Source organism: Chlorocebus sabaeus, chromosome 14 (genome assembly GCF_047675955.1).
Source record: "Chlorocebus sabaeus isolate Y175 chromosome 14, mChlSab1.0.hap1, whole genome shotgun sequence".
Classification (NCBI taxonomy): Eukaryota; Metazoa; Chordata; class Mammalia; order Primates; family Cercopithecidae; genus Chlorocebus; species Chlorocebus sabaeus.
This window is the reverse complement of record NC_132917.1, coordinates 55,727,777-55,849,672: the sequence shown is the minus strand read 5'-3', so window position 1 is coordinate 55,849,672 and position 121,896 is coordinate 55,727,777. Positions and strand designations below refer to the sequence as shown.

The 121,896-nt window shown below is 38.6% G+C and overlaps 1 protein-coding gene across 1 annotated transcript; it reads left to right on the top strand.

Moving 5' to 3' along the window:
- The first annotated feature begins 12,598 nt into the window (after positions 1–12,598).
- EFEMP1 (EGF containing fibulin extracellular matrix protein 1) lies at positions 12,599–70,106 on the top strand. The gene is made up of 11 exons (XM_007970559.3): positions 12,599–12,717; positions 13,984–14,071; positions 18,182–18,230; positions 18,398–18,784; positions 54,997–55,119; positions 58,912–59,031; positions 60,025–60,144; positions 61,687–61,806; positions 65,638–65,761; positions 65,846–66,041; positions 69,480–70,106. The coding sequence occupies exons 2-11, from the start codon at positions 13,991–13,993 to the stop codon at positions 69,639–69,641; spliced, it is 1,482 nt and encodes a 493-aa protein (XP_007968750.1). The 5' UTR covers positions 12,599–12,717; positions 13,984–13,990; the 3' UTR covers positions 69,642–70,106.
- The last annotated feature ends 51,790 nt before the right edge of the window (positions 70,107–121,896 follow it).

Sequence of the window (121,896 nt, the reverse complement as noted above, 5' to 3'; positions counted from 1 at the left end):
AGTGAGCCAAGATTGTGCCACTGCACTCCAGCCTGGGCAACAAGAGTGAAACTCCATCTCAAAAAAATTTTAAAAATCTAATTGGAAAGACCAAAACATATACAAACTGATGCTATCACACTTCCAAGATCCATTAAGCAAGCAGTCTCTTCAGGTTTTTGAATATTTCAAAGAAAATGGTAGCAAACTGGAGTCACAAAAGGAAGATGATAAACATTTGTTAAAGTTAATTAACAAAGGAATGGGATAAAGGAAGCAGTTTTCTTGACAATATCTTCATGTTGTGCATTCTGTGAGATTCTTCAATGAAACCACAGCTTCTTAGACAAACCTAACTAGTCACTCAATAATTCATCGAATAAATTTTTGTTGAGAACCTATTTCATGGCAATGACACAGAAGTAGACAGGACAGAAACAGCCCTTGCATTCACGGAGTTTAGATTTAGATGTAATGAATATCTGACAGCAGCTTATTACTGCAAAAATCAAACAATCTCTTCACTCTTAGTCCAATAATGTGCCTTTATCATTTTATTCTGTTATTATAAACAATTCCTCAGGGCTGGATAACTATCTTTCAAATGCATATTATGTGTCTTTTTTTTTTTTTTTTTTTTTTTTTTTTTTTTTTGAGACAGGGTGTCACTCTCTCACCCAGGCTGGAGTACAGTGTTGTAATCATGGCTCACTGCAGCCTTGACATCCAGGGCTCAAGCAATCCTGCTTCAGCCTCCCTAGTCGCTGGGACTATAGATACACACCATCATTCTGGGCTATTTTTTTTTTTTTTTTTATAGAGACAGAATCTCACTGTGTTACCCAGGCTGATCTCAAACTCCTGAGTTCAAGTAATCCTCCCACCTCAGCCTCCCAAAGTGCTCAGATTACATGTGTGAGCCACCGCACCCAGCCTATGTGTCTTAAAGCCAGTATTTTAGACCCATTTCCAATTAGAAGAATAAACAGTCCTCAGTGCTCATGAGACTTCAACGGCTTTTCTCTCCTTCTCTTTCATTCCCAACTCTTTTTCTTCTCTGGTTCTTCCTCTAGTCTACTGGCTAATAACACCATCATCCACCTGTTCTCCTGAGAAAGAAACCCAGGAGTCATCTGAACTTTCTTCCTCTCACTATCATCATGTCCTGAACAGCCCGCTTCCTTAACATACCCCAGCTCTGATATCTTCTCTCCATCCATTATCTGAAAATTTCAGATAGGTTTCCAACTGCCTCTAACCTCACACCGCTTCTCAAGAATTCACCCACCACTCCCTCTACCAGCAATGTAATATTTATAACATTTAAGTCTGAGTTATCAGTCCCCTTTCTAAACTCTTTAATGGTGCCCATCAACCACAGACAAAGTCCAAGCCATTCCTCAGGACCCACTAGTTCACCCTTTCCTGGATTTTCAACTTCATCTTCCACTATCCTCTCTACCTTGCACCTATATTGAAACAAAACCCAAGTGTTCATGGTTGCCATAAGAATGTTCCGATGTCTTTGTGCTTTTGCACATGCTGTTTCCTCTCTCTAAAACATGCAACCCTAGAGGGTTTGTGTGGTAAAACCCTATCTTCCTGTGAAATCGGTTTCTGAATGTGTTTGAAAGAAGACTAAGTGAGAGAAACTCCGCATCGAGTATCACTTGCTCTACTAGCCTTTGACTCCTCAAACAGAATTAAGCATTGTCCATCTCCCCTTCCATATTAGGATGGGCCAGAGACTGGGCCTTCTTCGTATCCCTCACACTCAGATGAGGGCCTGGAGCAATGCAGGTGCTCAAAAAGCCCTCAAGTATGAAGGGAAGGATGAATATTATATGAGATAAGCAGCAAGAAAATGGGATTCCTGACCCAGCTCCGCTATTACATGTGAGAGTGGGTATGTGTCTGCCTGTCTGCCTGTGTTTCAGAAATTCTATATAATGGAGGAGTGGTATTAAAGCCTTCAGATCTGAAGTCGAATCATAAAAAGAACACTAATGGCTTAGGAGGTCAAAGAATTAAAGATCTAGTGCCTGTTTAATGTCGCTGGGCCTTTGATAAATATGAGAACATTGGAATAAGAGGGGTCTGAAAAATGATCCTCAGGCTGAAATATAGGAGACAGAAAACCAGCTCCTTTTACACAACTATGAAATGTTTTATTTCACTTAAACTAATTCTTAACTTCTTCAACTCTAGTTTCAAGGTTATTTTTAGAGAAAGAAGTAAGAAAAAAGGAACAAAGGTAAGCCTTATTTTCCATGACCCAGTTGTTACTTATGCCATGTAGGTGCAATGATGTTGGTTTAAGAAACCTGGCATTTAGGCCGAGTGCATTGGCTCACGCCTGTAATCCCAACACTTTGGGAGCCTGAGGCAGGTGGATCACAAGGTCAGGAGGTTGAGACCAGCCTGCCCAACATAGTGAAACCCCTACTATTTTTTAGTCTCTACTAAAAAAATATAAATATTAGCTGGGCATGGTGGCATCCGCCTGTAATCCCAGCTACTTGGGAGGCTGAGGCAGAAGAATTGCTTGAACCTAGGAGGTGGATGTTGCAGTGAGCCAAGGTTGAGCCACTACACTCCAGCCTAGATGACAGAGCAAGACACCGTAAAAAAAAAAAAAAAAAAAAAAAAAAAAAAAAAAAAAAAAAAAAAAAAAAAAACCAGAAATCTGGCATTCCTCAACAGCTTGTGGAAAAATTAATGAGGGGATAAAAGATGTTAGGAAGGAAAGACACATAGAAGATGCTATGAAAAGGAGGAAGATATAGTGATTAGGCACGGCAAGTAAGAGCCAGAATATAGCCAGAACAGCAAAACTTCTCAAAGATAATCTCAACAGAAGTCTGAAATTCACAAATATTCAAAAGATCTTCACTCTGTGATAAAAGTTCAAAATCCTATTTTTTATCACCAACTGATAGGTCACCTTGCAGATTCAAGTATAATTTGATAGAGATAGAGATAGTTAAACAATGTTTTCCATTATAATTCAGACATATATGAGTTTGAATTGAACCAGTGGGGTGGGCCTGCTGCAAAGTTATTTGCATTAAGAAACTTGGAAACCTCTTAGGGAAAGCCCATGCTTGATCCAATAACAGACACAGCTGTTGGGAAGGAGGAAAAGAAGGTAGCACCATGAACTGAGTGCAACCCAGATTTGTTCCCCTGGCCAAAGCATCACACACTGGTTCTTAAGGAAAGGTGCTTATGAGCCGCTAGGTTCAAGAAGGTGTTTCTGCTATTGACTATGTAAATAGTGACATCTAGTGCAATGCCACTTTGGTGCCTATGTGACTTTGTACATAGAAATACATACATAGAATAAGTATGGAGAGAGAGAGGAGAAAGCCAATGGAAACACACAGAAACTCTGCAAAGAAATACAACAATGTTAACAGTGGTTAATAGTATTAAGCCATTTTTATTATGGATGATTTTAATTTACATCTTTACACTTTTGTATGTTTTATAAAATGTCTACATTGAACATCTGTTACTTTTATAATCAGGAAAAAACAAATATTGCTAATGAGTCAATAGGAAAAAGAAAGCTACAGAATATTTAGAAACATAAGTTCATTTTTAAATGTTGGCAAACCATGGAAAATAAACTTTTAATCAAGGTGGTCACTTTTAAGTCTATTGTTATACTTGCTTAATATACTTCAGAAGAAAAAGAAGTACTATTTTGTCTAAAATATAGCTTATTCAAACATTATTTTTAATTTGGTAGTTATTAGTTATGAATTAGCTCTAGCCCAGGATTTCTGGAAGTGTCTGAAAGAAGACTAAGTGATAGAAATTTACCATATATGTATAGTATAAATTCATTTTCTTCACTGATTAGATAATTCCTTGGAGAGAAAAGAACTCCTTAATATAGCATAAATTTATATTCAACTAAGTCTTCATAACACACAGATGAGAAAAATACAGTTATTCATACAATTTTCCAGATATTTAAACCAGCTATCTGGAATTTTAAGACTCAGATTAAGTTTTATTTATGAATCTGAGTGTGACCAACTGAACCATAAGCTATTTTATATCACACGTGTGGTATGTAATATGGTCTCTCCTAGCTAAACATTCAATTTAAAAAAAAAAAATGAGGAGGATGAGGACAAAGATGACATCATGAACTATCTTTATGATTTATTTCAATAAACATTTGTGGAGTATCCACCAAGCGCCAGGTCATGTGCTTTTGCTCAGCAATACAAAGATAAGACTATCAATTTCAGCTCCCAGACAGGTGAGGCATGGGCATTAGTATGGGCTGGGGCCAATGTCCTGGAAGTTTGCAGCAGCGGCAGACATAAGGGTCACTAGCCCAAGGTCTGCAGAGCAGAGCATTGAGCAACAATAATGTCAAAAGTCATCTCTAGGAGAGATGCCAGAATTAAAGCCAGGCTGGCCAAGTGAATTGTCTTACAGAGGGGGTATAAGCTGAGAAGAAGACTCCTAGTAAGAAGCAATGGGACAGAAATCAGACAACAGGATTCATAGTAGAGGGTCAGGTGGAGAAATTTCCCAAGCAAAGCGCATTCTGCATGAAGCTTTGTCGAGCATATACTGCAATATGGGCTGCTAAGGAAGTAGACAAACAGTCCCTGCCTTCCAAAAGATCACAACGTAGCAGAAGACAGAGATAACACCCATTTCATTCATGTCTACTCCACCCAACAGCTCCCTAAGGGCTGGAAACATGCCTCAGTCAAATGTGAGTTGGATAGATGGATGATGATAAGGAAGATTAATTATGTCAAATAAACAAAGGAGGCTGTAAATAAAGAGATAGGGCAGGGAAGTGGGGAAGTGGAATGCTCCAAAAATGAGGAATTAAGACTTGTGGTCCTACTCTTGGTTCTGCCACTTACTAGAGTTAACTTGGATAAGTTGTCTAAGCTTTAAATTTCATGAGGGAGTTGGAGAAAATGGCTGCTAAGATCCCCTTTTTGTTCTTTTTTCTTTTTACCATAAAATGAAATTCACCAATTTTAAAATCTGATTAAAAAGTCCTTTCTGATCCCAGCATTTTTCCAACTGAATTGAACAAATTGAAGTGTTTTTATAAATCTTGGCCCTTTTAAAAATTAACTGTAATTGAAGCATCTACTTGAACAGAGTTCTTTACAAAAAAAAAACACACACACACACACACACTTAAATCCAAGCAATTTCCTTGCAATATCTCTCTGTGGATATATAAACTTTTAACCTCTTACCTTGAATAGAGTTTCTACATTTGCCCTATTTAGTCAACAATAAAAGTCAAATATGCCATTTCTTATAAATTATCTGCTAGCAGCATATTATAAATTTCAAGCAGGTAGGTTTGTGGGTTATTTTTCAAGTCTTTCCACATTCTACAGTGAGACAGAAGTTAGAAGTTAATGCTAGTTTATCAAAATAATTTATGCTTTAAAGTTCCTTGAAGAGCAGACAGAAAATAATAATATCCATTCCATTTTTAGGCTTTGGTCTCAGCAGTGCCAGTGGTATAGGATATGACATACTAAGAGGAAAAAAATCATAAATCAGTCTTACTAATGCTATATATTTTTTTAATTCTAAATGTCAGCAACATAAAATATCTATGATTTTGTTTAAACCATTGTTCTCTAAAAATTAATTTAAATATTTTCAAAGATATTTTAAAATCTGTTTTGTTATCTGAAATCAGCATCAAGATATAAGATTAGCTATTCACAAAAAGACAGATGAAGAGCATTTCTGTGCTTCTCATCCACTAACTGAAGGAAGAAATAATTCAAGTAAGGTAAAATAAAGTTGGAAAATAGAACAAAGAAAATTCTAAAAATCAACAAAATACTATGAAAAGGTTCCAAATTGGCAAAAGTGGAGTGATGATCCAGTTCTTTAAATTACATATTGAAATAAAATTACTAATTTTCATGGATATTATTTCTAATTTCATGCTCCATAATACAATCATCCTGAAACCCCATCAGCCTTGATTAGCCAAATGAAGTTTCCGGAATATCAAAGTTTGAAAAGAGAGAGAGAGGAACTTGTAGCTGAAAACAACAATTAAAAAAAAAAAAAGTTTCACATCTGTGTTCGCATCTGAAGTTGCTCTGTAAGATCTGATAACTTGTTAGAAAGCAATCTTTTTTGCAAGGCAGTGGATTTACATCATACATTTTTATCTCTCCAAGGAAAATCTAATTACTGGTTCCAATCATTTCTGATTGATTTCCTTTTTATTCTTCCAAGGTATTCTCTGCTTTATGATGAAATCAAAGCTTCAATAAAATTCCAAAAATTTTAGAACAATTTACAAGCTCCAGATGACTGAAAGTTTTCTCATGTCCGTTTGGCATTCAGAAAGAGAGTTTCACCAAATATATTCTGAAGAAGAATACATCTGGCACTCACTAAAACAAAGAACTCACCAGTGACATACTTGAGGCAAATTAATGTTGCATAAATGCAAATTTGCCAATATTCTTTGAGGCCAAAGCTGCACTCCAACCTCCATGTATTTCAATGAGTCCTCTTCTAATGCACAGGCCACCAGTCACATGAGTGAATGTTTGGGGCATATTTTAGCAATCAATTTAATAACTACACATTATCTTCTATGTACAAATTTAAAATTGCTTATGTGTAATGTGGATTTTTTAAAGAAAAGGCTTAGCATCTGTTGAAGGCTCACTTAAGTTCATCGCTTCTCTTGGCCTGATGCAAACTCCAAATCATTGACAAAAAGACAACATAGAAACAAAGAATTTTAGCCCTAAAAAAAAAATTAAAAACCATCTCTTTCAAAGACTTGTTTCAGTCATATACAGTACATCAGAAATCCAAATGTGTATTCATCATGAGAATATTTTCATGGATAATAATGGTAAATTCTGCTATTCAAAAATATTGAATTTTTATACATCAATAAGAAAGCAGTCCAAGAAAATAAATAATTTTTTTTTTTTTTTTTGGCGGAGTTTCACTCTTGTTTGCCCAGGCTGGAGTGCAATGGCACGATCACGGCTCACCGCAACCTCCGCCTCCCAGGTTCAAGCGATTCTCCTGCCTCAGCCTCCCTAGTAGCTGGGATTATAGGCATGTGCCACCATGCCCGGCCAATTTTGTATTTTTAGTGGAGATGGGGTTTCTCCATGTTGGTCAGCCTGGTCTCGAACTCCCAACCTCAGGTGATCCGCCCGCCTCCGCCTCCCAAAGTGCTGGGATTACAGGTGTGAGCCACCGCGCCCGGTGAAAATAAATAATTTAATCAACATTATTCTTGCAAGAATCCATTACAGGGCTATCAGCAGTCAATGATCCATTTTTATCAATTCAGTAAGAATACCAGTGTTTTTAAATGAATTCTTTCTGTAAGAAGGAGAGGGTTTTTTCCATCAATTCTAGTTCCAGCCTTGGCTTCTTCTTCAGCAGTTTCCTAGGAGAATACACTTTTACAAATCAAGTGGACCCAAATGTTGCCTGGTTTGGATACATGGCCAGAAACTGCAGGCTAATTCTGTGATTCATATCTTGGTCTCTAGCATGCCAGGGATGCCCAATGTGGGTCCCTGTTGGATACAGTTATTCTACACCTTGATTAAGCACTCTTAAGACTTAGCCACACTGATAGTACGTTTGATTCAGACACACACTCCAAAGGATACAGAGACACAGAGCATAGTGCTCAGTGTGTGATCATCAACATCTGTGAATCTCTTCTAAAATTATGAATTTTTGTCACCAAATACATCTTCAAATCTTTCTCTCTCTCTCTCTCTCTCTTTTATTTATTATTATTCTTATTATTTTTTATTTATTTATTTATTTTTGAGACACAGTCTTGCTCTGTCACCCAGGCTGGAGTGCAGTAGCGCAATCTTGGCTCACTGCAACCTCCTGAGTAGCTGGAATTACAGGCGCACACCACCATGCCCAGCTAATTTTTGTATTTTTAGTAGAGACGGGTTTTCGCCATGTTGACCAGGCTGGTTTCGAACTCCTGGCCTTAAGTGAACCACCTGCCTCAGCCTCCCAAAATGCTGGGATTACAGGCGTGAACCACCGTGCCCAGCCCAAATCTTTAAAATCTCAGATTCCTCTGAGCTCAGAGCAATTTAGGAAGGTGAATTTGCTGCAATCTCCACTTGCATTCTGCTCAATCCATGCATCCAGTTTGAATCCATAAAGTTGGACTCCATTAAATAAATCATCCAGCAGGGTGCGGTGGCTTACTCTTATAATCCCAGCACTTTGGGATGCCGAGGCAGATGGATTACAAGGTCAGGAAATCGAGACCATCCTGACCAATATGGTGAAACCCTGTCTCTACTAAAAATACAAAAATTAGCTGGGCATGGTGGTGTGCACCTGTATTCCTAGCTACTCAGGAGGCTGAGGCAGGAGAATTGCTTGAGCCCGGGAGACAGAGGTTGCAGTGAGCCAAGATCACGCCACTGCACTCCAGCCTGAGTGACAGAGCGAGACTCCAACTCAAAAAAAAAAAAAAAATTCATCAAAATGTAAAATGTTTGCTCTCAAGAGACAGCATTAACAAATTGGAAAGACAAGACAAACACCAGAAAGAATGTTCAAAAAATATAAATCTGAAGAGGACTTGCAGGAAGACTATTTTTAAAAACTCCTACAACTAATAAGGCCAAAAAATAAAGAAATGAACAAAAATTTGAAAGAAAATATATTGATGGACAATAAGCACATGAAAAGCAAAATTCAACATCAGAGACATCTGGACATCAGAGAAATGTAAAATAAAACCACAATGAAATACCATTTACACACCCACCACATTGGCTAACATTGTAAATTACTGACAATACCAGGAGTTGGCAAGGATTTCAGGCAAACTGAATCTCACATATTGCTGGTAAGAACATAAAATAACACACTCACTTTATAAAACAGTTTGACACTTTCTTATAATGTTAAACTTACTCCTACCATATGACTTAGCAATTTCACTCCTAAGCGTTTATCTAAAAGAAAACATATCCCAACAAAGACTTATATGTGAATGTCCGTAACAGATTTATTCATAAACAATCCAAGTATCTATTAAGATGTAAACAAACAAATCAGGGTACATACACACAATGGAATACTACTCAGCAATAAAAAGGAATGTGCTTCTTATACACCTGATAACAAGGATGCATCTCAAACATGCTGAGTGAAGGAAGTCAGACCCAAAAGAGTATGTACTCTATGATTCCATTCATATGAACTCCCACTGCAAAAAGGCTGCAGGAGAACAAGGTTGTAAACAGGGAGACCAATTAGGAGGATGTTGCAATAATACGGGTGAAAAATGGTGGTAGCTTAGACTAGAGTGGTTGCAAAAGAGGTGATGAGAAGTGGTTCCATTCTGGATATATTTTGAAGGTGAAGCCAACAGAATTTTCTGAAGGATAGCATGCAGGATATCTCAGAAAAAGAGAAAACAAAGATGACTCCACGGTCCTGAATCTGAGCAAAAGCAATGATGAAATTGCTTTAACTGAGATGGTGAAGGTGGGTGGAGTAGGTTGGGGGATGATAATAGCAGTTGCGTTCAGTTTGAAACATCCATTAGATGCCCAAATGAAGATAGCAAGTTGGCAGTTGGATAAATAGGAACAGTTCCAGGCTAGAGATATAAATTTGAGAGTTTTCACCCCATTTTTCTGGAAAAGTGGCTGAGAACAGGTAGAAAGGGTTTAAGAGAAACAGGAAAAACCATGTGCACAGATCTACTTACTGTACAAAAAGCAAAGATTCATTTAAAAAAATCTGGAGGTCATTAATGACTTGGGGAAAACACTTACTAGAATTTTCATAGTAAAAATATTCGATACCATTACCAAAACCATGTATACTCAAGTAATGTTTACGGAGGGTTGTACACCTCCCCTCTGATCTCGTCCAATACTGTGTGGCTGGCTACCAAACTGGCAACGTCTAGGTAACCCACACTGGATACCCTAGAGATAAAGAGACCAGCTTCCACTTGATAACCTCCCTCTCCTGCAGTCTCTACCACCCTCCCACCTTTGGTCAGCAGGAAAGGAAAGGAGCTGTTCCTCTCCTCCTAAGCTCTGCCTCCTGCTCAAGGACAGAGTCAAAGTCTTTAACCCCTTCAGTTTGTAAGTTGTCTCATTCATGAAATTCTATTTGGCCATTTGCTTCCTAGAAGACAGATGCCTTAGAAGCAAGCTATTACTGTGACTTTAGAGTTGGAGCCTTCAGAGGTAACTGCAATTTGTGTGATTTGGTAAAGACAGAAAAAAAGATTTTTCTCTCCAGATTCCTGAAATTCCACTGAGTATGAAAGGTGAAAGTGAAATGCCCAACTTTGAAAAAGTAGTATTGGAGATTTCACTAAGTCAACAAGTGAAGAAAAGAGAAGCTATAGATGAAAAAAGAAAGCCATAAAAAGGGAGACTTTTTATTATATATTGACAAATTATAGTCATATATATTAAGAGGGTACAAGGTGTTACGATTTTTTAATACAATGTGGAATAATTAAACCAAACTAATTAACATATCCATCACTTCAAATATTTGACATTTTTTGTGATAAGAACATTTGAAATTTACTCTCTTAGTGATAATGAAATATACAGTACTTAATTATCGGCTTTATTAACAACGCCGTGCAATTGATCTAAAAAAAAATCAAACTTATCCTGTCTTTTTTTTTGAGATGGAGTCTCACTCTGTCACCCAGAGGGACGATCTCAGCTCACTGCAACCTCTGCTTCACAGGGTTCAAGCGATCATCCTGCCTCATCCTCCTGAGTAGCTGGAATTACAGGCACGCGCCTAATTTTTGTATTTTTAGTAGAGATGGGGTTTCGCCATGTTTGCCAGACTGGTCTTAAACTCCTGACCTCAGGTGATCTGCCCACCTTCGCCACCCAAAGTGCTAGGATTACAGGCGTGAGCCACCGCACCCAGCCCTTACTCTTCCTATCTAATTGAGGCTTACATTCTGTTATCTCTCCATTCCCTGCAACCCTAGCCTCTGGTAATCACCATTCTACTCTCTGCTTCTATGAGTTCAATTGTTTTAAGTTACATTCAGATACTTGAGAACATGTGGTATTTGTGTTCCTGTATTTGGCTTATTTCACTGGGCATAATGTTCTCCACTTCCATGCATGTTGTCACAAATGACAGAATTTCTTTTTTAAGGCTAAATAGTATTCCATTGTGTGTGTGTGCGTGTGTATACTATTAAAAGAGAATACTATTCTCTTTTAAATTTTGTATGCCTAATAATTCGTGGTTAAAGGACAAGATAATAACTATTTTTGAGTACCCCGCTGTGGAGACACGATCTCCTTTGATCCTTGCGGCAAAGTGTAAGGTAAGTGGCATCATGGTAGAACTGAAGATCAAAGAGACTGTCTAACTTGCTTAGGGCTACATAGCCAAGTGGTGAAGCGAAACTCAGTCTAGGCATACTTAATAGTACACTGACATTAAATGTCTAGAAGTAAATACCAAAAACAAACTGCAAGTCTTCTCTATTTACCATACAGATTATTCAAGTGAACTGCCATTTTTGCCTGGCTTGAAAGATACTTTTCAAAAGAATGGGCTCATATACACACGCGCACACTCACACACACACAATGGAATACTATTTAGCCTTAAAAAGGCATATATATGTGTGTGTGTATAGATAATATATATAAATATACACACACACACACATATATATGACACATTTTCTTTATCCATTTATCCCTTAATGGACACTTAGGTTGATTCCATATCTTGGTAATTATGAATAGGGCTGCAATAAACATGAAAGTACAGATATCTCCTCAACATACTGATTTCAAATCTTCCCAGTAAATACCCAGAAATGAGATTGCTGGATCATATGATAATTCTACTTTCAGATTTTTGAGAAACCTCCATACAATTTTCCATCATGTGTGTACTAATTTACGTTCCACCAACAGCGTACAAGTGTTCCCTTTTCTCCATTCTCGCCAACACTTGTTATCATAAAGGGAGGTTTGAGAGACCGTAAAACAAACCCCACCTCACAGTTTTGTTAGTGCAAGTTCTATTTGGCCTATTCCCAACACTTAGCACACAGCAGGTGGCAAACATTTGTTGAATGGATGAATTCTCATTTTTCTCCCTTTGTGGAAGCAGACACCTCAAAAAAAAATCTGAAAGAAAAGGTAAGGAAACAGTTCTATGAATGGGGTTAATTTACTCTCCTAGCATTCACTTATTGGGGAAAAAAAAAAATTAACAGCCATTTCTAGAGACCCTCTGGTCTCTGAGGGAGACCCTCCTTGGAGAACAAGAAAACGCACTAGAGAGTGGGAGCATCCCCAGGCTGAAGCACACCCAGGACATCACATGTCAACGTGTCCTCTCTGGCCTGGGGTCCCCGCAAGTCTGGGAAACGAGGGGCTGGCAAGGGAGGGCAGGCTGGGGCGGCAGAGAAGGCCCCTGGCGCAGGGGGCGCAGACCTCGCTGCGCTGCGCGCTCTACCGCCGGGCTCGCAGCGCTTGGCTCAGCGCTTGCGCCTCCCTCAGCTCTCTCCTCCGCCCCCCTTCGCCCTCCCCCTTTCCCTCCCTTTCTCCTCCTCCTCCTGCCGCCGCGGCCGCTGCCAGACTTCGCCAGATCAGACCCACGGGGCTGCCCTCCCCTGCGCACTCCCCTCGCTGCCCGGGCCCGGAGCGCAGCGCGGCCGCGCAGGTAGGAGCCCCTGACGGGGTGTCGCCCCGAGCGAGCCCAGTTCTCACAGGGCCGCGCGCGGGAGAGTGAGTGAGGTGGGGTGACCTGAGGGGTGCTGACTACTCGAGAACTGCCCTGGACTGTGCAGGGTGTCTCGGGCAGAGAGGGAGGTGGAGGTGTGCAGCCTCGGAATGCGATCTGTCAGCAAGTGCGAGCACTCGGGTGACATCTGTTGGGATGGGCATGTGTGTGCGCGCCCACAACCAGCCGGCAGGGCTTTGCCCATAAACGTGGTTTTGAAAGTTTAGGGGACCAGTGTGCGAGATTTAAGCCGCACCTGGATTCCACAGGAGCTGGTCAGAAGCTGGGACGGTGAGCACCTCCAGGGGACCGCCGCGTTAGCTTGCTGTTAAGAAAGGGGACCTCATCTCCCTCCCGCGCCAGGCCGCCCGCCAGAAACTGGTACCTCGGGTGGCGGTGCGATCCCTGGTTCCGGTCCTAGGCAGCCTGATACCGAAGGTAGCATGTCGGGGACCCAGAGACTGATAAGACAAAAGAGAAGCACTCGCTTTGGGCTGCCCCTCCACACAACCTGGGACTTTTAAACAAAGCTGTGCGCAGAGAAAGGCGTGGAAATGCCACTTTGAGAGGTTGTGCTGGGGGATGTGAGAAGCTCTGAGAGATGTGAGAAGGTCTAGTATTCTACTGGAACTGGGAGATCGCTCTCTGAATTTTGTATTGTTATTTTGTTTAAAAAATGAAAAGCCTGAAGCCAAGGCAATTCATATTGGCTCGCAGGTATTTTTGCTGATCTGTGCAAGGAACGTTGCTAGCTCAAGGTGAGCATACTGGGAAAGCCTTAACGTTCTAGAGAACAGAGTTTTGCAGCCCCACCTCCATCCCCGGGGGTGTGGGATTGGGGGGCAGGAAATGCTCCGTCCCCTTTGAAATGTACTGTTTTTTCCTTTCGACTCCCTCTTTCTGCAGCCTGGTTTGTAGGTGCAGTATAAAATGCACGCTGAATGTCTTTTGTATGTAAACAGTCTAGCAGGATGGAGTAACGTGAAATGCAATTCTGCAGCAGTTTTTACGTCTTTGCTGCCTTGTTCGTTGGCTACCGAGAAGGTTCAGGAGGGGGAGGGGAGATGAGAAAGCAGATTGGAAGTTGAGTATGGTGGAGCCTCAGCCTCTCCCACCCTCCCTTCCTCGCTTGTGTTCACTGCTAAAGTTTTGTTACTTTCCCCGCAGCAGATACTAAACATCAGTTTGTCCTGTATTTTCTTTGAGATTCACAATGTTGAAAGCCCTTTTCCTAACTATGCTGACTCTGGCGCTCGTCAAGTCACAGGACACCGAAGAAACCATCACGTACACGGTAAGGGGTGATGGAATTTGAAATAAGTACGGTTCAGCGGGATTCTGTGACCAAAAAAAAAAAAGATTTTACACACCCCTGCCAGTGTATTTGGGCTATACTGTGCGGAGGGTGATAAATTAAACAACACTTTATTCATGCTTCATATCTAAGATTCGTTGTAAATTGCCCCCTTGATCCTTTCAAAAGTTCACTGGGCTCACCACCTAAGATAGGGACCAACATGTAATCATTTGTGCAAGGCTAAAAATGGGATCCGTTTAAAAACTAAAACCAAAGAAAGTTACATATTTCCAAAACATTCAACAAATTAATGGGTGTAAGGAACTGGAAAACCTGGATTCCTACCACATGCAGATAAAACCAATACGTGCAGAATAAGACTCAAGTCAAGTAAGAACATTAAACACCATAAACACACATGGCCTCCTTTGTGTACATGACAGACATTCCCATGTAAGTGGCCTTTATTGAATTTATAAAGGCTGTATATTCATTCTTTTTTGTATAACTGTAATTCTAATAAATAAAGGCAGACACACTTTATGTGTTACCAGGATGCATATTGGCTAAAGTGGTTTTCAAACACAATGTGTGCAACTCTGTTTTGCATTTTCTAATTAGCATCTCTGATATTTCCAAGTAGTATTTGATCAGTTAATTGCATAGGTGTAACCAATGTTTAATAAAATATTAAAAAGATCATCTGACCCCTCCCACTGCTACAAATAGCTGTGGTGAGAACAGAGAAGGACAGTACTGACTTCACTTCTGGTGAGTTTGTTTGCACCTCTGTTTTGTGTTTTCTTGTCTTTAATCAGTGTGAGGCAAATGACATTTGTCCTGGATAGGAATATGAAAAACACATTTTTCTGCTGCTCCCAGTTTAAAATTAAGTAATCCTACTGGAAAGAATGTGAAAAATTTCTGAAAAGAAAACTCTTAAAAATGAACTAATGTCAATTACTGATAATAAACATTATCTCACTTTTTAGTACCACATTATCCCTAGAATGTTAGTATTCATCTGGCAAATGTTCCTTTCTGTTGTTCAGATCCACTATAAATAAAATAGCTTAATACAAATATTTTGTTAACTTCATGTTAAATGCAGTTGCTTCCTCTGCTGAAGATAAATAAAGCAAGAAAAATGAAGGCATGTGCTGTTTATCTTAAAATGAAAATGTTTTGTTATTCAGACTAAACTTACTGCCTTCTCAGGGAGCTAAAATTAAATTCACTACCCACTTTTATAATAATCTCATAAAAGATTTTACTTCTTTTCCCATTGCTTATCTTCTATGCCCTTCCCTTTGCTAATCACCTAAATCTTACTCATTTTTACCAGAGAAGGTTCCCTGTGGCTTAAACATGATAGTTTTAAGACCACTAACTAAGGTTCATTATTATTGTAACAAATTTTCCAGATATGTTACCCTTTTGTGCTAAGATTGGGCCTATTCTCCTTTAAATTTTATATGCCTAATAAGTCATGGTTAAAGGACAAGATAATAACTATTTTTGAGTACCCCGCTGTGGAGACACTATCTCCTTTGATCCTTGCGGCAATGTGTAAGGTAAGTGGCATCTCTTCCTTCTACTAGTGGTAGAACTGAAGATCTGAGAGACTGTCTAACTTGCTTAGGGCTACATAGCCAAGTGGTGAAGCGAAACTCAGTCTAGGCATACTTAATAGTACACTGACATTAAATGTCTAGAAGTAAATACTAAACAAACTGCAAGTCTTCTCTATTTACCATACAAATTATTCAAGTGAACTGCCATTTTTGCCTGGCTTGAAAGATACTCTTCAGAAGAATGGGCTCCACAAAATAGCCTCAAGTCCTCTTCCATATTAAAGATGGTGTCCATTCAGCTATTTACTCAACAAGTATCTGCATAAGCAATTCTCAACACTATTAAAAGAATGTATTTGTTTACTAAGAAAATTCAGCCCCCTCTTGGAGAATTTACCCTGGGAAGACAGTGTTGAAAACTACAAAGTTCCGAAGCAAGTACAAATGATACTATTATACAGATTATACAAATTGCCAAGGAAATAGAAAAGCAAGGAGGTGATTAATGTTGGTGCCGGCATATTAGAGGAGACAGAACTCTGTGCTGGTTCTTGAAGGAAGTGATGACCTCGGTTGGATTGATCTAGAAAGGCTAAAGAGGCACCTGAGTCAGAGAGTGGCATAATCAAAAGCTAGAGCCAAAAGCACCTGAGACCAATCCAGGTGGGGATAAGGTCAGATCAGCTGGAAGTGGGTAGTGGAAAGAACCCAGAGATGGTGATGATGAGAGACCTGGAGGTCACCGTGAGGTCTCAGAGAGAGGAGCAACATAACCAAGAGCACAAGAAAGACCATCATGGGGTCTGTATGCAGCATGTAGAGATATGGGGCCTTGCCTACTCACGGGCCAGCAGAAGACTTACATCTACATGGTAGATGTAGAAATGGACACAAAGTCAGCAGAGATGGAAGGAAAATAAGTGGAGATTCAGCACTGATGTTAAAATGGAATCCTGGGTTTCAAGAAAGGTGCTGGTATCTTGAACACTGTTTGGGAAACAAGAAAAAAATTATTCTGAGAGACAAAGTGAATTTAGTTCTCACTCCAGTAAGTTTCAGACATCAGTAAAATATCTAAATGGATCTCTGGGCTTCCATTCAGCTATTTCCTTGTCAAGCATCCATTGTATACATAAGCAGCTCTCAGTTATATTAAAAGAATTTAAGTTTATTTGTTTGTTTACTCCACTTTTGCTCAGTCCTTCCTTAGGCTTCTTCCTCACAGTGACTTTCCCAAGTGAGCGTCTGATCAGATTGCTTTTTGAGCTTAAAAATTCTTCAGAGGCCTCTTATTGCCTATACCTACATTTCTCAAGAAGTAGTTCCTAGACAACCTGTATGGGAATCACCTGGGATACTTGCTAAGCATTTAGATTCCAGGCCCCCTACCCAGACCTACAGAATCAAATCCTTTGGGTGGGCCCAGGAATCTTCATTTTAACAAGCACCCTGAGTGATCCTTAGACACAATAAAGCTTGAGATTCATTGACCTTCAGGGTAGAATTCAGGCTTCCATTCCTAAAGAAACGCTTTCTTGATTTGGCTCTGCCTACCTCTGTAACCTCGTCCTCCACCTACCCAGAACTCCTTGCAGCTCCTTCCCTTTTCAACAATTTTATGCCTTTGTCACAATAGCCTGTCTTCCTAGAATTCCCACATTCATCTGGAAAAATCCTGCTCATCCTGTAAAGCCTGATTCACTGTCACCCCCTCTGTCAAGCCTTCCCTTCTGCCCTGCCATGCTCACCCATGCCCCGGAGCAGAGTCCATCACTCCTTCCCGTGTACACTTGTAGAAAGCACCTGCCATCTTGCTGCAACTTGTCTACCTATGTGTCTCCTCTTCTGGTCTTTGAGCTGCTTGAGGACAAGGACAAAGTCTGCATCATCTTTGCATCCCTAGGCCCTAAAACTGCCTGGTGTCAGAAGGTGCTCCATAGGCTCTTTGTTCAGTGGGTGAACTAGAGAGGAGACTGAAGCTGGGAACTGCTAGGAGGAACACATGTTTTCCCTAGGAACTGAAGCTACAAACAGGCCAGGGTGTGAGATGGAGGTAAGAATGGTAAAGAAAGCTAGGTGCTTGCATGCTGTAAGAGGATTTAGAGAGAGAGAGAAGAGCCCAGCGCTGGTTGGGGGTGGGGGCGGGGGAGAGGGCGAGGAAAGAGAGAGAATTTGATCTTTTTTTTTTTTCACATTTACAATGTGGGAAAAAGGCAAATTAATAAAGAGCAATCAGAGAAGTTGGAGAAGATTAGTCTCAAAACAGAAAAGAAGATGGTACTGGGCAACTGTACCAAAAACAACAGAAGAGTTTAGGCAGCTGATGATTGAGAATGGACCCCTGAAGTTGTCCAATGCACAGAGTTGTCTTAAAAAAAAAGCGATAGAATGTTAAACCACCCATCTCATCACATATCTAGGACTTTAGCGCAAGGATTGTTGCTGTAAGAATGAAGCTTTTAGAGTGATTTCTTAGGGAATGGACACACCAATTAACTGTCTCCTGGCCCCACCTTTGATGTTTTCTTTGCAGCAATGCACTGACGGATATGAGTGGGATCCTGTGAGACAGCAATGCAAAGGTGAGCCAGCTTCAAAACTTCCCATGTGATCATTGCCTTCTGTCTCCATCTCTTGTGTCACTCTTCCTATCCTGTCTGTGTTATACCAAAAAGGCATAAGCATTATATTTACATGTTCAATTTTTCCCTCTTAGAAGATTCCTGACTTATTTTATTACTGACCACAGATATTGATGAATGTGACATTGTCCCAGACGCTTGTAAAGGTGGAATGAAATGCGTCAACCACTATGGAGGATACCTCTGCCTTCCGAAAACAGCCCAGATTATTGTCAATAATGAACAGCCTCAGCAGGAAACACCACCAGCAGAAGGAACCTCAGGGGCAACCACCGGGGTTGTAGCTGCCAGCAGCATGGCAACCAGTGGAGTGTTGCCCGGGGGTGGTTTTGTGGCCAGTGCTGCTGCAGTCGCAGGCCCTGAAGTGCAGGCTGGCCGAAATAACTTTGTCATCCGGCGGAACCCAGCTGACCCTCAGCGCATTCCCTCCAACCCTTCCCACCGGATCCAATGTGCAGCAGGCTACGAGCAAAGCGAACACAACGTGTGCCAAGGTAGGAATAACTTATTTTCCTAACCATCGAAAGCTTTTGCCCAAGTGCACCTCGTGGTGAGGATGATAATAATTCACATTTTTTAAAATTTATTATTATTATTATACTTTAAGTTCTAGGGTACATGTGCATAACGTGCAGGTTTGTTACATATGTATACTTGTGCCATGTTGGTGTGCTGTACCCATCAACTCGTCAGCACCCATCAACTCATCATTTACATCAGGTATAACTCCCAATGCAATCCCTCCCCCCTCCCCCCTCCAATAATTCACATTTATTAAGGACTTCCCGCATGCCAGACATCAGGCTAAGTGCTTTGTCTGCATTATCATATTTAATCATCACAATATTCCTAAAGGGTAGTTGCTGTAGATGTCAACATTGTTTTACAAACGGGAGACTGTGGCTTAGAAAGTTCATCAGTGGTTCCCAACCCTAGCTGCCCATATTTAGAGTTACTTGGGAACCTTTAAAACTTCCCGATGGCCAAGCTACACCCCAGCCCAGTTAAATCACAGTCTCTGAGGGTGGGTTCCAGGCATCGGGTTTTTTTTCGGTTCCTCATGTGCGGCCAAGTTTGAGAACCAGACGTCACACAGGTGCTAAGTGCAGAGCTGACCTTCCAACCCAGGAAGGCAGATGCCAAAGTCACAGCTGGCAAAAGTTGCTGTCAGGTTATTCATTGGGAATTTGAAATTATGCTGTCAAGCTACTCCACAGATGTACCCCTTTGGTTTCTCAAGTTTCTTTTCATCGAACTTGCCATAGACTTATTTTCCTCATTCAGGAATAAAGAAATGGGGCTCCTGCTTCTCATTACCTTGGAGGGACTCTCCCCCACTCACATTTATATCTCTTTTAAAGCTCTCATGTGACCACATTTCACTTATATCACTTGCACCATGGCATCATCTGCCTAGGTTTTTCTGTTTATTTTCACAGAGCATACACATCACTGTGTATTCTAAAAAGAGCTGCAAGCTCATACTAGCAAAGTGATAAGAATCTGGGGCTTTGAAGACATGTAGGATATTAGCTAACTGAACTGTGCTAAGAGATTGTTTCCCTTTCCTTCTTAGCAAACTGTTTCAGAGCAGCCTGGTGTGGAGATTGTGTTCCTGAAATGGGGCCATAGGAGCCTCCAGACAGAGGCTGACTAGGTAGACCCCATAGTGCAGAACTCCATGTCACCACCACATACGTGTATGGCACACGTGAGCCAATGGAAAGGGTCCAGGAGTTCTCACTTTCTAACTGGTCATATGTGAGGAAGAGAGCACCTTCCTCCCTTAACACCAAGGGTTTCAATAGAGACCACTGAGCTGCTACATTAAATGAAAGATGCATTTTCTTGTGCCCTGGGTTGTTGCCCCTTATTCACCCATATTTAGTTTTATCTTCTGTATAAAAGATACTTGAATTTAAATGGCTTTAAAATGAAGCAAGGGGCTGGGCATGGTGGCTCACACCTATAATCCCAGCACTTTGGGAGGTTGAAGCGGGCTGTTCACCTGAGGTCAGGAGTTCGAGATCAGCCTGGCCAACATGGCAAAACCCCATCTCTATTAAAAATACAAAAATTCTCTATGAATGGTGGCACATGCCTGTAGTCTCAGCTACTGGAGAGGCTGAAGCAGGAGAATCGCTTGAACCTGGGAGGTGGAGGTTGCAGTGAGCCGAGATCATGCCACTGCACTCCCGCCTGGACAACAGAGTGAGACTCTGTCTCAAAAAACAAAAAAAAAAATGAAGTAAGGAAACTTGTCATGCTCTAACTTATTTATTTCATATTTTGTTTGTAAGTTTTAAGTACCCCACATCAAGACCTAACCCATGTTGTGATGGTGTCACTTTTCAGAGGGTGCATGGTATTAGCATCTGTTTTGTGTTACTATCATGAGTCAGAATTCCAGTATTGATGATGAATGCTTCAGCATCTGCTTGATATTCTGATATTGAATTTAAGGATTATGTCAAGGAGATAAAACGATGAGGTTATTCTTATACATGTATTTGGGTTAATACGGAAAAAAAAAATCTTGAGTTTATTTAAGATACACCAGCTTTTAATTGTGTTATTTAGTTATATAACTAGACTGAAAAGTTTGGTGGTATTTTTCCCAAAATCAAAAAATTTTGCTGAAAAATTCTTAAGTATCAACTTTTATATACTGAATTATTTTGAATACTTTAGATGTATATTTTAATGGTACTTGGGAGAAAAAAAAAAAACAGATAAATGAATGAGTCATTTCCCAAAGTAGTTTGTAGACCGTCATTGATATTTATGGTTGAATTCAAGAACAATGCCCAGAACTAAATGAAGAGGTCCTAGAATAAAATATATTCAAGACTTACAACATGCATTGGTTATGGCAGAAACTGTACTGTGATTAATGAGAATAAAATCCTATTTAACTTTTCTCAAAAATATTTAGACTACCTAACTAAGTTACGTTTCACATAGTAAAACATTTATAGTTCTTACTTCTTTGGGCATTTTTTTTAGTTATAAGCAGACTATTAAGTGCTTTGCTTATGGAATATGCTAAATACATACCTGTTGACTGTGCGCACACAGGTTATTTCCAACCCAAATTGTTCTGTGTAATGCAGACAGTTTCTAAAATTTGGGATTGGTGTCTATACCATTGAAAGCAGGGTTAAAAGTTTTTTGGAAGGCCTAAGGCTTAAGTTGGATTTCTTCCCACCTCACAATTTTGCAAAGTGCCCATAAATGTGGATTTACTTAATTGTTGATAAAAGGGGGTTATTTCATATGATAACAACAGGATAATCTGTCTAGGGAATTTGACTAACATAAGTCGAGTCACACTTGTGCCCGTTTCTTATTGAGCTAATCAAACATGCAGTCCAGCTTCTTCTAATTGCCTGCAGATGTATGACATTCTCATTCCAGGCCAGCAGCACAAAATAATGTTTTATAACCAATGTGGAAGTATGGGGACCTCTGTTTAGAACAATAATGTGCTCCAAGGACCTATATTATTGACATCATCATGGAGTTTGAGGAGTCTTCTGTTTTAATAAAGATCTCCACTCCCTTTTAAACGTTGCATATTTATGCCCAGTAATCCAGACACATTTCCTATGGTCTACTGGATAGAATAAATGAATCTTACAGATGAGTCTTATTTGCATAAAAATTATTTGTTTTCTGTGTATATTTTTCAGCAGGTATAGTTTATCATTATATAACCTAAAACTGAGGACATTTTAAATGTAAGAACTGAAATCTGTACTGTGTTTTAGTTTTCAAATCAATTGTGCCTTTGAATGCACTATACCAGTCACAGATGGCTTCTAAATAATTTAAATAATACCACTAGATATTTTAAATGTACACTATTTTATAAATATATGTTTTAAATAGCTGTCCATTTAACTGTTGAGTGAAAACATGATATTTTTACTCCTCGTCATGTATTTTTTGGGGGGTTTTCAGTTCTGTACAAAAACAAGGAGTTCGAAATGCAACGTAACATTCAAAGATCAGGTCATAGTGAGCAGGTGTTTTTCAGGTTTTTTGCTAAATGAGGATCATGCTGTGGGAGCCAGTAACACTGAGAGTTTCCCATGACTGACATTATTCTTGGCATCTATAAAATGAAGATCATTTCAGTGTTACATACCTGGAGCCATGTATAGATAGAGTTTTCGACATTAATTGTTTCCATGAGATACCATCTGCCTCAAAGACAACAGATACTCATCTACACCAAAAAGAAGTTGAATGAATGGGGAATATATTATAACCTGTTGATGGCTCGCCTTTAGTTTTCTACACCTTTACTGCATAGTCTCTGTACAATCTTTCTCTTTTTTTTGAGACAGAGTCTCACACTGTTACCCAGGCTGGAGTGCAGTGGTGCTATCTTGGCTCACTGCAACTTCCACCTTCTGGGTTTAAGCAATTCTTGTGCCTCAGTCTCCCGAGTAGCTGTGACTACAGGCGTGCACCATCACACCCTGTTAATTTTTATATTTTTAATAGAGACAGGGTTTCACCATGTTGGCCAGGCTAGTCTCCAGCTCCTGACCTCAGGTGATCTACCCACCTCAGCCTCCCAAAGTGCTGGGGTTACAGGCCTGAGCCACTGTGTCTGGTAATAGTCTCTATATAATCTTTCTGAAGGAGATGGAGTTAAAAATTACTAGACAACATTGAGAAAGGATTTTTTTAAATCTTATATAACTTTCTAAGACTTCCATTCCTGTATTTTAAAAAAAAAAAAAAAAAAAAAAAAAAAAAAAAAGTCATTTGGGAACTGACAAGAAAGAGAAAGCATTGATTGCCCTAATTGAAGAAACTTGTTTGTTTAATTGAACTTTAAAAAAATTAAAACACCGGGCATTTTGCATAGCTGGTAATTAAGCCACTACTAAACTCTGTTAGGACTTACAGGCATGACTACTAACTTGGTAAAGAAACTGTGCCATCAAGAAGTGAACTCAGTACGAATGCCCAATAAAGTTGATTGTAAAACCAAATCGAATACAGTACCTGGCTTATATTGTATAAAGTATCATTGAGAAATATGAGAAAAACATACCCTAGGGTTTCCACCATCTCTGTCTACCAGGACTTTCCGGTTTCAAAACCAAAAGCTCCATGTTCCTGGAAATGCCTTCATCCCAGGCAAATAGGATGGTTGAGCCCCTAGCATACCCACATAGCCAAATCGCCTGCACCTCACAGACAAGAGTGAAGAAGTCCTAACATTAGAGCCATTTTTTCAGGTTGGGGCATTGCTTGTCCAGTGAGACTATTTTTACAATTTGTTTTGTACTTTCAAAAGACAAACTGCATTGAGTTTTAAGTAGTTGGACAGAGTCTTTCTTTGCAGTTGTCGGGATCCCATTTGCCAGTTTGCCAATGAGCAGGTTTCTACATTGTTTTAGATATTTTAAGTGTAGGATAACTGGACATTAGAACCTGCACACTTAGTTATGTGTCAATTGTGTCATACCATGGGAAAGTTAGCAATCTTTTCACATTCCCACATGGAAAAAATTTCACCACACAGCCAAATTAAATACTATGTTTCACCTATAAATTTTTCAGTTTGCTAAAATGTTTTTTTTTTCCCCAACTTTCAGCTATATTTTCAATCATTTTATTTTATCATTATTACATGTGATACAGGAGTGATTAGAACACTAAAAAATACATATTTGCCTCCTGTAAAGACTAAAGGAACAAATTACAGTGTACATAGGGTTAAAATTTAAAAACCTCTATAGTCTTAGGGATCATCCATTATATTCTACACATTTCTTTATAAACATAAGGGTAACTAAACTACTCTTTTGAAAAGGAAAGAAGTTATTATCTGTACATCTACATTTGCAAAGAGGAACTTGAAGTAACATATACAGCTTCTCAGATGCTAGGGATATCTTTCTTTGACTTCTTTCATTTTAAACTTAAATGATCTCATATCCAGAAGAGAATTAGAAAATCATAGTGTAACCAAGTGGCTTAGATACCTGACATTGTCATTACCAAACAGCTTTCAAACACTGCCCCTTTTGTTGATTCTCATTAATGTCATTAGGGTTGCTGGCTGCATGGGTTAGTTTTGTGAGGAAATGCCTAATTATTCTTCCATATAATTATACAGCCCAGTGAAGACCTGTGATCTCAGAAAATAGATATGTTGCAAAAGGAAGACTATAATTGAGTAAATCATGATGTTAACCTTAAAAAAAAGTATGTCAAGCAGTAAGAAAAATGGGCATTTGGCCTGCTTACAGTTCTTCATTGTTTTTGGTTGTTAATTACCTCAAGTACCTGAAAATTCTCTAAAGTTATATAAATGGATAAGAGTTGAGTTTACAGGGGAGACTTAATTATTTTTCAAATAAGCCGATGTAGTGTATAGAAGTGATTGATTTATTCCTTAAAAAAAAAAAAAAAAATTCTAGCATTGTTTCATAATTTACTTTTCAATATACTGCAGCCATTGAATTTCTAGTCAATTTATGTCATTTTACTATGCATTTGTGAACAGTAATTATAGGTATCTGATTCATACACAGTCAGAAAGTGTTCTTAAAATTCCTTCATAAAAATTGAATGACAACCGTTTGAGGTGGAAGGATACAAGAGGTCAGTATGATCACTCTTCTGCAGCAAGACTGTGCTACGCACCTCCCTAATTCAATGGTTCTCAAAGTGTAGTCCCTAGACCAGATGCATCAAGCATCATCGGGTAACTTATTCGAAATGCAAATTTCCCAGGTCCCACCCCAGATCGACTGAATCAGAAACTCTGGGGCCAGGACCAGCAATCTGGTTCTGGGATTATATTGTCTTAACAATATATTATATAACATATGTTGTTATAATAAGACAATTAAATATATTGTTATAACAATATAACTACATATAGTTATATAACATATAACTATATATTGTTTTAACAATCCCATAATATTGATGCCTCCTCAAGTCTGAGAACCAATGCCTTAACTTAATCTTAACTTCTGCTATGTAAATCAGAGGGCAGGGTCAGAATACTTCACATGGGATATGGGAAGCAGTGAAAAAAAAACATCAAAAATATACATTCTGCCTCTAGGGTAACTTAGTATTTCTATTTTACTTTTCTCACTCTTCTTACTGTCATCGTCAGTACTCTGATTCCTAAACATGGGTGGCCATGAGTCCTGATTTAGACTGTATCCCTGAACCAAGGATATGATATATGCAATCTAAAGGAAAAGGGGACATATTAACAAGAAAACAGGATACACATCTCTATAAAATCTACAAATATGCAATCATATAACTATTCTTAAATTGTCGGTAGGTGAGACTCTAATTTTTGTTCTGGCTATGGCAATGACTGGTGCTAAGTGATACCTATATCTTCTATAAGGCTCCTCCTTAAGTTCACGGCACAAACTTGTGAGATGAGGCAATGCTGTTTGGCAGTTCATTTTGTGTAGAACAACAAAAGAGAAGGAGATTGACTCTGACTTTGACTGTAAAGCATCCTTCAGTCACCAAAGTGATATGAGATCCTTTCAATATCAGATGCACAGCTAACCATCTCTTTCCATTTAGACTCTGTGAATATCAGATATTTGAAGAATATTCACATAAGCATCTTCTTTCAATTTAAACTTTATCAGAAATTTTACTTACTATCAAAGACGAGGAGATTCTTTTTAAGACTAGTTAACACTTAATCTGTGGAATGAATTTCCTCCTCCCTATTGAAGCAAGAAGAAGTAGATTAGAGTAGAATTGCAAGCCCGGGTAACTTCAGGAAAGTGCACTGGTACTGGCTCATTATTTATTTCTCCAGCAGGAAGTCTCAAGCTATATTCCCTGAAATCAACAAGTTGCCCCATTTTGTAAGGATTGCCTTTTCACGTGTTGAATTGCTGGCACAATTTTATTCTTTGAAACCGAAGAATAAACAAAAATTTTCCCAATGTGTTAGATTTTGCACGAATGTACAAATAAGCAATTCACACTGCATCTGAAATTCATTAGAATGTTGCTTTTTCCAGGAGGTAATTGCAAATTGCACACTCAAAATAAAACTGATCAAGAAAACTGCATTTCAAATATTGGCAAAAGAAAATGCTGTCATTGCAGAAATTTAAAAAGAATTGCAGGTTTGTAGTTTAAACTGAAATGATTTGTAAACATTTAATACAAATGAAGTGAATAAATGACATGCAAGGAAGGCCGAATGCCGAGCTACTAGCATAACTACAGTTTAAAAGAAGAAACAGTTAATCAATGTATATAAATGTATACTAAATAGCTTGAGATTTGCACTAAGTCAAATTTTAAAACTTCAACTACCTTTCAAATGATTGCACATCTATCCCAGTCCAAGGTAACTAGGCAGTATTGCAAGTGAAATTGATAAAATGGAACACAAAACCATTCCATTCCATTAGAGTTCAGTGAATTCAGTCAAGTTTGAGAACCACTTTCTGTTGTAGCTTAATAGAGTCAAAGTAAAAGGAAGAAATGCTCATAGTCCTTAGGGAATTTGTCATAATTGTCCCATGAGTTATCAAATAACAATAAAAGAAACAAACAACAGTTCGATAAAGTAAAATGGGACATCACTAGAAGTACATGATGAATTGCCAAAAGTAGATGTAAAACTAGTATGTGACACAGGTAGCACCACAAGTTACTAAAATACATATTTGGACAGAAGAAGAAAACGTGTTCTCAGAAATGTGGTTAAGGACAAAAGTCTGTTTCCTCCCTGGAATGGGGCATTTGGGAGAGAATGATGAGGAGACATTGGGAAATCTGACAAGGAAATTAACATCCAAACATCAGAAGAAGTAATCATACCGTAGCTGCAGAGAACAAAAGAGAAGCATTGTATCATGTCCACATTCCATCTGTCCTAGAATGATTTCCCAGGCGAGGTCCCCAGAAACAGTGTGCTTCTGACTGGAATGCTAGCAAGATAAGGTGGGGAAGAAAACCAAGTCAAAAAGAACAATCAGTGAACCACTCTGCAGAGCAAACATCTATGACTGGTTCCATCCTCAGTAACTCCACCAAAATGCTAATGAGTTCATCTTGCTCTGTCTAAACATATTCCAGAACTGCATTCTGTTTTACTTATTATTGAATAAGCAATCAGTAGATGTTGTTCGTATAAATGAATAGATTTTAATCATAGGAGAACTCAGACTTAAACCATCCTTGAAAATAAGTTATCGAGTACCATGTGTGTATAAGGTATATTTCCCAATTATAAATGTTATACAATATTAGTGTGGTCCATGAGTAATTTTCGAAAGAGACTGTTCTGCCCCTTTAACACGGAGGTCTCAGATACCTTGTCCCCGTTTTAAGCTTATGCTACTTGAAAGAAGGATTCATAAAACCTATTCTTTATATCCTGGATTACTAGGTTTTCCATAAATATTAGTGACTAAACAGGTTGGTGTTATTCCTAGAGCAAGACTAGTAATTGGGAACACTAGAATTATTTTTTATTTCCCAATAAGCCATTTAACCAGGGAATGCATTTCTGTATCAAATATATCCTCCTCAGAAATCTCATGGTGAATAAAATGAAAATACACTTTGTTTGGGAAAGTGTTAATATTTATGATACTTGAGGTCAGATAATCATAAGGCTGAAAAATAGTTTTGTTTTTATAATTTTATTTTTAATTGAAAAATATACATATATATGGGGTGCAATGTGATGTTTTGATATATGAATACACCATGGGATGATTAAATCAAGCTAATTAACATAACCATTACTTCACTTGTCTTTTGCAGTGTGAATATTTAAAATCTACTTGCTTAGCAGTTCTGAAATATACACATTATTATTAACTATAGTCACCATGCTGTGCAACAGATTTCAAAATCTTCCTGTTTAACTGAAACTTTGTACCCTTTGACTAACACCTCCCCATCTCCCTCCATTCCCACCCTCAGCCTCTGGTAACCACATTTTTCCCTCTGCTTCTATGAGTTTGACTTTTTCAGATTTCACATTTAAGTGAGATCATGCTGTATTTGTCTTTCTTTAAGGCTAGAAAGCATTGATGTGAGCTCTCTGATACTGTGAAGAAACTCAAAGCTTTTGATGAACTTCTGTAAAATAACATGAAGGAAGAAGGTCTCTGAGCAATCCATCTTATCTTGGACATTTCCCTGGCTAGAAATTATCCTTCTCAAATCTGTTTTTAGAATCCAAGAAAGTCACTTAGTTGGGTACAGGTGATTTAAAAGAAGAGTTTTCTGATCTTGTCGCAAAGTAAGAAGCTCGAGGGAGCTAGATAAGTGAGAAGGAAAAGTCATAGTTCTCAGGAACCCAGGAAGAAAGAACAGAGTTTACTGAGAGCCCATTGAGAACTGATAACTAGCTGAGACTTGAACTGTCGGTGAAATAAGAGTGAAGTAGGGAAGGGAATCCAAGACAGCCATAAAAACTGCATGTGCTTTTACGTGTGCCTGGTTAAAATGAGAATCATGACAGGAGCTGGAACTGCATATAGTTAAATCGTTGTGGGGAAAGTGGTGAAATAAGTTTTCACTCTGAACAGCTTTGTGTGTTGTGAGGAATCTAATCCTATTCCCTTGAGTGAAGCCACAGAACACAATCCAAAGTGGGAAACAACTCTTGGGGTCCAACTCACTGCCCACCTTGCAGACCAAGTCTGTCACAACCCACGTTACGGAAGAAATTTTACTCAATGATGACGTTAGATTTCCCTTGTGAAATATTTTGCAGCAAAGCCCTCCTCTTGTACATACATTCACACCAGCATGCCATTAAATGAACATTTATACTATTTTCTGAAAAGTTATGTATCCCAGTATTTTCTAATATACCAAAATTACAAAGGGCAGTATAAGTCTGTTTTTCAGAGTTTGCTGTTGAATCCTCAGAACTGTATTTTTACAATTTGTAAATGTGTGATATCAAAAGATCCCACTTCTAAAAAAGAAAAGAATATCGCAAGAGAAATAACTAAAAGACACTTTAGAAACCTGCCTATGCAGGCTAAATACCCCTTTTCTTGCCTAGTTTATTCTAGCTATTTATGCAACACACATGCACGCATACAGATACCTATTCAAGTACACACCTATACACATGCATCTGTACAAACATGTGCACACACCATTATTTTCAGTAGGAAGGTACCATGTACCAAAATGAAACTGATCAAAGTTGATGATGCTTCTGAAATAACTGAATGCAGAGAGAGGTTTCTTCTCATTTTTCTGGTAACATTAACACTGGAAACTGCTTTCTGAATACATGTGTCTACCTATCACAAGAGAACAGGACACCTTGGACACTTCCTACACTTTTTGCTGAACAAAGAATTGTGTTAGATGGATTAAATAGAAAGGGTTGACAAAAAAGAAGTGAAGGTGCTGAGGTATAACCTCTGAGGCTTTGTCATCATATACTTCTGCAGCATGATGATCACTTCATTACTAATCTTTCTTAGAGATGTGCCTGGATTTCATCCTGACCCATTATTTTATATTGAACAACTTAATTTTTGGGAAAATTGACATTTTTAATGAACTGTCATTTAAGATGGATTCAAAAATGACTTATCTGGGACTGACACTGAATCTCCAAGCTTTTTCATTCTTCAGACTTTGGTAAATTGTATAGTCAGGAAGTAGTCTGGAATACAACTCCACTCAACAAGCAAGGCAGAAAATCCCAGTCATTCATGATGAATTAAACTTTGTAGTAAAAGCTGTGGGCACCTTTTGTTAAAACAGTTCATGACCTGGAATATCAGAAGAACCTTAATCCAGGGAGAGAGCCAGAGAAAAAGTCCTCCCATACAAGCTGGTGAAAACGATGGGTTTTGGCCAGGCATGGTGGCTCACGCTTGTAATCCCAGCACTTTGGGAAGCTGAGGCAGGCAGATCACTTGAGGTCAGGAGTTCAAGACTAGTCTGGCCAACATGGTGAAACCCCGTCCCTACTAAAAATACAAAAATTAGCTGGGGGTGATGGCACATGCCTGTAATCCCACCTACTCAGAAGGCTGAGGCAGGAGAATTGTTTGAACCCGGGAAGCAGAGGTTGCAGTGAGCCAAGATCGCACACTGCACTCTAGCCTGGGTGACAGAATGAGACTCCATCTCAAAAAAAAAAAAAAAACAACAAAGGTACAGGGCTTTGTTCTGACCTTCAATAACATGACCTCCCTCCTTCAGTGACTGTCGTGGGTCGGGGGGTAAGCTAATGGTCAAAAGAAACTAAATGGAAGAAGGAAATTTAATTGTGGTACAATTTAAGCAGCTAAAATATAATAGTTCTGTAAAACAGGAAAGATTAGTTAGTGAATAGCTCATCCAAAAAAATGTTAAATAGCAAAACTATTGTAAATTAGAGCTCAACTCCAAAGAAACTGAAAAATATTTTCATTGATTTTTCAATTTAAGCAGAAAAATGGATTGTGTAAGCATGCCAGAGCAATAGTTTCCAATAAACCAACCTATCACAGAAGGTTAATACAACAAATAGACCACTAGAATATCACTCTGTTAGAAAAATAGCTTATACTATCTAATTGCCATCATAAAAACTTGGCCACAAACAGTATTAGGATTCTAATAGAGCTTTAAAGAATTATTGGAAAATCAGGCTGGGCACGGTGGCTCACACCTGTAATCCCAGCACTTTGGGAGGCTGAGGCAGACAGATCACCTGAGGTCGGGATTTCAAGACCAGCCTGACCAATATGATGAAATCCTGTCTCTACTAAAAATACAAAAATTAGCCAGGTGTGGTGGCATGCGCCTGTAATTCCCAGCTACTTGGGAGGCTGAGACAGGAGAATCGCTTGAACCCGGGAGGTGGAGGTTCCCGTGAGCCAAGATTGCACCATTGCACTCCAGCCTGGGCAACAAGAGCAAAACTCTGTCACACACACACGAAAAAGAATTATTGGAAAATCTGTTTATAGTTTCCAAGTCAGAAACAGGCAGACTTTATACATTACCAAAAGTATTATGAACTTATTATGAAATTTTCTTCGTAAAATACATGGTTTCTGGTTTCCGATTAAGAGAAAAGTTTATAGTGACGAGAAAAGCAGGCAGACCTTAATAAAGAAGATTACAGTAAATACTTAATTAAAATGTGAATGGTATTTTGCATTTTCTCCATAGCTTAAAAAAATTGAGTAAAAGTCCTGAGAAGTAGATAAAACTAACTGCAAGCAACAGACCTGTTTATTTTTCAGTGTAAATCTTGACAGGCTAAGAAGATAGGAAAAGAAGAATCAGTGCAGATTCAAATTCATACCAAGCCTTTGCAATTGGAGATCCTAAATTTTGTAATTATTCTAATAGGTAACATATAATTGTTATGGCAAAGCTGTTGCTCAGCAGAAAAAAAAATGCCACTATCCCTTAGAAGAAAAGATATAATTTCTCTGTTACAGTTAGGTGAACCTCTGTATTTAGTCAAGGTACTCCAGGAAAAAGACCCAATAGGATACATGGAGAGAAAAAGAGGAAGAGAGATTTATTGTGAGAATTTCTTATGTGATTATGGAAGCCAAAAGTCTCATCATCTGCCGTCTACAAGCTGGAAAACAAGGAAAGCCAGTGGTGTAATTTGCTCTAAGTCTAAAGGGCTAAAAAGGGGGTGGGAGATGGGACCTGCTAATGTAAGTCCCAGAGTCCAAAAATCTGAGAACCAGGAGTAGCTCCAATGCTCCTTTCTTAAGGGCAGGAGAAGATGGATGTCCCCTCTCAAGAAGAGAAAAAGAAAATTAATCCTTCCTCTGACTCTTTGTTCTATTTGGGCTTTCAATGGACTGGATTACATCTAACCACTTTGGTGAGGGCCATCTGCTTTACTCAGTCTGTCAATTCAAATGCTATATATTCTGGAAACACCATCACAAACACACCCAGAAATAATATTTTAACAGCTATCTGGGCATCCCTTAGCCCAGTCAGGTTGACACATAAAATTAACCATCACAAATTCTTAACCACAAAGATCACAACCAGGTAACAGCAATTGCTGAAAATTCATGACTTGGTGTTGCTTGCCCACTGGTCAATTTAAAAAATATATACTGCATGTTATGATGATGAAAAACTCAAGCTATTGATGGTACTTCCTGGATCTTCTGCAAATCTCAAGTAACAGTGATACTCACCCTCTAGCAGAAGAAAATCAGTCTTCTAAGGAAAAATCAAAAATTCAGGGAGTACCTGCTAGCATAGGGGCCAGGACTATATTCAAACATGTATTTGTGGAGAAAAAGCAAAAACGGAGCAAACAACTGAGCCATACTTTTATCTTCCAGGAGCCTCCTCTTACCCTGAAAGACAGGACCACCTGTAAGAGGAATGACAGGTGGAAAAAAAGATGTGGAATGGAACTGGGAGGGAGATTAAAAGAGAGCAAGACAAGGGAGTAGAGGACAATGAGCAGTCACAAGACTATACCAGTCAAAAGTAGATTCTCCTAAAGTATCTCATAAGATATTGTAATTACCAGCTGTCCACTCATATATGTGTGTATGTATACATATATATGTATAAATGCATATATATATTTGTATGAATGCGTATGTTCCTCAAAAGACTGATGAAGGAAAGTAGAAAAGGTGACACCTAATAAAATCAATTTTGCTGTTTTTATAAAATTGGCTAAAGAAGTCTTTAAATTTGGCATTCAATTGTTTAATATTTTCTTAGAATCTCTTATATGCTATGCATTATAGATCAGTGCTTCTCAAACGTTAATGAACATATCAGTTCCCTGGGGATCCTGTTAAAATGAAAATTCTGATTCTGGGTAGGTCTGGGTTAAGGCATGACATTATACATTTCTAACAAGCTCCCTGGTTTTGTTGATGTATGTAGAACCTGTCTTCCAGTAGCTGACAGTATCCTTCCTACCAAGAAACTGATATGTCTAATGATTCTTCATCCTCTACTTTCTGCAGCACCAAAATGGGGTATAAATTGGATACAGTCAAATTTGCATGTGGTTACTTTTCAAAAATACATTTTTCTCCTTTGGTTAGATACTCAGTTTCTCCAATACAAATTACATTGTAACAGCTATAGCTATAATTCACAGATATTTCCCTCTTTTACTAATTAATAGAATTTTCTCCAGTAGTGGAATGTTTTTATGCTTGAATGCTCAAGAGAATTCCAGAAAGTAGTCTTTGGCAGCAAAGGGTGGTGGAACCCCCATGAAACTAAGCAAGAGACAAAAGTTCCCATTTGGGTCTTCCCGTAATTGTCTTGCTGACTTTACTAAATGAGTTCATCTTGCTGGATCTCAGTTTTCTCAGCTATTAAAATTAAGAGTTGTCTTTTCAGCTTTTACTTGAAATTATTTACAAAGAACAAGAGAAAGAGGCAGAGAGAAAATGAGTGCACTTTGTCTAGGTGGTAAGCCTTGTGAATGTATGGTAATGATATGGTTCTTGATTGACATATACCTGGCATTTAAGCTGTTTCCATTGATAGGAGTTCATCTTTGCCTTTTGGATGGCATTTTTATCAGGAAGACATACTGAGGCAAGTTAATAATCCACCTTGGGAAGAATGCAGGTGCATTCTGTGATTATAATAGCATTAATGACTCAGAAGCAAAAAGCCAGCTGGTTCTAATCACCTGAAGCTTTACTGACAAAACAGTTCACACCTACTATTAGTTGTTTGCTAAAAGTCTGGACCAAATCACTGAAGCTTTAAAAGCTAGATCACTGCAGTGTTTTCCCCAGGCACTCACATGGGTAATTACGGTATTGTGGTTCATGCCACAGCCCCAGACTTCATTTTTTTTTTTTTTTTTTTTTTTTTTTTTTTTTTTTTTTTTGAAACAGAGTCTCGCTCTGTAGCCCAGGCTGGAGTGCAGTGGCCGGATCTCAGCTCACTGCAAGCTCCGCCTCCCGGGTTTACGCCATTCTCCTGCCTCAGGCTCCCGAGTAGCTGGGACTACAGGGGCCTGCCACCTCGCCCGGCTAGTTTTTTGTATTTTTTAGTAGAGACGGGGCTTCACCGTGTTAGCCAGGATGGTCTCGATTCCCTGACCTCGTGATCCGCCCGTCTCAGCCTCCCAAAGTGCTGGGATTACAGGCTTGAGCCACCGCGCCCGGCCAGTCTTCATTTTAATCCTAGCTTGGAAAGGATTTTTATTTTGGTGCACAGTAAATAAACTTTTTGCATAAATTAATATAAACCCATTTAAAATGCAAAGGTGCCAGCAAATGTGACCAGCCCTTTATTATGTTCTTGATTCTTGAATTAAGGTTTCCCATCTTCATTGGAGACAAGAGTGCTTTTCAGCAAAGAACTATCTGTTTAAAGTCTATGAATTAGTTCTTTTCACCTTTTGGAATTTCTTTCAGCCTCCAACTCAAACCATGCTTACAACCAAAGCAATGACTCTTGCCTGAGTTTATGTATTATTTTCCATCACATATGAACCATAAGGAAGTCTATGTGCTAGTTAATCTGTTGCTGCATAACGAATTACTCCAATGCTTAGTGACTTAAAACAACAAACATTTATTACCTCACCTTTTCTCTGGGTCAGGAATCAAGTTGTGGCTTAGCTGGGTCCTCTGACTTTGGGTCTCTGACAAGGCTGCAGCTCATTCAAAGCTTGACTGGAAAGGATCCACTCCCTTGCTCAAATACTAGTGGTTGCTGGCAGGATTGACTTCCTGCCTCCGTTTCTCATAAATTCTTCCACCTTCAATTCCTTGCCACGTACACTTCTCCATAGAGCATCTCACAACATGGAAGCTTTCTTAGCAAGTGAGGGAGCAAGAGAAGGTTCCAGCAAGAGAGAGGATGCTAATAAGACCAAAGTCGGAGTCTTTAGTAACCTAATCATAGAAGTGACAGCCCATCAATTTTGCAGTATACTGTTCGTTGGAAACAAGCCCCTGGTGTGAATGCCAAGATGCTGGCATCATTGAGAGCCATGTCAGAAGCTGCCTACCACAATCTAGACTTAAAATTCTCCCTGAGTTGACTCCAACCATTTAGAGTTAAACCTAGAATTTTAAATGATTTCAAAACGCAGAATAGGAATTCAGAGCAAAATATGCCCCCTCCCCAGCAGTGCAAGAGGCTGTGTGACTCAGGCAGATAGGCAGCCTAATGGGTGTGGTCAGTAGCACAGGCAAAGAAGAACCTGGCTGTTTCTAGAAGCTACTTTGGAGTAAACGTAGCCTTTTCTTCACTGACCTGAGTCTTATAAAATGCTATCAATCCTCCCCAAAACCACTCATAAATGATTCCATCTCCTTTGATTTTAAAACTTGTTTAAAGTCTTTTACTCCACTCTACAAGTAATATTGATGGAACAAAAACTTTAAGGGCAAGCATAAAAACTCTCTTTATGGCTGATTAACATGTACTCACATGCTTCTTACATAAAAGACATTTAATAAACACTGCTCTTGCTTTATGTTACCTTTTGTCCTAGACATTCCGATATTTGTGTTTGTTAGGAAATCATGGATATCATGTTCTTCATCTCTCCCCTACAAATCCCTGTTCTGTTCTGCTCACATTTTTCTTCCCACAGTCTATTCAAAAACCTGCTCCTAGAATCATCACCTTTATGTTTAAATATGTTTACATCGTTTCTTTTGCCTCAAAAGTCTACTAGGAGACACGCACTGAAGATATCCTAAGATTACAACAAATAGGTTGTGTAAGAGTTAAAACTTCAGAAGCAACAAAATCCAACATGAATTTTCTTGGGGTCCCAAGGAATAGGTATCTCAATAAGAGGCAGGATAGTGGCTTATTTTTCAACAAAGGGGCACTAATGAAGTAGGATAGCACTCTGAGGAAAAGAGGAAAGATATATGACTAAAAATCAGTGAAGGTAGAAACCAATTTAACAATAATAGCAGGACCTATAATATGAGATGGAGACATGAAGGGACAGCTGCCAGCCACATCCACTCTCCCCATGAAGAATACTCTAGTAGCCAGATTGTCAATTAACCAGAGAGAAAAAAATAGAGAAAACGCTAATGCAGCTATTAGAAAGTATAACTAAAATCCAAAGGAAAGTTTTTGGTTTTTTTGGTAAAGAACATAGAAATAGACCAAACATTCTTAAATTGCTTTTTAAAGTGCATAACACAGCTCTGTATGGAGCACAGTACATTTTCTCCTTAGTTTACTGTCCCCCAGATTAGTTTCCAGATTTCTCCAGGTATTTCTCATGCCAATAATAAAAACCACTGTGAGCCAGTTGCGGTGCCTTGCAGCCAGGTAGAGGCCAACCCAGAGCATCCCGGGAAGGCTGGTCTAGTCCACGAAGAAGGCAGTGGGGGTGCTCGTGGGGGCAGTCAGATCTGATTCCCTTTACGGTGAAGCCCAGAGGGAAAAAAAGCATTCCGCTCATAAGATTCCCTCATATTCAGCCATCCATTTGCTAATATATTCTCTTGACATAAGTAGCACCACTAAATTCCTCTGTCCTCATCACTAACTCTAAAATGACAGTTTAAGGATTATCCTTTCTGCCACTTACCATGAAAACTCAGCTCCAAGCCAGTTTGTTGTAGGTTTCTGAACTTAACCACATAGCTCACAACTGAGTGGCTAATCAATCATTCTATGACTGAATCCATCTGGAACAAATTTCAAGAAGTGGCCATGTAGGTTTCTTTAGCGGGGGGAAAAAAAACTAAACTGAAACCAGAGTTGATTTTTTCAAAAGTTCAGAAGAAAAAAAAATTACAAAACTTAGCAATGACGTTCCCCCCAGAAATTGTTCATGCTCTCTGAATAAGACTTATTCTGTCCTGCCCCATTCTGCATTGCACTTAATCCTTCAGAGAGGTGACCTGTGAATGTGTTGCAGCAGAGTCCACTTTTCTGAGAATCAGCTCATGGTCATTCCTTGCGTAGAAGGGAAGAGGGATATGGTGTGGCCAGGTGGTCACCATAACCTCACGTTGCTCTTAAATTCCCAAATACACAGGGCTCAACTGAGAGATTATGGAACCAAAAGAGCCTGTTTCTGGTCATTTCTTGCTAGATCACTGGGTTTTGCCCCATAGGCATTAAAGGATAATTTAAATAATGCAGCCAGGTAGATTTAAGTACTAGATGGTTTTTAGAACTCCATCTTTCCTTTCCTTGCTAGACCCAAATTGTTAATGCAAGTTTAGGATATATTTCTCCATATATACCCTTAAGTCTGTACCATTCATGCATTTGTTTAATTTTTAGTGATTTATTCACCAGTTCATGCATCAATGCATTCAATTAACATGTGTTCAAACTGTACGAGAAGCCTAGGCACACCACCTTTCTTGCAAGGACTTTCCAGTCTGTCTGAAGATGTAACATAAGGTCAGACTTTTAAAAATTAAATGATACAAATAATTCAGCTCAATGATTCAAGTCAACACAACCTAGTTAAGAGCCTCCGTCCCCACATCATCAATGGTAAGTGGTGATTACTGAAAAATTCTGGAGAAGTCAGAGGAGGGATTGGTGCTGCCACCAGGTAGCCAGTTTAGGACTTTTCTGAGAATGGATGTGATCTAGTTCATGAAGGATGAACCAGAGGTGAACAAACCTGAGAAGAACAGGACAGGCTTGGTGGGTGGACACCCTAGATGGAGCATAATGTTGACAATATTGTCCTTGTGGATCAAACTCTCCTTTTATGCCTCTTACTAGCATAGTTACCGTATGTACAGTACTTGAAAGTAATGCAGTTGTTTTTTGAGAAACTCACTCCCTTTTCCATAAATCAGACTGATGTAAGCTCTCACACCACTGTTCCCCACCCCAGTCCCAGTGTCACTGTTCGGGTTGAGGCAAGGCGGGTACTGTGGGTGCAGCAGGAAACAAGATTGGAAAATTCCATTGGAAGACAGTTTAGGTAGGACCCAGAATTCTTGGTTAAGCCATTTAAATTTATTACTGTCACAACTAGTGACAGATTTTGAGCAAAGAGTGACATAATGAAAACCCTATCTCCTGACAGATGTAGGATGAGAAGGAAAAAAATACATACACACATATGGTTAAATGTGTTGTCATCCTAATGGGACTGAGGTGGGGAGCATTGGTGGTGAGGGCCTATGTCAGTCTGATTTATGGAAAAGCGAGTGAGTTTTTAAAGAAAGAATTGCATTACTTTCAAGTACTGTACATAAAGTACGCTAGTAAGAGGCAAAAAAAGAGAGTGTGATACATAAGGACTATTTTCTGGATCATAATAATTAGTTTAAAATTATTTCTAATAGATAATTCATCATTTTGCCACAGAGCAGCTTCTCCTGTGTGAAACAGTGATTCTAAACAAGTTTAACTCTAAGTAGAGTGAACAGTTTGTTTCTAATATTCTTCAGCAATATATTTATTCATAGGTATTACAAAGATAAGCATCAATTACAAGTTAACAAGTTGGTGTAATTTCACCCCCCACACTTCATGAAATAACCAATTTGGAGTTAAATAGGCCCTTCAATGATCTACTGAACAATCAGCCTTTCTGCCTCTGCCCACATTCATTAAACTGTAGAATGTTCATTAATCATAATGTATGACTGAAGGAATATAGAGCAAGTCTCCAACTATAAACTATGTCTAAACAGGCTGTTAACAGCAGTTACTCTTATTTTAGCATGTATAAGGCAGTCACCCTGCAAAATACAATGAATTCAACGTAAGCAGAGTCATTGTAACAAGGTTTTTGCAATATTGGAAATTATGGCAGGAGGCAATTATCCATAGGCCCATTCTACCCCACAACCCCCCTACCATCCATTCTGCAAATAAGCATGAACTAAAAAGTAATCTGATTGTAGACAGAGGAAAGCAACAAGTTTTCCTGATATATCTAGGGGAAACATTTTCCAGTTAAAAGTTATTTTTATTTAAAAGTAAGAATTTAAAAGGGGTACAGAAAGAGGTTTGGGAGTAGGAGTGAGGCTGGACTGCCAAGCTAATAAAGCAAGAATTTAAGAACATAAGAATAGATAGTTTAGTTTATGGATTGATCCAAAAGAATTTTAACTGGATTTAGATCTCACTTCACTAAGTCTCAACTTTTTTTCTTGGGAGACCCTACAGCTAGTTTGCAAAGGTAAAACACCTGGTTTATCCATGTATTGACCTATTTAAGTTTCCATTCTGAAACACTTCATTAACAATAGTCATACCTGTACTTTTCCTTCTCAGTGGTGGCGGTCTGCTGGAGATGATGTGTTCGTTATCTGGAATTCACTTTTTTTTATTTTCTAACAGATTTAGGAATAATAAGATCGGGGAAAAGTTAATATTGCTTTGTTAGTTACAGTTTGGGAGATAGCACAAAACCCAGTCTAGGTATCCTGTAGCTGAATCCCTAAACATCATTTCAAAGTGTGAGACTATTCAATAAGCCTGAATTAAGTAACTAGTATGTGCAACGCATAGGGGGTGCTGAGAATACAAAGATAAAAGCTTATGGGGCCTACCCTCAAAGAGCTCTCAGTCTTTGAGGAAGCAGACAGTAATTACAATGTGACATTTTAAGTCCCATTTTAGTGACTTCCTAGAGTAGGTGACACCAGGCTTCAGTCTTGGGAAGTTGTGGCAATTAGACTTTAGAGAAGTGGGGAAAGGAGAAAGAATGTTCCAGGCAGAGGGAGCAGCATTTGCTAAGGTCATGAGAAGATGGGAAAAGGGAAGAGCAAGTTGTTCTGCATAACTTCAGCGTGCAGTACATGACGATCAACAAGAGTCAAATCATGAAGGGCCTTGCCAGTCATGTTTTAAAGTTTGGGTTTGATCCTCAAGATGGCAGGGAGTGATGTAATCAGCTGCCCTTTATACAAAATGAAAGATGCCCTATATCAGTCTGAAACTTGTGTATGCAAATCCACATGAAATCCGCCCTTTTTGCTCACAAAGGAATTAAATGCATCATTTACTTTTAAAATTTATTTCTGAGTTCTCAACTGTTAACCTGTCTGGATAATTTTATTGTAACTAATTACAACTGGTTTTATTCTCTTTTTATAATAGTTCTGCAGTGGCAAAATAAATATGCATTTCATTCAAGAAATAGCACGGATCTATCTGTATGCTTAAATTTTTATCAAACATAAGGAGTAGGGAAAACATTTTAGCTCAAGGAAAAGCCACAGAAGTCAAACCAGCCTTAAAAATTGAGTCAACACTTAGTGCATCGTTTCGGGCCATTTCTGGTTTTTCTCCACAAAGAATATGACTGCAACTCTTGAAGGATTTTTACTGTTTGAGGTTTGCTCCATTTTAGAGTTTGTGATACCACTTATTGGAAGACTGGTTTGAAAACAAAATTGTAATTCAACCTTTGCGGAAGTTGCAAGAAAGTTTTACACATTCACATGTTTTGTCAGAACATCTCTTAATCTTGTAAGACAAAATGTTGTAATGATGATATAATTGTGTAAATACTATGGAAGCATCAAGTGTTATTTATCTTAACTGTTTGCCAGTTTATAACATAAACATGCTAGAATTTATACATCCAGCCTAATGGATAGCTCAATTGCCACCTTCAACAAGTTGAGGCTATAAAAATTATATAGGCCACAGATATGTGCCTGGGGTTATCCAGCTGTTAGTTTCCCAGCGGAGAATGCCAGACTTTGGTGGTCAGAGCAAAACTCATTTAGGACGCTGAGCCAGCCAGACAAGGTGCTTCATCCTTAAAGGGGCTTTAATTGAGGATGAGGTGGGGAGCAGCCATTGCCCCAAGTCAGTAGAGATTCCAGAGATAGTGAGTTTGCTGCAATTCTCTTTCTTAAAAAAGATAATTTGTGGACATAGCTGTCCCAAAGGTCACCTGAACAAGCTGCTTTCTGTGGTGACCTGGAGTTGAGCTGGACCCCCAAGGGGAGTCTTTACTGGTAAAATAGAAAATATAGAGGGAGGCTTACAGACAAAGGCAGACAAGTGGCAAGAATCTGTTGCACGTGGCAGTAGGTGGCCTGGCAGATGTAGAGGGCCATGTAAGATGGCACTGATGAGATGGAGCCCAAGGAAAAGACAATTTTATGTATGGAACCTCCTGTTATGTGGCAGTGAAGGTTCAGACCAATTATACAGGACCATCTGCATTTTGTTAACACCTGTGTGCACAGTCACAGGCAGGTCTTGGAGCCCTGGGAGCCTGGCAGCAGCCTAGCATCACTAGAAAGGTGAAGATGGCAGGGACGGCCCTGCCAATCCTGCAAGGAGTGCACTGGAGAGCCTCAGCACTAGGCCAGGGAAGCAGCCCAAGAAGCAGTGTCCAGGGACTACAGACCAGTAGGAGGCAGTCCTCACACCACTTTAGAGGTAGCAGCAGTCGGAGTTCTCAAGTTGGAAGAATGGTCTCCGGGGCAAATTCAAAATTCGGTATTTAAGTAGGAAGGGGTCAGAAATGTAGGATGATGATTCATAGGCTAGGATGACAACAGAGAAGGAGTCAGCCTAGCCACGTGATTCATCACCCTATTACCATAAGCATGGTGCTTTTCCTTGGGCCTTAATTTCTTTCATTTTTCCTGTTTGTTAATACTCTCTCTTACAAGAGTAACAAGAAACAGTCATGTATGCACATATAATTTACCTTCAGCTATAATGAAGGCATTTGAAGAAGGTCATTTTATGTTCAAAGAAACTAAAATTAACTTTCCAAAAGAATACTTTTCTAATATGCCATGGTTTTACTACATTACTAGCACAGCATTTAAAAAACAAATATTGGCCCAAAATTAAACTCTCCTATCTGATATGACTGAAAGAATGTTTCATTAAATACAAGTGGTGTAGATCACCATTCTGCTTAGTGAAGACTCTGCCAACCTGCTCATTTGAAAAGTCAGGCATACAACATTTTCATCTTAAAGTCTAACTCTAAGTTTTGTCCTTAAGAACAAATGACCAGAAATCCTTGTCCTGGCTTTATATGCATTTAACTCTATGACATTTGAAAATATTCCCTGTTTTTTCATAGTTCTGATTGATAATTTCATTACTGTCCTGAAAGAGGGTGACCACAATGTCCTTAACATTCTCAAACAAATAAATAAAGTTGCTGCTGAAATTTACATTTTTCATCTTTCTCATAGCTACAACTTGTTCACACAATAGTTCTCTCTCAGAGTTACATGTAGGTTCTAATGAGAGCTCTAGTTAATGTTATGTGTGCTAGGTAGTCTTTATAAATATTAATACTTCATTGCCATGAAGCTGTCCTGTAGCCATCAACAGTCCTCTCCTCTGATAGGACTGATTTTATGAATCAAATATTATGAAATGCAGAAGATGCTGGATTTGTTTTATTTTGACAGACTTTTTTTTGTTTGAATGTTTGCAATTTTCCTAGTGAGAAATAACTTTTAGCAAGAAAGGCTGTGTTTGCCTGTTCTTGTATCCATTCATCTGGAATATGCCAAAGGAAGGGAAGGTCATACTATGATGCTCCTGCTGATTGGGTGTTAGTCATAAAGACCATATTGAAAACATGACACTAAGCAACAAAACAAAGGTAGGATATTTAATAATGTGAAAGTATACAGAAAATTATATTAAAAGCCCCAACTTCCTGCAGTTTTCTTGCTTCCTTCCATCTGTATATAGCAGAAGTACCACCCTGATTCCACTACCAGTTTAAGTCTTCACAGTGTTAAGTATAATTTATTGAACACTTACTGTAGACCAGGTACATCCATTTTGAGTGTGTATTGTTTCAATTAGTCCTCACAGTATCATTATGAACTGAACATTCCCCTACTTGATAGATGTGGAGTGAGATGTGGAAGAGTAGAAAAAGTTAAATAACTTTCCCAGGACACATAACTAAAACGTGATGTTGCCTGGATTTGAACTGAGACCTATTTGACTCTAAAACCTGTGATCTTACCCACTCTTCTGTCCCAAGCATATTTCTGTCAGTGAGTTGTATAAGAGAAAGAGTTATTCCATGATTCTCAGACTTTCTAAAATAATCAACAAGTCCTCCCTTGAACTCTAATTCTTGGTATAATAAATTATATATAAACATTAATTCTTGGTATAAGGCGGCTAGTAAAAAGCTAGCATAAGCAACTACAGAAAGATACAATCTCAAATAAAATAACTTAGAACTTAAAAATACTAGCTGTTAGAGAATAATACGATTCCTCTAATTCTGAAACTCATGAAAAGAGATTCGTAATTGAAGGTCACTGACAGGGTACCTCCTTACACCTATCTGGCAGCCTCACAGTCATCCACAATAACCGCATATGTGCCAGAAGTCAAAGGTTTTCACTTAAAAGTTTCTTTAAACAAATTATTATATTTCTAGGGGAAAAATAATCCTAGGCTAATTTTAAAATTAACAATCTGAATTGCTCAATTTTTCCATTTTCTTTCAAAATGAAAACTTGGAATATGATAGACTTCATGGATGTGCTCCATACAGTAACCATTTTAAGTATATATAACAGATCTAAGAACGTAGAGTTCGGTTTTTTTCATCTGTTTATTCATGCCAAGAAATTCTCTCTAAGATTGACTTGGTTTGGCATCAACCTTTAACACACCCACTGCGTAACTGGCTTGGGTCCACCTGCCTTTGTGCTCTGCAGACACACAAACCATGTATAGGGCATGTTTCTCCACCAGATTGTTTTTCAGAATTTGCACTGCCAAACAGACATTAAGCTACTCTAAATTCTTGACAAGTATGTAACTTTATAGGTACACAGTAGTGTATTTAAACATTGAAGAGAACTTTCTATTCATCCCACTCTGCTAATAGAGCCATTTAATCCTATCCAGAAAGATGAGTCCATTTTCAGACTCTCCTTTGATCCTACAGATTAGAGGGAGAGAAAAGTCACCACTGAAAATGAAAAAGGAGGGAAAAAGAAATGGAGATCCATGACCATGGCCCCAAGAAAGCAACAGCATATTACTCAGGTTTCCCAGGATCCAAGTTAGAGAGGGGAGAAGAGATTAGAGCTAGAAAACAAATACTTTTAAAAACAGCATTTTGGAATTTATCAAAGTAGGCTTTAATTTCAGATTCATAAAACTGAAACAGATCTCAGAGAATGTGTTTTCTGAGAAACTTATTTCTGTCCCCAATGGAAATGTAAAGTAAAATGCCCCAGACTCATTTTAAAGTCCAAAGTCTACTTTATATGCTAGCTTTGAGAAGCCTTTAGAATTGCAACACTGACAGGGTCAGAAGTTTTTTTGAACAGATTTTCTTTTGTCCCTTATGGCCTTTAGGCACTCCTTGAGCTAATATTCAGGAGTTATTTGAATGCTGTTGCTTCACAACACTGAAAGTGTTCTCACATAGAGGGAGGAAAATCCCACAGCCTATGTCAACATAATTTATCAACAAATTAGGTCCAAGAATGCATGATAATGTATGGATAACTTGGAGGAAACGGTAACTGTGGTATCAATTTGGAACAAAACCAATAAGTCAAATCTCACTTGGTTTAATGTTATCTGATGGATTTGGGCACAAGTTTAACATTTTGATCGCCGAATAATCTTATGCCTTAACATGATGAAGACTGAGTCTTCCTTCCTAAAAAATCCTTAATACAGGACAAGGAATAATGAGTCTAAAATTTTGTAACTGTTTTCCTGCTCAAGGAAGAGGGAAGGAATAAATAACCACTTACAATGAAATCTTTTCTTGCTACACTTTATCATGAGGCAAGTTTTTCAGATGTTGGGAGATAGATTGTAAAGGTGTAAAAGTTAACTTCACAGCTATACAAAGCTGTATGTATGTGCACCATGTGTCAAATGAGAGAAAGTATAGATATTCAACGTTGTTGAATCCTCACAATTTTCTATATTAGAGTGGATGCAGCATCTGTTTTTCAATTTTCAATCATCAACATTATTAAGCTTAGAGAAAAGTTAACCGTACAGTACAATTTACATGGAACACCCACCATTCAGATTCTAAACTTATTAAAACTCTGTCATATTTGCATGTAGCATGTTAACACTGTTTTTAAACAGAGATGACTAGCCAAATCCCCCACCTCCTGCTGGGATCCACAATGAATCATTTGTGTATTTCCAGTGATAGGAAGTTCATTATCTCCTATCAAAACATACATCAAAACAAATAATAACCACATTTTCTCTTACACTGAGCAAAACTCTGCCTTTCATGCATTTCTAGCCATTTATTCTATTTCTGCTTTTTGGAAATACATGGTCAAGATCTTTTCCTCTTCCCAGGGAGAAGAGCAGAAAAAATAACTATTGAATACTAGGCTTAGTACCTGAGTGACAAAATAATCTGTACAACAAACCCCCGTGACACAAATTTACGTATATAACAAACTTGCACATGTACCCCCGAACCTAAAATAAAAGTTAAGATAAAAACATCTTTTCCTCCTTCCCTAGGCTCCCTTTCATAACACTGAAGACTATCTCAGATATAGATCTCATCTGTATTTTCTTCTCTCGTAAATTGAGTACAAAGAAAAAGATAAGGATGATGTGAGGAGGTAGGGTAGGGCTATGGGCCTTCTTATGGGCTGGCATTTTTTTCCACAAATTTTGATCTGTAGTATTTTCATTTTCATTCAGTTTGAGATTTCTCAAATTTCAATTTTGCTATCTTTAAACCATGGGTTGTTGTGAAATATGTCTAATTTTCCAAAAGAAGGGCTTTTTCTGGTTTTGTTGTTGTTGTTGTTTCTATCTTATTTGCATTGTAATTGGAGAACATAATCTGTATATTGCAAATCTCTGAAATTTATTTAGATTTACTTTAATGCCAGCATATAGCCATTTTCTTTTAATGTTCCCTCAATACTTAAAAATGCTATGTATTCTGTACTGTGCTCTATACGTGTCAGTTAGTTCAAAGGTTTTAATCACATTTTCTATTCATTTCTGAATATTCTTTCAATTACTAGAAGTGTGTTAAAATCTTACTGTAACTGTGCTTGTCAATTTTTCCTTTTAGTTTCATTCATGTTTTTATTTGTCTCTACTGAGGCTATATTATTAAGTGCATTTAAATTTAGAATTTCTACATATTCCTAGTAAACGGAAACTTTTATCATTAAGTAGTATTTTTTTATTCTCTAATAATCTTTTTTTTTCCTTAAAGTCAACCTCTTCTAATACTAATATTGCAAAGCCAACTTTCTTTTGGTTAGTGTTTGCATAAATATTTTCCATCTTTTTCCTTTTAATCTCTGTGTCCTTGTATTTAAATTATGTCTCTTGAAACAGTATATTTGGGTTTTGTTTTTTAATCAATTTGACAATTTTTGGTTTTTAGTGAGGACATTTAGTCCATTTACATTTACTATAACCAGTGATATGTTTTGGTTTAAAACTACCTACCATTCTATTTGCTTTACATTTGTCCTGCACATTTTAGTTTCCTTTTCTTTTCTTTCTTGCCTTCTTTCTAAATTGATGGAGTATTTTGTATTATTCCATTTTCCCCTCTGTTAGCTTTGTAGTTTTGTTTTGTTTTTTTTTTGTTTTGTTTTGTTTTGTTTTTTACCATTCCTTTATTGTTTTTCCTAGGGATCATTTGAACATGCATCCATGACTTATCAAAATATAAGATAAATTAGTACTTTTAACTCTTCCTGCGTGATTCAAGGACCTTAAAATATTTAAACTCTATTCCTCTTCCTGCGAAACTATATATGCTATTATTCTCATGTATTTTAATTCTAAATATTTTGTAAATCCCAAAATACTTTACTATTATTGCTTTAGGCAGTCAGTATTTATTTAGATTTATCCACATCTTTATTCTTTTCATTGCTTTTCATTGTGCTGGAATTTTGAATCAAAAAGAGAACAGAAAAAAGAATTTAGTGCAAATAAGGGCCCTGAGGCATATGGAGAAACACTGCGCAGAAAGATCATAAGTAAGATATAATGAAATGGGCAGGAAAATACACACAAGAAAGTAACATTCTCTGAAGGCAAGAGGCACAAAGATATTCTTTATTGAAAAAGCTTTAGGCAGTTAATGAGTTGGAGAAGTATTGCCAAGTTACACTCACCAAATTTAGTAGTATGCCTGAATTTAGTGGGCACAAAAGCTGCTTATTGTTGAATGAACAACAAGCATAATGTAATTGGTTTCATACAATTAGGAGGTCAGCAAGCCATGCTTGTTATAATTGGCACTGCCATAGCCAGGGGCTTATGCGACCTCAAGTGATGATTTGCCTGAAGGAATAAGCCAGGAATGTGTGTGCTTTGGGCTCCAGAGACTTGACTAATCTGGCTGCAAGGCCTCAGGGAGGGAGGCCAAGAATCAAATCACAGTGCTCAGGCAGGGCTTGGTAGACTCAGTTGAATGTAGTCAGTCTCCATTCAGTTCATCACTCACCAGTGTTTGATCTGGAGCCGGGGAAGTGGGAGATAGAGGAGAGGAGAGACGAAGTGGCCAGGAACCAGGAAAACACAATTGAAATGTCAGTGCAGAGGCATCCCATAATAGGATGGGATCTTAATTCCTCCCAAGGCCATCCACTTTGAAACAGGCCTCCAGCCTGTATGGAATGGGCTTAAACCTTCACACAAAGGGTCTTTAATTCCTAGTACTGAGCCACTCTGGAGCAAAGACTGATGGTGCTGTTTGTTTCAAAATATAGGTTTGCCTCCACAAGCTAGCATATTGATGATTGGTTGTTAATATCCCAAATATCAGGGTTATCTTTTCCCAAACATTTTCTAAATTAATAATTAAGTTTAAGAAGGCCTGTAATCCCAGAACTTTGGGAGGCCAAAACGGGTGGATCACAAGGTCAGGTGTTCGAAACCAGCCTGGCCAACAGAGTGAAACCCCGTCTCTAGTAAAAATACAAAAAATTAGCCAAGCATGGTGGTGGGTGCCTGTAATCCCAGCTACTCAGGAGGCTAAGGCAGGAGAATTGCTGGAACCTGGGAGGTGGAGGTTTCAGTGAGCCGAGATCGCGCCACTAAATGCCAGCCCAGGCGACAGTGCGAGGCTCCATCTCAAAAAAAAAAAAAAAAGAAAGAAAAAAGTTTAAGAAGGAAAAAAAGAGAGTTTAACTGGGTATGACATATTCACAAAAATGCCAGAAAATACTCCTAACAATTAACAATCATTTATCAGTAGACAATGTAGTTTCCTTGAGATTCTGAAAGCATAAGGTTCACGTTGCCAGTGGGCAAAAACAGCTGAAGAATGAGAAGTAAAGCCTTTATTTCTTTGCTCTTCTTCTGTTTCAGCCTATGACCCATTGGTTCATCTGGTTTGAGTGTAGTACAGATGAGTCACAGATTGGTCGTTCACATGTATTAGTTGGTTTTCTTCCCCATGTTCATGAACTATATGCCTAACCTCATCCAATCATCTGGCAAATAAACACTATTGTCCACAGAGGAAGCTACGGGGGGGGGGGGGGGGGGGGGTACATTTGCAATGCAAATCCATCATCATTGCTAGAAAAGCAATTCGAAGTAGCATGATTTTTTTCCTGTGAGAACAGCATATTGTAAAGCTCTGATAGAACATAATGCAATGCCAAGGGCTTCTAGGACACTTGATTCGCCACACTCTAAAACAAAGAAATGAACTATCAGGGAGGCTGATGATTTGTTGATTTTGGTGATATTTTTGTTTATCATTTAAAGCACACCAAATTATTAACAATCTGTTTTGCCAGAACTGATAAGAATCTAGAACTATAAATCTACTGCTGGCCATCGATTAAGACAGTTCTCTCTTGTTACTTAATATTAGTATTTATTTTCTTCACTAGAACTGCTTAGCTTGAGTGAATTCTAGCTGATAATTTCAGAAGGGTGAAAAGCTAACTAGAACTGGGCATTTGGCCCAGATAAATCTGATTCCAGTACTATGAAAGAAACAGCAAGGGAACTAGAAAGTCTTTGACAAAAAATTGTTGATAATTGACTAAAAACTGGGGAGGGAAACAGAAAACTTGGAGAGCTAGGAATATTATTCTAAGTAGAAGAAAGACACAAGGGAGGAATCAAGGTGCTGTGACATTAACAACCCTACCTTTAAGGCTAAGAAAAATTAAAAACACCTATAATTTCACTTAAGAAAAATTAAAAACACCTATAATTTCACTTAAAACTAGTCTCCAGAACTCTTAGGAAACAAGTCTTCCTCAGGACCTAAATTGCAGAAACAAAATGGAAATCTTGGGCTTGAATCTCTGCTCTGTGTGACCCTGGGCAAGTTCCCTCAACAGAGTCTACATTTCAGTGACATCCTTCTTCCTCATCTGTAAATTGTGGATGAAGTAACCACCTCTTCCACAAGGCTGTTATTAGGGTTAAATCAAAAGCTTTGTAATTCTGCCTTCCCAATCAAATAATAGATCTTTTTATATTGCTAAGAATTTACCTATTTTTATACCAATTAATTTTAGAATGTTACCAAGTTTATATATGAAGCTGTATAAAATATTATACACTTTCTTCTAAATCAGATTTCAATCTACATAATTTATTATATTAATTACTCAGGTTATCATTATCAATAGCAATTACTGGATGAGTAAAACAGTAGTAAACTGCAGTCCCCTCAGCTCTTGCTGAAGTAGTTCTTACCTTCCAGGATTATACTGAAAAACAAAATACTCCAAATACCTCTAAGACCTTCACTCAATGAGTCCCTTTTATTTAAAAAGTTTCACAGAGTAAGTAAAAAGAGTACTTTGGTAGGAACTAGTTTATCACCCTGTCCCTAGAAAGGATTGGGAGCAATCATTTTGAGCAGGTGGGTATCTAAATCATTAAGAATGTTGGGAGGAAGGAGGTCAATGGTAAAGGAGCTCCTCCTTCTGACAAACATGAATCCTTGACCGTGACCTTTTTTCTACTTTACTCCATTTATGAGATTAAATCAGTTTAACTGAAGAAGCTAGGTATAATAAGATTTTAAATCCACACAGATCAAGAAGTATCACCGACTTGAATATAACCACTATCTTTTCTTTAACCACAAGAGTTCACAGGATAGCACCATTAAATAATATTTGCAAAGCATGCACCATGTCCCACACAGAACTAGTAAAGATACGGTTATTTTACTACAGGAATTTACAGTCTGGAAACAAAAAAAAAGTATGTTGTGAAGAATCTGAATACTTTTAAAAATCTGTGTGTTATTATTAAGGATAGACTGTCTATTTTAGAGATGGAGAAATAAAGAGAAAAAAATGGATGCCATGACCCTAGATCACATAGGGAGTGACAGATTCAAAATAATTTCAGTCTTCTTTGTCCTATTACTAGTGCATTCTCATCTCTGTCTACAGTGGCTTATTCAAAAGTAGTTCTAAATTATTTCTTAAACCAGAAGCAGCACAAATTATAAAAGTCTAAATGGTCCTCAACACCATTCAAGGTGCAGATAATTTTTGCCCATGAAAACATGCTGAAGGGACTCCATGTCGTGGTAAGTTATCAAATTATGGAAAGAACATTGCAGAGATTAAAATGTTGCATAAGAGAGAGAAAGCAGCATGAGTCAGGGGTTTGGGAAATATGAGTCAGACTGAAGGGAAGGAGCCAAAAACAGAGAATGAGGGCCTAAGCAGGGACTTAATGGACACTACAGAGATGTGGACATAGTTGCCTCCATTAACTTTGAGAGAAAATCAAATGTGCAGTTCCCTAGACTTGGGGGTCAGTGTGACAAAGAGGCTAGAAGTGAGAGCTGAGCAAAGATTAGCCTGCGTTATTTAAAGCAACTAATGGTGCCAAAGTCAGCAAGAGAGGGACCTACAATAGTATAAATCACTAGGAGGGAGTGCGTGGGCACATTTTTGAAAAATGAGGGCATCACCAAATATTGCCATTAGCTATTCTTAATGTATTAGAATGATGAAATGTGTTGTGATATTTTAGGAAGCACATTCTATTATTTTGTTCTTTGGTAATGTTAACTTTAGGCTCTGTCTACATAGTTCAGAGAGACTCCTTATGTTGTTCAATCCAGACTCTCTAATCTTGCCTTTAAGACCTTGAATTTTGCTCATGACAGAGCTGGCATTTCATGATCCTCTTCAACCAGGCACTGTACCAGGCTCCTCACACAGAGCCCCTGCAGCTGTGCTGGCTCCATCTGTCTGCCATTCTTCTCATGGAAACCAGTTTTGTCTTATCAGCATTTTCTAATGTGAGCCGCTTTCTGCCTAGAAACAGCTTCCTTTTCCTGGCAACCCATGTATCTCGTCTTTTTCAAAATGCAGTGGAGAACCCACCTCTTCTGGCAAATCTGCTTTATACCTCATAGCCTCTGCACTCCTGGACTCAATTGCTCAACATTATTTTTCTTTTACTAACATCTTACTGATTTTGCTGTGTTTCTCAGATATTACCTGTTACTCTGCTTTATACATTTTTAGCTCCATTAGGTAAAACACTGATCCTACTTTTCCTGAAACTTTAGGTACCAATTCTCAGCCAACGGTAATAACTCATTTATCCATTTATTGAACAAATATTTATTGAAAATCCACCATGTTTCATGCATGATCCTAGGCATTGGGAATACAAGGGGGCAAATAAGACAGATCCCCCACCCCCACCCAAAGAGCTTGGGTCCAGGTCCCAGGAAATTTATTGACTGACTGCCTGAAAAACCAAGTGAGCTTAATTGTCAAGGATAATTTATAATCATACAAAAACAACAAAAAATTTCTCCCCATAGTAATTTGTCTTAGATTATCAGGAAAATCATGCCTGACCTGACTAGTTTCCCTTATAAATAAAGCATTGCTTTTGCTAATGCAGACATTCTCCCATACAAATGTAGGAAACTGATTTTTCTTACACACCATGGAGATACCTACAAAAGGCTGTGTTTGCACTATGGGAAGTTAGGAGCAAGTAGAGGGCAGTGGACTGTCATCAACGCTCCTGGGACAGCCAGCTCTTCCAGAGCATCTTCACAGGAATGGGTATTCTGCTTTGAGTTTCTGACATCATTGTCCATTTTAGTAATTTTTGTATCATAGTGAGCTTTCTGGTATTTACGACAAATGGAAATGCACAGAAATAGAAAAGCCAAACATAGTAGAATTTAACAATGTATAATAATTTTATATGACTTTGTATAGATGTGTAAGTAATTAATTCCAGGATCTCAAAGTACAATTTTCAAAATACAATTGTGTTATTTAAATAAACTAATAAATTGACATTAATATCATTGAAAATAGGTCAAAGAAATTGAGTCTGTTTATAGCCTTTAGCATTAGATAAACCGCCAACAGCAAGAGAGAGGATAAATATTCTGAACCACAGTTAGAGAAGCCATAAATGGAAATGTAGTTAGTAGCTGCTTCCTGGTCACAGAGGTCACTTTTTTGACGATTTTATGAGTCCCGGTAAGTAAAATGTGTAATCACCAGTCAGTCCTAGTTGAGGCAAGTCTTGTTGCAGCTTTGTTTGGGTTTTGGTGGAGAAAGGGAAGGAAAGTAGTGGCATTGAGCACAGTGGTATTTTATTTGTTTTTGTTGTTGTTGTTTTTATTAAATTAATTTAACTCACCTAATATTTTTATTAAATAACCCACTCAGAAGCTAAACAGACCTCATTCTTAAGAAGGAGTAGCACAGGTTTTTGTGTTTAAAATCTATTTAATGATATATTAATTCCAATGGAAATGTTAGCCTATTTATGAGACACTAAGAAATGAGCGACAAGAAAGTAGGAAGGAAGTCATAGGGCATCAGTTGTAGGAATGCAGTGGGGTGGAGGCAGTTTGCAGAGAGATGTCAAAAAGAAAAACCTCAGTCACTGCTGAGGCCTCCCTTAGAAAATGCAGCAGCCAGCCCAGGGCCTTGATCTTCTGCCAGAGGAAACTTGCCACATCTGAATCTAACATTGCCATATCTCTCAGGACTGTTATCACTGCAAATGCTGGCAAATGTTCTTGACATAAAACAATAGAAATTCTGCTGTCATTTCTGCATTAACGAGTCATAAAGCTCTGAAGAAACCCCAGTAGAAAGGTTTTCATCAAGTGCGTCTGAGAAAATAAAAGACACAAAGAACAGCAGATAATTTCAAAGCAAGATTGTTGCACCATCGCATAGTACCTAAAAAGGACAGTTTGTAATCACTGACTTGAAAATAATACTAGTAGTAATTATAATAAATTTCAAAACAAAACAAAGTAACAAAAACCTTAGCCAAAACTTTAAAACCAAGTTCAAAGAATTACGTAAGTGGATGCTTTATAGATTATTATCCAATAAATAGCCATACATCACTCAAGTATTTTTCATCTCCCCTCCCTCTTTCTTATGGAAAGAATCTCTCTTATCATTTCCACACCCAGCTAAGTGAAGCCGATTTCTGAGGACAACCCTTTTACAATCTCAACTTCATGTATTATGATACTGCATAGTGTAAATGCGGCAATCCTCCTTGAAAATACAGAAAAGTGAAAGGCAAACCAACCTCAGGGGCTACTCTCTGAGATTCTTAGAGGGAAGACAGAAATTGGGTCAATTTTTTATTATTGATTCTTTGTCCCTACTTTTTCTTCCAAAATACTACCCTGGGTCTGCCACAGTGATTATCTAAGACCCCTGAAATCTGCCTCAGGGATCTTAGGTCATCACTGTGGTAGACCCAGGGTAGTATTTTGGTTTTTATGCAAAAATTGTCATCTAGGAATCACAAGTTTTATGACATTTTTTAATGAAGCTTAGAGTGGTTGTTGAAGAATGATGAAATTATATGATCCTTTCTTGTGTGCTACTTAACTTCATGATATAGGAGAGTTGAATGAATATAAAGGTGATACAGATAAGGCAAAATTAGATTTTACTTATAAATGACTGTAAATATGAATGTACACACACAATTTTATATCACCTTTTGATCCCAAAGAAATTTTTTGTAACTGGTTTATTATGCTATCACTGAGCATTTTTTACTTTTCTAGAACTGTAACCTGCATACTCCTTAAGGCACATTTAGCAAATTATTCCCAGAAGTGCACTGCTTTGAGAAAATATGGATTTTTAAACTACACAGGCTAGAGAAACACGATCAAATTGAATCCTTTGCATTCTGAAATTTGCAAATAAAAATTTATACGTACATGTTACCCTGCTGTTTGTAAAAACAAACAGCTACAGGGAAAGTATAATATTAAAGGTTGATTACACTGTTATTGCTTAGATTTTTAGAAATTTGTCAATGAAAATTATCTCAAATACAATATATTGGATGGAAAAAGCAAGTATCATACAATCTATTTAAATGTTTTAACATACAAAACAATATCATATGTTCTAATGGATGCATCCCTGTCTAATGAAAGTACAAAAACATCTCAAGGAAGGATTCCTTCCTACTGAGACAGTGGTAGGTGACGGGTCAAGGAATGAGGATGGTGTGAGGCTTTAGCTGTATCTGAAATGTTTCTTAACAAAACAGAGTGAGCCAAGACCAACATGGCAAAATGTTAGCATTTGTTAAATCTGAGCAGTACTCACTGGTATTTGCAAAATTATTTTCTGAACACTTGAAATAATTTATAATTTTAAACATTTCCAATGTAAGAACATTATAAGCTTTTAAGAATAAAGTAAAAATTTAGCTTAAGAAGTGGCAAAATGGAGGCAATATCAACATCTTCACAACTGACAATTCTTTCTGTGTTGCGTGTCTCTGACAGACATAGATGAGTGCACTGCAGGGACGCACAACTGTAGAGCAGACCAAGTGTGCATCAATTTACGGGGATCCTTTGCATGTCAGTGCCCTCCTGGATATCAGAAGCGAGGGGAGCAATGCGTAGGTAAGTACCACAGTGCAGTGAGCACGGTCCTGTCTTGAGTACCTTAACTGTTTCAACCTCAAGCATTCCAATCAAAGCATTCATATTTCTTTGGAGAGTGGTAGCCAATAACTCCTTATTCTTTCACAGACTACCAATCCATTTTCCACAATAACAAGAAACAACCTTAAAGGTTGAGCCTATTCTGGATAACAAAGTGTTGGCTAAATGTTAGACGAAGCAAGAGCAGAAATTTGGGGTATGAATGGGACCATAAAAACAACCACAAAAAAATTTAAATTTGCTGTTTTGGGGGCCATTGTGCTAGCACACTGGTACTGTGGGCTTCGTTCGCCATCCACTGCTGCAGAGCATAGCATAGCACAGCACATAAAGCAAATGGTGGAGTTGCATTCCAAGCACCAACCCCAGTTCACTTTGAGACCTTGAGTAAGCTACTTAAATCCTGTGTCTCACTATGTTCACTTGTACTGTGGACATAGTACTGGTCCCTACCTCCAGAGCTCATGTAGGGAATGCTTAGAACAGTCCCTGTCCCTGTTCTAAGTCAACAGATGGGTATTAAAGGCTCTTTATGCTGCAAGCCTTTGTAGGATACCAGGAGTACAAAGCCAACTTCACCATGTGCCTGTGTTGGAGGGCCTAAGAGCATGAGCTCCCTGACAGCAAGACCAGGTCAGCTTGTGTCACTGTGGTCTCCCCAGTCCCTGAAGCATGCCCACCATGTGATGGAGGCTCTATCATGTGTTTTGAGTGAATGGAAGAACAAAGTATGAGGAAGCCAACTGGCAGATAGTGAAGTAAAATACAGTACTCTGGGCTCAATCATGAGGCCCAGCACTGGGCATGAAACTCTAACCGACTGTCCATTTATTTACATACCCCCTCTTATCACAGACCAGTGAAGAAGCCTTATTTCCTCTTAGGAACAGAGAGTGAGGATGTAGGGACAGACAACCAGCGTCAGTTTTTGCCTGAGAATGTGAGCTGTTGATCTGTTGATGTTCACATGTCAACAGTGAGTTCCATGTGGGCCCCCGCCCAGTTCTGCCTGTCACAGGGCTGTGCCTAGATGCTGGGGTTAGTGCCCAGCCTCTGAGGAAGGCCCAGGGTTGGCTGTAAATGAAGCTGTGATTTAAAAGAAGAGTGCATAGAAAACTCCAGAGATACCAAAATTTTGCCATTGTATTAGACAGGAAAATAAACATTTGAGGGCATAAAAAGTATAGAAAAAAAGAACTAATCCAACTTAGTGTGGGGTGAATCAAAGATAATGGAACATATGGTCACAGCCCTTTTAATGTGGTAGGAGGAAATATTCCTAAACTCAGATCTAATCATGTGTCTTCCCTCCTGCTTCCCTCACTGAGAGAATCAAGTCTACATTCCTCGACAGAGCATGAAAGGTCTTGCTCAATCTGATCATTGTCCAGTTCTGTTGCATAAACACCTCTCCCCCACCACAAAATAATATTATACCCCAGCTTTATTCCACCAGTTCCCCACACACATCACACAGTGTTACTTACACTTTGGTGCCTCTACACAAGCTCTTTACAGCACCAAGAACATTCCCTCATGGCAAACTCTTATTTCACTACCAAATCCTAGCTTAGGATCACTTCCTCTGGGAAGCCCGCTATGATCTACCTAAATATAATTAGTTGCTCCCTCCCCTGTGCCAGTACTTCTCAAATTAGGATGAAGGATACTTTTTTGTAAATTTCCAATCTGTGGCAGGCCAATACTTCTGTAAAGTACAATAAAAATAATGTTGCATTAATGTCAAATTGCTATTTATAAACATGTACTCTCAGTTTCTGTATTTAATCATTGCAGACTGGTCCAAATAGCCCATGAACCAGCAGCAGTCAGCAGGCCACATTTCAAGTAGCATGGTGCTCCCTGGGTCCCTTACACTCCTTTCTATTGTTGATCTTCTCATTCCATGGAATAATTTGTTCTATGCCTGTCTTTCATACCAGACAGGGCAGAACATAAGTATAGTGATTATCGTTATAAACTTGCGGTACCAAACACAATGCTAGCAAATAACAATGGTTCAATGAATGTTTATTAGTTAAGAAGACATGCATCCTTTATTCACCAAATAGTTATTGAGGGCTTAATGTGTAACAAGCATTGTTCTAGACACTGGGACAGTAGTAGACAAATTTTACAAATTCATAGTCCTCGTGGAGCTATTAGAAAGTATAATACCACTCATACAAATTAGCTATCAATACTAGCACCTGATGACAGTACTGAGGACTAGGAAGCACTATGCTAAAATTGCTCTTAATTAGTGTGAAGTTTCGATTCATTCAAATAGTATTTATTGAGCACCTACTATGCCAGGCCCTATTCCAGATCTAACAATGAACAGACAAAAAACCCTCTATCTCAAGGGAAGAAGACAGTTGAGGGGAGAAGACAGTTCTTATTTGCCATGCACTATAGTGAAGGAACACACAAGAAGCAAATAAACACATAACACAATGTTGAGTACTGTTAAGGACTACAGAGAAGTCTAAAGCAAGGTAAGGAAATAGATAGGGCAGAAGAACCTATTTTATATTGGTGGGAAGGGTTGCCACCCTGAGGAGGTGACATTTGAATGGACACCTGAACAAAGTAAGGGGAAAGCCATGTGAATATCTTCTTACTATTTATTTCAATATTCAAGTTAAATTAAATATATCTTGCAGCTTATTAGCTCCCATTTATGTTTACCTGCTTTGTGCCAGGAACTTTGCCTACATTATGTCATATAACTTTCCCAATAATTCTACTTACAGAAGAGGAAATGGAAGCTCAAGAGGTTAAGACCAAGCTAGTAATTGCCAGAACAAAGATTCAAACTCAGGTTATCCTGAGGCCACTTGAGCACACTACTTCCCATAATTTTAGTTATTAAAGTACCAAAAGAGCCCAGCATAAAGGTTGGTTTTGTTTGGGTTTACCACAAGGCAGTGTCACTATATAGCATTACATTGTATATGCATAATGGTTGTATTAAATTACACATGCCATGTTGAAGTTGTCACAAAGTGTAGAATCATGAATTAACGAAATTTTATTACACTTCTAAGATGTTAATCCTCCTTTGCAAGTTCTCAGTTGAGCATTTTATAGTTGAAAATATTTATATGAGAAGGACACAGGCTGGAACACTTCTTCAAAGTGTCAAAAGAGCACTCTCAAGAGGTAACTTATTTAGCATCCTATTCTTCCACAGTGTTCTTTTATTTGATATACAAAAACGTCCTAAGATACACATGGCAAGCCGTGCTATCCACATCTTGCAGAAGAAAAAAACAAGATACTGAAGGCATAAGTGACTTAGCCAAGGTCACCAGTTGAGCACAGCCCACAACTCTTTCTTCTTTGTTTCGTGCTGCACAATGTGCTTCAGTAGTTCTTTTTCACTTCTGTAATTATGCATAAGCTTTTAGCTCCCCAAACTGACATCTTATATATATGTACAATAGTCTCAATTATTTTGTTTTCTTTAAATCTCAACCCACCCACCAAGTTTATTTACCACTGAATGGCATGAACATTGAGTCTTTGTTCTTAATATCTTAACTGCAGAATATGAAGTATATTTAAAATATATATATATATATATATATACCCTAATTTTAACAAAATAGAGAGGAAAGCATTACTTTTAAAAAGAGATTTTCTCTAGATAGGTCTTCTAGATAATGCTTTACAGAGAATTTGAAAGCAAACAGCAATGCTAATTCAATAATTTTGTTCTCTTTGTGTATGTGCCTGATAACCTAGACATAGATGAATGTACCATCCCTCCATATTGCCACCAAAGATGTGTGAATACACCAGGCTCATTTTATTGCCAGTGCAGTCCTGGGTTTCAGTTGGCAGCAAACAACTATACCTGCGTAGGTAAGCCTTTTGAGAACTTGCTGATTTCTGTCTTCACAAAAGGAAACCCCATGCCATGTTGCAGTATTTCCAGTTTCTATGTTCTTGAGTAAATAGTTTCCATCGACTTCCCTTCAGCAATCATAAAGCTTAAAAGATAATAACCAATCTGTGTCTTAAAACACATCAAGATGTGAATGGAAAACTTTTTAACTTTGGTTTTAGTTCTCCTTTGTGGCTATATCGACAAATTTAAAACTACAAATCAATTGATATACATACACCAATTAGTCAAAAGTGTGTGATATAATACTGAAAGTGCCAAAGAGGTTACTACCAGTTCAAGTATATAAACTTTCCACTGCAAGTGCATCTGATTTTTACATGCTGCTTCTCCCCTTTCAGAATGCAATGTCACGGCACACAATTAAAAGACTGGCATGACTTGGAAAAAATCTAGTGTAGGAAAAATGCCTTTTCACAATATTTTCAGTGCTTTAGAGCATTGCAAAACTCCGTATGGGTCTCAAAGGCTTATGTTATAATTGTAATGGAATTTAACAGAACCCATTTAAAAAGTAATAAATAGCACAGATAAATCTTCAGTACAGCATGCTGAGAGACCATATCAGTGTAAGTGTCTTATATCAATTATTTATAGAACTGGCATTTTGTATCTGCACAACAACAAAAGAAAATAGATACTGGAATGTATATTTATTAGAAGCATTAAATTCCTTTGGAAAGATTCATCAAACATCAAACTAACTGTCATTCCTAGAAAAAATATTTTGGTATTTCCAAAAGAAATATATGACAGACGTTTGAAGTTGTTCCAACAAATATGAAACCTAAATGGATGTTCTCCAGTGAGCTTCTGCAGGGCAAATAATTCAGCTAGGGAATTATTTATCAGCAGATGACATAGGTACAAAAGAGCAAGGATGTGTTTAAAGTCTCTCTCTCTCTCTCTCTCTCTCTCTATATATATATATATAAAAAACTTTTTTTCAGATATAAATGAATGTGATGCCAGCAATCAATGTGCTCAGCAGTGCTACAACATTCTTGGTTCATTCATCTGTCAGTGCAATCAAGGATATGAACTAAGCAGTGACAGGCTCAACTGTGAAGGTAAAACTCTTCCCAGATAGTATGGAATAAAGTCCAATCCCTGTGATTGCTGTTGTTTTATCTGATTATGTACCTGTTTATGAAAACAAATGTTTACCCATGGGAATTCTGTTCTGAAATCCAGTTAATGTAGTTCAGTTGTTACATTGCCTTTTTAGTGTGTTACCAAGAAAAAGGAAAGGAAGTAAAATAACTGAAATATTAGGTGCAGGCTGGCCCTAGTAATTAGAAAGGGTGCTCTAGCATGTTGCTTCTCAGTGTGTTATCCAGTGACCAGGTGTGTCAGCACCTCCTGGGAGCTTATGAGAAATGCAGAATCTCAGGCTCCAACTCAGACCTTCTAAGTCTGAATCTACATTCAACAAAAACTCCAGGTGACTGGTGTGCACATTTAAGTTTCAGAATAGCCAAGTGCATGTCAAAATATTAAAATAAAAATCAAGAGATCTGGCTTCTGGTTCTATGCCTGCTACTGTGTGACTTGGGCACATTTCTTAAGTCGCCTGGGTTTCACTTTCCACATGAACAAGAGGAGGGTCATTTAACTAGACTGATGACCTTCAGAGTCCATTGCATGTGCACATTTTGTTGTATAATTCAAAAGGTATTAGACATCCTGAGGGGGATGCCACGGACACTTGATATCCCTGACCTCCTCACAGTTCATTCAGCTTTACACAAAGCTCGAACCCCAATGAGAGAAGCCTCACATCATGCCATTACGCTCAAAACTGAAAGAGGCTACCTCAGGACAGCTGCCTCTGCCCTTCTGAGTAAACTGTAGGGACATCACTATTCAGAAATGCAAAGCATTCTTCCCCTGAAGGCCAGCTCCTGCCAAGTTGTCATTCTGGAAGCTTGCACAGGTTAGGGGACTTGGAGTTCAAAGCTCAGATGAACTTGGCGTCAAAGTCACCCAATTTCTGAGAAGACAAACATGAACTCTACATCCTGGATGGGTCTGCAGACTGCAAAATGAAGACCATCAACCACAAGCCAATTCATTCAGTAGTGTAGTTAGGTCCAGGATTAGCCAAATTGTGAGTAACGATTCAGTAAAAGTCATGATAAGAAAAACTCTTTGTGCTGTGAAGTCATAGAGGGAAATAAGCTGATATTGTTAGAATTTACCTTTCAGCTGCTTATAAAGTTTTGTATTTCTATTTCAGAATTTGCAATATTTTTACTCTCTTTAGCTCACCTCAAAAGTATATTACTTCCCTGGGACTGTTGAGCAGGAAAAAATATATATATGTGTGTGTGTGTGTGTGTGTGTGTGTGTACGAAACCCAGGCAACTTAAGAAATGTGCCCAAATCACACAGTAGCAGGAATAGGATCAGAAGCCAGATCTCTTTATATATACAGATATAATTTTTCTCCTTAAAATATAACTTTAATTATATATAATTATTTTAATATAAATATTTTTAATCTTTATATATATGTGTGTGTGTGTGTGTGTGTGTGTGTGTGTATATATCCAAAGTAGTGGTGCATAAGCTTTTCACCTCTGTGTCCTTGCTCTTGTCTGATTCGACAGACATTGATGAATGCAGAACCTCAAGCTACCTGTGTCAATATCAGTGTGTCAATGAACCTGGGAAATTCTCATGTATGTGCCCCCAGGGATACCAAGTGGTGAGAAGTAGAACATGTCAAGGTAAGTTTATTTTTTTTTTCATATGTTAGGTATTTAGTTTTAACCAGGAAGAGATGAGAAGTTGTTACAGGATTCTCCCATAGACTTTCATTTTTCCCACTTTGAATATACAATTTAAGCTCTTTTTTCCCCTGTTCATCATAAAATATATACATCTCATAAAAAGGCAATTCTATGCTTATGCCGACTTTCCTTGAAATTCAGAGTAATCATTTTTCATCCTTAAAAGATAAATAATTTTAATAAAATACTGATATTTCTTCTATGTAACCTACATAATCTCTTTGAGATACATCTTCAAATAATCCACTGGAAAAGATTCAGTTATTAAAATGTTTCACCTGTGAGTTTGAGTATAGAGCATAAGCTCAATATGTGAGTTAAACATATCTCCATCCAGTCTCAGTTCTCTAAAACACGAGGATTATGAATTGGGTAAGAATGTAGGTGCTGAGAAAAGTCAGCCTAATATGTCGTAAAATATACTTGAATATTTTAGAGAAAAACTACTAACCCCAAAATAGCTAATGACCTTGGGTCCAGTTTCAAAATAAACATTCAGATGATCTTCACACCTATACATAAGTGGAAGAGGCCGCTCCCTATAATGGTATGATTTCAGAGTCTCAGAAAAATCTAAAAAAAAAAGGACCCTACTTCCAATGTTGCATGTAGTTGAAAATTTTCTTTACAGGGAAAGGACTGTCAGATAAAACCAAAAATGTAGAAAATCATGGAAAAGTTAGTACAAACACTTAAATTTACACAAAGCAACAAAAGAACGAAAAAAATGACCGAACTTGAGGACAAAAAACTTGTTTGAATCCCAGCTCCACTGTATTTGGTCTGCACAATCTTGAACAAATTATCAAACTGCTTTGAGCCTCAGCTTCCTCATTTGGAAAAGGGAGTTGTGGGAATTTAGTGGAATGACATACATAAAAATAATTTGCAAACTATAAAGGCTGTACGAGTCAAGGTGTTTTTATGAAATTTACTTACCAATGTAACTGGCCAGTAGTAAATCTTCTGTAGAGAGTCCTTTTTCATCAGAGTTGGAGTGAAGGCACACAAGGACAATAAAGATCCTGTTAAGAAAAGAAAAGATTAAGGAAAGGAGACACTGGGGATTCTCAGTCTATATCATGATTTTACAGGAAAATATTAACTCAGAGGAAATCTATGACCTGGGATTTTATAATAGGCACACAATTATTCAACTGGACTCCTATCAATGAGTATGAGCATAATCAGAATGTAGTTCATTGCACAATGAACATCTTTATAACCCTTTCCAGGTTACTACAGACTTTATAAATGTTAATTGTGGGAAAACATTGCATTCCAATGGTTTTACTTACTGAACCCTAATTGCGACTTTCAACATGCATATTACATGCAAGAAAATGTTAGCTAGTGGAATGTCTTAACAAATTTCTCTGGAGTCCTTCAAACAAATATCTATATGTTTCTAATCAAAAATTGATTTGATGCTCAGCAAAAGACAGAAGCAGATTAATGCACAGTGGGCTCCTACCTGCTTAGCCTATCTATCTGGAAACATTTATATCTATTGTAATTAAAGGTGGAAAATGCACTAAAGTTGCAAGTGGGGGATTCATAAATGTTGTATGTTGAAGATATGCAGCTTCAGAATGTTTGGTTAAGCCAAAACATTTTTTGTGAAAAAGAGTTAGCATTCTTCTAAAGTATAAAGCAATTGCTTTCCCCTACTGAAATCATTCCTTTTGAGCCTTGTCCACAGGAATAAAATGAAATTGAAAAGGTTTGGATTCTTAACTTTCTCCAAAGACTTATTTTGGGGATGAAATAACTGTTCTCATTTCACAGGCCTATACAAATGAAAACTGTGTGTGTGTATGTGTGTGTGTGTGGAGAGAAAGACAGAGAGACAAAGAATACACATACACATAGACACACACTCATCAAATATTTTGAGGGTATTAATTTCTGAAAATTTTTCCAGAATGATTAAGGTGATGATTATGCTAAGCTCTACATTACTGGAAGTAATAAATGAAATTATAAAGTTGTCTTTTGCTTCTGTTGGACTCCATATAACAAATCAGTATTAGTTTTCCCTGTACCTAAACAGCATCTTTATTTTTCAAAAAAGTGGAAAATACTGAAAGGGTAAGTCAATTGTGATTTCATCCGAAGAATCTAAGTTTTCTTTCTTTAGCCATAGCCAGCCCAAGAAGACACTTTTTGTAACTGTCTCCTGGAGACTACCTAGCTTTTCCAGTCTCCTCTTGAGTTCCAGATAACTTTAGCCAGTTTAGAAGCTAAAATACTTTTTTTTTCCTCCAAAGTCAAAGCATGAATTATTTAGAGTATGTGAACTAGAATAAGCCACTAAACCCTTATTTGTTTTTCATCCACATCAAGTGGAAATATCTTTCTCACCTACCTCCACAGAGTTTGCGTGAAGAGCAACTTAGTTCAATTTATTATTTCTTAAAAGCCAGGTGCTCTATTGCATTAATGCTAGGTGATTAAAGGATTAAAAGATGGGTACAATAACCCTTGCCCTCAAGGAGTTTACAAACTAATAGAAGGGTTAAGCTAGACATGCAGATTTCAATAATGCAAAGCAGAAAGCAATAAAGGCCCTTAAAAAAGAACACCAGATATGAGAATTCAAAAGAGACCATATCCCAGCACCTAGCCCATGCTTGGCTTAAAGTAAGGATTCAGTAAATTACTTACGGAATGAGTAAATTCATGAATGAAAATATCTCATTGTGGAGAAGGAATGATTCAGAAAAAGTTTACACTGAATAAAATATAAATCACTATTCAAACGTAAAGGGAGACAGACATAGAGATGTAGATATTAATTTTATTTGTATTGTTGTTATAAATGTAATGGCTCTCTAGTAAAACTGTTCTCTCAGATGTCATCTGGAGGCTTCTGATTCACAAATCTAAAGTCAATCTTTGTCCAGCCTGAGGTAAACACAGCCCTTCTTCCCGGGACTCTCTCTCCCTCTGACTTCTTTGGCATTGCCTTTTCCTGGGTTGTCTCCCTCCACTGACAGCCTCTTCCTTAACTTCCTCTTTTTCCTTACAGTCCTAAAATTGCTATGCTCTACGAGGTGGAACACTTCATAGTTTCACTTCTTGTGCTGTGCTTCCTCTGGACAGTAATAATCCACTCCCAGCATGCTTCAGCTTACTGAAACCACATTTCTAGCTTTCTCCTTTCTCCCGAGTTCCTGAAAGAGATGGTAAGCTGCCCTCCATAGTTTATGCTTGCTAATTTCTCAGCTTGGAAAAGCTTCCCTGCCCCAGCCATGAAAACTCCATCTAACCATCACCCTTTAAGACCACGTTGAGATGCCTCTTCCTTCCTTCAGCCTTCCCTAATCCCCCTGGCAAAATGACCCAACTCTGCTCCACATCCCCCAGTATACTTACCTGTCTCTTACTGAATTCCATTTTACTTTCTAAGTAACCATATACATATTGCCTTAATTATAATGTCCCTGAGGACAGGAACTGGTGTTTATTTAACTTTTATATAGGCAGAGTCAATGGTTAACATTGGGCTTTGAATTCAACAGATGAACAATAGGTGCTGGATAAAATATCACGAAATGACACATATTAATCTGCCTAGAATGTCTCAGCTCTATCTGTCCTGAATTCAATGTAATGAACACCCAGGCTTGTGTCTAAAAGCAGGTTGAACACAGTCCAGATGCCCTCACATCTCCTTCCTTGCAAACAGAATCTGCCAGTAATATGATTTAGTTAGATCAGTTCATTAGTTTAGTTAGTAAACTCTTTGACCCTACATCTCTACAGATATAAATGAGTGTGAGACCACAAATGAATGCCGGGAGGATGAAATGTGTTGGAATTATCATGGCGGCTTCCGTTGTTATCCACGAAATCCTTGTCAAGATCCCTACATTCTAACACCAGAGAAGTAAGAAAAATCAGAACTTTTGAAAGTGAGGATTTTCTGGTCTTACCAAGCCAAACTGCTAACTACTTTTGTCTGTCTCTGCAGCCGATGTGTTTGCCCAGTCTCAAATGCCATGTGCCGAGAACTGCCCCAGTCAATAGTCTACAAATACATGAGCATCCGATCTGATAGGTCTGTGCCATCGGACATCTTCCAGATACAGGCCACAACTATTTATGCCAACACTATCAATACTTTTCGGATTAAATCTGGAAATGAAAATGGAGAGTTCTACCTACGAGTAAGTATCCTGAAGGCAGCCTTAACTATTGAGAAAGATGGGAGTTTGTTGTTGTTGTTGTTGTTGTGTCGTATCCACATGTGGAAGGAAAGCAAACATTTGAAGAGTCTTATGTGTAGGCATTGTGTAAGCCCTTCCAGGTACATTATTTCATTTATTCCTCTTGGTAACACTGCTAGATAGATACTAATATTCATCTCCATTTTTTACAGAAGACAAAAGTGAGATGCAGAAAGTTTAAGTAGCATCCCTGACGTCACTCAAATATTAAGTTTGGCAGACTCTGATAGAGTTGTGTGTGACTACCAAAATACAAGCCTCCCATCCCCCCACCCCAAACACCCCCCAAGTAGGTATCACTAATCATTGATGGTTAATTAATTATATATAGACATACATATAATTCAAATCTAAAATAATTACTGGAGCTCCTAGTTTTCCAGAAATCATGAATTCATCATTGTTACATTCACAAATCAGTTTACATTCACACTGAAACGGAAACCTGTAAGTATGTGAGAAGTGACCCCACCTCCCCGCACAGTATGTGTCAGTAGTTGTACCATTCTTGCAAACTTCTGGGCTGACAGTATGGAGTCACCTTCCTATCTTTCATTGCCTGTGTGAAATCTACTTTCTGAATTCTGCCATTTCCCTCTTCACACTGTCTCCCGGGTTATCTTTGCTTCCTCACATCCCTATCTCTCTTCCCATAAACTGGCTCCTGTCATTTCCATGATCCCTTCAGTGGCTTCTGAGCTGGTCTCCCTGACCCCAAAGCCTCAACCTTCCAGTCTCCCTACAAAATCTCAGCAAGTTCATTTTAGGTTAAAATTTGGACATATTTTAAATACGGCTCACCACTTCATGTGAAAATGATGGCACCCTACCAAGTAGTTTGCAGAGTTACGGTAACTGTTTCATGCTAATGATGTTATTCATCCAGTTACAATTTTCTCAAAACTCCTTTGGGCACTCTTTATTTTTAATCAAATTTTAAAGCCAGTATTTCATTTTGAGAATATGAATTAAATTGGGAAATTCGTCCTTGTGGCACAGTTTACAGATTTTTAATGTTTACCCATTTGTCCTGTTTTTTGATATATTAATTGCCCATGTAGCTCCAGAGTTATGTGATACTATTTCTTTGCCAGTATATTAGAAAATGATTAATTTCTCACGACCAACTTCTGAAAAGACCCAATGCAAAATGCAATCTACTACAATTATTTTTCTAACAAAAAAGAATATAGTTCTTTAACATTTGATATTTTAAATTTGACATATTCTTGCTATTTATAAGAAATTTCCACTGAGTGAATTTTACACAGTTCAGATACTGCCAGTTAACTAATTCTAGTCTAAACAAATAACATTATTTTTAAATAACAAAATCTTTAAAAATAATTTTCTATTTTGAACTTTTAGCCATAATGTAAGAAAATAAAATTTTCTAGCAGAATAACCAAAGAGTGAAACAAAGTTCCAACGTGTTTTTTCTTTGCAATTAAACATGGCACTTTTACAGTTACTTACTATTCATATCAGTGCATTTACTGACTTGATACTTTCAAATAAAAATGCAGTGTTTTTCTCCAGTGAAATCCTTATTCTCATGACTGATATAAAACATTGCCAATTTTGATAGTTCCAGAGTTAATGTTAAATTATTTGAAAGAAAATTATTTAAAATAATAAAAATAGACATTTCAAGACTATTTCTTGTCACATAATTCAAAAAGTACTTGGATCAAACCCTACAGAGTTTCTCCACTAAAATTCTACTTGTGCAGAGGGCATTGAAATGCATCAACAGCAGGTTAATTAGGTTAATTAATTAGCTTAATTAAGCAGCTACTACATGCTCAGCTCTATGCTAGGTGTCATGAGGAATTAAAAGGACATGTAATGCACATTTTCTGATTTCAAGGAACTTTAAATACTATTGTGTAGAAAAAATTAACATCTATGAAAATAGAAAGGGGGCAATTTTGTGCTCAATTCCAAGGTCCAAATAAAACGTGGGCTGTCAAAGAAGGTTTCTTGATAGTCATGAGTAGCCTGATTCTTGAAAGGATATGTGGAATATAAAATTTGATTTATATTCCTTTTGAGAAAATGCTGAGAAAACCATCTTCCCTGGAAAAGAGAACATACTGTAAAGAAAGTACATGAAATTGAAGGTTGAATATCCAACATACCCCCCAGTACCCCAGTGTCTCTTCTCCCTTACTGAGCCTTACTATTATTATTCATAGCCCTATCACTGCCTAGTCTAGTGTTTTCTGAACTATGTCATCCACTAGAATATGAGCATAATGAGAGCAGAGACTACACCTGTCTGTTCACTCTTCTATCCTCAGCACATGGAATGGTAGCTGGCACATAGCAGATGCTAAAAAAATATTTTAAATGAATAAATTAATTCAATCAACACCTTCAAGGTGTTATTATTATCTATAACTATTGTTTACAAGATGTATGCACCATGGAAGATCCTGGAGACATGAAAATGAATAAACCCAAGCCAGTTCCTGCCCCCATGGAGCTTGTAGTCAAGACACTGAACAAGTGATCAGAAAGATGCTGACTGCTGCAGCAGAGGGTCGCAAGCTGCTCATGAGTATATAGCAAGTAGACCTAACCAAAGCATTCTCTCCCTTGGTTTAATGTCCACCCATTGAGGTAATTGCTAAATCCTAATCCATGACTCTATCCCTTGGCATTCAAACTCACACATACACTTACCTGCCTCTCCAACCTCATCTCCCTCCACTCACAAGAACCCATCACATTCTTCATCAAAATGAAACTGCACCCAGTTCTTCTGAACATATTACTTTACAAAACTTTCAGTTGTCCCTGGTGACTCTCCTCAGGCATTCAAAAGCTTTCTGTCAGTGCTTCAGGGCTCTTCTTTGTCTTCCCTGTATACATACACGTTTAGGTATCTTCATACGTGCCCTGGGTAACCCCATATATCTTAGCATTTACCACATTCTGTTGAAAAACTGTTTCCATTTCTCTTTATTTACTAGAATGTAAACAGATGCACAATGTTGAGAAAATGAAAAGTGACAACTTTGTTTACAAGTTCAGAAATTATCAGATTCTCACTTAAGCTCTAGTCTCTGTAAAGTCCACAACTTCTCAATAAAAGTGAAGAAAAATGTTAACAGAGAGGGAGGAATCAAAAACAAAGAACTATTTAAAAAAAAAAAAAAAAAAGGCAAGTCCTTGGAAGTTGGAACTAATGACTATATTAGACAAGGGATAAGAGCCAAGAAGAGTTGAAACCAAGAAGGGACCAAGTAGTGGCTCTTGTATACCACCCTCAAAATTCTCCCCCTAATTCTTATAGGAGGTATACTAACAAAGCATAGAAACTCCAATGCAAGGAAAATTATTCTTTCCTTTCTCTTTTTTCTTTTATTTTAGCAAACAAGTCCTGTAAGTGCAATGCTTGTGCTCGTGAAGTCATTATCAGGACCAAGAGAACATATCGTGGACCTGGAGATGCTGACAGTCAGCAGTATAGGGACCTTCCGCACAAGCTCTGTGTTAAGATTGACAATAATAGTGGGGCCATTTTCATTTTAGTCTTTTATAAGAGTCAACCACAGGCATTTAAGTCAGCCAAAGAATATTGTTACCTTAAAGCACTATTTTATTTATAGATATATCTAGTGCATCTACATCTCTATACTGTACACTCACCCATAATTCAAACAATTACACCATGGTATAAAGTGGGCATTTAATCTGTAAAGATTCAAAGTTTGTCTTTATTACTGTATGTAAATTAGACATTAATCCACTAAACTGGTCTTCTTCAAGAGAGCTAAGTATACACTGTCTGGTGAAACTTGGATTCTTTCCTGTAAAAGTGGGACCAAGCAATGATGATCTTCTGTGGTGCTTAAGGAAACTTACTAGAGCTCCACTAACAGTCCCATAAGGAGGCAGCCATCATAACCATTGAATAGCATGTAAGGGTAAGAATGAGTTTTTAACTGCTTTGTAAGAAAATGGAAAAGGTCAATAAAGATATATTTCTTTAGAAAATGGGGATCTGCCATATTTGTGTTGGTTTTTATTTTCATGACCAGCCAAAAGGTGGTTGTTCATTACATAGTAATAAATCATTGTTGTACAATATGCTGGTTTCTGTAGGGTATTTTTAATTCTGTCAGAAATTTTAGATTGTGAATATTTGGTAAAAAACAGTAAGCAAAATTTTCCAGAACTCCCAAAATAAACCAGATATCCCCTAGAAAATTATACTATTGAGAAATCTATGGGGAGGATATGAGAAAATAAATTCCTTCTAAACCACATTGGAACTGACCTGAAGAAGCAAACTTGGAAAATATAATAACATCCCTGAATTCAGTACTTCCACAAGATGCAGAACAAAATGAATAAAAGGTATTTCACTGGAGAAGTCTTAATTTCTAAATAAAATTTAAATCCTAACACTTCACTAATTTATAACTAAAATATCTCATCTTCGTACTTGATGCTCACAAAGGAAGAAAGGGATGATGGTTTTTATCCTTGGCATCCAGAGTGACAGGGAACTTAAGCAAATTACCCTCCTACCCAATTCTCGGGAATGTTTGATACACCTCCTTGTTTAAAATGTCACTGCTTCACTTTGATGTATCATATTTTTAAATAAAAATAAATATTCTTTTAGAAGATCACCCAATCTTTGGAGGTTTTTCAGTGTAGTTAATAGCCCCCAGTATAATTTTTATATCTGGGAAAAACATCAGTTGTAGGTGCCAGCGCAAGAACTACCATTAGTTTTTTTTAATAAATAAACTGGGAGATGAGGAAGCAAAAAGACAGTTAAAATCATGCCACAAAACAGGCAACTTTTTCTTAGATCTAGTTTCACAGCATATATGAATAACCTCTGTCACCAGGTAATCTTGCCGCTAAAACAAATATCTCTCAAAGACTTGACTAGTGTGCAGAAATTGCCAAAAAGAAAGTTCACCAAGAGCCCAAGGAACAAAACACAAACTCCTTGTGTGAGAGTAGGGGATGGGCTCTTAAAAGTTAAAGGGGTACAGAAACAGGAGAGAGAACAGATCTGACCAAGGGACAGGACAGAAGCAGAATCAACAGCCACAACACAGCAAGACTGTTGAGTTCATTCCTCTTACCCTGTCTACATGATTACTTACAGTCAAGATAAATTATAGCTTGATCTAAATGTTTCCATTTTTAATCAGTCTAGTGATTTTCCTACATATAAAAACAGTTCTCAAGTGAGAGCTGGGAATAGCAACAGTTAAAGAAAAAAAGCCTAAGACCTTCTTCCAACACATTTTTCCCTCTTAAACAAGAAGACCGGTCTTGTCTATAGCTCCCAAGGGAATTGTAGAAGAAACAGGAATCTCTGAAATGTTTATGCTAAGCTCTGGCCCTCAATTTCTACCTCCAAATATATATATATGTATATTCTGGGTCTACGGAAGCCATTAACTGCAGACAAGATGTTTGCCCTTTTATCCCAAAGCCTAGTCCTACCCACAAATCACAGACACATGGAAAGGGTTGATACTGAAGTTTCACTGAGGCAATTTCTTTGTTTTGTTGTGGTAAAATTTACCATTTTAGTCATTTTAAAGTGTACAGTTCAGTGGCATGGAGTACACTCAGAGTTTTGTGCAAATATCACCACTATCTGGTTCAGGGGTCCCCAACCACTCCCCCAACAACAGGACTGCAGACTGGTACCTGTCCATGGCCTGTTAGGAACCGGGCCGCACAGCAGGAGGTGAACAGTGGGCGAGCATTACCACCTGAGCTCTGCCTCCTGGCAGATCATCCCAGCATTAGATTCTCATAGGAGATTCTCATAGAAGCATGAACCCTATCGTGCATGCAAGGGATCTAGGTTGTGTGCTTCTTATGAGAATCTAATACCTGGTAATCTGAGATCTGAGGTGGTACAGTTTCATCCCAAAACCGTCCCCCACCCCTCCCCACCCTCACCCCCCACTATCCCCACCCATGGAGAAACTGTCTTCCACCAAACCTGGTGCCAAAAGCTGGGAACCACTGATCTAGTTCCATAACATTTCATCACTCAAAAATAAACCCCATACCCGTTAACAGTCACTCCCATTTCCCCTTCCCATAAGCCCCTCTGGGAGTTAACATTAATCTACTTTCTATGGATTTGCCTATTCTGGATGTTTTATGTAAATAAGTTCATACAATAATATGTGGCCTTTTGTGTCTGGCTTCTTTCACTCAGCATGTTTTCAAGGTTTAGCCATGTTATAGCATGTGTCAGTACTTCATTTCTGTTTCCAACTGAATTATATTCCATTGCATAGATCTGTCACATTTTGTTTATTCATCAGTTGATGAACATCAACTGATAAGCTGTTTATACCTGTGATTATTCCTTTTCAATTTTGGGTGTCGAAAAGAAACTGTTTCCTAGACTATTCACCCCACTAGTTTCACAGCCTAAATTCACTCATTTTTAGTTTGGCTTTTGACTAAAAAGAATAGCAAGTTAAAAAAAAAACTTTTTTTAATTCATGGAAGCAAAAACCTAGAAAAAGGTTTGAAAAGTTAACACATGAGTTCCTTTACAGGTGCAGTCAACCTCAGTAAATGTAAATATCTCATGCTTTCTTACTTTGAAATCGAAAATAAATATCATGTCTAAAAACAAATCAAAGCAGTAAGACAAAATTCTGCTGTCTTCAAACTACACATGATTCTTTCCTTCCCTCCATGAAAATCACTGGTTTAAGCCTGCTCCCACAGGTGAAAATTATGGAAATAATGTATTGTCAATCATTTATTATTGTAATTTTTCTCAGCATTTATTGAGAAAATCCCAAAGTAATTCCTTCCAATGTCTAATAGTGTGATGGTACAGAAGAACCAAGAGTCTATCTAGTCTTGGGGAAGTCACTTAGCTTCTCAGTACCTTGGTTTCATCTATAAAAGTGGGATATTGAAACAACGTGTTCTTCCAGCTTTGAAAACCAGGTGTGGTGGCTTCCACCTATAATCCTATCACTTTGGGAGACCGATGCAGGTGGATCACTTGAGCCAGGAGTTCGAGACCAGCATGGACAACATAGTGAAACCCCATCTCTACAAAAACATACAAATATTACTGAGGTTTGGTGGCATGTTCCTGTAGTCCTAGCTACTTGGGAGGCTGAGGTGGGTGGATCGCTTAAGCCCAGGAGGTAGAGGTTGCAGTGAGCTGTGAGTGCACCACTGCACTCCAGCCTGGGCAACAGAACAACACCCTGTCTCAGGAAAAATAATTAGATAGATAGATAGATAGATAGATAGATAGATAGATATAGATATAGATATAGATATAGATATATATAGAGAGATATCTCCCAGGAATGCACCATTGAAAGAAGAAGCTGTATTTGCCAAATCTTTGAAAGCATCTGAGTCTTCTTTGTACGCAATGACTATTGGAAGGCATTAGTCATTGGTGGAATAAAAAAATGAATAGTGCCCACCCAAAAAAACATATCTTCACTTTATGGGCTCATTATTAATGCTGAGGACATAATAAATAATCCAATTTAACTATATTTTTTAAATTGCAATTCAAACAACACTTACTGTTAGTATTCATTCTTATGCATGTTTTTGCTCCTTTCCACTGAAACTAATTGCAATCTGATTACTCATGTTAAATTGGAAGTCATTTTACCTTATTTCACCAGTGGAAAAAATGGCTAGTCATGAGTTCCCACACTTCCAAACATGCTTTCAGGGAAATGCCTATGTTTTTACTCAGTGAGCCTCAGTAATGAGGACTGACTTAGATGTTTCCAACACTTCACTGTTCTAATACCTGTGGCCTGGGCTCTGAGACTTCCATGCTCTCTGACTGGACACAGTTGTTTTCTGACAGTGGTTAGGAAAGACCTCTTGCTTGTTAAGCTCTCAAAAAGACAATAATTTGCCTTCAGCTGCCAGATTTCCCTCTTAACTAGTTTCTTTAACAACTGGCAATCTCCTTCTCCTCCAAACATAAAATATCTCCTATTTCATACCCTTATTTTTAATAATAATAGGATTCTAGAACTTAGATACCATCCTGCAAAAATCTCTTATTTTTAAGACTTTCACAACATCGCAGTTTGTTGAGCAAGAGTGCTATGCCTAGAATGCAGTTCTTATGACTTAGATTAGGGCTCTTTTCATTGGTCATACTCCAAATTTCAACACCAGCGAGCAATGTCTTTCCTTTTAAACCCCTTCTTGAACAGTGTTCACTCCACATCATGGGCCAGCCTTGCTGGTTACATGACTTTTTTTCATCACTGCTTTCACATGCAATAGGATGGAAATAACATAGATACCACCAACCTGATTCTTATTTACTTTCTTGAACTGCAGCTTATTGTTCTCTTTAACTTCAGAGAGGCAGAAGTAATCGTGTTACCCAAAATACTCCTGAATTCTGGAAACTGAAATGTACAAACACCAGTCATGTAGACCTCACTACACTTGAGAGGACAGCAGTTTCCAGAAGAAAAGAGGCTATTAGTAGAGATCCATTTGGGGAGCTTTGAGAGCAATAGTGATTGATATGGTTTGAATGTTTCTCCCCTCCAAATCTCATGTTGCAATGTGACCTCCAAGTTGGAGGTGGGGGCCTGGTGGGAAGTGTTTGGGTCATGGGGTGGATCCCTCATGACTGGCTTGGTGCCCTCCCTGCAGTAACATGTTCACATGAGAGCTGATTATTTAAAGAAGTCTGGCTTCTCCTGTCCTTTGCTCCTGCTCTGGCCATGTAATATACCTGCTTCACTTTCCACCATGATTGTAAGCTTTCAGAGGCCCTCACCAGATGGTGATGGTGGTATCACGTTACCTGTACAGCCTGCAGAATCATGAACCAATTAAAGCTCTTTTCTTTATAAATTACCCAGTTCAGGTATTTATTTATAGCAATGCAAGGACAGCCTAACACAGTGGTGAAGATAGAATGAGTCTAACACTCCCCTGGTCCAGGAGCTGGACAAAAAAGCATACAGTGTCCTTCCTGCTGTAAGGATTATTATAAGGTCAAGGGTTAATATAAAGAACATTGCCATTCCTTGACACTGGTTAACATTCATTAGGTGATTTTCAAAGGTGCAAATACGTACAAGGAACATCATCACCCAATGGCTTCTGTTTTAGAGGCCTAAAGGAAGACAAGATACCACGCTATTAACAACTCAGTCCTCAATGGGGCTTTCGGTTCTTTCACATGTGAAAATGGCAAAAACACATAGGTATTTTTTAATCATAACTTAAAAAGATAAGTATTGAAGAATAGAAATCAGCTAGAAACCAATCCCCATATCTAATACATGTAGTAATTTCTACCACTCTTCATTTACAAGCGAGATGCTTTAGTGAATTCAAATGATGGAAATGGAAAGATTGTTCAGTACCCCAAGGCCACCTGAACACAGCCCAGTGGGATTATTATTTTTGGGGAAGCTTCACAAATAAAAGTTTATTGTTGAATCTTGTTTCCATGACTTCAAGCAGTTGCTTGTGTTTTGAATAGCTATGTATGCTTCTAACTTTCTCTCCTTTTAAAATCTAGAACAGCTGCTGGTCTGCTCATATGTTATGCATAAGAAGCCCACAAGGGACAAGGCCCTCTGTTAATATGTCGAATTATTTTTAACACAGTTATATTTCTATCCCAAATCATCATCTCTGAAAGATGGCAAGCTTCCATCTTCCCAGCTGGGGGGAGCACCTGCAAAATTCAAACCCAAATTGTGACACATCTGGTACCAAAAAACCAGTCTTGTTTCATCTGGCCAGCAGACTAAAATATCAAGATCGTTGAACAGAAACAAGGCAAAAAGTTAACTGCCTCTTATATGCAGTCAACGCAGATGTCTAGTTAAGCTGTTTATATAGTAAGCGCATGTGTATGTTAACGGAGCACAGACCCCTTTAATAAGCCAGAGTTGGAATATAAATGCAAGAGAATTTTAAAGACCTGAATGCAATAATTCAGTTCTTTTTTATCTTCCCATAGAAACTAGTTTCTGCAAAATCTCAGCATGATATTTAAACAGACGCATATAACACAAACAAATGATTTTGTTGAGTTATTTGAGTATCTCCACACTGTTTATTTCCTTTAAAAACTCCATTTTATGTTTTTGTATTTTAATATTTAGATTATGTTTCTTTAAGTGGTAAATTACTTGCATATGACTTAAATAAGGTGTCTTGGTTTGTGTTGCCCCAAATGCAGATTCTGACATAAAAACTGAGTTCTGACATAAAAACTGAGTTCTGGTAGGTTGAGAGGTTCTCTTGGGAAGCAAACTTGAGGGAGTGGGGAAAGTGACCCAGGGAAGGGAAAGATGCCAATGAATTAGTGAGTAAATGAGTGGATCATCTCCATGAGCAACTGTAGCTCAATTCCTCTGACAAACCATATGGAACTCACCTGAGAAACATTCCACTAGAGGCCACATGGGCTGGAGCATTTATCCACCAACTCCCATCCCTGCGGTAAGTGTTTCCCATACACACTGCATGCAGGAGGGTGTGCTTCCTCATAGTGGAGAAAGCCCTCAGGCAGAGGGTAAAAAAGACAGGGGTTTGATAGGGGATGCTGTTGGCAAACTAGAAACTTCTACTGCACCATGCAGTAAACTCATGTGGCTAGGGAGATCTGGGGCAGACATTAACATTCACTAATTGAGGCCAGTGCAATGCTTGATAATTCTGACAAATGAAGCTTCTGTTACTTACTGGCTTGATGGCTTCATATCACATAAATCTCTTCCTTGACCTTTTTCTGTTCATTCTCCCATCTTTTCTTCCTTTTCCTCTCTCATTCTCTTCTTCTACTCAGGCACTAACCATGTCCAAGACACATGATTCCAAATTAGATTCAAGGACACATATAATACTATGCAAAGTGGTGTTGTTGAGCATATCTGATTCTAGAGCTCATCACAAGTCCAATTGCACAGTACTAAATAGAATGAGTATGCCCTTCAAAAGTGAATTTCACTGCCCTTCAAAAGTGAATCTTCAGGGAAGCTAATGAAGCTAAAGCTTCAAGGCTCCTCCCTTGCACCAGCCCCTTCCAAGGTCCTGAAAGGGACCCTATGTTCACATAGTCATATATTTTTGTAAAATTTGTATAATACATTTTAGCCGAATTGGTTAGAATTGCTTTTTCATCTTGGGCTCCCCACATCACACTTCACATGTCGCATGGCTCTGAAGTGAGTCAAAAGTATGTTTGGGATCCAGCCTGGGAAAGTTGAGTTAGGAGAGTACATTTAGTTTGGATTTAGTAGGCTATATTTATATAGTTAACATTCATTTCTATGTATGGTTAGTTTGAGTTCCTGTCTGGGGTAGGAATATTCTAGAAATATTCCCACCACCCTTTGTGTTGACCATAGCTGACAGCATGCCCAAAAGTTCAGGGCCAGGAGTCCTATCACATTAGAACATTCTACAGCATCCAACAATGGATGTAAATAGCAGAGGAAAAACAAGTTTTGAAATATGCAGAGCTATAAATTAATCTAAGGAAAATTTTTCCATTCACCAGGCATGTAAAATAATAAGCAGAGGATATGGTTTTTAATCAATGCCTAGTCATGAATATACCTAATTATGCAGCATATAAAATTATAAATGCACCATACCATGAAAATATTTTCATATATTTCTCTAGGAACTCACCACAAATTATTCTGAGAATAAAAAGTGACTTGTAACCAAAAAGATGTTCATATAATACCAAAAGTCATCATTTTTGAGAAGAAATAAATTTCAAATGGAATTAATAAATAGACTCTTGAGTTGATTGATAAGTTAATGGAGAGGACTGTGAATCATATGAACACACTGGGGAAGAACATAAATGTCCTGCTACTTCGATCTAGAACACTAAAATCAGTGAAGGTAACAGAAAACTGGTAATTATACACCACAACAGGACATCAACAACTCACTGGCTAATGAGTGTGACCATTTCAAAGGATATTTAAGATTAGTCCCTAAACAAGAACACTTGGAGTGATCTGAACTCGTATAGATCTGATATGACAGAAATCCGATAGAGATTTCCCAAATCTAAGAGCAATATTAAAAATTTGCATGATATTGTAATAATGACTTGTGAAGTCAAAGAAACTTTTATAAACTACCAATTAAAAAAAAAATCTTAACCATGCTAGAGGAAAACCTGGATTATTTTACTATTCTTTCTGTAGAAAATAATACAAAATTGCATTTATTGGCAACCAGAATATGCATCAAAAAATGTAGGGAAAAAAAGTATTACAAAGGAGTGTTTGGCAGCTAATTAACAAAAAAAGTTATTTTCCCAGACTTTGAGATTTTTGCTGTATTTTTCAGCTTTTAAAATTTATAATTTATTATAATTTCTTATGTCATTCTAAATAAAAATTTACTTTTGTGTCTAATTTTGTACTCACAATTTTATATTTTTTTCCTTTAAAGTGAGCCTTCAAATACATATAAACTTCATTCAAAACCTGGATACATCCCTGGAATAAGAGCACAAAGCAGTTCTGCCACTAGCTTAAATGGTGCTTTTGTGCAAATTAAAAAGGACACATATTCTGGGCCTTACAATATTTGACTAGGCAGAAAAAAGGTACATATTGCAGGTTCACGAAGTGGCCCTTTATTTCAAACTTTCCCCACTGCCTATAGCATCATTTACTCTTGTTAATAGCAATTGTAGATTTAAGAGTTACTGATGTCTGACTCAAGTTCAAGAGTTGAAAAATATATTTCAACCCTTGGTCTCCACAGATGAGTTTTTCTCATAGTGCTTCAAAATTCTATTACCCCTGCTTGTCTCAGAAGTGATTATCTGCCTTGATTTCCCTTTAAGATCTATTGACCAGCCATTAAAAAAAGGCAAAGACCTCAAAGAAGTCACTCTGTGACTGTCTAAACCCCTGATCATACCCCAGCTCCTGGATCTTGCCTTATAATTCTAGTGTCATTCACTTCAATAAACATTTCACTGGGCATCTGCCATATGCCAGGCACTGTGTTAAGTATTAAGGAAGCAAAGATAAAAATGGCATGGTCTCCGACCTCAAAAAACTTACAATGTGGTGGGGAAAATAAACAATTTGGGGGGTTCAATTTTTTTAAGTCACTATCTCTCAAGCATCTATTATTCATAAGCTGCTTTCAACTCACATTCACCCTAAGAAGAAGGGATTATTAGTTTCATTTTACTGGTGAAGAAACGGATTCAGTGATTTGTTTAGGCCCAAATATCAAGCAGGGGCAGAACCAAGACTGGAAACAAGATCCATCTTTCTCTAAAGACTGAATATGTTCTTAGGGGAGCATAGCTGAGGGCAGTTAACTCTGACCAGAGCAGGTCAGTGAAAGCACGACTGTGCTGATCTTAAAGGTAGAATAGAGTTTCTTCAAGTAAGAAAAGGGTGTTTCAGCAGAAAGGAATTTATGCACAAAGGCAAGGAAGCAAAACACAACAAGCAACATGTCAAGAAGCCTCGTAAACCTTATTGTTTCAAGCACTCAACCAAGATCCTGATTCCTAATAATGAATCATGTGGTGAAAAATCTCACTCCGGAGATCCATCAGTTTATTTCCCTAATCTTTTTTCTCTCTTTCCTTACTCCTCTTCATAGTTCATTCTTTCCACAAACATGGATACAACAGCTGTTTAAACATCATATCTACTTTTAAGGAATAAACAGTTTATTGGAGAAACAAATTAATCAATCAAATAATCCCACAGACAAATGTAATTTTTGAAATTACATGTAAATATACTTTGCACATTCCAACTGTGACAGGTGCTACAAAAAAAGGAATGAGGTGCTACAGGAGACTATAAGGAGAAACTCAAATGACCTACTTATGCCTCCCTGGAAAAGTGTCTCTTGAACTGATATCTTAAAGATGAATAGGCGTTAACTACATAAAATAGGTAGGGAAAAATATTCAGAAAGGGATCTGCTCATGCAAACACCCTTTGGAGGGAGGGAACATTTTCTGGGACCCAGTCCAATCAACCAAAATACCAGTGTAGCTGGAGCCACAGATAAGGCTGGAGAGATAAGTAGATACCATTGAAGAAGTTGTGTCTTCACTCTTATATCAATGGGAATGTATTTAAATATTTTAAGCAGGTAAGTAACAATCAGATTCACACTTTGGAAAAATTCCCTTTAGCCTGGAGATAGGTTGGAAGCAGGCTCAGATGGATGCAGGCTAGAAAGCTATTTCAGCAGCCAGGGGAAAGTTGACATGTTAACTTGGGCAGGAGTGTTGCTAGAGAGCATGAGAAGTGAACAGATTATACTGTATACAGGAGATGAAAACTAGGACTTAACAACAGATTGGATGCGGAAAGTGAGGCAGAGGAACATGCTGAGAATGAGTAGAGGTTTCTGGCTCCCATAATCTGATAGGCAGGCAATTGTTTCCAAGTAGAGTTTCATGGATCCATCTGAGCTTCTCCCATGTTGGGGCTCTATCGCCTTCAACAGCTGACTTCCAAGGTCACTGTGCTCATCCTACATCAGGAGGTGGGTGGGAAAAAGCATGAAGGATAGAATCTGAGAACTTGTTAGGGGGAAGGTATGGAAGCTGCTTACATCACTCTGCTCTTCCTCCTTTGCTGCAAGGAAGGCTGGGAAACAGAGTCTGGCTATCTGTCCAGGAAGAATAGCAAACAGGTTTGGTCACTAGTTAGCAGTCTCTGCCTCAATGGGCAAGCTAGAAAATGAGCATATTCTTTTTATTCTGGTCATGGAAGTGTTCCATGGGGACAGAGAACAGTTTTCTACCTTTCAGATTTATGTTTACATTCACTTATTTCTCCTTATCCCTATAGCTCTTTTCTTTACAAAAGTAACTATAGAGTTCTACACTTGGATATATTCATTTTTAATGGGGGCAAATCACCTTTCCAATACTATATGTTCATTTAGTAGATATTTAGTTGTCTGCTATCTTAGACTAGTTGTTTACTTCATGTCTAAGGATGGCCGGAACAAAGACAACTAATCTTTTATCCTTTAAAAAGGGGGAGGGGAGGGGTAATTAGAACTGGGTTTTTAATTTATAAGAAAAAAGTATGCACAAATATCATTTCCTTAGTGTTATTTCTAATGACCAAATAAACAAAAACAGTTTAAATGTATGATAATGAGAAACGGCTAAGTTAAAATTATGGTACACCTCTACAGAGAATATTACACAGTGATTAAAATCATATTTATAAAGAGATTTTTTAGAGTGGGAAACGTTTACAATATAGTGTTAAGTGGAAAATAGCAGGAAGTACTATCTCAATTACATAAATACATATGTAAAGAAGATAGCTAAAAGAAAAGATTTTGAATGTTCCCAACACAAAGAAATGATAAATGTTTGAGGTGTTTTATATGCTAATTAGCTTGATTTAATCATTACACATTGTACACATATATGAAAATATCACTCTGTACCCCATAAATATGTACAAGCATTATGTGTTAATTAAAAATAATAATTTAATTTTTAAAAAAAGAAGAGCGCACAACCAAATGTTAACTGTAGTTATTAGGTTGGTGCAAAGTAATTGCAGTTTTTGCCATTAAAGGTAATGAGGTAGGATTATATTTCTGAGGTAGGATTAAAGGAACAGTACATTCCCCTCTGTACTTTCCTATGTCAGAAACTTTTTTGCAGTAAATTTCAGATCAGATTTAAAAGTTCTTTTTTAAAAAAGTCAAAGAAATTCAAGGAAGCCACAGCCTTGTCATATGTATGCTTCCCAGGCAAAATGGGCATTAAACTAAATTGGAGGTTCAGTCCCAAATCTTCCACACCAGAATCTTCCATATGAGTGCTTGTTCAATACTGTTGTAGTATAGATTCCACTAGTCCCATTAACTGAACACTTTAACATCATAGTATCATACATGGAGTCCATGGACAGATCCATCAATTCTGACCTGGCAGAGAGAGCAAAGTGAAAAACAGAACTCAGGCCAGAGGGTCAGGCTTGGTGATACGTTTTGGATCTGTGTCCCCACCCAAATCTCATGTTAAATTGTAATTCCCAATGTTGGAGGTCAGCCTGGTGGGAGGTGATTGGATCATGGGGGTAGTTTCTCTTAGCTTAACACCATCCCCCTTGGTGTTGTCATAAGAGTGAGTTATTTCAAGATTTAGTTGTTTAAAAGTGTGTGGCGGACAGGGGCGGAGCAAGATGGCCGAATAGGAACAGCTCCAGTCTCCAGCTCCCAGCGCGAGCAACACAGAAGATGGGTGATTTCTGCATTTTCAACTGAGGTACCAGGTTCATCTCACTAGGGAGTGCTGGACAATCAGTGCTGGTCAGCTGCTGCAGCCCGACCAGCCAGAGCTGAAGCAGGGTGAGGCATCGCCTCACCTGGGAAGCGCAAGGGGGAAAGGAATCCCTTTTCCTAGCCAGGGGAACTGAGACACACAACACCTGGAAAATAGGGTAACTCCCACCCCAATACTGCACTTTACCAACGGTCTTAGCAAACAGCACACCAGGAGATTATATCCCACACCTGACCAAGAGGATCCCACACCCACGGAGCCTCCCTCATTGCTAGCACAGCAGTCTGCGATCTGAGGGCAAGGCAGCAGCAAGGCTGGGGAGGGGCGCCCGCCATTGCTGAGGCTTAAGTAGGTAAACAAAGCCACTGGGAAGCTCGAACTGGGTGGAGCCCACAGTAGCTCAAGGAGGCCTGCCTATCTCTGTAGACTCTACCTCTGGGGACAGGGCACAGCTAAACAAACAAAAAAAAAAGCAGCAGAAACCTCTGCAGACACAAACGACCCTGTCTGACAGCTTTGAAGAGAACAGTGGATCTCCCAACACGGAGGTTGAGATCTGAGAACGGACAGACTGCCCGCTGAAGCGGGTCCTGGACCCCTGAGTAGCCTAACTGGGAGACATCCCCGACTAGGGGCAGACAGACACCCCACACCTCACACGGAGACAAAGTTTCCAAAGCAAGAACCAGACAGGAACACTCACTGTTCAGCAATATTCTATCTTCTGCAGCCTCTGCTGCTGATACCCAAGCAAACAGGGTCTGGAGTGGACCTCCAGCAATCTCCAACAGACCTACAGCTGAGTGTCCTGACTGTTAGAAGGAAAACTAACAAACAAGGACACCCACACCAAAACCCCATCAGTACGTCACCATCATCAAAGACCAGAGGCAGATAAAACCACAAAGATGGGGAAAAAGCAGGGCAGAAAATCTGGAAATTCAAAAAATAAGAGTGCATCTCCCCCTCCAAAGGAACGCAGCTCATCGCCAGCAACAGATCAAAGCTGGATGGAGAATGACATTGACGAGATGAGAGAAGAAGGCTTCAGTCCATCAATCTTCTCAGAGCTAAAGGAGGAATTACGTACCCAGCGCAAAGAAACTAAAAATCTTGAAAGAAGAATGGAAAAATGGATAACTAGAATAATTAATGCAGAGAAGGCCATAAACGAACTGACAGAGATAAAAACCATGACACGAGAAATACGTGACAAATGCACAAGCTTCAGTAACCAACTCGATCAACTGGAAGAAAGAGTATCAGTGATTGAGGATCAAATGAATGAAATGAAATGAGACAAGAAGTCTAAAGAAAAAAGAGGAAAAAGAAATGAACAAAGCCTTCAAGAAGTATGGGATTATGTGAAAAGACCAAATCTCCGTCTGATTGGGGTGCCTGAAAGTGAGGGGGAAAATGGAACCAAGTTGGAAAACACTCTTCAGGATATCATCCAGGAGAACTTCCCCAACCTAGTAAGGCAGGCCAACATTCAAATTCAGGAAATACAGAGAACGCCACAAAGATACTCCTCGAGCAACTCAAAGATACGTGATTGTCAGATTCACCAAAGTTGAAATGAAGGAAAAACTGTTAAGGGCAGCCAGAGAGACAGGTCGGGTTACCCACAAAGTGAAGCCCATCAGACTAACAGCAGATCTCTCGGCAGAAACTCTACAAGCCAAAAGAGAGTGGGGGCCAATATTCAACATTATTAAAGAAAAGAATTTTCAACCCAGAATTTCATACCCAGCCAAACTAAGTTTCATAAGTAAGGGAGAAATAAAATCATTTACAGATAAGCAAATGCTTACAGATTTTGTCACCACCAGGCAGGCCTTACAAGAGACCCTGAAGGAAGCACTAAACATAGAAAGGAACAACCAGTAGCAGCCATTGCAAAAACATGCCAAAATGTAAAGACCATCAATGCTAGGAAGAAACTGCATCAACTAACGAGCAAAATAACCAGTTCATATCATAATGACAGGATCAAGTTCACACATAAACAATATTAACCTTAAAAAATGTAAATGGACTAAATGGTCCAATTAAAAGACACAGACTGACAAATTGGATAAAGAGTCAAGACCCATCAATTTGCTGTATTCAGGAGACCCATCTCACATGCAGAGACATACATAGGCTCAAAATAAAGGGATGGAGGAAGATCTTACAGGCAAATGGAGAACAAAAAAAAGCAGGGGTTGCAATCCTAGTCTCTGATAAAACAGACTTTAAACCAACAAAGATCAAAAGAAACAAAGAAGGCCATTACATAATGGTAAAGGGATCAATTCAACAGGAAGAGCTAACTATCCTAAATATATATGCACCCAATACAGGAGCACCCAGATTCATAAAGCAAGTCCTTAGAGACTTACAAAGAGACTTAGACTACCATACAATAATAATGGGAGACTTCAACACCCCACTGTCAACATAAGACAGATCAACGAGACAGAAGGTTAACAAGGATATCCAGGAATTGAACTCATCTCTGCACCAAGCGGACCTAATAGACATCTACAGAACTCTCCACCCCAAATCAACAGAATATACACTCTTCTCAGCACCACATCACACTTATTGCAAAATTGACCACATAATTGTAAGTAAAGCACTCCTCAGCAAATGTATAAGAACAGAAATTATAACAAACTGTCTCTCAGACCACAGTGCAATCAAACTAGAACTCAGGACTAAGAAACTCAGTCAAAACCACTCAACTACATGGAAACTGAACAACCTGCTCCTGAATGACTACTGGGTAAATAACGAAATGAAGGCAGAAATAAAGATGCTATTTGAAACCAATGAGAACAAAGATACAACATACCAGAATCTCTGGGACACATTTAAAGCAGTCTGTAGAGGGAAATTTATAGCACTAAACGCCCACAAGAGAAAGCTGGAAAGATCTAAAATTGACACTCTAACATCACAAAAGAACTAGAGAAGCAATAACAAACACTTTAAAAGCTAGCAGAAGGCAAGAAATAACTAAGATCAGAGCAGAAGTGAAGGAGATAGAGATACAAAAAACCCTCAAAAAAATCAATGAATCCAGGAGTTGGTTTTTTCAAAAGATCAACAAAATTGATAGACTGCTAGCAAGACTAATAAAGAAGAAAAGAGAGAAGAATCAAATAGATGCAATAAAAAATGATAAAGGGGATATCACCACTGACCCCACAGAAATACAAACTACCATCAGAGAATACTATAAACACCTCTATGCAAATAAACTAGAAAATCTAGAAGAAATGGATAATTTCCTAGACACTTACACTCTTCCAAGACTAAACCAGGAAGAAGTTGAATCCCTGAATAGACCAATAGCAGGCTCTGAAATTGAGGCAATAATTAATAGTCTACCAACCAAAAAAAGTCCAGGACCAGATGGATTCACAGTCAAATTCCACAAGAGGTACAAGGAGGAGCTGGTACCATTCCTTCTGAAACTATTCCAATCAATAGAAAAAGAGGGAATCCTCCCTAACTCATTTTATGAGGCCAACATCATCCTGATACCAAAGCCTGGCAGAGACATAATTTAAAAAGAGAATTTTAGACCAATATCCCTGATGAACATTGATGCAAAAATCCTCAATAAAATACTGGCAAACCGAATCCAGCAGCACATCAAAAACCTTATCCACCATGATCAAGTGGGCTTCATCCCTGGGATGCAAGGCTGGTTCAACATACGTAAATCATTAAATGTAATCCAGCATATAAACAGAACCAAAGACAAAAACAACATGATTATCTCAATAGACGCAGAAAAGGCCTTTGACAAAATTCAACAGCCCTTCATGCTAAAAACTCTCAATAAATTCCACATTGATGGAACGTATCTCAAAATAATAAGAGCTATTTATGACAAACCCACAGCCAATATCATACTGAATGGGCAAAAACTGGAAAAATTCCCTTTGAAAACTGGCCCAAGACAGGGATGCCCTCTCTCACCACTCCTATTCAACATAGTTCTGGCCAGGGCAATCAGGCAAGAGAAAGAAATCAAAGGTATTCAGTTAGGAAAAAAAGAAGTCAAATTGTCCCTGTTTGCAGAAGACATGATTGTATATTTAGAAAACCCCATCATCTCAGCCCAAAATCTCCTTAAGCTGATAAGCAACTTCAGCAAAGTCTCAGGATACAAAATTAATGTGCAAAAATCACAAGCATTCTTATACACCAGTAACAGACAAATAGGGAGCCAAATCATGAATGAAATTCCATTCACAATTGCTTCAAAAAGCATAAAATACCTAGGAATCCAACTTACAAGGGAAGTGAAGGACCTCTTCAAGGAGAACTACAAACCACTGCTCCGTGAAATAAAAGAGGACACAAACAAATGGAAGAACATTCCATGCTCATGGATAGGAAGAATCAATATCGTGAGAATGGCCATACTGCTCAAGGTAATTTATAGATTCAATGCCATCCCCATCAAGCTACCAATGAGCTTCTTCACAGAATTGGAAAAAACTGCTTTAAAGTTCATATGGAACCAAAAAAGAGCCCGCATTGCCAAGACAATCCTAAGCAAAAAGAACAAAGCTGGAGGCATCACGCTACCTGACTTCAAACTATACTACGAGGCTACAGTAACCAAAACAGCATGGTACTGGTACCGAAACAGAGATATAGAACAACGGAACAGAACAGAGCCCTCAAAAATAATACCACACATCTACAGCCATCTCATCTTTGACAAACCTGAGAAAAACAAGAAATGGGGAAAGGATTCCCTATTTAATAAATGGTGCTGGGAAAATTGGCTAGCCATAAGTAGAAAGCTAAAACTGGATCCTTTCCTTACTCCTTATAAAAAATTAATTCAAGATGGATTAGAGACTTAAATTTCAGACCTAATACTATAACAACCCTAGAAGAAAACCTAGGTAATACCATTCAGGACATAGGCATGGGCAAGGACTTCATGTCTAAAACACCAAAAGCAATGGCAACAAAAGCCAAAATTGAGAAATGGGATCTAATTAACTAAAGAGCTTCTGCACAGCAAAAAAAACTACCAACAGAGTGAACAGGCAACCTATAGAATGGGAGAAAATTTTTGCAATCTACTCCTCTGACAAAGGGCTAATATCCAGAACCTACAAAGAACTCAAACAAATTTACAAGAAAAAAACAAACAATCCCATCAAAAAGTGGGCAAAGGATATGAACAGACATTTCTCAAAAGAAGACATGCATACAGCCAACAGACACATGAAAAAATGCTCGTCATCACTGGCCATCAGAGAAATGCAAATCGAAACCACAATGAGATACCATCTCACACCAGTTAGAATGGGAATCATTAAAAAGTCAGGAAACAACAGGTGCTGGAGAGGATGTGGAGAAATAGGAACACTTTTACACTGTTGGTGGGAGTGTAAACTAGTTCAACCATTATGGAAAACAGTATGGTGGTTCCTCAAGGATCTAGAACTAGAAGTACCATATGACCCAGCCATCCCATTACTGGGTATATACCCAAAGGATTATAAATCATGCTGCTATAAACACACATGCACACGTATGTTCATTGCAGCACTATTCACAATAGTAAAGACTTGGAATCAACCCAAATGTCCATCAGTGACAGACTGGATTAGGAAAATGTGGCACATATATACCATGGAATACTATGCAGCCATAAAAAAGGATGAGTTCGTGTCCTTTGTAAGGACATGGATGCAGCTGGAAACCATCATTCTCAGCAAACTATCACAAGAACAGAAAACCAAACACCGCATGTTCTCACTCATAGGTGGGAACTGAACAATGAGATCACTTGGACTCGGGAAGGGGAACACCACACACTGGGGCCTATTATGGGGAGGGGGAAGGGGGAGGGATTGCACTGGGAGTTATACCTGATGTAAATGACGAGTTGATGGGTGCAGCACAGCAACATGGCACAAGTATACATATGTAACAAACCTGCACATTATGCACATGTACCCTAGAACTTAAAGTATAATATAAATAAATAAATAAATAAATAAAGTGTGTGGCACCTCCCCACTTTCTGTCTTCCCCGTCCTGCTCCAGCCATGTAGGACATGCATGCTTTCCCTTCACCTTCTATCATGATTGAAAGTTTCTTAAGGCCTCCCCAGAAGCCATACAGCCTGTGGAACCATGAGTCAATTAAATCTCTTTTCTTTATTCATTACCCAGTCTCAGGTATTTCTACACAGCAGTGCAAGAATGGACTGATACACTTGGGTAGATGAAGTGGGGTAAAAAAGCCAAACTCCTTGTTAAGGAGAATCAAGGAGAAAGGACAGAGATTGGCTACAACAGAACAGTCAAGAAGGACCAGACACCAAACAGGCAGATCCAAGAGACAAAAGCTGTGGGAGCATATTGAATTCAGAAGTGTTAAGTGAGGTTCAGGAACAAGGATTCAGGTGCTGGGCAGTTCACATTAATTTCCTAGGATGAGATTTAGGCTAGTGCCTTACTTAAACATCTAAGGCCCACATTTTCTTGCCTTCAAACTTCATACAGAAATGGCTTAGTGTTCAAATATCTGAGTAAGCATTTTCCAAGAAAGGCATATCTAATGCCTAGATATTTAAATAGTAATAATAGCAAACATTTACTGAGCACCTGTTATGTAGTGGCTTCACACTGTGCTAAAGGCTTTCTGTGCTTTACTGATACTATCTCATTTTATTACCATGAGCACTTCCTTCCCATTTTAAAGATAAAGATATTTGGTCTCAAAGAAATAAAAAACTGCCTAAGTCACAAAACTAGAAAGGGGTGGAGCCAGGTTTGAACCTAGGTCAGTTTCACTCCATAACCTGCAGTCTTAACCATGCCATTACTGATCAATGGCTAACTCTTTGTGATCATTGATGTTATCTGAGTTTCTTTTTTAAAAAATTTGATGCGAAAGTTGTCAGAATCAAGATAGTCACTTATGTTAAAAAATAATAATAAACTTGACAAATATAGCCAAGGAAGGTCATGAAGAGAGGTCTCATTCATAAGAGACTAATAAAAACTCACAAAAGACTGCAAAAACTGCAAACTTGCACAAAAAATACTTCAACGTCATTTGCCCAGTAGGCGCTTGTGCAACTTGCATTGGTGTCACCCTTGTTACTGATCCTCATAGCCAAGGACACCTATCTCAAAACAATCATGTAATCCTCCTCATTTTCCTTTTAAAAGTATTTGTCTTCCACTACTTCCTGAATATGCACATAGTTTATTGTGGTATGTGTGTTTCCATTGCGATATTCTATTCTCAAATAAATATCATTTTCTTTTGGAGAGCCCCCCTTTGCTCTTTATTTAGATTGACATAAATGGTGTCAGAAATGGGACCTGGAGGAAAATGACTACTAGAAGGAATAGATGATTCTTGATATGTGTATGGAGTACTCATATGAGCCCTTTGAGCTCTCTGCTTCCATGGCTCACCTTTTCTGCCCTGATGGGTCTTCACTCAGGCAAATCCTCCCTCTTTCTGGTAGAAGATCTTAACTTCATTTGGGATCTCATTTGGATAAGGCTGCTTTAATAAAGGACCTTTCATCCCTCCTGGGACGATAAAAGACATTTTGTATTTTCTGGCAAGTCTTTTCTGGTATGAAGACAAGCGTCTTTCTGGTTTAAGTACTCTGGTTTCTACAGAATTTACATCCTGTCTGTAAGGCATGTCTTTTCTACTGAATTTACTCTTGGTTCTTTCTGGATGCCTAATTTAATATTTTGTTTTATTCACATACCTAGGTTAAAATTTTTGTGAACACTCTTATCTTAGTTTATTTTGGTTTGGTTACGTGCATCTGTAAATGATTTGTCTCTTTTCCCTTGCCTGTATCTGAAAATCTTCTTAGAGCAAAATAAACATTCTAAATGGTAGATGCAGGATGGCTAAATAAAAGCCACTAGGATGGTTGCCATCATCTTGGTCCAAACTCCTGACATTCTCTAACAGAATAGACAGGATTTTATTTGCTCTTGAGAGATTAGTAAGAAATAGAATGGTATTCCTAAATATTAAGGCATGCCAAGTTTTCTGGAACTCTAGCTGGCTACATATATTGCTCATTGTCTTGCACATTTTTAAACTGATGGACAAATTACATTGAGAAAAACTGAGAGCTCGAATGATTAATGTTCAAATTATTGTTTTAAAACCCTGCAACTACAAAGTTAACATGTACAGCCTTCTGAGTTCTTGTCTATCTCAACTTTCTTCTGCCTACTGTGAATATGCTAACTTTTTCGCTGGTATTGAGATAAAACTCACTGTTTGGCTCTGAAATTGAGGCAATAATTAAGAGCCTTCCAACCAAAAAAAGTCCAGGACCAGATGGATTCACAGCCAAATTCTACCAGAGGTACAAAGAGGAGCTGGTACCATTCCTTCTGAAACTATTCCAATCAATAGAAAAAGAAGGAATCTTCCTAACTCATTTTATGAGGCCAGCGTCATCCCGATACCAAAGCCTGGCAGAGACATACACACAAAAAAGACAATTTTAGACCAATATCCCTGATGAACATCGATGCAAAAATCCTCAACAAAATACGGCAAACTGAATCCAGCAGCACATCAAAGAGCTGATCCACCATGATCAAGTTGGCTTCGTCCCTGGGATGCAAGGTCACTTCAATCAATGAACGTAATCCATCATATAAACAGAAACAAAGACAAAAACCACATGACTATCTCAAGAGATGCAGAAAAGGCCTATGACAAAATTCAACAGCCCTTCATGCTAAAAACTCTCAATAAATTAGGTATTGATGGGACATATCTCAAAATAATAAGAGCTATTTATGACAAACCCACAGCCAATATCATACTGAATGGGCAAAAACTGGAAGCATTCCCTTTGAAAACTGGCCCAAGACAGGGATGCCCTTTCTCACCACTCCTATTCAACATAGTGTTGGAAGTTCTGGCCAGGGCAATCAGGCAGGAGAAATAAAGGTATTCAATCAGGAAAAGTGGAAGTCAAATTGTCCATGTTTGCAGATGACATGATTTTATATTTAGAATACCCCATTGTCTCAGCCCAAAATATCCTTAAGCTGATAAGCAACTTCAGCAAAGGCCCAGGATACAAAATTAATGTGCAAAAATCACAAGCATTCTTATACACCAGTAACAGACAAATAGGGAGCCAAATCATGAATAAAACACCTAGGAATCCAACTTACAAGGGATGTGAAGGACCTCTTCAAGGAGAACTACAAACCACTGCTCAGTGAAATAAAAGAGGACACAAACAAATGGAAGAACATTCCATTTGTTCTTCCATGGATAGGAAGAATCAGTATCGTGAGAATGGCCATACTGCTCAAGGTAACTTATAGATTCAATGCCATCCCCATCAAGCTACCAATGAGTTTCTTCACAGAATTTGGAAAAAAACTGCTTTAAAGTTCATATGGAACCAAAAAAGAGCCCGCATTGCCAAGACAATCCTAAGCAAAAAGAACAAAGCTGGAGGCATCACGCTACCTGACTTCAAACTATACTACAAGGCTACAGTAACCAAAACAGCATGGCACTGGTACCAAAACAGAGAGATAGACCAATGGAACAGAACAGAGTCCTCAGAAATAATACCACACATCTACAGCCATCTCATCTTTGACAAACCTGAGAAAAACAAGAAATGGGGAAAGGATTCCCTATTTAATAAATGGTGCTGGGAAAATTGGCTAGCCATAAGTAGAAAGCTAAAACTGGATCCTTTCCTTACTCCTTATAAAAAATTAATTCAAGATGGATTAAAGACTTAAATGTCAGATCTAAAACCATAAAAACCCTAGAAGAAAACCTAGGCAATACCATTCAAGACATAGGCATAGGCAAGGACTTCATGTCTAAAACACCAAAAGCAATGGCAACAAAAGCCAAAATTGAGAAATGGGATCTAATTAAACTAAAGAGCTTCTGCACAGCAAAAGAAACTACCATCAGAGTGAACAGGCAACCTACAGAATGGGAGAAAATTTTTGCAATCTACCCATCTGACAAAGGGCTAATATCCAGAATCTACAAAGAACTTAAACAAACTTACAAGAAAAAAATCCAACAAGCCTATCAAAAAATGGGTGAAGGATATGAACAGACACTTCTCAAAAGAAGACATTTATGCAGCCAACAGACACATGAAAAAATGCTCATCAGCACTGGCCATCAGAGAAATACAAATCAAAACCACAATGAGATACCATCTCACACCAGTTAGAATGGGAATCATTAAAAAGTCAGGAAACAACAGGTGCTGGAGAGGATGTGGAGAAATAGGAACACTTTTACACTGTTGGTGGGAGTGTAAACTAGTTCAGTCATTGTGGAAGACAGTGTGGCGATTCCTCAAGGATCTAGAACTAGAAATACCATTTGATGCAGTCATCTCATTACTGGGTCTATCCCCACAGGATTATAAATCATGTTGCTATAAAGACACATGCACACGTATGTTTATTGCGGCACTGTTCACAATAGCAAAGACTTGGAATCAACCCAAATGTCCATCAGTGACAGACTGGATTAAGAAAATGTGGCACATATATACCATGGAATACTATGCAGCCATAAAAAGGGATAAGTTCACGTCCTTTGCAGGGACATGGATGAAGCTGGAAACCATCATTCTCAGAAAACTACTGCAAGGACAAAAAAACAAACACAGCATGTTCTCACTCATAGGTGGGAATTGAACAATGAGAACACTTGGACACAGGATGGGGAACATCACACACTGGGGTCTGTCGTGGGGTGGCGGGAGGGGATAGGGATAGCATTAGGAGACACACCTAATGTAAATGAAGAGTTCATGGGTGCAACCCACCAACATGGCACACGTATACATATATAACAAACATGCACGTTGTGCACATGTACCCTAGAACTTAAAGTATAAAAAACAAAAAACAAAAAAAACCTCACTGTTTATGGCTTTTCAGCAAAAAGAGAGAGGGAAACAAGTCTTAAATAGCTTTCAAACTAGTTACAAACTATTACAGCTCCATAGTAATCAACAACCCAGACCTAAGAGTTACCACTCCCATTTTTTTTTGAGACAGGGTATGTCTCTGTCACCGAGGCTAGAGTGCAGTGGCCAGATCATAGCTCACTGAAACCTCTAATTTCTGGATTAAAGGAATCCTCCTAACTGAGTCTCCTGAGTAGTTGGGACTACAAGTCCATGCCACTAATACTGGCTAACTTTTTTATTATTTTTTGTGGAGACAAGGTCTCACTTTGTTGCCCAGGCTGGTCTTGAACTTCTGGGCTCAAGCAATCCTCCCAGCTCAGTCTGCCAAAGTGCTGGGATTATAGAAATGAGCCACTGCACCTGATCCTTCCCTTTTAATGTAAATTTAGATTTGCCTAGCTAACAAATTTTTAGGGGGATGGAAGAGTTAATTGAAGAATTGACAGTCTAAAAAAGAACTAGATAAATGCTTATACAAATTAAGCTCTTAGATAAAGCAGGTCAAAATCTTGAGCTCACAGCAATAATATAAGGTATCTCTATCTAGCATAAAAATTGCTTTTGTTCACCATGCAGGGATCAAAAAGAAAATGGCAGGATAAAAAAAAAAAAAAAAAAAAAAAAAAAAAAAAAAACCCTTTTAAACTACTTCTTTACCTGTATTGACTAGTCAAGAAAAACAGAGTAGCAAACAAAAAAATACATTCAAGGCTACTTGAGAATTTTGGTTTTTATACAATTCAGCCAGTCTCAGCTAAAATGTAAACATTGAAAATTTAACCCTAAACTCATCTGAAACTAAAAAACATGTTGGGGGGACAGCTTTTAAAACCAAACTGGTGTGATAACTGCTTTAGTCAAGATTTTAGTCCATAGTTTTCATTACATTACCTATTTGGACAAATAAAGTTTAGCCATGTGAACAAATCTTCTTTTTTCAGAAATATAATTTAGATCCAACTATCTTTTATAAACCAGTGAATTTGTACATATTACTAATATTCTAAAATGAAACCGATAAGATCTTTATGTGTGTGTATATATATATGTTTATGTGTGTTTATACATATGTACATGAATTATATGTTGCGTCTACATGGTGAAATAGGGCATTGTTGGTCAAAAATTCCCTAAGGAATTCTATTCAGATTGGGTTAGATAAATGAGCACTCATATAAAATACATACTGATTAACTTAAATGTATTTTAGTTAATGTGACTTAAGCAAATCTTTAATAAATAAGCTGGTTTTAAAATTATTGGCAAAATCAAAATAGAAATGTTTTCAGAATTGTCAGCACACATTTTTTTCCCGGGTTTACTGATCAGACGATTTTATACATTTGTCCTTGCTAGATGTTTTAAGGTATCAAAATTTGACACAAAGTTTATAAAATTATAAGCCCAGCCTAAAACAGAATGATCTCTGCTTGTGCAATTTTTTGAGAAGACTAATTTAATATTGCTGGCTTAATAAAAATGACTGTAGCTTCTGAGTTGTCAACAAAATACCAACGTATTTAACTTTAAGGTTCTTACTTGGGTGAATATCTGATATTAGCAGGCTATAAAAATGTTTAACAGGGATAATTTTAAATGACAACTAGCTTTGTCTAATATTTCAATTTGCACACATAATTTAGGTAAATTTTTTAAAAACAAATAAATTAGATAATGTAAAAGAGATAAATGTTTATCAATAAACTTTTCATGTAATCTGAGATTTTAAAGTTACATTGAATTAAGCAATAGATATCCACTAAATGTCTTGGATGAAATTTCCAAATAAAACCAAAGCTAAAACATAAATTTCTCCAGCCTGGACAACATAGTGAGACTTCATCTCTACAAAAAAAGAAAAAAATTTAAGTACCTGAGCATGGTGGTACATACCTATAGTCCCAGCTGCTTGGGAGATTGAGGCAAGACAGGATTGTTTGAACCCAAGACTTTGAGGCTGCAGTGAGCTATGATCACATCACTACCCTCCAGCCTCAGCAACAAGAGTGAGACTGTCTAAAAAAATTTTTTTAAACCCTCAAATTGCTGAATATAAATATAAGGGTTTTTATAGGAAGACTAAACATATTTGCATTTATTAATATACATAAAAATTATGTTGTAATTATAAAATGGTTCTCATCTATAAAATATTGATATGTGACAAAGAGTTCAAAATTACTCAGGACCTTATTCAAGATTACTAAGAGCTAAAATTCTAATTAATATATATATAATTCTGTATATAAAGTGTACCAAAAAATATGGGATGAGAAAAGTTATACGAAAGTCATTAAAATATGTGTTCTTACTAGAAAGAAGTAATTTTGTCTAATTCAAAGGTTATTTAAAGGTTGTTTTAAAATATGGATTTAGGAAGAAATAGAAACAAGATATAAAGAAAACAGTAAGAAAGAGTGAGAGATATGAAACAAGTTATGGATATTAAGATGTATTTTTAGCAAGGAAGTTTTTTAAAAAGAGAACAATTTTGTGTGAGGAAGAATGTTGTGTGATAACTTTTTGTCCTGAAGTAAAATGACTAACCAGTCATTTATGAAAGAGGAAATACAGGACAAAGCAGAAAGTCTAAACATGTCACATAAGGTCTCAGTAGGACATAATAAAGTTTACGAAGGATGAATTATGAATTTATGAAAGAATTTTATATATGATCTAATTGGCTATAATCAGAAAGGAATTATTTATGTCTTTCCAAAAATTGCATGTGATGTTAAAAATACACTAATACGAAACTAAAACTGTGGTCCTCTGTGTTAGAGCAACTTTTTTTTTTTTTGGACAGAGTCTTACTCTGTCATCCAGGCTGTAGTGCAGTGGTGTGATCTCGGCTCACTGCAACCTACGCCTCCTGGGTTCAAGGGATTCTCCTGCTTCAGCCTCCCAAAAACAAAAACTTTTTTTAAAGTATTGATTTGTTCATAGTAAAGTTGCAAGAGGTTTTGATTTTAAAATCTAAAATCTGTTTCCTTTATGGCCATCTGCTAAACTGCAGACAATTTCCATATCTGCCACATTTCTTTCCTGAGTTCAATGTTTAATTTCCCTAGTTTCAGGCTGGGAATGCTATTCTCTTCGTTTAGAGTGGTACTTTCATTTATTCAGGTACAGTTTTCCTTATAAGCTTCTCTAACTCATATCTCAGAAGTTCAACCTTTGCTGTGTCTCGAATCACATGATTTACAGGTTATGTATCATTGCCTTCCGCTCTTTCTCCCCTTGAGAAGGTCCAGAATGATAACTTTCTCCTCCAACCTTTCATTAGCTGGTGGAACATCTTTCTTCCCACTTCTAACTCTACTGTTATTGCCTGACACTAAAATGTTTATCTTGAAGGCCCAGAAAAGCAATGTTTTGCTCCAGTATAACTTGATTCTGGACTCTTGGCATTTGTTGATGTGTCTGAATTTTCCATGTAACCAGTAAACTTCCTGTGTTATTACTAAGAACCATATATTCCCCTGCTCAAAGTACTAGTTTTCTTGTTTACATTCCTCTATAGTAAAGTGTACACTTATGACCTTGGACATACTTCTTCCTGTGTCTGATTAAATTCAGATACTCTTTTTTTAAAATCAAGTTCATCTTCCAGTTTATCTAAATGAGCTTCCTACAAGAAAAAGCAATCACCTTCCTACAAGAAAAAGCAATCACACTGCAGGGGATTTTTCTTTCCCTTTTTTGTAACTGGACTAAAAAATAAGAATTTATATTTCATTAGGATAATTTCCTGTGTCCTCTTTGTTAGGTATTTTATTACTTAGAAAAACTGAGCTTTGAAATAGTTAAGGTTTTGCATACACCTAATTTTCTGTGCTGTTTTCAAAGACTTTTGATTATCACTTTAAATAAATGACTTATTTCAGCATGACCTGTGATCCTCTTTTGAGTGGGTATTTTTGACCTTTTAATATTTTTGTCAGGCTTACCCAGGATCACAATTACAAATAAGGTCTTTTTGATCTAGAACTCACTTTGAGATTTTCCAGTTGAGCCCCTGGAGAGCCTCAAAGAATATATCTCTTATCTTGTAGAGATATTAAGTGATTAGTATTATTTGGTAAATTATATAGGAAACATTGTCAAATAATAGGTGACTCTATATCCTCTTTCAGTTACATTTATGGGTATATTATTGAAAAAAGTATTTGGGAAATTATATAAATTCATAGAAATATAATACATTAGTGATAATTTTGGTTATGTTAAATTTTCTTAAAAGTTACATTTGTGTTGATGTTGTTGATGTGAATATTCTAAAGATTATATGGAATTTATAAAAGTCTTAATGTAACTCAGTCATGATTCTGGTTGTTAATCTTAAAATATGTAATAGAAATAACTAAGTTTCCTTGCCAACTGTGAACTCTCACCAGTTTTAACCATGACTATTCTAAGTTTTTGTCATCCACAGGTATTGTTTTGATTTTCCTCTAAAAGCATCTGTGATCAGCTATAATTGCTTTTTTTTTTTTTTTTTTTTTTTTTTTTTTGAGACAGAGTCTCACTCTGTCACCCAAGCTGCAGTGATCTGCAGAGCCACAATTTTGGCTCACTGCAACCTCCACCTCCCAGGTTCAAGTGATTCTCCTGCCTCAGCCTCCCAAGTAGCTTGGATTACAGGCACCTGCCACCATCCCCAGCTAATTTTTGTATTGTTCATAGGGACAGGGTTTCATCATGTTGGCCAGGCTGGTCTAGAGCTCCTGATCTCAGGTGATCCACCCACCAATACCTCTCAAAGTGCTGGGATTACAGAAATGAGCCACCACACCTGGCCTATAATTGCTTTTCATGAAAAAGATTCTAACAGTATGTTTAAGATAACATAGGTTTCCAATAACTTTAAGATGAATAGACTAAATAAAATTGTCAGAACTATAATAAACTGCAGAATCGTGAAACTGCTAATCGAGATCAAACAGAACAAAAATTAATTACACAAGATTAAGTAACTAATGAAAATAATGTTTTTATTACTGTTACTAGAAACATTACTGGTTCTATACATAAATGTGTTGTTTTCCAGATTTAAGGAAATTTTCTCTCGAGCTATCTATAGTTTACAGCAATTTGGTAAAATATACTTTTGCAAACAAGAATGAAAGCATTTGCTTTTGCTCCTTACTTGATTCCTCCAAAATTCAGAAACTATTTGTAAGTATTCTGATGGCAATATGGTTACTTGCATAAGTCTAATAAAAAGCTGCTCTCTCCTTATAGCAGGATGCAACTGGAAACATTGGTTATATTGCCAAGACTTTAGTGTCATATTTGAGAATGTGCATAGAATACCTGACTTCCCAGCCTTACAGTGAGTACATTTAAAATGTCACTCTCTGACAGGCCCAAGAACCTGAAGGCTGTAGATAAAAATCTAAAGTCTGCCTTGGCTTGGCTGCCTAGCCTCAAGAGGTTCATAAATCTGAAGTTTCTATGTGATCAACATAGAGAGAAAAAGTTATGTTTCTAAAGAAAAGCTACAATACACTTGTTATTAGATTGTAGCCCTGTGCATTGTTTTTGAGTTCTTGCTATCTGCCTATAGGGTAGACTGTTTTCTCTTTTTAAACTTTGTGTCTGGTACTTGTTAAATTTTTGCAGAAATATAACTCCTAAATGCTGTCCCAGTACTTTGAGATGATGGGAAAAGACTACAGAACAAATTTAAACTTAATAATGAACTCCAAGTAGGTTTAGCCTGAAAGCCTCTCCCTTCAAATCTCCTTTGTTGCTCAAATGTGGCTAAAAGAGTTTTAACACTGACTGCTAGCTGAAATTCACTCTCTCCAATATGGGACCAGACCAGACACCCAGGACAGGCCCATCCTGGCACAAAGGGTCATCAAAATCTAACTACAGGATGATTGATCAACAATGTGTTCAGAGAGAGATCTTGATCAAAAGGGGGAAATGGGCCAGGTGCAGTGCTCATGCTTAAAATTCCAACACTTTGGAAGGCCAAGGCAGGAGGAGTGCTTTAGGCCAGGAGTTCAAGACCAGCTTGGGCAACATAGAAAGATCCCATCTCTACAAAAAAGTAGAAAAATTAGCCAGGTGTGTTGACACACACCTATAGTCCTAGCGACTCAAGAGGCAGAGCTGGGAGAATCACTTGAGCCCAAGAGTTCAAGGCTACAGTGAGCTATGACTTTTCAGCCCAGATGACAGAGCAAGACTTTGTCTCAAAAAAAAAAAAAAAGGCAGCAGTGGGTGACAATCTGAAAGTTGTTAGAATCAAAATATAGCCGCCCATGTTTTTAAAAAAAAAAAAAAAAAAAAAAAAAAAACAGCGCTAACAAATAAGGCCAGGAATAAATATGAAGAGGGCAGTTCTTACTCATAAATGAATGATAAAAACTATCACAAAAGATTTTGCAAAAACTGCAAAGTTGCACACACAAAAATACTTCTTCAAGGACATTTCCCCAGCAAGTGCCTGTCTAACTTTGGGCTGCTGTCATCATTGTTGTTGATCCTTGTAGCCAAGGATAATTATCTCGAAACAATTATGTAATTCTCATTTTTCCTTTAAAAACTTTTGTCTTCCTTTACCTGCCTGAGTATGCACATAGTTTACTATGGCACATGTAAAGCAAAGATTGCCTCATGAAAGTTAAACAAAGACTGTGCAATTCCCACTGCAATGCTATATTCTCAAACAAATATATCATTTTCTTTTAGAGGGCCTCTCTCTGTGATTTAGACTAACAGCAATAAACCAAAAGTAGCGCTGGCAGACATCATGAGTAAGTAAACTGCATTAAGGTCTTTGGTCTCTGTCAAAATAATTGTTTCTAATAGAAACAAAGTAATCTACTAATAGAAAACTATTTATGAAAGTTAATTTAGAAAATACAGAAGTCTTTTCAGCACTGCTAACATCACATGATGGGGACTGGAAATGACTCTTCTTCCCCATCTCTAGACAAGGCAAATAGGGAAAAAAAACTAACTTTACACTAGGAAGTGCATGCCTCTAGTCCCAGCTACTTGAAAGGCTGAGGCAGGAGGATCGCTTGATCCCATGGTTCAAGGCTGCAGTGAGCTATGATCGTACCAGTGCACTCTAGCCTGGGCAACAGAATGAGACCCTATAGAGGAAGAAGAAGGAGAAGGAGAAGGAGGTGGAAGAGGAGAAGGAGGTGGTGGAGGAGAGGAAGAAAGAGGAGGAGGAGAGGAAGGAGGAGGAGGAGGAGAGGAAGGAGGAGGAGGAGGGACAGAAAGAAAGAAAAAGAAAAGAAAAGAAAAGAAAGAAGGAAGGAAGGAGAAGGAAGAGAAAGGAAAAGAAAGGAAAAAGGAAAAAGGAAGGAATGAATGAAGGAAATATCTAGGCAGCTACGAAAATTAGTCTGTTTTCAGGAAGGATCTAAATGGAATAGGTAAGGCATTAAGCAGTTACAATGTCTAATTTAAATTGAAAACACAATATACATACCTTTGAGATTCTTTTTTAGATCACTGAAATGCACTTCCTTTAGACCAAACATCTAAAGGACACTGTTAAATATAAAGTTTAAACATAAAAAGCCCTTATAATGCAGTAAACATTTATGTGGGCTGAAGAATATATTCAATTGTGTAGGACTAAAGAATTGATAAAACAGTAAACGCTCCTTTGTATGCTACTTAGAGATTAATATAGAGCTGTTGAATATCAGTTGCAACTGAATAACATGCTCAGATTTATGCGGTTTTTTTAGTTGCTCAAGATTTGGCACATTTTTTTCTGTTGCGTGAAAGCCCATGCATGCAATTACCTGTGAGGAAAGCTACAGACAAGGTAGGGCCATTTTGCCTTAACAGAAGTAGCTGTACATTTTAAATTGCATATTCTCCATCTCTGGTCCTAAATCTAGCAGGCCATCCCAAAAGCTTCCATGGGGGCTTCAGCATGTATCATTTACTTCCTGTTCAAAAAAATAGTTCCTTAAACAGCAATTCTCTTCCTGTTGCCAAAAACTGTTTCAAACACTCTATGATGAAATTATGCAAAAGAAACAAAACAAGTGATCCTGTGGATGTTACAAAATGGCAGTCAGGAAGTCTAATAGCAGCCTAAGACCACTTGGAAGGAGGATAAAATTAAACATCTGCTCAAAGACACAAAAGAAATTTTGTTGACAATGTTTTTTTAATGGTCCAAGTGTTGATCTGAAGATTCCATTTTGAAGTCACTGAAGTTATATCAAGATACATTTTTTATTCAATGAGAGTGCTCAGAGGTGGGTGGGGCAAGTTTCCATGTCAAACAAATAAAAGTAGATGATAAATAAAAAGAAGAAATGAAAAATGATGTAATACAAAGCAATTTAGCTCTGCCAGATGCTTCTGTAGCAAACAAGGAATCCCAGCAAGTCAAATGCATGTCCTGTTATCTTCTCAATAGCTTCAATAACGAATTATTTGGTGTGAAAGCAACTTGGGCCCCAGCTCTTGACAGTTTTATAGTCCTTGGTCAAAGTTTTCAACAGCGTTTGGGGCAAGCGTGACTAGGCAGCTAGATTACACATACTGAATTTCCACTTACAGATACACAATATTTACTTTTCAGGGTGAGCCAGTAAACCAGATCACCAATTAGGCCACACATTCTTTGTGCCTCATGAAAGTTAAGCAAAGACTGTGGATGTAAAAGCCTCAGAAACACATGCAGCTGGAACTCCTTCCAATGTGCCTTCATACAATCTCCATGAAAAAGACTCTCAGTGACCAGTAGTCTTCTATATCAAAAGCACTTAAGTGTGAAAACACCGAGAGTGTCTCTCAAGTGGAGAGTTCTAGTACTGTGGGTTCTGAAGACCCACATCCAGGCAGCTGAAAGGATCAAACTTCAGAAACAGAGGCCAAGTTTTACCAAAAAATCACCTAAACTCTTTATGCTCCCTATCACTTAGCCTGTCATTCAAGTTTCTCCGCAATCAATTCAACTTTTTAAACCAAAATTTCCTTAAATGAATCCTATGTTCCAATCAAACTGATCTTCTCATGATCTTCTAAATATGTAGTATGTATTTCTACCTCTCTGACTCTGCTCAAATCATTGGCTCCACTCAGAATGTCATCATCCTGCCCTCCCTATCTCTTCTTCCTCATCATAAATCTAACACCTACATCTAGACCCCGTTCAAATGCAACCTCCTCCATGAACACTTCTTGGCTACAGTGATTTCTGTCTTCTCTGGCCTCTTGTAGCATTAATTGCTTTTATACAAATTTGATGCTAATACTGCTACACGAACATCTTCATATCATTATAGAACTTTATGTGTGTGTGTGTGTTGCCCTCCCAAAAAACTGCCCAGCCACCTGAAAGCCAATTCTACTTGGGTGGCTGTCATACTGCAAATTCAACAAATCTACACCAAACCTATATCCTTCTTAAATATCTACTGCCAGAACCATTATTCATACATTTTAGCTAGGCTCAAAACCATGAAATCACCTTTGATTTTTCCATATTTCCCATATTCAATTAGTCACCAGGGCCTGGGAATTTTAGCATTGTCGTATCTCTTGCAACCACTGCTTTTTCTATTTCTGCTGCCAACACCCCTGTTCAGGCCTTTATTTCCTCATCTGGACTATTTCAATAGTCTCCCAATAGCCTCTCTATCTGCAGTTTATCTACCACCTCCAATCCAATCTGAGCATACAACTAGACTAATCTTCTCAAATACAGCTTTGACTCACATTATTTCTCTGTGTAAACATCTCCAACGGCATCCCAAGGCCTACCAAAGAAAGCAAAAATTCCTCAATTTGGCCTGAACTAGGCCCAGTGTAGTGGATGTGGTCATGCCACCCAGATCCTCCTCTACCAGGATAATCATGCCACTAGATACCAGCAATGTTGGCTTCTGCCAGGTCATAGTTGAATCCCTTGCCAGAAATCACCCTTAGCAAAAGGAGCAGTTTGTCCTGAGTTTGCCCCCTCCCCAGAAGTAGCCCACATTCAATGACTGATTGCTGTGAAGATACACAGCCCCAGCCCCCTTGCCTCAATTCAGAACTTTATAAGGTTATGCCAGCTTCTAATTACCACATGGGATCAGCTGAGAGCCCTGTTGCAATTTCATTTCAGTTCAACTTCACCCTCTGCCATATCCTGCCCTCATCATTCCCTCAGTCTCTCACAGGAGTTAATCCCAAGAGCATTCCCCAATAAACGGCCTGCACTGGAATCTTCATCTCACAGTTTGTGCTCAGGAAACACAGTCTAAGACACCTAACCACCTTTCTTTCATATCTTCCACTCTTGTCTTTTGTATATCCTCCATTCCAGTCAGTCTGGGTGATCTGCCATTCCTTTAAGTCATCTCATGCATTACCACTCATTCATCCAAAAAGTGTCTACCGATTATTTAGAATGTTCCAGACTCTATAAGGAGTATTGGCCTAAATGAATATAGACAAACAGGTCCGTAGGCTACAGTAGAAGCAGTGATTTCCCAGTTGAGACCAGAGAAAGAGCAAAGGAAAAGAGTGTGCTAGATAGGGAAGAGTGTGCATGGAGTCTGAGAGACAGGAAAACCTGCCTGGTATGTGAGTAAACTGCAGGTTCACTTCAAAATGTCTGAAGCTCAGGGAGCTTGAGGAGTGGTGGCAAGAGATGAGGCCAGAGAGGTCAGCAGGTCCAGAATAAGAAAGACAAAGAAGCCTTATTGGGGACCTGGACACTATCCTTAGAGCAAAGGGGAGATACTAGAGGGCTGTAAGGAAAGAAAACACAATGATTATATTTGTGCCCTAGAAAGATTCCTTTGGCTACAATGTAGAGAAAGAATTACCTGGAGGAAAAGTTGAAGGGAAATGGCTACTGCAGTCATCCAAGCAAAAGATGATGGTGACCTGACCCAAAAAGGTAGCAATAGAGATAAAAAGACCTGGACAGATACAGAGATATAAAATACAATAAAATATAAAAGATCTAGTGGTTTCTTATATGGAAGGTGTTGGGGAGGGAGGAGTCAAAGTTATACCATGGTTCTGAATTGAGTAACTGCATGTACATTATTCACTAAGATAGGAAACTGAGGAAGATGCAGATTTGAGGAGAAAGAAAATGAGTTTGGTTTTGGACATGCAGAACTTAAGACATTTAAGTAAGAGTTGTATATATGAATGTGCACAGCAGAAAGTTAGCTATATAGGTCTGAACTTCAAGAGGGCAGCCTGGCTAGAGACATAGGCAAGGCATCATCAGTACATATATACAATCATAGAAACCTGGAGATGAGATTGAAAAAAGCTATCAGAAAAGCAGAAGTAAACACAGCAGAATGTGGTATCCAAAGCCAAGAGAATACTTCAAAATGAAGCAAGTGGTCAACAGCATCAAATATTGCTCAGGCCAAATAGAATAAGGACTAAAAAGAGAGTCCACTGATTAGAAAAACCTCTGTGCCGTTGCTCAAACTATTCCCCTGGTTTGGAGTGTCCTTTCCCACAACCAGAGACCAAAGAAACATTTTCCATCTTTCAAGGATCTGCTCAAGTTACCTCACATTTGCATATGGCAGTTTAGTGAACATTATTACATGTTTCCTCATATACTCACAGTAAGATCTTGAGGGTTAAGACCATCTCTTAGGCATCTTCGCATCCCCTTCAGCTCATTAAAATGTAGATGCTGTAGGTTCAGAAAAGGAGTCAAATGTGCAGGAAAAGGTTCATGAAAGAACAGAATCTAAGAGTTGGAAGAGCTTATCCACAGGGCAGAACCATTGTCTGTCCCTGTCAGCAAGAGTGCACACATAGGACAAGCCCCTGCCCATGTGGGAAGAGTGATGAAGAAATTCCCTTTACTGTTTAGAAAGGAACTCTATATAGTCTTTATCCTTATATGCAAACGTAGTAAATGAAATGGTAAACAAGACTTTCCTGGCTTTTCATTGTGACATTAATGTTGTGGACCAGTTTAGTGCTAGATCTGGAACAAAATACCCACATCTTCCAAAGCCTGGCTGACATCTCTTACCCAAAAGGGAGGCCATGAATAGCCACTGATAGCACGCATTCATCTTCTGAGAGTTTTTTGTTTTCCTTTTTTTTTTTCTGGAGCGTAAACATCTAAAAAGGAAAGCCTTTTTGAACTAGGTGCAACTGCCAACTTCATTTACCCCCTCATATTTAATGAGCCTATTTTGTTTTATGGGTACTTCAAAAGAGCTGACAGAGAGGAGGCGGCTATGAATAGAAAACATGAAGCAACTTGCTGAGCCCTCATTGTGAGATCGACAGCTTGCTTTGTCACACCCTCACAGACCTATGTTTTCATGATTCCTTTTTCAAACACTTATCGAAATCCGAACCAGAAGAGAATTCTTGATCTCCTCCAACGTGTCAACATGAAAGAGAATATTTTAAGGCAGCCTGAGGGAGATGCGGTCACCAACACACTAACAACAATCAAGGCGGTAGTAATGTGGTACATTTCTTTGGAGGCATTCAGCCCAGTCCTCCAAAATTTGCTGCACAGCTGCAGGGATAGGAATTATTCTGTCCTTCCCCCATTCCTGCCTAAGCAACATTCCTGTTGAGTTGTCAAGAGGCCCTGGCATTTAAAACATTGGCAAATATTTACTCAACACCAGTAGAGTACTTTAAATACGGTGAGTCCTCAATGGTGGAGACACTCAGCACTGCTAACAAATAGCCCTTTGAGCAGTAGCTTTTTACAAATGTAGGGAGGATAGAGTAGAGGAGATAAAAATTAATAAGGGTAGAAATTCCCAGCAGCTTCAATCTGGAATATGATGCCTAAAGGAATTTCAAGTTAGTAAGTTTGTAAATATCTATTAACACTAAGTACTGCAGGATTCTGGGTGGCCGCCTCTTTTCATCACCTCATTTTGCCATTTTAGCACTGCTTTCATATTAATATTGTGTATAATATTGCACACTTCAATTCTGGGTGTCTTTACCCCTTATAGTGTGGTTTCCACTGACAACCTGAGCAGGTTAAAAACAAATGATCCACTTCACACTGATCTATCCTACAAGTGCTCAAGGATGAATAGTGTCATAAAAGTGGAACAAGTTGTACAAGGACAGCATTTCAGGCAGGAGAAAAAGTCCGCTAAATCTGACACCCAGGAAGGAAATTAAGATTTAGTCCAATGCCAGTATTTTACATGATGTTTTTTTAACTTAACAAGCTGAGACATGAGTTTTACCAAGATCATATAATTATAAGCATCTTCTCAGAATTAGTTTTACTATCTGTGTTTCCTCTGTTTTTAATACCTATAATATTAGAACTCAATCACAATATAACTGCATGCTACACTTCACAATCTTGTTTAGAAAAACATTTATTTTAGGTTCAGGGGTAAATATGCAGGTTTGTTATATAGGTAAATTGTGTGTCACCGGAGTTTGGTGTACAGATTATTTCATTATCCAGGTAATAAGCATAGTGCCCGATAGGTAGTTTTTATATGCTCTCCCTCCTTCCACCCTCCCTCCTCAAGTAGGCCCCAGTTTCTGTAACATGCAGTATTTGACATTCTGCTTCTGCATTAGTTTGCTTAGGATAATAGCCCCCAGCTCCATCCATGTTGCTGCAAAGACATGATCTCATTCCTTTTTATGGCTGCACAGTGTTCCACGGTGTACTACATTTTCTTTATCCAGTCTACCATTTGAAAGACATTTAGGTTGATTTCATGTCTTTGCTATGTAAATAGTGCTGCCATGAACATATATGTGCATGTGTCTTTACAGTAGAATAATTTACATTCCTTTGGGTATACACCCACTAATGGGATTGCTGGGATGAATGGTAATTCTGTTTTAAGTTCTTTGAAAAATCACCACATTGCTTTCCACAATGGCTGAACTAATTTACATTTCCACCAGCAGTGTATAAGCATTCTTTCTCTGCAATCTCATTACCATATTATTGTTTTACTTTTTAATAGTAGCCATTCTAGGCCAAGCATGGTAGCTCACACCTGTAATCCCAACATTTTGGAAGGCTGACATGGGTGGATCACTTGAGCCCAGGAGTTCAAGAGCAGTCTAGGCAACATGGCAAAACCCTGTTTCTACAAGAAATACTAAAATTAGCCAGGTGTGATGGCATGCACCTATAGTCCCAGCTACTTGGGAGACTGAGGTGAGAGGATTACTCAAGCCCAGGAGGAGGAGGTTACAGTGAGCCAAGATTGTACTGCTGGAGTGCAGTGGTACAATAAAAAACAATAATAATAATGGCTGGGTCCATTCCAAGACGGCCAAATAGGAACAGCTCTGGTCTTCAGCTCCCAGTGTGATCGACACAGAAGATGGGTGATTTCTGCATTTCTAACTGATGTACCTGGTTCATCACATTGGGGCTGGTTGGACAGTGGTACAGCCCATAGAGGGCTAGCCAAAGCAGGGCAGGGCATCGCATCATCCTGGAAGTGCAAGGGGTTGGGGGATGTCTCTTTCCTCGCCAAGGGAGACTGTGACAGACTATACCTGGAAAAATGGGACACTCCCACCCAAATACTGTGTTTTTCCCATGGTCTTAGCAACCAGCACACCAGGAGATTCTCTCCTGTGCCTGGCTTGGTGGGTCCCACACCCAAAGAGCCTTGCTGACTGCTAGTACAGCAGTCTGAGATCGACCTGCAAGGCTGCAGCCTGGCGGGGGGAGGCGCGTCTGCCATTGCTAAGGCTTGAGTAGGTAAACAAAGCGGCCAGGAACCTCAAACTGAGAAGAGCCCACCACAGCTCAGCAAGGCCTACTCTGCTATAGACTCCACCTCTATGGGCAGGGCATAACTGAACAAAAGGCAGCAGAAACTTCTGCAGACATAAACGTCCCTGTCTGACAGCTCTGAAGAGAGCAGTGGTCTCCCAGCATGGCATTTGAGCTCTGAGAATGGACAGACTGCCTCCTCAAGTTGGTCCCTGACCTCCGTGTAGCCTTAATGGGAGACACCTCCCAGTACGGGTCAACAAACACCTCATACAGCTGGGTGCCCCTCTGGGACGAAGCTTCCAGGGGAAGGATCAGGCAGCAATATTTGCTGTTCTGTAATACTTGCCATTCTGCAGCCTCCGCTGGTGATACCCAGGAAAACAGGGTCTGAAGTGGACCTCCAGCAAACTCCAACAGACCTGCAGCTGAGGGACCTAACTGTTAGAACAAAAATGAACAAACAGAAAGGAAAGCAACAACATCAACCAAAAGGACATCCACACCAAAACCCCACCTGTAGGTCACCAACATCAAAGACCAAAGGTAGATAAAACCACAAAGATGGGGAGAAACCAGAGCAGAAAAGCTGAAAATTCTAAAAACCAGAGCGCTTCTTCTCCTCCAAAGGATCACAACTCCTCATCAACAACGGAACAAAGTTGGGCAGAGAATGACTTTGAGGAGTTGACAGAAGTAAGGTCAGTAACAACAAACTTCTCCAAGCGAAAGGAGTATGTTCTAACCCATCGCAAGGAAGCCAAAACCCTTGAAAAAAGGTTACACAAATGGCTAACTAGAATAAACAGTGTAGAGAATACCTTAAATGGCCTGATGGAGCTGAAAACCATGGCACAAGAACTTCGTGATGCATGCACAAGCTTCAATAGCCAATTTGATCAAGTGAAAGAAAGGATATCAGTGATTAAAGATCAAACTAATGAAATAAGGCAGGGAGACAAGATTAGAGAAAAAAGAGTAAAAAAAAACGAACAATGCCTCCAAGAAATATGGGACTGTGTGAAAAGACCAAATCTACATTTGACTGGTGTACCTGAAAGTGATGGGGAAAATGGAAACAAGTTGGAAAACACTCTTCAGGATATTATCCAGGAGAACTTCCCCAACTTAGCATGGCAGGCCAACATTCAAATTTGGGAAATACAGAGAACACCACAAGGATATTCCTTGAGAAGAGCCACCCTAAGACACATAATTGTAAGATTCACCAATGTTGAAATGAAGTAAAAAATGTTAAGGGCAGCCAGAGAGAAAGGTTGGGTTACCCACAAATGGAAGACCATCAGACTAACAGGAGATCTCTCGGCAGAAACCCTACAAGCCAGAAGAGGGTGGGGGCCAATATTCAACATTCTTAAAGAAAAGAATTTTCAATCCAGAATTTCATATCCAGCCAAACTAAGCTATGTAAGTGAAGGAGAAATAAAATCCTTTACAGACAAGCAAACGCTGAGAGATTTTTGTCACCACCTGGCCTGCCTCACAAGAGCTCCCGAAGGAAGACTAAACATGAAAATGAACAACCGGTACCAGCCACTGCAAAAACATGCCAAATTGTAAAGACCATCAATGCTATGAAGAAACTGCATCAATTAATAGGCAAAACAACCAGCTAACATCATAATGACAGAATCAAATTCACACATAACAATATTAACTTTAAATATAAATGGGCTAAACACCCCAATTAAAAGACACAGACGGAAAATTGGATAAAGAGTCAAGACCCATCAGTGTGCTGTATTCAGGAGACCAATTTCATGTGCAGAGACACACATAGGCTCAAAATAAAGGGATGGAGGAAGAACTACCAAGCAAATGGAAAGCAAAAAAAAAAAGCAGGGATTGCAATCCTCTGCTAGTCTCTGATAAAACAGACTTTAAACCAACAAAGATCAAAAAAGACAAAGAAGGCCATTACATAATGGTAAAGGGATCAATTCAACAAGAAGAGCTGACTATCCTAAATACATATGGCCCTAATACAGGAGCACCCAGATTCATAAAGCAAGTCCTTAGAGACCTACAAAGAGACTTGACTCCCACACAATAATAAGGGGAGACTTTAACACCTTTCTGTCAATATTAGACAGATCAATGAGACAGAAGGTTAACAAGGATATCCAGGACTCCAACTCAGTTCTGCATGAAGTGGACTTAATAGACATCTACAGAACTCTCCACACAAAATCAACAGAACATACATTCTTCTAAGCACCACATCGCACTTGTTCTAAAATTGACCACATAATTGGAAATAAAGCACTCCTCAGCAAATGTAAAAGAACAGAAATCACAACACACTGTCTCTCAGACCACAGTGCAATCAAATTAGAACTCAGGATTAAGAAACTCATTCAAAACCACACAACTACATGGAAACTGAACAAACTGCTCCTGAAAGACTACTGGGTAAATAACGAAATGAAGGCAGAAATAAAGATGTTTGAAACAAATGAGAATAACGACAGAACATACCAGAATCCCTGGGACACATTTAAAGCAATGTGTCGAGGGAAATTCATAGCACTGAATGCCCATAAGAGAAAGCAGGAAAGATCCAAAATCGACACCCTAACATCACAATTGAAAGAATTAGAGAAGCAAGAGCAAACAAATTCAAAAGCTAGCAAAAGGCAAGGAATAACTAAGATCAGAGCAGTACTGAAGGAGATAAAGACAAAAAAATAACCTTCACAAAATCACTGAATCCAGGAGCTGGTTTTTTGAAATGATCAACAAAATTGATAGCCCCCTAGCAAGACTAATAAAGAAGAAAATAGAGAAGAACCAAATAGATACAATAAAAAATGATAAAAGGGATATCGCCACCAATCTGACAGAAATACAAACTACCATCAGAGAATACTTTAAATATCTCTATGCAAATAAACTAGAAAATCTAGAAGAAATGGATAAATTCTAGTATACTTACACCATCCCAAGACTAAACCAGGAAGAAGTTGAATCTCTGAATAGACCAATAACAGGCTCTGAAATTGAGGCAATAATTAATAGCCTACCAACCAAAAAAAGTCCAGGACCAGATGGATTCACAGCCAAATTCTACCAGAGTTACCAAGAGCAGCTGGTACCATTCCTTCTGAAACTATTGCAATCAATAGAAAAAGAGGGAATCCTCCCTAACTCATTTTATGAGGCCAGCATCATCCTGATTACAAAGCCTGGCAGAGACACAATGAAAAAAGAGAATTTTAGACCAGTATCCCTGATGAACATCAATGCAACAATCCTCAATAAAGTACTGGCAAACCAAATCCAGCAGCACATCAGAAAGCTTATCCACCATGATCAAACTGGCTTCATCCCTGGGATGCAAAGCCAATTCAATATATGCAAATCAATAAATGTAATCCACCACATAAACAGAACCCATGACAAAAACCACATGATTATCTCAATAGATACAGAAAAGGCCTTCAACAAAATTCAACAGCCCTTCATGCTAAAAACTCTCAATAAATTAGGTATTGATGGAACATATCTCAAAATAATAAGAGCTATTTATTACAAACCCATAGCCAATATCATACTGAATGGGCAAAAACTGGAAGCATTCCCTTTGAAAACCGGCACAAGACAAGGATACCCTCTCTCACCACTCCTATTCAACATAGTATTGGAAGTTCTGGCTGGGGCAAGACAAAGAAATAAAGGGTATTCAACAAGGAAAAGTGGAAGTCAAATTGTCCCTGTTTGCAGATGACATGATTGTACATTTAGAAAACCCCATCGTCTCAGCCCAAAATCTCTTTAAGCTGATAAGCAACTTCAGCAAAGTCTCAGGATACAAAATCAATCTGCAAAAATCACTAGCATTCCTATACACCAATAACAGATAAACAGCCAAATCATGAGTGAACTCCCATTCACAATTGCTTCAAAGAGAATAAAATACCTAGGAATCCAACTTACAAGGGATGTGAAGGACCTCTTCAAGGAGAACTACAAACCACTGCTCAACAAAATAAAAGAGGACACAAATTTAAGAACATACCATGTTTATGGATAGGAAGAATCAATATTGTGAAAATGGCCATACTGCTCAAGGTCATAGATTCAATGCCATTCCCATCAAGCTACCAATGACTTTCTTCACAGAACTGGAAAAATCTACTTTAAAGTTAATATGGAACCAAAAAAGAGCCCACATAGCCAAGACAATCCTAAGCAAAAAGAACAAAGCTGGAGGCAATCACGCTATCTGGCTTCAAACTATACTACAAGGCTACAGTAACCAAAACAGCATGGCACTGGTACCAAAACAGATATATAGACCAATGGAACAGAACAGAGGCCTCAGAAATAATACCACACATCTACAACCATATGATCTTTGACAAACCTGACAAAAACAGGAAATGAAGAAAGAATTCCCTATTTAATAAACGGTGCTGGGAAAACTGGCTAGCCATATGTAGAAAGCTGAAACTGGATCCCTTCCTTACATTTTATAGAAAAATTAATTCAAGATGGATTAAAGACCTAAATGTTAGAGTTAAAACCATAAAAACCCTAGAAGAAAACCTAGGCAATACCATTCAGGACATAGGCATGGGCAAAGACTTCATGACTAAAACACCAAAAGCAACGGCAACAAAAGCCAAAATAGACAAATGGGATCTAATTAAACTAAGAAGTCTCTGAACAGCAAAAGAAACTACCATCAGAGGAAATAGGCAACCTACAGAATGGAAGAAAATTTTTGCAATCTACTCATCTGACAATGGCTAATATCCAGAATCTACAAAGAACTTAAAGAAATTTACAATAAAAAAGAGCAACTCCATCAAAAAATGGGCAAAGGATATGAACAGATACTTTCAGAAGAAGACATTTATGCAGCCAACAGACATGAAAAAATGCTCATCATCTCTGGTCATCAGAGAAATGCAAATCAAAACCACAATGAGATACCATCTCACACCAGTTAGAATGGCAATCATTAAAAAGTCAGGAAACAACAGACGCTGGAGAGGATGTGAAGAAATGGGAACGCTTTTACACTGTTGGTGGGAGTATAAATTAGTTTAACCATTGTGGAAGACAGTGTGGCAATTCCTCAAGGATCTAGAACTAGAAATACCATTTGACCCAGCTATTCCATTACTGGGTCTATACCCGAAGGATTGTAAATCATGCTACTATAAAGACACAACCCAAATGTCCATCAATGACAGTCTGGATTAAGAAAATGTGGCACATGTACACCATGGAATACTATGCAGTCATAAAAAAGATGAGTTCATGTCCTTTGCAGGGACGTGGATGAAGCTGGAAACCATCATTTTCAGCAAACTATCACAAGGACAGAAAACCAAACACTGCACATTCTCACTCATAGGTGGGAATTGAACAATGAGAACACTTGGACAGGGGGTGGGGAACATCACACCGGGGCCTGTCGGGGGATTAGAGTTGGGGGAGGGATAGCATTAGGGGAGATACCTAATGTAAATGATGAGTTAATGGGTGCAGCAAACCAATATGGCACATACCTATGTAATAAACCTGCACGTTGTGCACATGTACCCTATAACTTACAGTATAATAATAAAAACAATAATAATAGTAGCCGTTCTGACTGGTATGAGATGGTATCTCATCGTGGTTTTGATTTGCAATTCTCTAATGATTAATAATGTTGAGTATGTTTCCATGAGCTTGTTGGCTGCATGCATGTCTTCTTTTGAAAAGTATCTGTTCGCATCCTTTGCCCACATTTTAATGAGGTGGTTTGTTTTTGCTTGTTGATTTGCTGTTAAGTTTCTTATAAATGCTTGTTAACTGTCAGATGCAGAGTTTGCAAATATTTTCTCCCATTCTGTAGGCTGTCTGTTTACTCTGTTGATAGTTTCTTTTGCTATGCAGAAGCTCTTTGATATAATTAGGTCTCATCTGTCAATTTTTGTTTTGTTGCTATTGCTTTTGCCATCTTCATCATGAAATCTTTGCCACGGCCTATGTCCAGAATAGTATTTCCAACATTATCATCCAGTTTTTATACTTTCAGGTTTTACATTTAAGTCTTTAATCCATCTTGAATTGATTTTTGTATATGGTTTAAGGACAGCATCTAGTTTCAAGTTTCTGCCTATGATTAGCCAGTAATCCCAGCATCATTTATTGAACAGGAAGTCCTATCCCCATTGCTTGTTTTTGTCAACTTTGTCAAAGATCAGATGGTTGTAGGACTGCGGCATTATTTCTGGACTTTCTATGTTGTTCCATTGGTCTATGTGTCTGTTTTTGTACCAGTATCATGCAGCTTTGGTTACTGCAGCCTTTATTGTTTGGAGTCAGGTAACAAGGTAACAAAACGCCTCCAGCTTTGTTCTGTTTTTTTTTAGGACTGCTCTGGCTATTCAGGCTCTTTTGTGGTTCTCGATGAATTTTAAAATAGATTTTGTAATTCTGTGAGGAATATCATTGATAGTCTGATAGGAATAGCATTGAATCTGTAAATTGTTTTGGGCAGTATGGCCATTTTAACAACATGGATTCTTCCTATCTATGAGCATAGAATGTTTCCCCATTTGTTTGTGTCATCTCTGATTTCTTTGAGCAGTGTTTTGTAATTCTCATTGTAGAGATTTTGTACCTCCCTGCTTAGCTATATTCCTAGGTATTTTATTCTTCTTGTGGTTATTGTGAATGGGACTGCATTCTTGATTTGGTTCTCAGCTTAGATGTTGTTGGTGTATAGAAATGCTACTGACTTTTGTACATTAATTTTGTATCCTGAAACTTTGCTGAAGTTGTTTATGGGATCTAGGAGTTTTGGGGCAGAGATTTTGGGGGTTTTTAGGTAAGAATAATGTCATCTGCAAGGAAATTGGCCTGAAGTTTTATTGTTTGTTGTTGTGTCTCTGCCAGGTTCTGGTGTAAAGGTGATGCTGGACTCATAGAATGAGCCGGGGAGGAGTCTCTCCTCCTCAAATTTTTTGAAATAGTTTCAGTAGGAACAGTAGCAGCTCTTCTTCATACATCTGGTAGAATTCAGCTGTGAATCCATCTGGCCCTGGGCTTTTTCTGGTTGGTAGGCTTTTTATTACTGATTCAATTTCAGAACTCATTATTAGTCTGTTCAGGGATTCCATTTCTTCTTTGTTCAATCTTGGAAGGTTATGTTTCCAGGAATTTATCCATTTCTTTTAGTTTGTGTTCACAGAAGTGTTCCCAGTAGTCTCTGAGAGTTCTTTGTATTTCTGTAGGGTTAGTGGTAAAGTCCCCTTTGTCATTTCTGATTATGCTTACTTAGATCTCCTCCATTTTTTCCTTTATTCATCTAACCAGCAGCCCATCAATCTTATTTATTCCTTCAATGAACAAACTACTGCATTTGCTGATCTTTTGTATGATTTTTCATTTCTCAGTTTCCTTCAGTTCAGCTCTAATTTTGATTGTTTCTTGTCTTCTGCTAGTTTTGGGGTTAGTTTGCTCGTTTCTCTAGTTCCTCTAGATGTGATGTTAGATTGTTAGTTTGAGATCTTTCTAACTTTTCAAAGTGAGCCTTTAGCACTATAAACTTGCCTCCTAGTACTCCCTTACCTGTGTCCCAGAGATTCTGGTATCTAATATCTTTGTTCTCATTAGTTTCAGAGAATTTTTTGATTTCTGCCTTAACTTCTTTTTTTACCCAAAAATCATTCAGGAGCAGGTTAATTTTAATGTACTTGTATAGTTTTGAGTGATTTCTTAGTATTGATTTATATTTTAATTTTTCAATGATCTGAGAATATATTTCATATTTCAGTTTTTTTGAATTTGCTGAGGACTGTTTTATGGCCAATTGTATGGTTAATTTTAGAGTATGTACCATGTGCACATAAGAAGAAGAATGTATAGTCTGTTGTTTTTGGGTAAAGACTTCTGTAGATAACTGTTAGGCCCATTTGATCAAGTGTCGAGGTCAGGTCCCAAATATCTTCACCAGTTTTCTGCCTCAATTATCTGTCTAATACTGTCAGTGGGGTGTTGAAGTCTCCCACTATTATTGTGTGGTTATCTAAGTCTCTTTGTAGGTCTCTAAAAACTTGCTTCATGAATCTGGATGCTCCTGTATGGGGGGAAAATATATTTAGGATAGTTACATCTTCTTGTTCAATTGAACATTTTACCACTACATAATACTCTTCTTTGTCTTTTTAAATCATTATTGGCTTAAAGTCTGATTTGTCTGAAATTAGAATAAGCAACCCCCGATTTTTTGTTTTCCATTTGCTTGATAGATTTTTCTCCATCCCTCTACTTTGAGCCTATGGGTATCACTGCATGTGAAATGGGTCTCTTGAAGACATCATATAACCAGGACTTGCTTCTTTATCCAACTTGCAACTCTGTGGCTTTTAATTGGAGTACTTAGCCTGTTTACACTAAAGGTTAATATTGATATGTGCAGATTCGATCCTGTCATCACATTGTTAGCTGGTTACTATACAGACTTGATTGTGTGGTTGCTTTATAGTGTTAACGGTCTATATACTTAAGTGCATTTTTGTGGTGGCCACTAATAGTCTCATTTCCATATTTAGCATTCCTTTAAGTACCTTTTGTAAGGCAGGCAGGTGTGGTGGTAAGGAATTCCCTTAGCATTTGACTTTCTGAAAAGGATCTTATTTTTTATTCACTTATGAAGCTTAGTTTGGCTGGATGTGAAATTCTTGGTTGAAGTTTCCTAAGAATGTTGAATACAGGTCCACAATCTCTTCTGGCTTATGGAGCTTCTAGTGAAAATTCTGCTGCTATCTTAATGGATTTCCCTTTGTATTAATAGGAGACCTGCCCCTTCTCTCTAGCTGCCTTTAATATTTTTTTCGTTCATGTCAACCTTAGAGAATCTGATTATATGTCCTGGGAATGATCATCTTGTATAATATCTCACAGGCTTTCTCTGCATTTCCTGAATTTAAATGTTGGTCTTTCTAGCAAAGTTGAAAAAATTTTTGTAAACAATATCCTCAAATATGTTTTCAAAGTTGCATATTTTTTTCTTCCTCTCTTTCAGGGACACCAATAAGTCATAAGTTTGAAACTGTCATTGCAAAATTATAACTGAGACAGCGAAAGAGAGCTGACCTAACCGAATCCATCTAGACTCTAACCTCCAAGCTGTCTTTGTTCATTCCTAGGCAAACGCCAAACTAACTTTGGGAGGAACTTAGTTTATAGTTCAGCTTTGAAACAAAGATGATAATGCCCTTTCCCCAACCCCCTTCCCACCTGGGGAATAGACTGTCTTTGCAGGACTAGCAAATTAGCCATGAGATTAGAAATTATGGTTTAGGAGTCATGCAGCTGGAGGCTGCAAGATTCTAAACCTCCCCAAATAGCTCCTGGGGATAACACCACTATTACAAAACCTAAGATCAGTGCTTGAGATATTTTGCAGACCCTGTAGTCGACAGATCAGCTGGCTCCACCTAGATCAATAAACTGGCCCATCTGGTCTGACTCAGGAACTGACTCAGCACAAGAGGACAGCTTCACCTCCCTATGATTTCATCTCCAACTTGATCAATCAGAACTCCCGATTCGCTGCCCCCCACCCACCCACCAAATTATCCTTAAAAACGCCAATCCTCAAATTCTCAGGGATACTGATTCGAGTAATAATAAAACTCTGGTCTCCCACATAGCTGGCTCTGCATGAATTATCTTTATTGCAATTCCCTTGTCTTGATAAATCAGCTCTGTTTAGGCAGCAGGCAAGGTGTAACTGTTGGGTGGTTACAGGTTTAGTCTCTTCATATAATTTCATATTTCTTGGAGGTTTTGTTCATTCTTTTTTCTTTATTTCTGAGTTAATTTGAAGACCCAGTCTTTGAGCACTGAGATTCTTTCCTCAGCTTGGTCTATTCTGCTGTGAATACCTGTGACTGCATTATGAAATTCTTACAGTGTGTTTCTCACCTCTATCAGATCAGTTCTTTCTTATAATGGCCATTTTGTCTTTCAGCTCCTGTATCATTTTATTGTAATCCTTAGATTCCTTGGATTGAGTTTTGACTTTCTCCTGAATTTCAATGATCTTCATTCCTATCCATATTCTGAATTCTATGTCCATCATTCTAGCCATTTCAGCCTGGTTAAGAACCCTTGCTAGGGAACCAGTGCAGTCATTTGAAGGAAAAAAGACATTCTTGGTTTTTTGAGTTTCCAGAGTTCTTGCACTGATTCTTTCTCATCTGTGTGGGCTGATGTTCCTTAACTGTAGTGTAATTTGAAAATATAATCAGTTGACTTCATTTCTGAATGTTTTCAGCATTCCAAAGCTTTGTGCAGAGTCTTTATTTTAAGCTTAATTCTTGTCCTTGGTTTCATGAGGGGTTGTATTAGTATTTTTGGTGTTGAACTTTGGACTGCGATCCGGTAGATGGCGGTAAACGTAATGGCCAGTAGGTAGGCGCTTGCTCAGTCACATGGCTCCTCTGCATCTCCTCATGTTTGCAGCTGTGCTCTCTCTCAGTTCTCTTAAGAGTGTGGGCTCCTCTTGGACTCAAGTGCTGACTGCAGATCTTGGCTTGGCACTCCTGGGCTGCACACTGCAGCCCTCAAGTCAGCTCAGGTTTTACTTTCCCTCCCTAGCTTGGAGGCAGCAGCAGAAGTGACCTTGGCAGTGATGTGGCAGAGGGCCTTTCATTTGCCTCCTGGGGATCCATCCCAAAGAAATGCAGAGCCATTACCAATTGGTGCAATCAGTCCAGGGTGGGGCTGCTATGTTGTGGGCCCAAGCCAGGAGGCCCTACCTGGTGATGAGCAGGAGGGTGCAGGGGGCTCATAAGGGAGATGGACTGGCTTCTTCTTAGGGCAGCTGTGGCTTGCTGGAAGTGTAAAGTGTAGGTAAAGCACTTAAGGTCTTTGTTCCTTCCCCAGTCCATGGTCAGCAGGAGCAGTACCAGTGCAGTGGCAGTGGCAGAGGGGCTTTCAATTGCCCCTGGGAGCTCCACTTCAGAGAAATGCAGAGCAGCTGCCACTGGGAATGTTCAGTCGGCGCGGTGGGGCGGCTATGTGGCTGGCCCAAGGTGGGGGGCAACTGGTGAGGAGCAGGCAGTTAGGGGCTCACAGGGAGCGCAGACTGGGCTCCCCTCCATATGGCGACTTTGGCATGCTGGTGCCACAAGTGAATCCCTCAGGCTCTTTGTTCCTTCCTCAGTCCTAAGACAGCGAGGGCAGAACTGCTGTAGTGGCAACGGGGCTGTCGGTTGCCTCGGGAAGCTCCACCCCAGGAAAACACAGAGCCACTACCAGTGGGAAAGCTGAGCTGGGAGTGGGGTGGCTGCTCTGTGGTCCCGAACTGGGGGGCCCTGCCTGGTGAAGGGTAGGAGGTAGGGGCTCACAGAGAAGAGAGACTGGGCTCTTCTCTGTATGGTGGCTGCAGCATGCTGGAGGTTCCAGCAAAGCAACCAGGTCCTTTGTTTCTTCCCCAGCCTGAGGGCAATAAGGGCAGTGCCACAGCAGCTGCAGGACCCAGGGACTGTGGATCATCTCTGGGATTTCCTCCCCAGAGAAACGCAGAGCTGCTACCAACGGAAGTGTTCAGCAGGGGCAGGGTGGCTGTGCTGGGGGCCCAAGTCAAGAGATCCTGCCCAGTGAGGAGTAGCAGAGACAGGGACCCGCATGGAAAACAGTCTGTCTGCTTTTCCGTAAGGCAGCTGCACTGTGCTGGAGCCCTGCGTGAGTCCCTAATCACTGCACTCCTCAGCCTGAGGGCAACAGTAGTAAGGGCTGTGGAGCAGCGAAAATGGCGGCCCACCTGCTACCTCTGGGAGCTCCATCCCAGGTAAGTGTAGAACTGCTACCAGCCCAGTGGTCCAAGCAAGGGGTGGCTGGGATCCCAGGTCAAGAGTCCCTGCCCAGTGGGAAGGAGCAGGGCTGGGGACCCATGTGTAAAACAATCTGGCCGCTTTACTGTAAGGCAGCTGTGCTGCCCTGGGGGTCCCTGTGAGTCCCTAATCACTGTGCTCCTTCCGGGGCCTGAGGGCAACAGGAGGGACTGCTGTGGAGTAGCGAAAATGGCGGCCCACCTGCTGAGGTCCCTCCCAGGGAAGCGCAGAGCAGCTAGTGGCCTGAGAGATCAGCAGGCGCTGGCTTGGCCACGCTAAGGTCCCAGGCCAGTGGACCTTGTCTGAGGAGGTGCAGTGCAGGGGAGGCCTGCAGTTTGTCCACTGCACAGCCCCATGGGTTTGGTCTCTATCCTGGTGATGTGGGAAGGAGCCTAGCCTTCCCCGTTGCCGGAACTGCAGCCGCTGCTGTCGGGGTGCCCGGGGATCCAAGGCCACCAGGACTCTGCATGTGCCTGAGTGGCGGCTCCACCCAGACTCCACCTAGCTCTCCGCGTCAGTCTGCAGGCCCCGGTTGGGAGAGGTCACGGGTGTTCTCCTGAGCCCAGTGTTGCAAAAGCCCCCTGGCAGAAGTGTGGGTCCCCAGGCACTCTCACTCACCATTTTCCCATGTTGGGAGCCTCCCCTGGCTCTGGTGGGCGGTTGTCCTGTCTCACTCTTCTCTGTTCTCCATAAGTGGCGTTGCTTCCTTGCTGAATCCCAAAGTGTCCACCTGGATGATCTAGTTAAAGAGCTAGTGTCTACTTACCGGTTTCTTCTGTGAGTGGCGCACACTAGCTGTTTCTAGTCAGCCATCTTTTTCTTTTTTTTTTTTTTTTGACACGGTCTCGCTCTGTCGGGGAAGCTGGAGTGCAGTGGCGAGATCTCGAGTCACTGCAGCCTCAGCCTCCCGGACTCAACTGATCCTCCCGCCTCAGCCTCCACAGTAGCTAGGATGACAGGCACGCAACACCAGGCCTGGGTTTTTTTTTTGTTGTTGTTTGTTTTGTTTTTTTAATTTCTTGTAGAGATGAGGTTTCCTTATGTTGCCCAGGCTACTCTTGAACTCCTGGGATCAAGCACTTGTCCCACCGGGCCTCCTGAAAGTGCTGCTGGGATTGCCATTAGCCACCGCCCTGGCCTAGTCAGCCATCTTAAGTAGAGGGATCCACAGTGTATTTTCAGCTTTCTAATCTTAATCACGCCAAACACGCACAGCCCACAGCTGACTCAGAGGCCTTCAGGAAGAACATGGACATAAAGAATAAATAATTTAGGCAGGAAAGAACATTCTCAAGACACCAACTATATATTAAAATGAAGAGAAAATTATTTGAATTAAGCCAGAACTTTCTCTCCTATAGCTAGCAACAATAAGTAGAAATTTTTAGATACATTATGACATCTAATCCTGACTAAAATCCTGTGAAGTAGGACTGTTACCCCCATTTTAGAAATGAGGAAACCAAAGCCTGAAGAGGTTAAGTAATTTCCCAAGGTCTTGGAGGTCCTGTAGCTAATAAATGAGAATGCAAGGATTTGAATCTAATCAGTCAGGCTCCAGTGGCTTCCCCTTCACTACTAGGCTGCACTGCCTAGGTTTAGGCTTAACATACACAAGTAAACAACATGCATGAAAGTGATTTGCAAATCAGTTTACCAGAGCTTAAAAAAAGTTTCATTCTACATACAGAATTTGGAAATTTCCTTATTTTATAGTATGCCATAAAATTGCTGTCCTAAAACAGTAGAATAATTTCGACTCACAATTCTCAAGCTGCCTTTTCTATTGATGTGCATTTTATTTCAATTGCTAATTTTTATAACTAATTAATATGATTGCTCCGAGCTTAAGAACTATAGCTATGCGCTTATTTTAACATTTTTCAAGAACGTG

Excerpts from the sequence above, each read along its gene's own strand:
- EFEMP1 (XM_007970559.3), top strand. The coding sequence starts at position 13,991 with ATGTTGAAAGCCCTTTTCCTAACTATGCTGACTCTGGCGCTCGTCAAG. Across the intron at positions 18,231-18,397 it reads TGTGAGACAGCAATGCAAAG|ATATTGATGAATGTGACATT; the intron begins GTGAGCCAGCTT and ends TACTGACCACAG. Across the intron at positions 66,042-69,479 it reads ATGGAGAGTTCTACCTACGA|CAAACAAGTCCTGTAAGTGC; the intron begins GTAAGTATCCTG and ends CTTTTATTTTAG.